This window comes from Citrus clementina, unplaced genomic scaffold (genome assembly GCF_000493195.1).
Source record: "Citrus clementina cultivar Clemenules unplaced genomic scaffold, Citrus_clementina_v1.0 scaffold_4, whole genome shotgun sequence".
Lineage (NCBI taxonomy): Eukaryota > Viridiplantae > Streptophyta > Magnoliopsida > Sapindales > Rutaceae > Citrus > Citrus x clementina.
In genome coordinates this window covers 23,000,955-23,140,905 of record NW_006262274.1, presented here as the reverse complement: position 1 = coordinate 23,140,905, position 139,951 = coordinate 23,000,955, and the positions used below count along the sequence as shown (strand labels likewise).

The following is a 139,951-nucleotide window of genomic DNA, read 5'->3' as shown; positions in this document are numbered from 1 at the left end:
GTGGGCTTGGGTAGTATTGATATCAAAAACTGGTCGAGCTGATGATGGCGATGATGGCGACCAGGTTACTCCGTCAACACTTGAATTTGTTTTGATGGGAAATTGTTACTTGTCACTTCAATGGAATTGGAATCGCGGCGATGGTTCTTTTTATTTGCAATAACAGAAAACTGTCAAGGGGAGCCAGATTTTCCCATACAAAAATCCTCTAACGCTCAAGTCAGTAATTGAGTTTTATAGCAAAGAATAATAATGCCACTCCACTAATGATTTTAAGTATTTCTATTGTGTTTTCTTTTTATCTGATCTCCTCTTAGTCGTCCTTAAAAAAAAAGTCTCTTTTTCTAGATCTCTCCAGGTTCTTGTAGATAACTGTGAATATCGCTTGTTCTTCAATGTACAACCGTTACTAATTGAATGCGTCACTTGAATTAAGAGTTAATGTATCCATTTATGTATAGTTATTTAGCTGTAGTTATAACGCCCGATCGCACTTAAACGTTACGTTATGGCAGGACGTGCTTAGACATTACGAACAAACTCCTAGGTGGCATTCAACAATCCGAGTATTAAATAAAAGCCTCAGGATCGATTGACCCGATTCTGGTCTGCTCGCAAGGTAGCTAAATCTCTCATCGATGTCTCATGTTACCTTCACAACATCGATATCTAGTGACTGTATTTCTATATCCTAAACAGGTAGACCAACTCTCACCCATATTTCATATTGACCTCTGAGTATTCTCCATCCTTTTAACGATAATGGATAGAGGGCTAAGCCTAGTCAAGCCAACATTTTTATAAAGTAAGGTTGCATGGGTAATAGTAGCCCATAATCTAAAAACTTTGAACATATAGCCATTATATCATTAAGAGAATGGTTTGGTTTTTCACCTCGTTTAGGTACCCCTCATCTTTACAACCCTAGGATATTATATTCTTCCGTAATAACCTTGAGGCTATGCTCTTGAAAGATTGACTTAATTTTATCTATATCATATTCGATGGGCTATATTCTAGCTATAAGGCTCGGGTTTCACCTTTTTTTTTTCTTCCTCTCACTATGATCACATGATCCATTATCTTTTGTAGTTACGTCCCTGATCGCATCTATGCTAAATCTATAGGCATTTATTTGTTTAAAAATAAGGTTATTCTTTTTTTTAATCCACCTTGGTTTTAATCTCTAAAGAGTTAACCCTAATTTCTCCTTTGTCTTCAAACATTATTTCCAATTACTTTATAATATATATTGTGAATTTCTACTCATCGAATCTTCCTCGCTCACCACATTTATGAGCAAGAACTGGTCACGATTTCCTTAGAAATATCAAATCACTACACTCTTAATATCTATAACTATTCTAAACTCCAATTTTATCTATATTACCTATAAGAAATCTTTAAAAAGGAAAAAGGAATGAAACAGAGGGATAGATTAGGGAAAGTATACCAATTAGCTTTTCGATTGTCTTTGTTCATTTCTCACCGCTACTGCTTTATCAGTTCACTTTCTCTTCTGATTCCTTCATTCTTCATCTCATTTTCTTTTGTTTTTGAAAGTTTCAAAATGCTTTAAGTTTTTGAATAACGGAAAGAGTATGATCTGTGTCCATTTTAAAATGTATCCCACTCATAACCTGTTTTGAATTTTCTTTCTTATAATTATTTTTCCAAGTCGTTCAATTATCCACTATTGCTTTAGATCTTCCCATGTAATTGATAGTGATAGGACATGCTTGTTCCAATGACGTGCACATGTAATGTCTTATTAATATGCACTCATTCCTAAATGCCTTTTCTTGATTTTATCTAGTCCATATGGTTCACTTTTCTTAACTTTCATCTTTTTTTCTTTCAAACACACTAAAATTCTTAACTTATTTGATAACATATAAATAAATTTTAACCTTATCCTCAATATCAAATGTGCATATACCTTGCATATATATTGGGACTATTAGTTCGATCCAACTATAACTTCGGTATTACCATTTATTTTGATCTCTTGTCTTACAAGTGAATTAAAGGACCCTCTACTATTCTTTATTTTCTCGATCTTACATGTCATAATTATAATATCCATCTCCGATGAGAATTCCACATATTCATGTACGCGTGTCACATTATTAGGAATTTTGAAAACGAAATAGTCTTTATAAAACACCTCATTAAAAAGAAACCTGCCCACAAAGCATTATGATTTTTAAACACAAAAAATAAACTAAAAGCACTTTTCCTCGCTTAGCTCTTTTTCCTTCAATTGTTATCAACAAGACTCCTGATTTATAACTTAAGTATTAGAGGGTCTTTGCTAACATCAACCCAACACTCTTACAATTTCTTTGTTTTGTGGATCAGAGCACTCAAATTCAGAAGTCATGAAACACTATCTTGAGGAGATTGCATAGCCTGATCCTTACACAACCCAATCACGTCGTTGAGCTAGATTTTCGTATCAGCATGTGTTTCACAATGGCATTGTTGAAATCTCAATTTACATTCTACAAGCTTTTCACGAGGTGATAAGATCGCCATGTGGGAAATAATGTTTCAAAAACATACAGCAACATATATAGGATTAGGGATGCCAGAAATCCTCACAGAGATGAGGTTCCTTAAGGATTTTCTCTATTGGAAAGGGTATAGAAACAATTTTATACCCAATTACTTTTTCAGGAAAGGGACCGGGATCCCCTTAAGCAATTCTGATGGGACAGGGAGGGGACAAAGATATATGCAAAACATCGAAGATTGGTATGGAGATGCCAATTCCCTCTCCTCTCCTCTCCATTGCCAGCCCTATACATGATTAATTTATAAATCAAAATATACGTTTCAAAGCCAGCTCTTCTTGAGATACAAGTTACTTTATACTTAACTCAAATTTTTGTATTACAGGAATTTATTTGTAGAATGGTCATTTAAGATCAAGAAAGCGTGTTTTAAGATTAAATTACCCATAATTTGTTTTAAAGGTAAATAAGCTAATATTTCAAAATTGATTTTATACTGAAATGTGTGCCCTCACACAATATTTATGGTGTGTTTACTAATCAGTAATTAAAATGGGCTGGAATCAAAATGGAGTGGAATCGGAATGGACTTAAATTAGAATGAGGAATGCGAATCAGAATAAACTATTTACTTTAGCTGTAGGAATTAGAATTGAAATGAACTGTATTGCCATTGATGTGGTTAATTTATCTTGAAATCATAATAAATGTTCATAAGTTATTAAATTGATCTTAGTTTGTTATTGTGATGATGATGATGATGATAATAATTACTATTATTAATATAATCATTACAAACAATTATTATTTATTATTTTTATTATTAGTAACAATTTATTATCATCATCATCGTGATAATAATAATAATAATAATAATAAATAATTTTAAAATTTAAAATAAAATAATATAATTACTTAAAAAAATCTCATTCTCACCTCCTTGTGAAAATAAAAATTATAATAATCATTCTTAATTCTACCCATTACTTTAATCCTATCATAAGTATACACAAAATTTTTTAAAAAAATAACTTTATGCTTTTTTTTATGGGGAAATGAGCAGTTGTTTATGAGCACCAAGACTTTTCCTTTTCAGAAACGTATACTCTCATGGCCCATTCAATCATAGACTAGCCAATCTGTATTGTGTACAATCTTTATATACGCACACACTTTTTCTTTTCCTCTGCGTGTTGCTAGCGTCACAGCCTACCTCAAGAATCCGGTTGATTGCAGTTAACCACTGTTGTTTCGTAATTTACATGTTTTTCAACTGCCGTTACGTCCACGTGTACTTCCAGCGAAGTTTCCATGCACAAGAGCGACCGATGCAGCTCAACCCCCAACTTTGACCTGGTTAAGACTTAAGACAAAAAGTCAAAAACTCTGGCATTATTGTCGTTCTCAATCTCGATGTTCCCAATCGACGTCGCAAAAATAAAAGGAAATACAGGTTGTTTCGCAATACGTAAACTACCAAAAAGGAAGAATTCAAAAGCCTAATATTCAAAAAAAAAAAAAAAAAGCCTAATATTCAACACGATAACTTATTTCTCAATAATTCGCTTGACGAAGAGCTCAATCTCAACGCAAGTAACAATTGCCGTCCCCGAACATTCTTCTTCTATTATATATAAGCCATATTATAACCTTTCTGTCCAGAGAAAATCACATTTTCTTCCCAGCCAAACATCACACCCACATCGAAAATGAGATACCTTCTTCTTGTGGCAACAGCAATTACAGTTCTATCACTGTCGCCCACTCAAACATCAGCTCATTTCTTCCCCAACATATCATCAATCCCCACATGGATACTCTCAAACGCCACCGCCAGCGCGTGGGACGCGTTTCAGAATTTCACCGGATGCCACCCCGGCGACAAGATGGACGGCTTAGCCAAGCTCAAGAAGTACTTTCACTACTTCGGTTACATTCCAGATTTGCCCTCGAATTTCACTGACGACTTCGACGACATGCTCGAATCGGCAGTCAAAACTTATCAAAAGAACTTCAATCTGGAACCCACCGGCCAACTCGACAGCCAAACAATGCAACACATCCTACGGCCCAGATGCGGTAATCCAGACATAGTCAACGGCACAACAACCATGAACTCAGGGAAACCGACGTCGTATAACGCCACTTCTAGTACTAATGGTCACTTACACAGCGTCGGTCACTACAGTTTCTTCCCCGGCATGCCACGTTGGCCTTCGAATAAGCGCGATCTGACGTACGCGTTCTTGCCCGATAACCAATTGACTGACGAAGTCAAGAACGTATTTGCGACAGCCTTTGACCGCTGGTCGGAAGCGACGTCGTTGACTTTCACTCGGACGGACGTTTACACGACCGCCGATATCAGGATCGGGTTCTTTACTGGCGATCACGGTGACGGCGAGCCGTTTGATGGGCCTATGGGCACGCTGGCGCACGCCTTCTCGCCACCAAATGGACGGTTCCATTTAGACGGCGACGAGAACTGGGTAATCACGAGTGGTACTACAACGTCGATATCGATGTCGGCGATTGATCTTGAGTCAGTTGCTGTTCATGAGATTGGCCACTTGTTAGGGTTGGGGCATTCATCTGTTGAAGATGCGATAATGTACCCTTCAATTTCTTCTGGATCCAGGAAAGTTGAATTGGCCAACGATGATATACAGGGGATCCAGGCCCTGTACGGTAATAATCCAAATTTCAACGGCTCATCTGCGCCGACCGATCAACAGAGGGACACCAGCGATGCCCATGGGGCTTATTTTTTGGGCTCTTGTTTGGGCCTGAGTTTCTTCGTGGTGGCCGCTGTTTTGGGCCTGTAGATTTTTTAAATTAATTTATTTTTTTTTTTTAGGGATATATTATTGCCTGAGATATTTGTTTCTGCTTCCATTCCATTTGCTTGTGGAAGCAATTATAATATATCCGGCAACAAGCTTTGGTTTCTGAGATGTAGTGATACAGTTGATTCATGATTTGTAGTATTTTTTTTTTCTTTTATGTGTATATGCTTATTCTTTTGTTGTATTATTGTTATTTTTATAATGACTATATATTCATTTGCTTTTTTAAAAAAATAATAATTTGCACTCTCTTTATATAAGGATGGAGCCATTTATACTTTAAAAAATATTTTGAATATTTTAATTTTAATAAAAATACTCATCATATGAATACTTATATGGCACACTCTCATTAATCATTAATCAATTTGTAATTCTCATGCTTTAAATCCTAAAATTTTTATTTCCAAAAATCGTAATAACTAAAATTGATTGGAAGTAAATAAAAAATTAATAATCAAAATTGTGTTAAATGATTTATTTGCAACCTGTTTGGTTACATTATTGTAAATAAGTGTTAAATCTTTTAAAGTTGAGTGAACTGAAGAGTTTTATTAGTGTTTCAAATAAACTAAGTTAATTAATTTAAATAGTTTGAGTGAGGATTTTTTTTTTAATTTATAAAAGAGTGCAAAGCAAAATCTATTTTTTAAAATTAATAGATAAATATATTGACAGAGTGTTCAAGATCATTTTTAAAGTGAAAATAGCCTTACTCTTTTATATAAACATGCCATTAAAATTAGAAAATTTATTAATATAAAAGAGTGAGAGAGAGAGAGAGAGAGAGAAGAGAAAGAAAATAATTTAAGCTCTTGATCCATTAAAATTTGGGTGTTGTGATTGCTAGTAAGACAAAATTACACCCTTCCTCTTTGCAAATAGACTTGTGAATAAATGTAAAAAATATATTTTTAATAAGTAGGTGATAAATCAATTGATCCTAACATCACAAGTTTTTGTTTAAAAACAGAAAGTGGAAAAACTAAAATAATGGTATATTGTATTCAAAAGTTGACTTTTGGCAAATAGAACATTGTCGTCAATTCTAATTAAGAGTTCAACTACAATAGCCTAGTGCCTTGCTCTGTGGTCTAAGCCTAAATAATTCAAAAAATCAATGATTAATTTAATCATTTAACAATATCTTAACTGTTAATACGACACCGTTAAGGTACTAGTTCATCTTCGTGTGATGCCTAAATTCTTGCGGAATTGCGATGACCGTATTTCTTTTTAGAATATCTGTTTTTCAGTGCTTGGAGTGGAGCAGCAGCAGATTATATTTTGATTATACGCAAGTATTTGCAAATTAAACGACGTGAATAGGGGACCTGGGCTCTGTTGTAGCCGGTAGCCCTTCACACTTTCACCGCGCCATTTTTTTCATTTTGTCCTTTCTAGTTAATTTTATTTCAGGATTAAATTTTTATCACAATACAAATCTGGGTTTGATGAGATAAAAAGTGGGGTCTGAATATCACGAATCAACCATTTCCCATCATTCACTTGAGTTCAAATTTTAACCTCCAATTTTATTTCAGCTTGTAAAGGCAATTTTGGCTTTATTTTGTTTTTGTGGAAAAAAAAAAAAGGAGGCTGAGAAATTATTTTGTTGTGCCTAAATGGAAAATAAAACAATTAGTCACAAAGGAATTTACCAATGAGTTGATGTTATGCATCCAGGGACATAGTCAGAAATTTAATTTGGCTGGGGCACATTTAAAATATAATATAATTTTGAAAATTTATATTTGTTTAAGATTTCATTTGTTTTAATTGATTTTTTAATGGATTTCATTTGATAAAAGCGATTCTCTTGTTGTCTCTATTAATTTTCATGAAATTATAATAGTTAATCAAATTATTTAGGATTAGACATTTAAGTGAGGGCCAGCATGAAATTTTTTTCAAATTACATGTGGCACTTCATAATAAAGCAATTCACCTGGGGCATTTTATAAATAATAAATAAAATATATATTCTTTAAGATAAACATAAAAAAAAAAATTTAAAAGCCAGCTGGGGCACGGGTCCTATGCTGGCTACGCCCCTAATAAATAATGCATCCATAGCCATTTTCCCTTTATATGGAACCATTATTAGAAAAAATTAAAGAGCTCTCGACGGGGATGTTTTATTGCCTCCGCAATTACGCACGATAGCTCTCACCATTCACCAACGCTACAGCTGCCGCCCATGTGAAACAAGCAGCTTCTTAACATGTGATTCAAGAACAGTGCTAATTAACTTATTAACATCTGCAAATTGATAAGGTAGCATGGCCCATGTAATTAATCATATATGCGTGTACCGTTCAAGAGCCAAGGACGTGAAGATGATAAGGTCGCGTTCAATGCTATTGTCTTTAGTAAACCCCAACTCCCATCTTGCTTTTTAGAATTGTGTCAATTTGTTTATGTTAATTGCGGGTCAGAATCATGTCATGTCAAGCCTTGTTAAACTGTTCATCTGATCCAGCAGGAATGAATAGTCTACGAAAATGTTGATCAATGGGACTCTTGATATTTGCACCACTTATATACAATTAATCTTGGCCAGTAATGAATGAATAGACACAGCTTACTACATCAACAATGGAGCCAGGTTCGATGCAGGGATAAATGAGAAAAGAAAGTCGTGTGTGTCCCATGTTGTTGCGTTCTATTGTACTTGCTTTCAGTTTATGAGGTTGCTTTATAGTTGATTAGTTTTAACTTAGATGCATGTAGCAGCAGCAGTCACAACGCATAAGTTGCTGGCTTGCTGCCAGCATCTTCTGGTACATTCGTTATTGATTAAACTTTTGGGAAATTTTAATCTTTTGTCATGATTTCTCCTTTTCTTTCCTTTGAAACCTACACCGATTCACTCCTTAATTTCATAAGCCAAAGCCAATTTGGATACTTTAAACTTTTGTTAAACGTTTTCTTTATTTCTAATTATTCTCTTTTTAATTAATATATTAGTTCAGCTGTTGTTATAATTAGGCTTTCTAATCAAAGTAACAAATTTCAAACTTCAGCAATTCAAATGTTTTTCACACCCTATAAAAGAATTATTAATGGTGATACGTTCCCCACTGTTAATGGATCCAACAAGAACATGTTAATTCGTCATATTAAACCTGTAATCTTTCCGTTAAAAATCTGGATATTTTATTTTATCTTAATTCATACCACTACAAACCCAGAAGCTATTACAAAGCTTTTGTCTCCTTTTTAAATAAGAAGAAATCATAGGAATAGTCAAACTTATTTGAACAAGATAAGTAAAAGCCATGGCAAAGGAAATTAACCCTGTGTGGTGCATGCACTCGAGTACTCGACGCATCTAGATCAAGTCACCCAAGCTTTAGGATTAGCTCACTAGAAAAATTCCAACTAGAAGACACTCATGCTCATCTAGAAATTTCCATTATCAATTACATCGAGAGCTATCTGAAAAGCAAATAAATCATACCAGAAACATTTTTAACTAATTAATTTCATTTGCTTACATATTTTTATGCTGGTGGTAGAACCCCATTTACTGAGCTGGCGTTCCCATATATCAGCAAATGTGTAGACTGCTGACTCCTCACTCAATCAAGAAGTTTTGCCATTATGCCTACTAATCTCAAAAGCAAATTAAGCACAAAAGAAGTTAAAAAATTCCCCACGAGTGAGACCCTTCAATGGGAAGCTTGCATATAATTCGCTGGAAAATGTGCCACGAAGAAGGTAAACAGTCTCCATCAAATGTGCTAAAATTTTGCAAAACTGCCAAATAGCACCGTAAATTTGTGTACCCATACCCACTTGGCGAAGTAGTGATGCAAAAGCCTCTTCCGCGCAATTGACTAACTATTATTCTTAATAGGTCCAAACTCTATATACATTTTTTCCTACCTAATTTAATAATTTTTTTTTGTCGTAATGTATTTAAAATTTTTTAAATTATTATAAGCTTTGTCTGATGCAGACTACCCCACCAATAACCACAATGATAATACCCTCTATCGTCTTTTTAACCCCTGCTTCTCAACTGATTTCTCAACTAATCGATAGCTAGTTCTCTCAGGTCTCATCACATCAGCCTCAGAAGAATGGGGCTTCTTCTTCCTTGTCCTATGCCTTGCCGAAGAAACAAAGAACCCAAGTTTCAACCAAGCTCGAATCATCTTCAATCAGAATTATCAAACGCATCTCTCTCATCTCAACCAAGTCTCCCATCAGTTCCTTCACTCGCCCCATCATCATCGTTCAGAAAACAAGCCCCAGCAGCAAGTGAACATCAGTGCTCGGCAACTCTCAAAGTAAAAGGCAACTCTTCTTATATCTCCTCACTTGCTATAGCTGGAAAGTTGCTCTACAGCGGCTCTTCTAACGGCGAGATCAGAGCTTGGAACCGAGACCCTAATAATTATGTGAATGTTACTTCAACGGATGTTGGTGATCACGCTAACGTGGTAGCTACTGGAAATGGCGATGCAGTCAAGTCCCTAGTGGTTTTGGGAGATAAGCTCTTTAGTGCCCACCAAGATCACAAAATCCGTGTCTGGAAAATCGATAACAACACTAGTGCTTATTATTCAACCTCAGGCAAGCTTAAGAATAAATACTACGAACGCATAGCCACTCTCCCCACACTTAATGACCGTTTTACAAAATGTTTCTTGGCTAACAACTACGTACAAGTGAGGCGGCACAAGAAGTGCACGTGGGTGCATCACGTTGATACTGTGTCAGCGCTAGCTTTATCAAGCGATGGATCGCTTCTCTACTCCACTTCGTGGGATCGGACGTTCAAGATTTGGCGAACCTCCGATTTCAGGTGTCTTGAGTCCGTGAAGAACGCTCACGATGATGCCATCAACGCCATAGTTGTGTCCAAATCCAATGATGGGTTTGTTTACACAGGATCCGCTGACACGAAAATAAAAGTGTGGAAGAAATTACGAGCAGCACTACAAGTTAACAAAAAGCATTCACTTGTGCAAACTCTGGAGAAACACAAGTCAGCTGTCACTGCATTAGCTCTTAGCACTGATGGAACAGTGCTGTATTCCGGTGCGTGTGATCGTTCAATTCTTGTATGGGAGAGAGATCAGGGTAATTATATTGTTGACGGTGATGATGACAGTGGACACATGGTGTTGAAGGGTGCTCTTAGAGGGCACACAAAGGCAATTTTGTGCCTTGCGGTTGTGTCAAATTTGTTGTTCAGTGGATCGTCTGATAATACAATTAGGATTTGGAGGAGATCATCATCAGTAACTGATCATCAGAAGGGTTACTCTTGTTTGGCAGTTCTTGAAGGACACAGAAGGCCTGTTAAGTGCTTGACTGCGGTCGTTGATTCTGATTATTCCAATCGAAATTCTGATCATTCAAGTACTTCGTTCCTGGTTTATAGTGGCAGTCTAGATTGTGAGATTAAGATCTGGCAAATACGGGTTCCATTTCTTTGATGTTTTTGCTTCCCTTTTTCTTTCTTTTGTAATTTTTCGTTTCTACATAAACCTACGAGATTGATTTGTATAATTGTAGGAGTCTTAATGGTTAAGAAATGAAATACTTACTTTAAGCTATTCAACTAACAAATTCTGGAAAATGTGTAAATGCACAGCCTAAGGCTTTTTCATTCCTTGCTTCATAATACATACAAGATGATGTCTTGCTAAACAAGTATGCTTGTACTATCCACAGCTGTAACCTAGATCTAATGTGGCTAGCGACAAGCCTTTCAATCTCATGGCTGATATTATCCGCTCTTCGTAGGGACAGTCGCATGCATGATGCCTAGAATTCAATTATTAGATCCCTACGTTAGGTCAACTCTATATAATTTTTTTTTTCATACATGAATTAGTATCTTCGTGATCATGAGCAAATTAAGTGTTACTAATTTATTAAAAGAATGCCCCGTTGATATAAACCCATGCACTCAAAATTTACATGGGTTAGAGTCCCAACAATAATCTAAAATTTAATTATAAGATAAATTTTGACTGAATTGTGGGGACCAGTGATTATAGATGTAACATACATATTAATTTTAATCAAAATTTTCTGTGATAAGGTCTTCACTGCGGTCACAATAAAGTTATGAGCTAAATCTTATGCATGCCCATCAGTGCAGTCCACCCATAATTAACAGCTAAGACCTAATAATCATAGGAGCAAAGAGCAATCACTGCAAAGGGAGCACTCTTATTTGCATTAATTCAAATCAAAATTTTGTCTCTCTCTCTCTCTCTCTCTCTCTCTCTCTATATATATATATATATATATATATTGTGTATTACTTTATTTGATGAATATTCAATGTATGCACAACTTATTGCAGACCATGGCATGAAATTTCATATGTTGAATGAAAGAAAATAAAGATGGTTTTAACTTAGTGGAGGATGTAAGTTACACCATTATCTAACTTAACAAAGTCCTTCAATCAATTACCATTTTTAGACAATAACAAAAACCCATGAATTAATGTTTTTTTTTTCGAATAAAACAAAATTATGTAGACTGCAGACAAGGAAGTCGAAGTGATGTCTTTTCGGAGCAGGTCGGTAAGATTAATATTTAATTGAATTAAAATCATATAATATTATGAAATATCACCAGTATAACTGATGACGATAAGCTCTTGCTAAAACAACTTTAATTTTGTTTCTCAATTCACATCACATGTTTTCATATACTCTTGTTTTAAATCAATGAAGGCTACGTGAGAATACACGTCTATAAACTCTTTTATTTCTTAGGCTAAAGTAATATTGTGGTTATGTGCTTCAAAGATTTGTTTTTTTTTTTTTTCCAGTTTATTACAAGTGGGCCGGGGGTTAGGTTTAAAGTTATTGATTGGTTCTCGCCTTTAATTATCAAACTAACCCACTTTTGCAACCTTTGTTTACAGGTTTTTTTTTTTGAAAAAATAATATGTGGAGATCAAGGGATGGAACTTTGGGAGACATGATCAATTTAATAATCTTTTTTTGGGTAATTATTAAAAATAAGTTGATAAAGTTGAACTCTAGGCAGTTTCACATTCTAGATAAACCTAACTCTGTCCTGATGCGGTGTGCTTTATATGTTTTTGCCACGTTAAAGTGTGTGATTGTAAAATGGTAATAAACGTCTGGTTTATTCTATTTTAATCCAGTGATTTTTTTTTTTGAAAAATTATATTTTTCATTAATTTAGTACAGAGATCTATAATAGTAACCAATTAGAGTAATTAACCCATACAATCACTGAAGTATAGAAAGAAATACGTGTACCTAATAAGTAAAAGTTTTTATCCACAGTAAACAAATAGATTGAGTTCCAGTCGAGATTTTCTGGCTCTTTTGATATAATTTCCATCAATATAATAGGCTTGCCTACTGGTACAAAAATAAATTTACTGTAGAAATTGATCCCACACGGTAATCTTCCTCACAGTCAAAGGAGGAAGAAACTAAAGTAGATCTTCCATCCTCATACCCGACAGTGATGGAGGTCATAATAAAACTACCATCCTCGATCCCAAAAGATGAGGAAGGTGTAACAAAAAAGAAAAGGGGAGGCCACCGAAGAAGCACAGAAAGAGCTCCCTCTCCAAGGATTGAGTAAGGAAAAAATGAGGAGTGGTGAGAGGAAAGTGTTGTGGAAGGATCCAGAGAGAAAGGGACCTAATCCAGTGATATTTTTGAATCAAAGAATTATTAAAATTTTACTTTATGCACCACACCAAGATGATAAAATTCTTTAACATAGCTTCTGACCTAAGCTTTATATTAATGTGATAGGAAAGGAAGGCACAAGACTTGCACCATTTCCACATTTGGAACAGTGGGAACCAATTTCAGGGCTAGGATTTATAAATAAATGAAGAAGCAAGATCAACAATGGCCTGGGACTTGACTCTCCTCTTATGTAGGAGTTTACTTGTCTCTCCGCATTTAGGGTAGAATAGATCTCCTTTCAATATTAAAGTGAGGGTAGATTTTCCTTTAGTATTAACTGAGAGTTGACCTTCGGGTTGTATCATAATATTATTATTACGAAAAGTCCCAACTGATCTATGATTGTATATATCAATTGTGTTATGATTGTAATATATCAATTTATAAAAAATAATAATTGGTTGTCTAGAGAATGTGAATTTTTTAGTTAATTAGAGTTTGATCTAGTTAACATATTGTGTTTACATATAGCAATATCTCCCAGTTTATAACCATATGGGATAAAAAAATTCACCAAAGATTTCAATGCCATTCACATTAATTATTTAATTTGACAATATTGAATTTCCTTTCTTCATCATCAATCGTAAAGTTGCAGGCAACTTTCTTAGGAAAAACACGTTTCCATGATTTTAGGGTAACAAAGTCCCATGTTTAATTACCCAATTCAATAACAAGTCATAAAGATAACTCTTACTCAGTTTTCAATTTGTTAATCCAGTCAACAAAATATATCATTGCTAATAGTTGCGGAAGCACTCGCACGCTTAACCTAATCAAATATTACGCTCACCGTTAACCTTATCAATGTTTGATCTTTAATTCTGTAGCTGTAACTATTGGGTAGAAAGTCAACTACCGCCATAGAAATTAGTAGTTTATTCAGTTGTTTTCGATACCCAAGGCAATTACTTTATTTCAAATTAAATGTATCTCTTAAGCTTAGGCCTTTTGCCTATTGCTTTCATGACGAGTCAATAATAAATTGACGAACTGAACTATTATTTGCGAATACACTCAACTGATAATATCAGGGACAAATTATTTCTACTGATGAACTAGAGATTTATGCAACCAAGAAAAAACCACTTTAGAAGTTCTATTTCTTTGAAGGAAATTTTTTCCTCGATTAGAACCAAATTCCACTTCAAAATCAAATTATTTGATAAACTCAACTTATTTACTTACCATGGTTTACTCAAAAACAATTTGAGTAAACAAACAAAAAAGATGGAATGAAGGGGTTTCCAATAGCATTGGCTCCGCATACGATTGAGAATCAACAGATTTATTTGCACCCTAAACTGCTTTAGTAAGAGGGCCAAAGCCCAATTAAGGCCCAAATGATGGCGTTTGGCTGCTAAGTTTTGACTTTGCTCGTGACGTGTCCATCAGACTCATTGGCAAATTCCGAAAATGCGCAAGACAGGGCTAATTACGTTGTGTTGTTACACAATGAATTATTTATAAAAAAAAAAAAGAATTCCTCACTCTTCAATTGCTCAATAAAACCTGAGATGTCTTGTTCTGAAACCATATTCATCTTCATCTCATCTTGTTCCCAAGACCCAAATCACCGCCCTAATTATTATCTTGTTCTTGTTCATGTTTGATTTAGCAATATTATTAAAGAAACTAGCAAGGTAAATTGACAAAAAGTAACAACACTTTGTTCCTCTAGCTAAAACCATAAGCAACAAAGTGGTTAATTGCAAAATTCTCGTCCAGAAAAAGAGCAAACTGAGTAATTTCCAGAGACAAATATGAGAAAAATGACAAAAGAAATCATGATCACAAGTTCAGAACTGTGCTTACTATATCTTGAGGTAAGCATATTCATTTTACTTTCATTGATGAAGCTGTGGCTGCTAGCCAATCGATCTGGCACCATTAGACAACTCCCATCTAGGGATGGCAATTTGCGGGTTTGGGCCGGGCTTTTTAAAGCCCAGGCCCAAGCCCGCATCATTCAAACAAAGTTTAGGCCTTTCAAAAGCCCGCCCAACTTAGACGGGCCGAACTCGGACCTGGGCCGGGCTTGGGCTTTTTAAATTAATTATAAAATATTTTTTAAATTAAGAAAAAAATATTTAAATTAAAGATAATAATCTAATATATAAATAGAATAATGGTCAAATACATGAAATATTAGTAATACAACCTAATAAAATAACAAATACTAATATAAAAAATTAAACTAATTTAATATTTTGAATTTTTTCTTTTTTATTTAAATTAAATTTATTTTTTATTCATAAATTTAAAAAGGCCGGGCCAAGTTCGGGTTTTTTTGCGAAGCTCTTGTCCAGGCCCAACATATGTGGGCTTTGTAATATTTGGGCCCATATCCAGTCCCATCCGTGCGGGCCAGGCTTTAGGCCCGCGAGCCTAAGCTGGGCTTGGCCGGGCCTGGACAAGCCCGGGCTTTTTTGCCACCCCTACTCCCATCAAACCAATCTAACAGCAAAAGATTAAGATAAGCCCATTTATGGAAAGCATTCAGTTTTTGGCAACAGTAAATTTGATCCAAGTTTAGCTTTAGGAAATTTGTATCATTATTCTCGCACCATTGCTGGGATCGGTTTTGTGATTTAGTAACGATTGTGAAAGATAAAAAATAATTGTGTTCCTGCCGGTGAAGAGAAAAAGAAGAAAAGATCGTGTTTGCGGGTGACGAAGAAAAATGAAAAAGGAAATTTTGTAAATTCCCTAAATTCAGTCTGTCCGTTTCAAAATTATAATCCTCTCCTAACCTCTTCCCAATTTTTATCAACCGTATGCCATGTGTTATATAATAATAGTGTATAAATAAAATTTAGTTTCTTTTTTTTTTTTTTAATTTACTAACCAACATTCAACACTTGAATTTTGTTTAGGAGAAGCTTAAATTAAAAGAAGAATTTTAATTTAATCATTTCTTTAGGAACAGATATAATTTTTGCTGTTAACTTACTTGGATAATAATGATAGAGGTCACCAAGTGTTAATTCAAGTCTCAATTAATATGATAATTATTAATTAAATAAAAAATAGAATAAGAATAATAATAATAATAATAATTTAACTTGTATATTAAATTCTTAACATTATTATTATTTCGTTTCATAAGCCGACAAAAAAGAAATCAATGAAGTGCCCAAGTCAACTGTCAATGCTTTGACTTTTGTTGCATTTCATATTTACGTTAATCTGTACCATCGGCTGCCACGCACCAATTTTCTAACTTTTCCCCTACATTCTCCTTGTCCCTTGCACCGCTAATTGCTCTATATGACGTGACTTTTTGACTCTCAGTAAGCAATACATTATAATTATTAATATCATATTTGAATCTTTTTTTAATTTTTTCAAGTCATTAGTAATAATAATAATAATAATGTATGAACTTTTAAAATATAATTATGCATCATTGTTGGACGTGTCAACTGGTATAGTAACGTATCTGCTACAAATCTATAACCACTAATTTTTCATATTTAGAACATGTAGAAATCAGATCTAGAATGACGACACTTATTCAAAATTTTTTTTAAAAAGTAAGTAAAATAAATACTCAAATCATCACATATTCACAAATCAAGATCTAGACAGAAAAGAAGACCTTTATCCAATACCTGGAGGAAGCGGGAATTAAAACATGGATCAAATTGAACAAGAAAATAATTTTCTAATGGAAAGGGGGAAGGGTTCCCTTCCCAATTTCAAATTAATTTTCAATTTTGAACTCGTATGTTTAAATATTATGGACAATGTCTAGTTTGTATTTTAAATAATGTGGGCTATGTCTTGTCATTTATTGATAGTGTAAAATTATCACAGTAATAATAAAATAGAAAATTAACAGTACTTAATACAAGACAAATTTTAATATAGTGACACCTAACTTAGATACAAACTATATATCTCAACAATATTGTATAATAAAATATCATCGATAATATTTTTTTATTAATTTATCGATAAGTCCTCTATCTTTGTTTAAATATTGGATTCAACCATCTTCTCTTTTTATACATGATAATCGTTGCATTTTTAAATAAACACTTCAAAAAGCAAATGAGCATACATTTTAAAAAATGATTATCAACAATTACAATCACTATTACTAAAAGTATTAACTATCTATTTGTTTTAGAAAAAGGTGAAAAGAAGTGGATTAATTGTTGAAGTAGTTAGTTCAGAGGAATGCCTTTTTAATTTGTACTCTAATGCCTAGAAGTAATCAGTTTGGAGGCCAGGGTGAGGGATGACGGGTCTTTCATTAATGGCTCCCAACAAAGGGATCAGTTTGATTCGAAAGACAGTAACTTTTTGTTTGCCCTATAAAATGAAATCATAATTATTACAATGAGCGAATTGATTGAAATCACATTCTTTGAAAATAAATAAATTACAGACGACAGGCATCAATATTAAAGGCTGGACAACAAACTTCCTTCTCTTCGTTATGATGAAATATTAACTATATGTGACAATAAGGTTACAACTAAGAATATGGTTTACAACCTCGCATCGCCAGGTATAATAAGACATTTCAATAGGAGGGAAAAAAGAGAAAATTAAGTGAATTAATTCGAGTTTTATACAATAGAATCTCGTTAAATTAATAGTCGATAAATTAACAATATCAATTAAATATTAATTTTTATCGGTCCCGATTTGGGGGCAACATAATAAATTAATAATTTGATAAGTTTATTGAATAATTATAAATTTTCAAAAAAAAATTTAAATCGAAACCAACTAATACATAAATTAATAATTAACTAATTTAAAAATAAATACATATGATATGTTTATGATTTTATTTTTGTACTGACATAATACCTTACATGTTTTATTGATCATTGTTACTTTCTTTATACATTTCAAATGAGAAGTTAATGTTGTATTTTACGTGCTATATTAAAAGAAACAATAAAGAGACCGGCTAAATATATTGTCTCAAAAGAGTCTTCTCTGATGAGTTATCGTGTAACTATGATCCAATCATGTAATATAATCAAAAGATTATTAAGTAACTAATTCACTTAGTCAATATCAAATTAGAATCACATCATAAGGCTTGACATAATCATTACTTATTATTTAATTATCCTACCTTTATATTTCGAAAAATTCCTATAATTAACGTAATATTATCTTTATAAATTAACAATTTATTAAATTATTGATATATTAATATTAGCTAAATTAATACATTTTTTCATGATCCTAGTACTATTAATTTATAGAGATTCTATTTTATGTAATATATGAGAATGAGTACATAATTGCTCTTTCACAAAAAATAACTTTCACAGTTTTAAGTTTGTTATTTGATTTTCTAGATCAATTCTACCATAATGAAAAGAAGATATATATTAAAATCCAATTGATGTAAATTTTTATCGTCAAAATTTAGAAGGAAGCTCAGATTCACAACCTAGTGATCGCCTTTTATGTCCATTACATCAGACAAGAGCGGCTCATCCTCTAGGCAATTTAGGCGGTTGTCTAGGGCGCTACTATATATGAAGGCCCCAAATTGTTCTCCAAAGCTATAGCTATTAAATTATTCGTTTAGATTTATTATTATTTTATAATAATTTTATTATAAAAAAATTATCAAATCCTTACAAAATCTCCTTTTAACATTAGAATTAGCAATTTTAACCCTATTTATTCCTATAAAATCTCTATTTAACCTTATTTCATTTAAAACTCTATAAAAGCTACATATTTGTTAACTTATTGTCCATTAATATTTTTTATCAAAAAAAAAAATCATGACACATTCAATGCTTTTAGTGCTTAAGAAAAAAACAATTTCTTAAATTTTTGGTTAAGAAAAAAAATGAACTATTTTTATTGACTACTGCTGCTTAAAGTTTCAATTCATCAAAGTTAAAGTTGTCAAATATCCAAGTTTTTTCTTCCAATTCTTTTCTTAGTTAGTTGTGTTATTCAATTGTTATTGTTTCTTTTTTAAATATTATTGTTGTTTCTTCTAATTATCTAGCATAAATTTTTGCTTGTTTACTCTTCTTTCACTATTAAAAAAAATGAGTCTAGTAGAAAAAATGTGCATCAAGATATGAAAAACTTAAAAAAAAAGAAAATAAAAGTTAATTCAATCTAAAAAATGAGCCTTTTGATAAGTTGTCAAAGTAGTAAAAAAGATGTAAATTTGAGTGAAAATTAGTAATTAATGAAGTTTTTCTAAATTAAAATCGATACAAACTTATTTAAGATCAATTATATCGTAAGAAAAATTAAATGGATTAGTTATATTGTCTACCAAGAAAAATTGACGAATTTAGAATATAAAAATTTGATTAATAATTTTTAAATTCAGAAAGCTAGAAAATTTGATTTTAAGTAAATAAATTTTAGTAAAATTAATACATATATTTGATCTTAAATTTTTTTAAAGGTGTAATTGAAACAATTAAGCTAAAGCCCAAAATTAGTTGAGATGCCCATGGCGTCAGATTTCACTAGGGAATTGCAGTAAAGTTGTTTGTAGGTAGAAGAAAATTAACTCCACTCAGCTAAAAGGAGGAAACCTGTTCGCTTATTTATTCTTCTATATTATGTTGCTTTCCTTCATATGATGATGATCACTTTTTCTTTTCGAAATATATCAACTAACAGAAGCACCGTCTCGGTGCTGTAATTATGTGACTTGTAATTGGACCTATCTTTTAAATCTTTTTAACACCGTAGAGGAACCCTAAAAGCAAAGAAAAATAAAAGAGAAATCCACTAAAAGGGATGACTTTTATAAAGGTCAAACATAAAGTTATTAGAGAGGATTTTAATAACCATTTAGCATGAGTAATTAAATAATTATTTCATTTCCTAAGCTTTCAGCGTTCACTCTTTAGCTTTTCTATGGCAAGAAGACTACGTACGGTAAATTAAAATTTAAAAAAAAAACAAGTTTCTTTTTCTTTATTTTGAGAGAAAAATCAGTTAGTCATATTTATTGATAATTAGAGTGTGTGTATGTATATATGTAATCATTCTCAAGTGTTGACACACTCTTTTTTTTTTACGAGGACTTTTTTTAAAACTGTATGGTTTAATTAGAGTGTTATTTTTTAATAAACTATAAAATCTTATAATTTAAAAAAATTAAAAACTAACTCTTTTTAATTTTATAGTTTAAAAATATATTCGCATGAAAAAATAAAAATAAAAACACCCTTACTGACAAGGACTAGGCGCGCACACACACATACAAGTACTCTTCAATAATCCAATGCAAAAATGGACAAAAGGGAATAATTGATTCATTGACTATAGCAGGGCTTATTGAGAATCCAATGTCTCCGGTCATGATTCTGCTGCAAGAAAATTAATCCTCGGATAAGGTAGGTAGGGTTAAAGCCTGTAAGTTTTGTCACAAGAACAAACGTACACGAACGTGAACGAGTACTCGTACATTGTCTCTATTTACTCCTAGATTGAAACTCAGACAGAATATTCACAGCTTCTCAGTTTCAATTACAAATTAAACTCAGCATGGTTCGGTTGTTTTATAAAAAATGTCAGCACTGAATTAATCATCATTACAACCACCCAAAAAATAATTTCTTTATACCTCTAATTGGGGTCAGACTACAGTGCAATTGTGGTATTGTACCACAGTTGCACCAACTATTAAATTCACTCAAATGAGTAGAGTTTACTTGAATAAGTGGAAATCCAACGATTGGGTGTAGTTGCACCATAGTTTTATCCCTCTAATTGTTGTATACCGCAGTTAAAGGGGTTGTGGAAAACTAATTTTCGGTGAGCTGTACTGTAACTTAGCTGCTCCCCATTCGTAAATTGTCATTTCATCTATTCAATTATTGTCATCATCATGTGCGTAATACTGTAAAGTCCGTAAAGCAGTCATCATCACCATGTCACCCGGAATTTTGGGCAGCGATGCAAATGACTCAATATTTTGTACGGGCATAGTAAGCTTGTTCATAGCTATTAAATATAACAAAATATTAGATGATCATATATATGCATAATTTGCATCATCAGAACGTAGAAAAAATTTTCAACTACTAAGTCACAGATGATGCTCTTTGTTCTTCAACTTCCGGCATTGACAAGAGGATTATATATCGTTCACTTATCCACAAGCTGGATTTATTTGGTGTGGATCTAAAAAGGATTCAATTGCTTATACGATTTTATAACATCGAGCAAATATCACATATGGTTGTTCGTTTTTGCCTTTCTAAAAAGAACTGGTGTAGGGTTTTAAATTAAAAATTCTTTCTGAGAAAAGATGGAAAAAAGATTGACTGAGATTTTTCGACTAATTAATCCACCGTTACTTTGATTTCATACATGAATATTATAATGGGTGAAAAAGAAAATTTCAAACCGCCTTAATTGTCCTGCTGGCAACCTTAATAGTAATTACATCATGCTCACATTTTTCTAAATTCAAAATATGCAATGGCATCTTCTAGGCTTCTTGTATAGGACACCGTACTAATTATGATGCCATAAAATTTGATTTACTTATGTAAGAAAAATGTTATTACCGAAATCATTTTATATCGGTTGTGAGTAAATAAGTATTAAAAGTATAAGTTCGAGACAATCCTTAACACATGAGTTCGAGACAATCCTTAGCACATGAGTTTACTTTTTAATATGAGTTAAGTTCATGGTCACGATAAATACAAACAAATTAATAAGGAACAAAAATATCATGAATTGTAATGTCATTTTCTTAAGAAGCTAATTGTTTTCCTTATAAAAAAAAGTTTAAATCACAAACTTAATCTTTATATTATATATTTAAAAACATTTTTTTCAAACAAATGTGTACAAGTTAAATCTATGTTTGGTAGTGATGTTGGTCAGCTGTAACTTAAAATTATAGAATTAAAATATTTAGTACACACTAGCTGTTATGATTTAAAAATTAAATTGATTTGATCCGCTATGATGAAAAACTTATAATATGTTTATTATTTTTGTCAAAATTATTATCTAAAAGTCATATTTACTGCATACCATTATCTTTTATTTTGTAACTACAATTTTTCTCACAATAATTGTATTTTAAAAATTACAGTATCTCAATACCAAGATAAGCCTAAGTCATGTGTGATGAAGTGAATGATCGGATAAAAACATTGTATGACCCACCTAATTATTTGTATAGTGCCGCCTCTTAGTACACAAACTCTATTTCTGAAAGTCAAATCTGGCCTCCTGTGTAGATGAACAAGAGCGTAAGGCTTTTTTTTTTTTTTCTTCAGATATTATAGAGGCTAGAAAGGGTAAAAAGAGAATAGCATGTCATGGTGGGTTCATGATAATTATCTCCCTGTGAAGTATAAAGCCACAAACCCATCATCAATCCTCTGAGATCAGACTCCAGAAATTATATAGCAAAAATATTATGTTATGTATATTTCTGAAAAAAAAATTGGATATTTTAATAAATCTTCTCTCTGTTCAAAACCGAAATACGCGCACACCTTATTGCACTGCAGTGCAGCAATCATAATGTCTTCTCGCCTCTTCCTCCCATCATTAATCCCTCACTTTCATCATGACCACTCAGTCTTTTGCTATCTACCAACCGCACCAAAGCCACCAGCCACTTCAACAAAGATCGGAAGATCAGCTTGGAGGAGAAAGAAGAAATTAAGAGAAGGGTTTGTAGACGTTGATGAAGATGGCTCCAATCAAGAAGAAGAAACCCTATCTTTCATTCACAGTATAGCTATTATGCGGTAATGAAGCTGACTAATTAAAGGGTTTAATGGTCAATCTCTCTTATCTCTTCTCTTGGGGAATCGAAGCATCATGGTCCGATTGTTTGCTAGATCAAGCAACAAATCTAAATATATACATATATAAGATAATTATATGTCTATATATAATATGGGTTTCTGTGATTGAAGAAGATGGCATGATTACATATCATGGTATGTGAGTATTTGGTTTGAGTGTGTTTTGTATTAATTATACAATGGGAAGATGCAAGCTCTTTCGTGATCTTCTCCGTTCCTCATAGCTTGAATTCTATATTTTTGTTGTATGGCTTTCGTCTGGCTTTTCTGTGTGAACACTGTATTGTTAGAAACTATTATTAAAATCTGTTGGTGGTAGATCTGAATCTTTTATATATAAATATGTGAGATAATAAATGATAAAATCTTCTTCAGTTTCTGTTTGTATGTTCCTATGTAGTGATTGATTTCTGAGACATAAATCAGACGGCCGGATCCATATCTTGTTGTGTATATATATATTTGCATTATCTTTTCTTCAATTAGGGTTTGATCTTCCTCGGGGTTTTGAATCTTGTTTACTTATTATTTGAACCTATTACATATATATATCCACGGACGGATGAATCTTATTTATGTTAAATTAATTACATATATGTGATGCATATTCAATTATCTAATGCCTAATTGAGCTTTTTTCCCTCTTTTTAAATAGATATACGCACACACAATTTAATGTTATGCATGCTGTTCTTGGATGATCTATGTTCGTTTGAGGACTGATATGTTAGCTATACCCTTATTTTTTTTTTCTGAATAGCGCAATGCACACTAATACAACACGCAGCAGGTACCTTTAATAACTTAATTCCTATTTTTTAAGAGATTCTTACATTGTCTGCCTTTTTCACCAATTAATCATTCTCTTTTCCATGTATTTAATTTTTTCCTTTTTTTTTTTTTTTTTTTTTTGTCTCATAGTAAGTTACAACAAACATTTTACTCTTTGCATCTGTTTACGGGTCCCTTGTGTTGGTATTTATCTCATAGAAAGCAAGCATTCCACTTTCCTTCTCACGGGGCCGGTTAAGCATGCATATAGCTAGGTAATTGGGTTCGTTAAGTCAAGGATCGGACGAAGATCGCCATGAGCTGTTAAGCAACTAGAGAATTGTCCTAGCTCTTGCGGGTGATAAGTTTCTTCAAAAATAGTTAACTTCTTGTTGGTCCAATTAAACATACAGTTTTTATTAAGTTAAAACTAGTATCAAATCAGTTACGTACTTAATTATGCACACAAGGAACACACACACACACACACACACACACACAGAGTACATAAATTCGTATTTAGTTGCCATCGTTTATAAATACTTGGATGCTAGCTAGGGGGAGTTATTTATAAATATTTGCTGAAAGTGATGACATATGAAGGATGGTTTATTGTGCTTTAGGCATCATGCAATGCAAATGGAATTATCCCAAAAATTTTAACACTTCTGTAGCCTGAGTCCAAGTTGTTGCTCTGTGAAGATGGATCGATGCCTGATATAGCTAGGCATACACACACACACACACGCACTTGTACTGAAAATCCATTTGCACGCCCATCTTAATTAAGAGTATACTCGTATTCGCGTTTGACTGATTTCTGAGGGAGCTATATATATATATATTTATCTGATAAGACTTGTCTTTAATACTATTATTCCGTTTATACGTAACAACTTAAGCTTTTGGGATAACTGTGGCTTCTCTAATAATATACATTTGTTTGTAGTATCTTGGATGAAGGATATGTGCAAAAGATATTGATTGTTAACTCCACCGTCACTACCACTCGATATCTTTGATTAGATTTTAGAACATATCTTGATGCATGCATAACGTCAGAAGAGATGATTTTATGTATATATACATGAATTGACAAATATTCTTCATGTTTGTAACATTGTGTACTAGATTTGAGTTCTTTTATAGATTGTATCTAAGTACAAGTAGGAAGAGCAGTAGCTGATAGATAAACCGAAAATATTTGCACTTGTAAACGATGATAGCTCAATCGTTAGCATATGTATATTTGGTTGATTGGGCGTTTTATTAATTAAATGATCATATATACACGAGATTCTTGCCAGAACATACATACAAAGAATTGCATTCTCGTACATAAGAATATATATATATATATATATATATAAGAGACAGCTAAACTCTCGCATTTGCTATTTACTAATCTCTCTTATTGTTCATACCAAATAAAAATACATCCAAGTTTCAACAGTGTCCACATTCTTGAATACGATGAAATTGAATCCAAATTCTCTTATTTTTTGCTTTATTAATGCTTCAATAATAGACCAATAAGCTTTACTTTATCGCTTCATTAATTGTAGTTGCACTAATTGATGTTGTATCTTGAAAATTAATAAGCTTTACGAATCGATCGACAATAATTATAAGAAAGGTAAAGCCCAAGTTCGTTCGCTCTCAGATGGGCCTAGCTAAGCCCAAGCTTCGTCCACAGACGGCCATTTTCATTTTTTTTTTTTTTAAAATTGGGCAAAAAAATCCGGGTTATTTTATTCATTTATGTTAAAGCACCCAAAAAAAAAAAAAAAGATTTATAGGCAACGATTTCACTTAAATTTTATATTAAAATGGTGATATAATTTTTTATTTATTAGATTTAAAATCTAAAAGTAATATTTTAAGTCCTCATCTTTCTATCAGCGAAGTTATTAGATAACTTGTGAATTTTTGTTAGATTATTGGAGTAGGGACCTGGGATCACCTTCTAATTTGAATTTTTCAAAAAATTTATATATATTCAATGAGCTGTATGATTATCCTATTTTCCTTATCTTCCTTAATTATTCAGCCATAATTCTATTGAAGTAAACAAAAGAGTTTAGTTCCCAATAAACAACCGCGGGACGCTCCTGCGAGTGAAAAACAGAAATAGAAAAAACAAAATCAAAAACAAAAAAGGCCAGGTTGTCCTCCAATCAATCACTCGATCGGACGTCTTATACTGAACTGATGAAAGGCGAAAAAGACAGCGCAGGGACAATCGTGGCCATCAATTTCTGAGGCCGCCTCTGAAACATTTCCACAGTAACTGCCTTTCCTCCTCACGACCGCCCTCGCTTCCTCTTTCCTTTTCTGTTTTTTCGGAAAAAATTTCATAACGAACGTTGTACTTAGTATTCTAATCCCTCTCATTTACCCAACACCTTTTCGATTTTCTTTTTTTCGTTTATAGAAAAAACAAAAACATATATTTCTAACACGAGCTTGTTTTAGCATTTATTAGTTTTTCAACACTAAATTGAAGACACTGATGTTCCCGTCTATCCGTTGATTGATTGCTTGATTAAGCGAGAGGGCTTTAGATTCGATTATGTCAGAAGCTTCCAGAGCCCGAGTCACTATTACTCTTGGACGCGGCGGTCAGGTATATTCTTCCTCAGAGTTAGGGTTTATTTTTTATTTTTTATTTACCATTTTACTCCTTTGTTTTTGTGGCAACTTTAATTAGTATGCATGTAAATGGATGCTCTTTTGTTAATTTGTTTCGAGGTGTTTTATGGAGTGAAAGACTTTTTGTTATTTGTTCGGTATTGCTTAAGGAATGAGCACAGAATTTTTGCCCTGATTCTGTTTATTGACACATGGGACCTTGTAAGACCAAAATGTATGATTACATGCTCAATTGTGCTTGAGGCAAATCTTTAGCTTAAGTACAAGTTTGATGCTTTTCTTCGATAAAATTTATCGTTTTTTGTTCCAGAATCACCTGACAAGCCGAACTGCATTTGTTTTTGTTATACTCGTGATAATATACCTGCATTAACTTGGAGCAATTAACTTGCAGGTGGTGAAGAGGCCTGTATCAGATGTTGGTTTTTCTGATTCTTTGCCTGGTACTGGAAGTAAGCGGTCTGTAAGAGATAGATTAGGAAGTTCTTTAGATAGTTCGCAAGTTGACAACAAACGGTGCGTTCATCTTTCTTGTTCTATGTCTGTGTTTTTAGTTTTAAATTTGCAAGTTTGATGTCACCTAACCCTTTTTTTTTTTTTTTGTATTTGATGGTTTGTTCTGGAATTTTTAAATTATGATTGAGGGTTTCTGGATATTCTGAGTTTTCTTTATAATTGAAATTGCTGAGCACTATCTATTACTATGAGTGACAGCTACAAAGTGCATTAGGAATCTTTTGTGTGTAGTTCTGTTTGCAGGACTCTTTTGTCCATGTTTTTGTCAATTGAAATTGTCTAAGATATGGTGGTTCTATTTTCACTTCTTCCAGACAAAGAGGGGATGGCTATATTTCAGGTCTGGGAACTAACGGCATTGATGGTAATTAGCATTCTTTTCAGCATAGAAGACATCATTTCCTTTTTAATATTTTTTTAACTGGTTTTCTGATTACCAAACTTGGTTTCTTTGATTGACTAAAGATTTTCGAATTGGAAAGAATGACCTTCGATTCAAACTCATGCAAAAGAATGTAGTTAGACGATCTCAGAATGATGATGATTGTGAATTCATGGACCTCCGTGAGAAACTGTCAAGGACCGGGCAGCCTCCACACAGTAGTCTGGATACACGGCAGTGCCTGCCCGAGTCAAGGGAAACCAGTATCCTGGGAAGGATTCCTGTCTCAAGAAGTACAAATGATTTGCCCCAGATGAACTCATCACGAAGTTCTTATTCTGCTTGGACTTTAGATCATATCAGACGAAGATCACCAGAGAGAATTGTAGGTTCTTCTAGGGGTCTGTCACCCCCCAGGAATGTGGAGGACTTGCAAAGAAAGCCTTTAAGTAGGACATATGATGATATGAGATCAATTCCATATATGAGCAAAGATGTTCATAATGCTCCCAGGCCCATGAGTACTTCACCTTACATGACAAAACCCACATTGCCTCCTGGATCTGTAAAGCCTTTGCCACCAGGCCCACCACTTATAGGCCAACTGCCTCCACCGCCTGGTATTGTGCAGAAAAGTTCATATACAGTAAGAGCTCCCTTCCTTTTATTTATTTATTATTTTTTTAAGACACGTTCACACCGCTTTCGCTCAGACTGCTGCTTAGTTGGATGACTCGTCTAATTTTTCTGTTTACTTTGTATAAGTGATTGTAAATTGTACTGGACAGTAGTTCTGGTATTTGTGCTAGGTAATTTGACTTTTCAATTAGGAATGAGAAAAATTCTTAAACAATTAGCCGTAAAGGGAAAATGTTTTTAATTACAAATTGTAGATAATTTTTTCAAAAATAATATGTACACACTTTATGAAATAATGTCTAAATTGTTGTGCTACATGCTGAAGGATAGACCAGCTAGACAACTCTGGCTGGACTTTTGTAGCCTTTTTTTCATGATTGTGGTACAAGAAAAATAAGGTCATGGATTTATGTATCCTTTTTTATGGTTTTCCCATCGATTTGGTGAACCATGAACCATCTTCTACACTTCTTCTGTGACAGCTACTCTTATTTGCTCAGTTGGATGGCCTACTTATTTATCTACGATACAAGTACTCAATTAATGGAAATCGATGATGATAACCATGGGCACTAGGAAGGCTGCACTGTGTCAGACAAGTTAAATTTATTAATTTTCCAGACAGAACGGCTTTACTATTTCTTGATGAGCAATGTGATATGTCAGCACTATGTCTTAGGACTTTAAATTCCTCTAAAATTAAATGGTATCTTCCTTTCCAAAAAAAAAAAGATGCTTTTCTATTGTTGCATTAGAAACTGCCACGAGGAGATGCAATATGATGGTACAGTATTGGAATTTAGTGTATGGTACAAGTGTGTTATTTTGCAGGCATTATTTGAAAATTTGCTTGTAACTCATTTTCTTTCTCTTCCACCTGTATATGTCTGTGACTTCTGCCCCTATTCCCTGTTGGATCTGAATTCTCTTATCAGCTTTTTTGCAAAATATCTCTTAGCATCAAGATTTTCTAGACTGTTCTACAATTTCTCAATGAATAATGTCTGTTTATATTGTGGCACCAAATCCTTCTTTGCAGCTTTTGCACATTATCAATTTGCAATTGCTATTATGCATCTCTGACTTCTTTTGCTGTTTACCATGCAGGGTGAAGAACAGCAAACTGTTGATGGGCTGTTGCATTCACTAGGACTGGGAAAATATGCCATTCTTTTTAAGGCTGAGGAAGTATGTTATTCTACTCCCTCCCCCCCCAAAAAAAAAGAAAAAAAAATTAAATGCTTTGCTGAAGCTGAGTTAGAATAAATTGAAACCTTTGTCCTTTTCAATTTCATGCTAAATTACATAAATTCTATGTAGTGTGAAGGTAAGATGCCATTTGACTATGTAGTTTTTTTCTATACACTTATATTTTGAGCATGCATGGCTTCCCATGCCCTGTACTGCGATTAGTATAAGATACAAGGGATTCGTATTTTTGCATTTTGCTCTTGGCTGTTACACAAGTGCTTTAGTAGTGATAGTGTGGCCTGGTAATGTGTTTGAGAATTCGTCATATGCATAGTTAATTCTATGGTGTTCCTTGTGTTTAACTTAAACCTTAATCTTCTTAATAAACGGTAACCGTTGCAACTTCATCTTACAAGATTTTTTTATGATTTTAATTTAACCTAGTCTTCTTAATGAATAGTAACCATTGCAACTTCATCTTACAAGATATTTTATTTTTTTATTTTAATTTAACTCCCATTTTTCTGTTGCCTGATTTGATGTAGGTGGATATGACCGCGTTGAAGCAGATGGGGGAAAACGATCTCAAGGAACTGGGAATACCTATGGTATGCATAAACTTCTTCCTTTTTGCGGTTTCCGCATTTGCGCATGCAGTTTAATTCATGTATTGTACTCTATAATGTTTTTCATGTCATATATGGATGTTTAATGATCTTTAAAATGATCAAATGAGTATTGAACATTTTAAGCATCCTTTTCCAGAACAGTGTGTCTGGGTGCATTGTCAAGCTTGTGCAATGAAAAAAGCACGTTTAGGTTGAGGAGTGAGTTTTTTTCCTTTATTTTGACTCGGTTTATTTATACTCCGTCTCAAGTTTCAGGTTTGAGTAGGACTTAGGGCTAAATTATGGCTGATTTTTATTTATTGAATCAATAGAAAAAACAATCATGACTTACAATTCGAGAGGTAGGTCAATCTCTCCCTAAACTCCTAATTATTCCTAACACTAGACAGAACATAAACCCTAAATGACTCTTTAATCTCTTATTTATACCTGAGCCCTAATTAACGAATAAATAAAATTACTAAACTGCCCCTGCCCCTGCCCCTTTATATTTGTGCCTAACATAAGTTTTATTGGTCTAACACTGATTCAAGTGATGACTTCAGTGTTCCTAAAAGAATTCTCATTTCAGTTTACTGTATTAATTCTTCATCTTTAATACAAACAGATTCGCAAGATCTCCCGTCATGCTGATCTTTCGGCTTGTTATGTAGTTTCTGGTTTTTCATGCATTGCCTGATGAAATCTTGTTTGATTAACAGGGGCCTAGGAAAAAAATTCTCCTGTCTCTATTGCCTCGCTCCAAACGGCAACCATGACAACTACACTCCGAAAGCAAGGATGTATTTTATGATCATTAATTCTATTTTGGATGGGAGTTTGTATTGATGAATCTTTTCCCATCAAAGAAATAGCTTTTATTTCTGTCATTTCCAGAAGAAATTGGCCAAGAATCAGTTAATCACATTCTTGCCTTTTTAACTCAAAAAGTTTCCTTTTAAAAAAAAAAAACTCAAAAAAGTTGGAATTCAGTAGATAGTTGTGAGAAATTTTGATGGGTGGAATATTTTGCTGTCATTTTAGTCTACACATGTATATCGATCATTGCTTTCTCATGTAACCTTTGTTTTCCAGTTGGAATATTTTAGAATTCGATTCTGATGCCTTTTATGTAAAGATCTCTGAATCCCGGGATCGGAGCTGGGTTGCGGATGTGGGTAACCTTATCTTGATATTGCACTCATTATTTTAACCGTCTTCTTAGCCGTTTATTTTTCATATTTTACTAAACCTGTTGCTGGTGCAATTCAGAGAAGAGAAACAGATTAACTGAACTGTACAATGGATATCGACTACTTTTTTGAAAAAGAAGTTCTCACCATAGGATTTGGTTTGACTTTTGACTGTTTTATCTATCATGTATGCGTAGGACGGACATGTATTAATAGTTGGGACAAAACTACGTTACAGATTCTGTAAGGTACAGACTGCAGCATCAGCCGTTGGATGTGATTGGATGTGGAGTGAGAAACTAAACAAAAGAAAATCGGATGGTGGGATGACGGGAGATGTTTGTTACAGAATCTGTAACGTAGACAGGTCCTAATAGTTGTTGTTGGTTAAAAAATAAAAATTAAAATAATTTTAAGATTGCGGTTATTTGGATCCACTAAGTTTTTTATTAAATTTACTTTTAAAAATAATTTTTTATGATTAAAATATTTTAAAATTAAATTATAATTATAAATATTAAAATATAATAAGAAATAATTTTTTTTAATTTTTTATACTCATTTTTATATTCGCTCAGTTTTATCAAACTCTAATCATAAAATCTTAATTATATTTGTTAAATTCTAATCAATTAAGAAGTTTTATGGAGGAATCAAACAATCAATATTAACAATAGTTTGAAACACGTATGAAATTCTTTAACTTATATTTGATTTTTGTTTTTTTTTTTCTATTCGAAATTGATAGAGAAATAAATTCAAAATCCACAAGTAAACCCTGCATGCATATGAAAATGATCTTTAACAATCATCGTCGTCGTCAAACCAACCTTTCATGGACGGTGATGAAGGCATCGCCATTGCCTATCGTTATTGCAAACAAATAAGCTGCTGACGACTTCTTTGATTGTGTTTCTTGAGTTCTGCTTTTTCTCTGTTGTGCCGCTCTGTTTTCGTTTTGACAGTCCCAACTGAACGTTTATAGTCTTCAAGTTTGGGTTTCTTTGTAATTCTTCAAAAGAAGTGTTAATTACTGCGTACGTTATTCTGATACTGGCTCAGGAATGGGCGGAGGAGCTTGATGTTTGCTGCAGCGGCTGCATCTGTTTGCTCTTTTGCTGGCATTGGAATTTCAATGGCAGCACGACAGCCAAAAACAGGCACCCTTATATCTTCAGTTAACATTTGCCAAAATTTGTAATTGGGTTAAAAAAAAAGGAGTTTACACTTCAGTCATAATTTGCCAACAAATTCCTACATATCTAACAAACGTAACAATCATATATCCATAATTTTTTTTTTAAAACAATAAGCAGATAATTATTTGCAATCTTCTCTGTTGATTTACATCACTCCCGTGATCCTTTCAAAAGACTGAACATATCGTTAAGTGCAGCATAGCTTTACAAATTGCTTGCATGAAACTTAAAAGGACTATGTGTACATCTCATTTTTCATATGAAGTGGAAGAAACCCAGGCCTGCAATTTAGAAAATACAAGAACAGAAAAAACATGAGCAACTGATATAAACTCAATAACTCATCGATCAACTTTCAGTTTGATCAGTCATATGTTCATGCATTCTTCTTGAACTTTGTGGGCTTAGTGCTGAAATTGTCTATGACTGAAGGGCGGGAGATTTTCTTCTTGTGTGTTGTCTTCACCAGCTTTCCCACAACTTCTCCTCTTGATCGGAGTCTAAACTTCAGTATCCATGGAACTTCACCTCCAGTTGGAGAAGCTTGGGCAAAAGGCAAAAACTTTCTTCAAAAAAAAAAAAAATTATGAAACATTTATCAAGGGTTTATAAATGAATTTAATAGGTTTAATGAGTAAAATCATTATTATTATAAAAATTGGGTCTAATAAGAGTACATTAGGTATTTTAAGTGGGTTTATTGAGTAAAATTTAAAATTTCAAAATTTGAAGGTGAATTTATTTAATAAATAGGTTTAGTGAGTAGTTTGGGAAGTTAAAAGTAGCCATACCCTAATTTTAATTATTGATTTAGTGATCACTAATTGATGGATATTATATTGTTACGGCTAAAGCAAATTTGGTCTCTCCAATTCCAGGAGTACCCGGTCAGCAGTCAGCACAATAACTTGGTGCTCCAAGCCAATAATATAATTCAGCGCCACGTGATCATAATTAAAAAATAAAAATCGAAAGTTAAGCTATAATTTTTGGTGGGATTCTTCACTCATTTTTTGTGCTCTAAACATTTTTAATTTTCAAAACAATCTTTTGCCTCATTCTCCTGCTTTTCATCAGAATCAAATCGTTTTTATCCCCTCCCTCACATTTTTGTTGTTCTTTCTCTAGCCGTCAATTAGAGAGAAGAGAAAGGAGGGATTGAAAACCACTTCGTTCTTGCTCGTTGGTCTTGGATGCCTCTTCATTGTATATTGACGTATTGAGGCAGGTTTTGGTATTCCGTTGATTGAATCTCTCCACGTTCTTTTACCATTTAGCAGCAATTTTTGAAGTATTCGTATTGTTTTCCACCAAAAAGTTGAAAGTTTATTGCATATATTTGTAGCAAGAAGCGTATAGTATTATCACACTTTGGGTTAATTCGCACATGAAAATCCTCTTAAAATGCTAAAAAATCCAAGTGCCGTAACACAAGCAAAAGAACGATAATTACATTTCTTCTGAAGTTCTTTCCTTCTTAAGATGTCAACAAACAACAGAGCGGAGTTTCAACCTGCCACTTAAAAAGAAAAAAAAAATCAGCAAAATATATCCCGTCAGCAACTCAAAATAGATTTTGTAGCAATTCCATCACACAAGCAATCTGAAATAACTGAAAATATAAAATACAACAGTAGTATTTTAGTGTAGTAGCAATACAAATTTTTATGTAGTGCAAAGAAAAAGCCATCTAACTCGACCCTTAAATAAAATACCATTCTCGTCTAAATTCAAGCAAAAAAATATATATTATATCATGCTAAAATTTTCTTAAGCTCAGCGTACGAAGGTCGAAAATTTTTTAGAGTTCAACGTTCTCATAGCTCAAAAGCCAATAAAAGAACAACATATCAAATAATTCGCATAATATTGACTTTAAAAAATTAAAGAAAAATTTTAGGCTTCTGCATCAGACGTCAGCTCCAGCTTCATTCTCCATCGTTATCTTTCTCATTGTTTGAATGATCCATCTTACTCGAATCAATTAACCTGAGCGTGAGTCAAAAACTAAAATGAAATAAGCAGAGAATCAATAAGCCATGGCTTATGGGTCAATTAAAAAAAAAAACAAAAAAAATCCAGACATGCGAAGGCAATAACATATCAAATGGAGTACACTTATTCAGGATCCAGCTACGGTACCGTACCACTGGTTTTGTCTTTTGTGCCAGTAGTATTGTAAAATTTCATTGAACCCCTTTCATTCAATTAAACTTTACCTCATAAATATTAAATTAATTTCTATTGCATCCATATAAACATTATAATTAGCACATTATACTATTTGTTATTTATACATTTTTCTTTTATATTGCATATTTATCACAATACCCCTCTCTTTATCACAAATACCAGCTAACCCGACCCGAATTTCGTTTCCATTTCCGTCCACGCCACCGGCCGAGGTTGGTACCGATCGGAAGATCGTGTGACGCCGATCATCTCCACGCCATCCTTGTCACAAAAATAACTGGTTCAACCCGACCCAGATTTTATTTCCGTTTTCAGCAACTCCACCGGCCAAGGTTGGTACCAATCGGAAGCTTGTGCGACGCCGATCATCTCCATGCCATCCTTGTCGCCGTAAAGCATTCAGAAAGCTGTCGATCGAAGTCGTGAAAAGTCACAGAATCCCCGCTTCAATTCGTCGCAGTTTCTCCGGTTTCTGGTGACGCCACCACTTGGGTTTTGTTCTCCACAGTTTCCTCTGTCTTTTCTGACCAACCACAGCTATCGGAGGAGGCGATTTGCCGTTGATCGACCTTTGAAGGATTCACGGGTTTAGGAGAAATGAACTTAATATTTGTGAAGCAAAATTAAAATAAGAATAAGTGAAATGCCTTCATGATATTTTACACAAAAAAAAGACAAAAACGGTGGCATGGTGCCACCGTTGCACGATAGGCGAGTCCGTCTTATTCCATGCAAGTCAACTCAATGGTGTTGACTTACAAACGTAATGAGGTTGAAGGCAAGTTGCAGGCGTGACGTCGGTCCGCGAGACAGCCACTTCCGGTGGATTGGCAACGATCTAGTGCCAATTCAGAGAATTCAATTTCAGGTCGTCGAAAAGAAAAGAACGTTAAAGAATAATTTGCCGAGGTTAAAATGTAATTAATTTTTAAATGTCAACTTTTTTTTATAACTTTTGTGGGTAAAAACGAGGAAGAATCCCACAAAAAATTTAGCTTAACTTTTAATTGTAAAACTTTTTTAAATGCTGGCACCACATGGCATGGCATTAAATTATTGGCTTAGAGCACCAATTCACTGTGCTGATCTGTAGCTCCTGGAGCATAGAAGACTTTCTCCTTGGCTGTCCTAGACGACTAGCATTAAACAGTGGGAGAAAAAAAAAAAAAACTTATATGGACTAACATGTTGAGTTAGGTGCACAAACTAATGATATTTTGTCATATAGTAAAGTAGTAGGTTACATACATTGTAGTATTTATTAGTATTTTTAATATTAAATTTAATATATTCCACTTTGAGTAAGAACCCATTATTCTAACATGTGATAAAACACACTGTGTCTATGAGAATGGGACAGTCCCACTTTAATTCTAATTGCTTTCAAATCTTAACGACCATGGCCCCTTCGCATTTTGCATTATAAACCAACCTATCCTATTAGGATATTGTAGTTTTGAAAAAAAAATTTGAAAAATAAGGCAGAGAGGTAGGTATTGGATAAAGTTTAACTTGCTAATTTTCCTTCCAATGCAAGTGGCTAACTAGAGAAAGTTTATTGAAAGCCACTTAATCGAGGCAGGCTAGTGGGGGTTGTAGCTTGAAAAAGAAATGTTTGTTTATCAACGATAAATTAATATGTGAAATGTGCATGCACTTCATTTGCAGCCACCGGGAAACATCCGCCAGCTACAGTATTGAGTGACGTGTGTTCCAAAAATGCTCAAAATTTTTGAGTTTCGCCATAACTGAGAAATTTCTGCTTTCCCTCTTCAAACAAGGAATGCGGCTTATTGAGTTAATCATGTCGTTATTTTCTTGTTAAGTCTTTATTCACCATGGTTGCCTGCGGAGTGCTTTCTGTTAGCATAATATTGATATATAAATAAATTTTCTAATTAATTGTTAAACGGGTCGTATCTTGCACAACCGATTCTTTCTCCCATTTAATTTGTCTTACTGAAACTGAACATTGGTTTCCTTATCGATCATACAACTGTTGAGTGTTGAATTTTACCCCCACAACCCATCTCCTTACATAAAATTAATCTTGTTTGATTTGACAAGTAGTTAAGTGCATGTACTTGATAGTAATGGTGTGCCATGTTTGCAGTTTAGTTTCATTGCATATAAGGTAAGGTCTCAGCTTGGGGAATTCACAGTAATGATGAGTTGACATGATATATGTCTTCACTCTGCACACTGTATTTGAAAATTCTTTGGTTCAAATGTTCCATCATTACATAAAGAATTGAATGTTTCCCATATGGGATTGTGACTGAAACCGGAAAAAAGCTTCAAACATTTAGAAATAAGCTCGTGCCTTTTAGTTTTTCACATCTGGGAAATGAGGAGGAGGCCTGAATTAATATGCTTTGCAGCTTTAGTCAATCTTGTAACACTTCCTTTCCCTAGTGGGATTCCTGCTTTATCCTTATCAACTTTCTTTTATTTCACAACTAGATATAAATTTAATAGGCAAATTTCAGAGGATGAAGATCTCTCTAACAATAAGACCTTCCGTGATACTTCTCATTTTTACACCTACTAAATTACGCAGCTCCTGCTTTATGATTTACAGGTTTCGCAGAAACATGGTAATTGCAAGATGGCCGACATGTGGCATTTTTGCTGTTGTTCCACTAGCTAGCAGCCAGCAGGATGATTTTCCAAGTGCCGTCCCCATTACTTTCACCACTTATGACACGACTCCTCATTTTTGAATCGTGAGACCAATTGCACTGTTTCCTCCTGCTAAAACAATGCTCAGATATGTGGTTTTGAGGTTTTCTAGCAGCATTCACATACATGGTGAAGTCAAGTTATTAATTTTCATCACCAGAATCCTTATCAATCATTCCCTTTGTACACTTTTGCAGACTTTTTAGACCACAAAGACCTTAGAGTGAAATCCAAAAGACTGTAGAGTTATGTTAAGTGTCGTGATATTATCAACAGCAAGCTCTATTAAAGATATGCCTCGAAGTGTAATTAAAAAGTAAAAAGTAGCCTTCTGTAGCAACCCCTGACTCGTCCTGATTCCTCTTTACAGCTTTAATCTTAATCAAATGATATTAGTATATAATCTTGTTGCATTAGTCAATCTTAGCACTCTGTGTGGCTCATAAATATGGTTTTAAATTCCTTTAGGATTTGTCCAGAAGAAAAGAAGGAAGATATAGATTGGATGAGCAATGAGAATTGGGGTGGCTGATGGTAGGGCCCATTGATAAATCAAATCAAAATGAAATGAAATGAGAAATCAATCAATCAGCTAACCCACCCACCATAAGCACAATAACTCAATCTAATCCCCTCTTATGGCCTCATTTTATATTTTTATTCCACATATTAAGATAGTTAAATGCTTGATGACAGCATGCCTACTTGGAATTCTTCTCCTAAAGCAAAAAAAGGAAGTGGGAACTGGGAATTTGGTTAGCATGAGAGATCTGTTGGTGGAAGAAAGTCTACCAATGGAAGATCAAGATCTTGGCTATAGACGATGGAATAAACAACGCAATCTAATAGTTTCCAATATGTCCTCAAAGTTACAAGTTTGTGGGGTCATTTTAGAACAACTGTCCAAAACAAATGCTTGCCTTATGTATACAATAATGTTAGTTGACGACTTGATTCACCAGAAAACATATGCTTTTGGGTATAAAATAATAGGCTTGCCTGCTCTAAGAAGATATGCCCAGATCTTCTTGAAGACCATTATAAGTATATATGCTTACATCATTACCCACTTCTATTATTCCCTTGTTTAGCAACTACTCTCCCTTATTATTATATTAGCTTTTGTAAAACATGGTCAAGATTTGATATATTAAGCCCATTTATAAAAGAACAAAAAGTGAAAAAAAAAAAAATGTGGGTGGAGGGATAATTGCAGAGAAGCCTCATTTGGTGCTGAATAATCACATTTCTACAGGTTTCAACATTGTATATACATTAGTGGATGGGACTGGGCACCCACTGCAATTAAATTTTACGTTTTAAATTAACATATTATATATGATAAGGTTGGATAAAGGACAATACATGAATCCACTGACTGATTTGTTAGTTTAATTAGTAAAATATCTTAGATATGCATTTAAGTACAGTGGAAGATTTGTTATGTTAATTTCAAAGTATAGCTTATAATAGCCCCTCTTCTTTCAGGTGATTGCATTTGCATCATTGCATCCCAGCTTTCTTAGCTTTGACTTTTGTAAATTATTAGTTATTATAATTGATAAAACTAAATAACTTTCATCCTCTCCTTAAGCATGGAATATATGTTATTAATCACCAAGTGGTACCATAATAGCATATATTTAATGAATATTATAATTGCTTCCAGACCATTATTCCTCATTAACAAAGCACACTGAATCCTCTTTGATGGAGAAAGCTTGAGGTGTTTCCACTGCAAATTTGAAAAAAAGTTATTAAAAAATCAATATTGCATGAGACGGCTTCTGTGATCTGACTTTTCTTTTTCTCTCTTTTTTTTATTGAACCTTAGTACGATTAAAATGCTGTTCATGATTATAAAACTATCCCCTATTTTAGATGCAATGCATTCTTGGAAGCCATAGAGTGTTTACTATAAAAGGAACACAAGCCAAACAACTCAATACTCAGCATCATCTGTGTCTTAACGTATAGGCCCTTTTATCACTGGCTACAAAAACAATATCATTCTTTGGGGAAAAAAAAAATCATCACATTTGAAGAGACATGGAAAAGGAGATGACTACTGTTTTTTCTCATACTTCAGATGGAGAAAATGCCTCTTCAGCCGGTTCCTGTGTTGAAAAGAAGCTCAGATTATTTGGGTTTGAGCTGAATCCATGCAACAACAACAACACCAACGACGAGACATGCCGCCTGAAAGGTTCTGCAGAAGGAGATGAAAGTGTCAACTCCTCAAACACTGCATCTTCTGGAAGTGAGAAACCTAGCAGCAGCAGGGATAAAAGCAGCCCCCCAACTGGTGAATCTGACTACAAAAAATTCGAGTGTCAGTATTGTTTCAAGGAGTTTGCAAACTCACAGGCATTGGGGGGTCACCAAAATGCCCATAAAAAGGAGAGAATGAAGAAGAAAAGATTGCAGCTTCAAGCCAGAAAGGCCAGCCTCAACTCTTACTTACAACCTTATCAAAACATGTACAACCTCAGTTTCAATAATACTTACCATGGCTCCAATACTGCATCTACATGGTTCTATGATCCTTCATGCTACCCTTGTGATAATCAATTCACTCTTTATGAAGAATCTCAAATTAGCTTCAATCCATACGATCAAGATCCTCGTGTATCAAAATGGTGTAGTACTGCTACCATACCAACTCAAACTCCATTTCATCAGCAAGATTCTACCCCCAGTATGTTCACTCGGACCGACAGATCCGGAGACCACACGCCTGCACTCATCATCAAGCCCTCTCCTTTGTCTGCCGCGGCTTCTAAGCAAAGCTGTAAATCTTTGGATCTTCAGTTAGGTCTCAGCTTGGAAGGCGGCGTATGAAGTACTATCTATACCATACGACCCCAGCTACTCCAACATTGTAAATCCAGCGTTTGCTCGCTGTAACTCACCCAAGGAAAAAAAAAAAAATGATCGGTGATATTGTAAGATTCATGCAATTACGTACGTTCATCAAGTTCAATCTGAAATTATTATGAATGTCACACAAACACATGCTATCGATCACGTTTGCATCCATTTCAAGATACGGCAATTCCTTGAACTTAAGACAGTTCAAAACAATACGGGAGCTACAGTATTTTCTTCATTTATTTTAGTTGACAAAAATTCGTCTCGGTGGTGCATATAATTGATTGAGAATCGATTGTTTTTCTCATGGGCGCCGCCCCCCCCCCCCCCCCCTTTTTTTTTTTAATAAATTTTATCATCAGGTACATACGTATATATATACACATACACAAATACATACATACATATATATATATATACACACACATACTTGTGTCCATGTGTCGACCTTTAATTCAACTTCTTGGCGACGCACTGCTATCTATATAAAAATTAAAATAAAATTTTAAAGACGATCAACCTCGAAATTTTTCAAGACAAAGTTACCAGGTTCACATTTTTGACCGATTATTAAAAGTCCTAAAAAAAAAAAAAAAAAGATGAACCCGGCTGACCAGCTGTAATTAAGCATTATAATATTATTCGATAATAAATAAACTTCCACAGAGAAGATCTCAAATCTAGCCACATTATCAACAAGTTATTATCAGAAACTAATAAATATTGCGGCAGCTCTCACTGTACACAACAACTGATTATTATTTTTTAAAATATTTTTTTAAGTATTGAAATATTTGATTGAATAGCTTTGTGGATACAAATATATACTTATTTGAATGATTCTTCGAGGTCAAGTTTGGTTGATTGCTAATAATAATATCGGTTGTGATTTATTTAATTCGCAGTGACGTAGAGTTTAAGATTAGGTTCGTTCATAGCAATAATTGGTGGAAGTTCGGAACTAAAATTTTTTTCTATCAAAATTTGAAACGTGCACAAATTTCTTAACAATAATAAAAACTTAAGCCCTTTGTTCCTTACAAGCATTGTATTTGATTCATTGCAATCAAGCATTTCTAGTGGAGATAATTGGTCTCCTTTCGCTCAATAAAAATATGTCACGCATTTAAAATATTCAAGTGGATAAATAAAAGATAAATCGGTACGTCACATTTAAAATTGTATAGTGCTTATTTTGAGCTTGTTAGTTGGACTGATTAATAAATCACATTTTTAAATATCCAACTGGTCATTGCCGCCAAGGTTCTTTGAATTATGTACAAACCCTAACGAATTATTAATGAAATGGACTCGTTATTCCAATTAAATTTTTTTTAAAATATTGGGTTAACGTATTATGGGATACATGCATTCCAAGTACGCCATTAATAACAATAATTGTAAATCTTTACATAGAATAATAAATATATGTGCTTTCATCTTTGATAATTCAGCGCATGTAGATGGAATATATTAGTGAAATTTAAAGATTTTGTTTTAGATTCTTGGGGCCCAGGCGGTTGAATGTGTGTTGGCTGGAACAAAATAAAATAAAACAAAACAATAGATGTATGATATAATAAAGAAACAGCTAAAATAACTTATGTGACAAGTTAACAAGAACTATTCTAATAAAAAAATTATTAAGTTAGATAAGTAGATTGACGTGGGTACAATAGAATTGTAATCGTTATTCTAGAAGTTAGGCATAACACGGTATTAGCGTTTTCACTGAATAAATCAAAATGCGAATATTAAAAGGCCATTGGGTCTCCGATGTTCAACTATTTTAATAATAATGTAATAAATAAGAAGATCGATTTGTGAACAACCACTTTTATAGTATTAGTAGTATATATATTGCGTAAGACATCAAGAGAAAATTGGCGCAAAAGAGAATCCTTTCCTCTACTGATAGAGCACATAATAGATTATAGCTTCATTTAGATTTTGAGATAACTCATTAGCTCTTTCAGCTCATCCTCCATCTCATAGTTGGCTATATCAACGAAAATGATGATAATTCCTCTATATAAAAGTTGATCTAGGCCAATAACTTTTCATATATGAGTTTTGAGGTTTTAGATCTATAAATAAATAATTTATTTATCAGGGAATATAGACATATAAAAAGTAACCTTCGTAAATCTAGATTTGGGTGGAAAAAAACTATTATATATATATATATATATAGAGAGAGAGAGAGAGAGAGAGAGAGCAAAGTTTCAATGATCTTATAGTGCATGCGTCAGAGTTCAATATTACAAAGGGTTCAATTGGAATTGTTTTTAAGAGATTTAAAAGTGATTTTATAAAGATAAAAGCTAATTTTTGTGTTTGATAAATTTTTTTTAAAAACGACTTTGGACAGAATCACCTCATCATATAGAATTTGATTTTGAAAATCACTTTTATACTTAATATGATTCTATATATATTCTCAAATATATTATAAAAATTTAAAATTATCCTTAGTTAGAGACTTGTTGATATAAATTAACAAACTTCATCTCTACTTAAAAACTTTCGTAGAATGAGGAATCAAAATGTTTTAAATTATATACCAAATGTTCTGGTAAATGATTTGTCATTCATTCAGTGATTAATAATTTTTGAAAATTTTTAGGGGAATTAATTATATTACGCTACCATTCAATTGATAAACATTATATCATTGAAAATGGAATTGTCACATTAGATAAGAAGGTATTTTGAGACTCTTCTGAGGTATTGACTCGGCTGGTTGGATCAACAGCAATATTCTAACTGGGCTTGCTGTCATGTCATTGCATTAAAGTTCTGGGCTGGTTTGGATCAACAGCAACACCCACTCAGATTGATTCTGAAAACACTTGACCTACATCTGAGTACCCCCTTTTCTCATATGAAAATGAAATGATCTTTCATTGCATAATTGCATTGAAGTTCTCAAAATCCAAACGAGGGGTACATTTAGCATTACACCATAATTTTAGTTTTAGCTCAAAACACGAGGCTTAAGCCTTTATTATGTATATACACACAAATAATGATAATAAAGGTGTTAAATCTTTGTCTTCGGTAAGAGACAAATTAAAGAATTTGAGTTCACACTTTTTGTTAGGTAAAAAGTCAGCCTCCCCCCGGCAATATTGATGGTGAAATTATTGTCACTTCTCCTCGGAATCAATAATTGAATCAAATAATTACAGACGTCTCCCTTACAACTCCATTACATTCCACGCTTTCATTGTTGTTCACAGGATTTTGTCAATAATGGCTAACCATTACATAATTGCGTCTTCTTAATTCTTAAATAAGAAACGCTCGACAGTAGTGAGCTTCACTTGAACCGCATTTCAATTCTCGGCGCATGATTCTGCGCGTGGTGCGGCTGGAAACATATCATTTCCGAAATATATATCTCTGTCAGATGGGGACCTCGGACTTAGTTTGAAAGATAATCATGCCCGCTGGCTCTCTAAGAATCTTCTTACCAAAATGTACATGACTTCGCCTGAGATGTAACATTATAATAACAATAATAATGCGTGTGGATAAATTAGCGAGGCGGATTCACTTTCCTCATAACAGAAGAAAAAGGCAGAAAGACAACGATCGCATTGTATTTTAATAGTTCTAGTGGGTTCAGTGAACAGCCCTAAAGATAGGAACTAGGAATTAATTATTTGAAAACTAGTCAATGATGGCTCAGAAAAAAAAATCTTGACATGACATTGGTCTCTTTTGGATAATTATAAGCAGGATAACATTATTGTAGTCCGTAGAAGGTAAAAATCACATTCGTCCAACCAAATTCCAAAGCAGTTGCAATGAATCATCAAAACGACAAAAGAAAAAAAAAATGAGGGGGGTTAATCACAAAACAACTATTATGGCACGCAAAGGATTCAGGAACATGCGATACTAAAGAAAGGGCAGCTATAACCACTAGGGCCTGGTTTAATGGTTAGAGTCCGCACAGAAGATTAAAATATGAGCGATGTTGTATAAGATTTGATGTAAATTAGTCTCAGTAATTATAAATTTGTAAATATTCTGAATAATAATCTCTTAAAAAAAGAAGAAGAAAGGGCAGCTATTTATAACTTAAAAGTGGAGCTTTTTGGCCATTGCCATTGCCAGCCAATTGTGACAAATCATTTTGCCATTGGACTTCTTCTTCTCCAGATGATTAGGAAAGTGCCGCAAATATTATGTCACATGCCAACAACAGTGAGTTAAAAGTTCACACAAACGTCACAACACAACGCCTGAATTCGATCGTATCGGCGGGCATACACTATCAAAATTTTGCTTTGTTACCTACAGACTACAGTTGGTTGATAGTATTTAATAAAATTTCAATTTTAATTTGTTATGGGAATTCTTGTTGTGTTAATGTTTCGCTTTCGTGGGAATCGTCTTTTTCTCGTGGGCTCATTTAATATCAGTTCGGGAGGGATCGCTCTGTAAGTAATTAATTAATTAATTATTATTATTATTATTAATTATAAATGAAATTTCATTGCAGTGTTTTGACAGCATTTATTTCATTAGCTTTTAAATTATTTTTTAGTCCATTTAGTACCATGATATTAAAAATTGGCAATCGAAATCACTGTCTAACCTACAACAGCTATTTAGTATTTATAAAGAACCTTCGCCATGTTTGGAATTAACAACGCCGCATACGTAATAATCTGGATAAGAAAATGATCATAATTGCTTTAAAAGGAAGAAAATCATTTGCTGTACTTTAAAAAAAAAAAAAAAAAAAGGGATGGAAATTAGTGATCATCTAATCAACGTTTAATTGTAAAGTTTCTACTCAAAGTCTGCCCCATTAACTGCGATATAAATGAATTACTTTTTCAGCTTTGATTACGGCAATCAAATCTCCCACACTCTCCCGTCATTTAAATTAAAGCCACCCACCTCTTTCAAACGGTGCGTATTATCCATCGTGACTTCATGCGGCCCAAAACCCTCGCACGCGCACACTCACGTGCCGACATCTGATACCCGTGCGCATTACACACGCTGCGTATTTTACCGAATACAGTAATTTTTTAAAAAAATTTAACAGTAAGAAATAACGAAATCACAGCTAATTTGTAAAATCCCCTCCATTTTCTCGTTCTCCAGTCGCTTTTGTCCTCTTCAGCAACAGCTTGGATGTTCCATCAAGTCTAGTCTAGGGTTTCCTTATTCTTTTCTCACCAGTCTGTTATTTTTCCGAGAAAAGATTAAGAAAAAAAAATGCGAGAGAATTTGGGAGGAACAATTGTTTGTTTTTCGTTTTCGTCTAAAAAAAATTTTCTGTCTCGGTAGTGGTTTCTAGGGCCTTTGAGTGGAGTTTTTTCACGTTCTTTTATTGAAAATGCCGGCTCAACGATCCAAGTCCGAGAGAAGCGATGCGGGAAAGCAGCTCCGGCGGGACCCCTACGAGGTTCTCGGCGTCTCCAGGAACTGTACGGATCAAGAAATCAAGAGCGCCTACAGGAAAATGGCTCTAAAGTATGTCTTTTTTTTTTAAAAGGTTTTTTTCTTCTTTGTGGCGTTTTCATCGTGTAATTCATTTGCTACCGTGAAGTTCTTTGTTTAAGTATTTTATTCAAAATAAATTGTTTTATTGTTATTGTTAATATATGATTTGAATTTGCTCGTGTTAATGTAGACATTGCGATGGTAAATACTAAATAATATGAATATATCAGAGTAAGAAGAAGAATTAAAATGAGCTAGATTTTGAAGTGACATAGTGTAGCTCGAAGTTGAGGCGGAACTTTGTCGCCTATGTTGGTGGTTGGGAAGTTTACAGTCTGTTGGTGATTGCTTAGGTCAAAGTTATGGGCTTAACATAGTCATTACCTCGGTCCCTTGTCTCATGGCAGAATGCAGATCCCGCTAATTTGCTATCTGAATGGAGAAGATTAAGGAAACTAGTTATGAGAAACAATGGCACTTCATCGAGTGAGATATATAGATAGCTCAAGGATACTTGCTATTAGTGTTGCTGGTCTTTTGTAGTTTTAATGACGACATCTCTAACCTGTATAATAATCGAGATAGAGTAAAAGTCTGAAGGTGCAACTTTGATTTACTGATTTTGTCATTCAAACCAGCTTTGCATTGCATTTTAACTTTGAAAAGGAGCAATGTGTTCTGTTAATGTGGTCGTTTTATACTTTAGTCTCGTGTAGTGTGGTCGAGGTGCCTCAGTTCTAGGATGATTATCTTAAATTTTCTCTTCAATGAGCACCACCATGGAAGTCATGATATTTGAGCTGGAAATGGCTAGTTCTTTATGCACAAGGTGGTTTTTAATGCTGGAACTGTCAAGAAAAGTTGTACTTAAAAAATTAATTGGAGAATGCTAGTGTGAAAATTGATTTCAATATGATCATATTAGTATACTGGTTCTTGTTCAGAGGAGCTCTGCCAGATCAAATGTTGTGACTGCATTATTATGGATCATGGACATTGAAACCACATTGAGAAAAGCTTGGAAAATCAGAAGTCTTGACTACATTTTTTATTGATGACAAAAGATACTGGATTATGAACTAAGAACCTGGTAAGACAAAGGCAGCCTTTACAAAAATAAGTTGCAGAGAATGGTGCTTTAAAACTTTCTTATCAATTGGAAAAAAAAAAAAATGTGGTACTTTCAAACAGAGCCCATTAGAAAGTGACATACTACACAGAAATATATCACATTTTACCTTAAAAGTAGTGCTCAGTGATCTTTGTTTTTCCAAGAAGCTGTAACTTTGTAAAAATAATGTGTATAGTCTCTATTAGTTAATCACATACTGCATAAAAACTATAAAGAAATGATAAAAAAAATAATGTGTATAGTCTCTATTAGTTAATCACATACTGTAGTAACTTTTTAGCATATGCATTTTCTTTTGGGGGGGCGCTAGTCTGGGGGGCTAGCCTTGATAGGTACCTGTCCGTAAAAAGGCATGTTGGACACACTCCTCATACCATCCATAGAGATGTCATATTTGTTCGACATTTAAGCTCCAGTCATTTTGAATTGTTCGGTCAAGACAGCAATCATTAGCCCTTCTTGATATTTCCTTTGATGCTTTTCTGGCTTTTTAGTTCCAATTTCATTGTAAGGCGTGGTGTATTGATTGTAAATGACATGACAAGATGCATTTATTATTTACTGTTTTATTTTCTTCCACATAGTATTTTTTTGTTTCTTCCATTTATTTGATGATATATATTATTGTAAATGCTAACATATAACTGTTATAGGTACCATCCTGATAAGAATGCAAATGACCCTGTAGCAGCTGATATTTTTAAGGAGGTTACATTTTCCTATAATATCTTGTCAGATCCTGACAAAAGACGACAGTATGACACCGCTGGTTTTGAGGTGAGATGAACACAAGGGGCTAATTTGTGATTTTATTTTTAATGATTTCATCAACTATTTCAATCATACATTTGGATACGTGGGTTAGCATGAAATCAGTTGTGGATGTGATGATAATTTTCCATAGGCTGTTGAATCAGAAAGTCAAGAATTGGAGCTAGATCTTTCTAGTTTGGGAGCTGTGAACACCATGTTTGCTGCACTTTTTAGGTATATTCTTTGTGAATATTTTCTTCTATTCTTTAGAACTTTTCTGCAACTTGTGAAATCATTCCAATGATTTGAGTGGAATGGCTTTTTCAAAATAGTAAACTTGGTGTGCCAATCAAGACCACTGTATCGGCTACTGTCTTGGAGGAGGCACTTAATGGCATGGTAACTGTTCGTCCACTACTGCTTGATCAACATATAACCAGGAAGGTAGGCATTCTTATTTCTTAGCTGCTACTGCTGTTAAGTTGTGTACTGATTGAATTGTTTTGCATCTGAACAGGTTGAAAAGCAATGTGCTCATTTCTATTCTGTTACAATAACAGAAGAGGAAGCACGGGCTGGATTCGTGTGCCGAGTGCAATCATCTGACAAAAGCAAATTCAAGGTTTATAAGAATTCTGTCTCTATTCCTCTGGGAACTATACACTCGTTTTCATCTTCTACACTGCTTTTCAGTTCTTTTTGAACGCAAGGCTTGACAAGCTAATAATAATTGTTCTTTAAACTAAATTCAAACTAGTGTGCTTTGTTTATTTTATATTTGTAGCGTTTGTAAAATCAAATAATAACAGGGATAAGGAACTTTGGATACACCACGTGTAACTTTTAGTTATAGTTAAACTTTAGTAGAACCATCTTTCGATTGAGTAGCAAGAGAAAGTATGTGCAGCCTGGGTAACTTCTTTTCACAACTCATATAGACCTTATTTTTTTAAAAAAAATTAAAAAAGCAAGTGGTATTTTGGCGCTCATAAACTTTTGGAATATTGTTGTTATCACTTTATTAATACTAATTGTCTATTTTCTGAATTACTTAATGCATTATTAGTCAAAGGCTGATCATTTCTGTGAAGAGCTAATTGCACATATGCTAGCATGCTTCTTTCTTTGGTTGACCACAAAGGACTGTTGTATCCATATCCTCTTGAGTATAAAAATCTTTCATATGGAATCAGGAATTGGTGAAATTTCAGTCCTACTTGTTTATTGTCTGATTTCTTATGTGCTATATTGTAAAATTTATATTTTATTTCATCTTTTCTCCTAAAGCAGGTGTTCTAACTCATTGGCTTTGTGCAGTTATTGTACTTTGATCGGGAAGGGACTGGTGGACTGAGCCTTGCACTTCAGGTATTGAGCAGGTTTCTTTTCCTTTTTTTAATCTCCTTTTGTGAAGTATAGATAACATACACACTCCTTTTATATATTTTTTCCCTCTCTGTAACATTGCGCTCACATTGTTTATGATGATTTCTTTCTGGTGTAGGAGGATTGCACAAAAACTGGAAAGGTTACGTCTGCTGGCATGTATTTTCTTGGTTTCCCAGTTTACCGGTTGGATCAAACAGCCACCTCGGTGAGTTGATTGTGTTGTAAATAAATCTTAATTTATTTTCATCTCCACGTTTATGTTTTACTATTTCTCTCGGTTTGGAATTATTGTGGCTCTAGATGGCTGCTGCAAAAGATCCAGATGCTGCCTTCTTTAAAAAACTGGATGGGTTTCAGCCCTGTGAAATAACTGAATTGAAGGCTGGCACCCATGTGTTTGCTGTTTATGGTCAGTTCCTTAGCTTTTCTGTTCAGTTAGATTTCTTTTCCAAATAATGCATTTGGTGAAACCTTACCAACTGCCTTTTTATTCTGTCACATATCTTTTAGGTGACAATTTTTTTAAAAGTGCAAGCTACATGATAGAAGCCCTTTGTGCTGCCCCTTTTACAGAAGAAAAAGAGAATCTTAGAGCTGTAGAAGCTGAAATTCTGTCTAAAAGAGCGGAACTATCAAAGTTTGAGAGTGAATACAGAGAGGTGGAAACTTTGACACATCCAGTGCATATCCAATATTAAATCTTTATTTTAGTTATTCACTTGGAAATATTGACAGGTCCTGGCACAATTTACAGAGATGACCAGTAGATATGCACAAGAAATGCAAGCAGTAAGATTAACTTTGCGGAAACCTTGTGCCTGAACATCTTTTGAGAATTAGATTCATACATTTGTAGTTGCTTAAATGCAATTTGCTTTGTAGATTGATGAGCTTCTAAAGCAGAGAAATGAAATTCATGCCTCGTACACAACTGCCCCGCCAATGAAGCGGAGTGCGAGTAAGAATAGAAGTCGAGGCTCCCCCAAGGAGACTAAAGAAGAAGGCCAAGTGAGAGATAAGAAACCTACAATGAGGGATAGACCGAAGAAGAAGAAGTGGTTCAATATCCACCTAAAAGCTGACAAGCGAAACAAATGCTAAAACAGGGTATGATTGTCATGTAAGCTTTCCTAAACTTGTTTCTATTTTAAATTTAATAGTAATTGAAGTAGGCTTTCACTTGTACTGTGCTAATTTAAAATAGTGTCGGACTCTACCACCCTTAGATGAAAACTTGCGCAATCATCCTATGTTTCGATGATTTGGCATCTGTATGAGCAAAGAAAGAGACTAAACGATTCCTACTTCAGCATACACTAGTCGATGACAAAGTGACGGCAAAAGTTGTGCTGATGGTGCAGTTTCTTGGGCATGTAAAGGATGAGAACAGCTCATTGTTATTGTAAAATTCCTTCGTTTTGTGTTGCCCAGGTCATTCTCTTGTTAACTTTTTCCCCTCAATTTTTAGGAGCGTTCATGTAAATGCATAAATGATTATTGAAGATTCTTCCTGTTACCTCTTTGCAAGGACTGTTTGATTTTAAAAGAAAAAAGAAAATTGAAAAATTAGTCCGCTTCAGGGGCATTCCACGTTTTGACCACCGTATGTTCATGTTAGTTTGCTGAGAGATCACCGTGATGCCTTATCATTTGTTTTCCATTTTTGGTGTTCGCATCACTATTTGCTTTGTGTATCTAGGCTCGTCTGTCTAAGTAACATTTGCGAGCGGTGGGGGTGGGGAAGTCACTTTTACCTGGAGAAAACCTGAAACATAGTACACCATAACTTTTTTTGTTTCCCTCTTTTTGAGGGTAGTTCACCATAATGTTCATTTTCTAAGGACATGGACGTCAACTTGCGACGCAGCACTCGACACTAATACTAAATAAAATCCCCAGCTACCCTATCATTCACCATTCAATTTTGTCCTTTTACAGATCCCCTAAATAACGATCTTTTGCCACTTGATGAGCATTCAAATTTGTAAACTCGTGGCATCTATGCCTCACCTCTCCATCATTTCCTTGCTTAAGATTATAAACACCGAGCTTCTCCATTGCGTTAGCAAACGCTTGAAAGAATGCTGTCTCATTGGCCGCATACAAATCCACAAACGGCTTAGTCCTACCGTCCACGGCTATATCTTGATCAGTTTGCAACAATCCCAACCCATGTTTCAGATTCTTGTAATACATGTTATCAAATTTTCCCGGCGTGAACACGTCAATAAATGCCGACATCTCAGGCTGCTTAGTGTAATTCTCACAAAGTTTCCGCAAACGATCGGCGTATTGAGGATTCATGGCAGGGTCAGATTGTGAAGTCTTGCTGAAGTTGAATATTCTGTCAGCAAACTCTTTGCAATGGGCGAATCCTATAGTGTGTCCACCAACAAGAGCAACCATTTCTTGCACTGAAAGCCCTTTAGAGCCGAAGACATCAATAATTTGAGATAACGAAAGATTAGTGGTAGGGATATTGCCTTGAACGTGAGAAGCATCAGAAACAATGCTATCTTTACGTCCCAAAAGGACTTTATAATGGGGGCCACCCACCATAACAAGAAGGTTACGCGTTGCCACAGAAATGATATCAGAACATGAGACAACGCCGGGACATTGTAGCTCAAGGGCTGTTTTTGCACGTGTTACTAGGTCAAACGCATCCCCCGGGAGGGGGAGGTTGACGTCGGCATCTCGCTCGGACTTATGGAAGGCGTTGGAGGTGATGAGGACGGATGCATCACAGCCGTCGACTAAGCAGTCATGGAGGAAGAGGCGGAGGACGCCGGCGGCTGTCGCGGGGGCAGAGAGTTGCTTGTCCGTAATGACTTGTTGCATTATTAGTGGGAACTGAGGGCATGTGCTGTTGTAGTAGTTAAGAGCAAGTTGGGATTGTGTGCGTTGAATAATTGTCAAGAAGGAACACGAGATCAGAACGATGGAAATGGAAGAGAATTGAGCCATCGTTTGGTATGATAATTGAAGAGAGCAAAAAACAAATGTGATGGGGAAATTAACGTTCATTTTCTTTTTCTTTAATTTCTTATATATTGTAGATTTTGTGGAAGAGAGAGTTTAAAGGATTACTTCCTAGTTGGTTCGCTCATACATACATGGTTTAGCTAGCGGTGACTGATTAAGGGGCTTGATGTGCCTATTTTAATTTGGTCAATAATATCCTTGTGGGGTGGCGAATTATTTAGAGGATTAATGGAAATATAGAAAACTTGAAATAGAACGATGCATCTTAAAATTATTTTTAATCGTATTCTAAAAATAATCGGTTATGAAGAAAATTAATTAAATGTTTGGTGAAATTGATTTTTAAAAGTACTATAAGTTTTAAAAACAGTCGTATGAATTTGATAAATGTTACTGTTGAAATGTTGTAAGAAAATTTATTTACACATTTATAAACATGTATATATAATAATTGATAATTAAAATAATTTTTTTATTCCATAAATTTTATTTTTTTTTATTTTACCATCTCAATAGAATTAGTAACAATAATAATCTTTTTAAATTTAATAATTTTATTTCCTAGCTAAACGAGGATAATTTTATATTTTAATAATATATGTGAGGATATATATGAACTTGTATTCATTATAAATTTGATTTTTAAAATCAAATTTTAAAAAATTACACATTCTTTACTTTTCAAAATTTATGATAGGATTGACGATTTTATTAAAAGTATTTTTTTAAAAAAAAATTACTAAACATAAAAATTAATTTTTAACATTTTAAAATTACTTTTAAACCTCTTAAAAACAATTCCAAATTATCCTAAATGAATGCGTGTATGTTCGCTCTGGTGCACACACAAGAAGTGAATAAATTTGCAACAGCATACGCTTTCGGCAATTTTATCCATGTAGGTGTTGTGATTAATTGTTGACATCGAAATTGACCGCCTCGGCGTCCTGTGGACTCGTGCTGCAAATATTACGATACACGAAATGTCACGTTACCAGCTGGTTGTGATTTTTAAACACGATATAATTTGTATAACATCATGTCATATGTCACATTAATTTATACTCCAACTTCTTAAATTATGATATTATTATTTAATTAGCTATATGGTATTGAATGATGTATGCGTTAGTTCTATTATTTTAATTTAGTCCAAATTCAGATGGCTTTTTACACAGTAATTGATTCGATCCAAGACTCTTTCTTCGAAGAAAAACAAAATGTTAGTAATTTGATCAAATATGGACTTTTAGCAAATTGACTATTATTATTTATTAAGACACTTTTTTTTTTTTTGTTGCAAATTTAAGTAATTGGATAAGTAACACATATTGTTTTAACTGAATTTAATTAATTGATATGTGGTTTGGTTTCAATATTTTAATTTACTCCAAATCTAGAAATGGATTTACACAATAACTGATTCGATCCAAGACTCCTGCTTAGAAGAAAAACAAACGATTTTTTTTTTAAATAATTTTAAGTAATTTGATAAGTAACGGGTTTTTTTTTAATTAAATATAAATCCTCTACTGGCCTAATATCCGATAAAGTAACACAGGTTTTTACGGTAAATGAATATGTGAGTGAGTATTGGTTACCAAAAAGAAAAGAAAAGAAAAAATATATATTTGGGAAAATTTTCAAAATCTCGGAAGGCAGGAAATGGTCAGTGGTGAGTGGCGAGGTGACGAACTGACAATGACGACACGCGAAAGAATTGAAAATTCTTTGGTCGCGATCACATCATCCAACGGTGCATGATGGATAACCATTAAAGTTGAGCTGGGTCCCACTCATGTGCAAGTCCTCACCGGACCCAACTTCCGGAGGGCATACTTTTGGCATGTGCTTATAACTTGAACTTTCCTCTTCGGTGGCATCATTTCAGGCGTCCCTACATCACACAGCGCACGGTTGCTTCATTTTCCTCCACAAATAGTTAAATTAATATGTTGCACAATTATTTCATGTTACACGAGTTGAGTTCCAAGTATTCAATATAATTTTTATCTTCATTTTTCACACAACATCGAACGCGGAGCTTGTGAAAGCTAAATCCGTGATAAATCATCATGGATTCAAATTTTAGAATAATGATAAACGCAGCATAAATTAAGTAGAAATTTAAAAAAAAAAAATCTGTATCCCAATTAATGACAATGTGTTAGAAAATACGACTCGATAATTACGCGGTTATTTAACGATTAATTATCCAAATGGTGAGATTGTGTTAGGGTCAAATCAATTTATTATTCCTACACAAGATGATTCGCAAATTATCACATATATCGACTTTCAACGGTAAATCTCAACCGCTAAAGCTAATGAAAGTTCAATCATGGTAATTTGATTCGTGCGCTCTATTCACCAGAATTTACAAAGGAATCTACTTACTTTTCGGATAATGCATTTATGTTTATCCTTTTTTTTTTTTAATTAAAAAAGCGAGAACATTAAATTCCTTTTGAATAAATGGATTTTTAAAAAAAAATGATAAAATGAATGTAATCTGTAAAAAAGGGTACAGAAATACAAATTATTAAACATTGACGCGTTTTTATCACTAAAAAAAAAGAAATACAAAATCAATAAAATGAAAAAAAGGTGCTCTAATTAATTCACGTTCCTACACAACCAAAAAAGATAGCCTCAATTCATGGCCATCATGAAATTGTCAAAAATCTGCGGTGATTTATCATCCATGTGATACATGAGGCTCAAGCCAATTTTCCTCTAATGTACGTATGCGACATGGTAGCTTCTTGGTAATTAATTCAAAGTATCGTCTTTGAAAAATTGTGTCAAAATTCGACTAAAATAAATAACATTATCATTCTTTTACAAATAATTTGCATATGTATGTGGGGCTCCATCTAAGTTTTGATCATGTATGTATAAAGTGAGATTATTTTAACTTAAATTGTTAACATAAATTTTAAGCCATTGACCTTACACAATATTGAAAATTAAAATAATATTTAATGTTATCAGATAATCAACAATTGGATTGCGGAAAATCAAAGACTCAATTTTATGTATTTATTGTACATGGGATCCAGCTACTAGTGGCTTTATATATGTAAAATTTTATAAATTTATATAAAATTGTTAACACAAGTTTTTTTGCTCTTTAAATTTATGACAATGCTCTAGTTCGATAAATATTTATATATTTATATTAGTTATTCTGCCACTCATTATTAAAATTCTCTAACAAAGTTCAAATTTTTTTTTTATTTTTCCTTATATTTGAAATTTAATTAGTCAGCCGGACAAGATTATTGACTTGTCATTCGTATGTCTGAACCAATGAATGAAGTCATCAAATAAAATAATGTTGACAATTTTTTATATTATTAAATTCACCTCTCATATACATTATCACGATCACCATTAATATTTTATCAAATGGACATATGTATGATGAGTGGGTGTATAAGTTTATGGGGAGTTTCTTCTAATAAAATGAATATATATCACTTGCCTGTTACTATTTTTATAATATTTAATAATGTTTTTGACATCATAATTTTATAATATTATTTTATTTTTTAAATATATTTTTATTCATATTTATTATAAATTAAATAAGTTATATAAATTGAAATTATAATTAAAAAATTAATATAAAAAATAAGAAATACAGGTTTGATATGAATAAAAAAAATCAATTATAAAATATTTTTCTTTTATTTTTTAGTCATTTTAAAATATTTTTCTTTAATAAATATATATTTTACGTATATTCATAAAATTATATATTAAACAATGATCTATTCACTAAGTGCGTCAAATTTTCTTTAATTTTTTTTAATACCAAAAAAGTTTTGAATATTATGAAACTGAAATAAGTAGTATATATTAATTTTAATTTAGAGAACCGACGATCTCCATATCTATGTGTACTTATATATTTGCGCGCGTGTATATACAATGTATTGAAATATGTGTTTATTTTGTCTTTTAGCTAATCCCTGACTATATATATATATATATATATATATATATATATATATATATATATATAACTAAAGCTTAGTTAAGTTGCGTACTAATAAAAAGCGATTGCTCATAAGATTACAAATCCACAACTATTTCATCACCATTCTCCAACTTGGCAATGGCTTTTCATCCACTACAACACGCTCTCTTCATCTTCATCTCCATAACTATCTTTGCTTCTTTGAACTTTCTGCTTTCTTCTAACGAAAAGAGCTTGAATTTTCAAACAAGCAAAAGTCAAAATAGTTCCATAAAAAGCCGGATAATTGAGCTGGCCAATGATCAAGACACGGTGAACTGGATGAAAAAGATGAGGAGGCAAATTCATGAGAACCCAGAACTTGCTTACGAAGAGTTTGAGACCAGTGAGCTCATTAGGCGAGAACTTGACCAACTTGGTATTGCTTATCGATGGCCAGTAGCAAAGACTGGTGTTGTGGCCACCGTTGGATCTGGCTCTCCTCCTTTTGTTGCTTTAAGAGCGGATATGGATGCTTTGCCAATTCAGGTCAGTTGTATAATTAATTAATACTTCATCATATGATGTAGATATTAAATTTTTGAAGTGCTAGCTTTGAAGAATAGAATCTGCACAACACGGCAACAAAATAATATCTTTTAAAATTGTGTTCTGTGGACTAAATGTGTTAAGAGCCGTGACCCACAGGTGAGGAAGCTGATTCTTGGCCGCTTTTGTTAATTTAATAATACACAATTAGACTGGAACATGTGATACAAAGTTTCAACATAATAAAACAAAAGTTCAAATTGGCAGTCATAAGTAACAAAACATCTTTTCAAGTCAATATATATATATATATATATATATATATATGTGATTTTTCAGCGTAGCTCGCTGTAATTGATGTCGATGATTAGGAGCTTTAAACCAGTAGACCAGCTTGTTATTTTGTTGAAAAGAAAAATCAAGGACAGAGAAATTAAACACGGCGTTAATAGATGCTTCTGTGGGACATATTGCTGAGAAGCACCCTGTCATTAATTACTTCATGAAGGGCTGAAAGTCGCCACATTCTTATTATTTAAGAATATTTTAATATGTCCGGCTATTTTTAATTTTGTACTGTAATAATAGTTAAATCCCCAGCTGACTTGCTAAGGCAGATGCTTTGTCCATCATTATATTTTCCACTTTTCACTGTATGCTCTCTCTATTAAATACATCTTGGCTATGCGTGACGAGGACATAGACGAAGGAAAAATAAATTTTATTTTCATCTAGTTAAAGCATAAATGCTATTGGGTATGTCCATTCTTAATTTGTTCAGATTTTTACCAGGCAATTAATTAATTAAGTTGTGCTGCTTTTTAATATAAATCGATCAAAATTTTCAAGTTAAAATGAGCATATGTTTTTAAGGGTGGCGTTTATGCTTAACTCTGAACACATGCCACTTTCATGCCAAACGGTTCTGCCTCTTTGCAGGAATTGGTAGAATGGGAACACAAGAGCAAAATAGATGGGAAAATGCATGCCTGTGGCCATGATGCGCATGTCGCAATGCTCCTTGGTGCTGCAAAGATTCTGCAAGAAATGCGTGAAACATTGAAGGTAATTGGTGGAATTATTTATTCAAAATTTTGCTAAAAAGTTCAGAATTTTCTCCTCCTCCTTTCTTTAAAACCGAATTAATTTTCATTTGGTGTTCTGACACAGGGCACTGTCGTTCTCATATTTCAACCAGCTGAGGAACGAGGAACAGGTGCAAAAGATATGATTCAAGAAGGTGTTCTTGAAAATGTAGAGGCCATTTTTGGATTGCATTTGGTGCATAAGTATCCCACTGGCGTTGTTGCTTCACGGCCTGGAGATTTTCTAGCTGGTTGTGGGAGCTTTAAGGCCAAAATCAGTGGTAAAGGAGGCCATGCTGCAATCCCACAACACTGCATTGATCCAATTTTGGCAGTTTCATCGTCAGTCATTAGCTTGCAGAATATTGTTTCCAGGGAAATAGACCCATTAGATTCTCAGGTAATTATTCGACATACACGCTTAATCAGAATTTCGAGCTTTCCCTGCCCCTAACAAGAAAGTTTGGTCATGGCAGGTGGTTTCGGTAGCTATGATCAATGGAGGGAGTTCATACAACATGATCCCAGACTCGGCTACAGTTGCTGGAACTTTTAGAGCTTTCAACAAAAAGAGGTTCAATGCACTTAGAGAAAGAATCGAAGAGGTACTAATTTAATTACTGCACTAATTCTAAAGGCCATTAATATCATATTAAGGTTCACAAATAAAATTTCTTTGATTTGTTCAAGATTATCAAAGGGCAGGCGGCTGTTCATCGGTGCTCCGCTGAAGTTGATTTTTCAGGAAGGGAGCATCCTACACTCCCTCCGACCATGAATGATGTGAGAATATATCAACATGTACGGCGTGTCACGGCTGAAATATTAGGTGAAGAAAACGTCAAACTAGCTCCAATATTCACAGGGAGTGAAGATTTTGCTTTCTTTTTAGATGAAATACCAGGATCATTTCTATTATTAGGAATGCTAAATGACAGTGTTGGATCTTTGTACCCTCCGCACAGTCCTTATTTTACCATTGATGAGAATGTGCTTCCCATTGGAGCTGTAATTCACGCCGCTTTTGCTCATTCTTACCTTGTAAATTCCGGAAAACTAAGTTAATTGAAGCATATATATATTAGCATACGGCATATATATGTAAATGTACATTTCTAGCCAGCACTAGAAGCTTAAGGCAGCCAATTTTTGCCTTTATCATTGGTATTTTGGTTTCCAGGAGAAGGGAGTTGGTTGGTTTGCGGTTTGTTCAACAAGCAAAGCATCATTCGAAAAACCCATATTTGATTATCTGTTTGCAGTTTACCATTTTGATTCTGCATGGGACATTAGCTAGTTTGGAGTTTTAATTATTAATTAATGGGGCGGCATCTGTGTTTTCACCTGATACAATACATTGCATCTCATGTCTATTGTGACTGTGGTGTGCGGCTTATCAATTAATAAACATCAATAACCAGACTAATAGTATATATATATATATAGCTAGATTAATTAAGTAATAGAAACCATCATGGTTCACGACACTATTCAGTAAAGATAAAAATATATATCCACCCAAAACTAAAAAGTAAAAAACATACATAAAGCAAACAACGTCGACACATGCAATACCAAAAAAAACCTGAAGAAAAAGAGAAGCGAGAAACATAGACAACACACTAAGAGTCTGAGAACGGCAGAAGCTTTCTAAAGACCAAGAAAAGCGACAATGAAGGCAAGGAATCCAATCATCATCGACGGCGATACGAGGTTGCCAAGATTATCCGGGGATGATGGGCCGGGGAATGGAGACATAGGCATATTAGGCATATTCGGGTCCATGGCGACCGCGGCCATGGCCAACACAGCAAAACAAACCGCGAACATGGTTGCTCTCGTGCTAGAAGCCATTTTTATTTACGACTTGTGAGGATTGATCGATGGATGAAAGAATACTGGCTGCCGATTTGTATTTATACTGTTTGGATGATACAGGTTCGATAAGGCCAAAGGAATTAATCCAGGGCTGTGCCGTCATCTAAATTATTCGACCAATTGCATTTATTGATGAGATCAATGATTACTCATTAAATATTGTTGTGCGGGAAACTCAAAGAACACTGATTAATTTGCTTCTATATTCTTAATTGTGCTTTGTTTTGCGAGCCCATATCATTTTCAAACATAAACTCCTATTCATCAAACTAATGTACTTATATATTCCAAACTAACTAATCTACCATTGTTACATTACACTAAAATTCTTTTGGAATTAATGATACAGTGTTTTTTTTTTCTTTCTTTCTATTGCTGGTATGTATTGAAAGATGGAATACTGTGCGAATTAATTTATTTTTTTCCAGTTATTGTTGCAGTCAGGTACATAGAAAGCTTAAAAATTTTGAAATAGAAGTCCGAAGTTTCTAACACTGTCGATGTAGAATGCACAATCAAATGGATGAATCTTGTTCTTGTAATTCGAAAACGGGGAGCTAGCATAGTATATATATTTGGTTATTGTTTGATGAAGTAATGATGACAAATCAACTGGATTGATATATATCTACATCTCTCATAGAAAACGTCAAATATAAATATTGTTTTGTTGCTTCTACAAGCTTGTTATATTCTGAAACAAGGTGAGATAGATCATGGGATGAAGCAGCCATTGATATATGGCTAATGATAAGGGTACTTTTGGAATGAAGTTAGATTTTATTAGAATTTATGATATTGATGAGTAGGAGTGGGCAGTAGTATGGTTACAAACTAAATTGAACAGTCATTTTTTCAGAAATAATAATCTGAATCGAAACGAATTGTTTCGGTTTCTGATTCGATTTAAGATTTCTCAGTTTTAAATCGTAATTTTCTTGGCATTTTTTTATTTTTTTTCTCATATAAACCGATAGATTTTTTCTTTTAATTTTAAAAACCGAATTTTTCGGGACAACGGTCCTAATAATAATGTTAATAAATGCAATGGCTTCAGAAGCAGGGTTTAAAACGATAAGAAACGGGGTGCGAATAGTACCACCCAGAGACATGGATCAAACATAATAAAACAGCCCATGCCACGGCATTGAAATGACATTGGGTTGTGTTAATGTTGCCGTAACCGTGACTTGTGAGTTGTGACTTCCGAGACCCTTACCACTTTCACTAGTTACGCACTTCTTCTTCGAACTATCTCGTGAAGCTCGCCACTCGCCAGCCGCTTAATCGCTCGCTGTTGGTCGGCTTTATTCAAATTCTCCAACTCGCTTCGACACTTGGCGCTAGCCCTCTCATGGGCTCCACTTCAACTATCTCTCTCTACTCACATCCCAAGCTTTCGCATCGGGCCCAACCTGTTTTATCTCGCTCTTTCTGTCAAGCGCGAGACGCCCCGCTTTCGTTCGCGCTGCCGTTTAGTGGCACGAGAAGGTGTTTCAGGCTTAAGCGTTTGGTTGTGAAGGCTGCTGCTCGGCCAGAGGGAGGCCGGAGACAACGGCGAGTTTATAGGCAGTCTCAGAGTGACAACGCTTTGACCACCGCTCCGGTCAAACAGATTGCCTCTTTTGTCGTGCCTGCCGGTGTGTTCGTCTCCGCTACGTTCGGTACGCAAGTTTTTATAATCACTGAATTTTAGCTTATCCGATGATCGTCACATGTCTCTATTGTATATTAATAAGCATTTGCAATTTACTTTGATGAAATGTCTCTCAGTAGTTGTACTAATTTAAGTTCAGCTAACAGTTCTATGGAAATTGGTGGAGAAACTCCTTATGCCAAAACCGTCAAGGCCAAGTAAACCTACCGCCGAAGGGATGAATTGGTCCGTAGGAGCAGGCACAAATTTGCTATCCGGCTTCACTGGAAAGTTATTCCGCGAGTCAAAGCAGACTCTCAATGAATTTGCAAAAGAACTCAGGGCTTTCAGCAGTGTTGACATGTCAGGTATATTATATCTAACAGTGATTTTCTGGAGGCTTAAATATATATGCTCATGAATGCAGTTTAGAACTCATTTCTTGTAACAAAGATGTGCTTGCTTACACGAGATTTTGGGCAGGACGCAACTTTGGAGATGAAGGATTATTTTTTCTTGCAGAGAGCTTAGGTTACAATCAGGTTGGATTTCTTGAATAATCTATCATTATGTTTCATATTTGTTTGGTGATGTGATGACTGTGGCTATTGTTTCTCTGCTATTGAGTTAATGGACTGTGTTTTAATTGTGTTTCAGACTGCTGAGGAAGTTAGTTTTGCTGCAAATGGAATAACTGCTGCTGGAATTAAAGCCTTTGATGGCGTTCTTCAATCAAACATAGCTTTAAAGACACTAAATCTTTCTGGTAACCCTATTGGAGATGAAGGAGTGAAGGTGAGCCCAAGTCACCATACTGATGTTTTATAAATTCTTTTCTATTTATCTCCGTTGATTGAGTGAGTCAAATGGAATATGATATAGGGGTCTTTAAGTTAAAAGATAGTTCAGGATCAATTTGTTCTTATGATTTAGTTGTAAATTGGCATCAGTTCCAACAGTGTATCGAATTGTTGACCTGCATGATTAATGCCATCTTGGAATTGATGCTGATGTATCTTTTGCATCACATGTTTTACGTGTCTGGAAATTATTTCTTCAGTTTAGAATTGCTATTATGAGTGCAGAGACAATTTTTGTAATTCCATTGGGCAGACTTCTCCTATTTGCGATTTGTTTTTTCACTTTGATTATATTATTAATAAGGATTCTCATATTCAAAGTCTAGATTTATTTTTATGATCACAGATAGCAATTCTTATTTTTCTTGTCCATATTTGCAGTGCTTGTGTGACATATTAGTGGACAATGCTGGTGTTGAGAGGCTCCAACTTAGCAGTGTTGACTTGAGGGATGAGGTTGGTTTACTTTTAGCATCAAAACTAGTGCCTACATGAGTTCATTCATGGTTGTCCAAGTAGAGAAGGATGTCTTTCAGATGATGATTTATTGATTTGCCTAAATTGTATACCGCTTTTTGGTGCAGGGTGCGAAGGCTATTGCAGAGTTGCTGAAAAACAATTCAATCTTGCGTGTTCTTGAACTTAACAACAATATGATTGATTATTCTGTATGCAGTAATCTTAAACATTCTTTTCATAGGTTTAAAATGGGTCTTTTTGTCAAAGTTTCGGATATTAATACTGTTTTGAAATGTCTTTGGAAATGGAGGTAGGGGTTTACCAGTCTTGCTGAAGCTCTTCTTGAGAATAGCACTATAAGAAGTCTCCATCTTAAGTGAGTGCATTTTTTTTTTTCCTATTATCTTCTTCTCTTCATTTTAAGCTTTTCTAAGATGTGGAGTCCACCTAAGGATGAAATTTATCTTTTTGTGGTATAAGAATATGTTATGGTATATCTTTTTACCGGGCAGTCTTAGATTAAAGTTTTTGGGTATTGCATTTTTCTTTGTGGGGCTTTTGAAAATTTTCTAACATTCTGTTATCATTCAAGTGGCAACTATGGTGGTGCTCTGGGGGCTAATGCTTTGGCTAAAGGGCTTGAAGGGAACAAATCATTGCGGGTACGTGTCTTGTTAAATTTGGCAATTTTTTATGTTTACTTTCTTCTTTCAGCTTTGCATAGATCACATTATTGTCTATAATCTGTTTAGGACTTTCTAACATTATGTTCAATGGAAAATATGATGCTCAATTATACTGGATGAATAGCTTTAGTTTTATGCAAGGAAAAGTAAACCAGAAAACTTAGATTTTGCTGAATCATGAAGTGATATTTAAATTATATATCAATGATGTGTCTGAACGTACTGCATTGGCTATCAAGTCAAGGTGGGAACTATAATGATTCCCTGTCCCTCCTGGGAAAGATGCCAAATCCTAATATACATTCCATATGTAAGCTTGTTATGATATTTGAGTTGGAATTTGAATCTTAAAAAATGAAATTGTTTTGGTCCTCCCCTGCCTTGGCAATATTGTGCCTATTTCCTGCCTAGTTCTTGTTTAGGTAGCTTTCTTATGTCTGTGGAGCATCGGTATCTTTCACTTAAAAGACTTGGGTCTTGACTCAAGAGAAGACTAAATAGTTCTCCTTTTCAAGGGATATGAAACTAATAGCTAAATTATATGTTCAGGAACTTCATCTTCATGGAAATTCCATTGGAGATGAAGGAATTCGTGCCTTGATGTCTGGTCTATCTTCTCGTAAAGGTTTGCGTTTTACTGCTGTCATTGACATTTTAAGTTACCAAACATTTGACTTGACATTTTAAGTTAGCAAACATTTGACTATGTTACAGTTAAGCTGACATGTTTTTATATGTTCCAGGGAAACTTGCAGTTCTAGACATTGGCAACAACTCAATTAGTGCAAAAGGTGCCTTTCATGTTGCTGAATATATCAAGAACTGTAAGAGCTTGTTGTGGATAAATCTTTACATGAATGACATTGGTGATGAGGTATTCATATTCTCAATATTTAGCCATGCTTGTAAATTTTTCAAGTTCTCCAATTGTGGTTTATAGTTACTAGAGTTTGTAGATCACTCTGAGATTATCAAATGTAACTATAGAGAGAAATTATTATTGACAGAATATATTTGGATGGAAGAAAACTAATCGGCTGTGTTCTTTTTTCAGAAAACCAATCAACTTGTAGTATCTACCTAGATACATTATGTATTAATTGCTTCACATTTTGGACTTGCCCCTCTTGTTGATATTAATTGTTGAAAACTCATCAGGGAGCTGAAAAAATTGCAGATGCTCTGAAGCAAAACCGGACAATAACAACCATAGACCTGGTGAGGAGAAATTAGTTTTTCTTATTACTTATGTCTGGGTCTTTCCTTATCTTTTGGAGGTCTGCATTGAGTTATTCCTTAGATGACAATGAATAATGCAGGGAGGAAATAACATACATTCTAAGGGAGCTAGTGCAATAGCCCGGGTGTTGAAAGATAATTCTGTCATCACAAGTGTGAGTCCTTGACCATCATTTTTATCTACTTTATTTATTATTATTATTATTACTATTTTAATTTGAGCATGATGACATGATTCCTCTCTCTCTCTCTCTCCCCCCCCCCCCCCCTTCTCTCAGTTGGACCTAGCTTATAATCCCATTGGAGCTGATGGAGCAAAGGCTTTATCAGAGGTTCTGAAGTTCCATGGAAACATAAACACCCTTAAGCTTGGTTGGTGTCAGGTAATTCCACTGTTATGAGTCTTCTCCTCTTGAGTTTCTTTTTTTTCCCTCATTTTTAAACTAGAGTGATGAAAAAAAAAAAAAAAAAATTCTTGCAGATAGGAGCCATTGGTGCAGAATTTGTTGCGGACATGTTGAGATATAACAATACCATATCTATACTGGACTTGCGAGCAAATGGACTTAGAGATGAAGTATGTTCTGGATGTAATGGTTTATCTTTCTTTCATTCAGCCATTTATTCTCTTAACCATATGTTGTTCTATTCTTTGTGCATCAATTATTTGCAGGGTGCGAAGTGCCTGGCTCAAAGCTTCAAAGTGGTCAATGAAGCTTTGACGTCAATTGATTTGGCATTTAATGAAATAAGGGTTAGTAATATAATTTTTTTCCCCTTTTTTTCTTTTTTCACATATTGATTGTTATGAAATCAGTAATATTATTGCACTGTCTCACATTGGGTTTGTATACAGGACGATGGGGCTTTTGCTATAGCTCAAGCACTCAAGGCTAATGAAGATGTGGCAGTCACGTCTCTAAACCTTGCTAATAATTTTCTTACGAAATTTGGCCAGGTAATATCACTTTTTTTTTTCTTTTTTACTGCATCAAATTAAATCTCTGTTTCACTCCTGGTGCATAAGCCTATTGTAATGGACCTTTCAACCATGCAGAGTGCTCTCACAGATGCAAAAGACCTTGTATATGAAATGAATGAAAAGGAAGTCAACATTTTTTTCTAGAAGATCTTTCATATAGTAAAGGAGGAAAATAGTCAGTTGCTGTGTATTAGAACAGTGGCCCATTCTTTCTGTTTATGCTTTTGCCGGCCAGTAATGGTAAGAACTCCATCGCTTAAGTCATATATGAGAGGTGTAACCAACATCAATTACCTGAGGAACATTTGGAATTTTGACATTGAGCAGTTGTAGTCAGCTTTACCATTGTTGATTAAATGATTTTTCTTCAATCAGAGTTCAAGATTAATATATCTGCGTATCCGATTCTCTTGGTCTACTATAATGTTATTGGACTAGGAAAAGTTAATCATTGTGCAAGTGTTATATTCGCAAGTTTTTGGTAATTAGGTAGGCTCTAAATATTCTGGATTTGTAATATTAGCGTATCAGCTAATGGATTTTGATTGTCAAATTTTGGAATTTATTCTACTTAAAAGTTTCATTTCTACAAGGTTTGATTGATAAGCTGATGTTTCCCATAATGGTAAACGCGTATGGGTTTGATTAATTAGCTAGTCGGTGATAGCGTAGTTTAAGTAGGAGACCCGAAAGGCCGAGCCAAGCGAATTGAGATCACGAGTGGCCTGAATGAATTATGGACTAATATTTTTAATGAAAATTCAATGAACAAATAGGGAAAAACCAACTAAAGGCCATTCGAAAATGAAATGTGAAGCATCGTATGTCGGCGTGCCCGAAGCAATGAGTCAACAGGCGCATGGTGAATGCACGTGGGTTGGCGGGGAGGCTCGCATATGAGGTGGATGATATACGTCTGATCTCATTCATGCTCACTGTACACTACTAAATACCACCGGCTTTCTGCCATTATTTGTGAAACAGGGAGGGGTTATATATACTTGCTTAAGTTTGAATGGACTTGAGTACATGTGTTTCAATGTTATGTTTATTCTTTTTTTTTTTTTAATATTAGAATATAAGTGATATTTTATTTATTTTTATAAATAAAAATATTTTGAGCATGGTTATTTGATATTTTTATCTTTATAAGTTAAAATAAATTAATGATTATGTTTTATAGTTTAAGAAATAATTATTTTTAATAGAGATTTTTGAGATATAATAATTATTTTTCATTCAGTCCTTTTTCTATTTAAATAAAGATTATAAAAATTATTTTTTTTATTAAGATGTAATTGTCTAAAAATCAAGCATTAGTTATAAAAAAATAAACAAGTAATATTTTTTTTAAAAAATAAAAAAATTAATAAGATGTTGCTAGTTAAGTCTAATAACAATTGTGATGTCGTGGCTTTGAACCTCCATAATGCATTGTGGGGATTTAATTTCATTCTTCAAGTGTCACTTGCTCGGCAAAGTTACTGTAAGTTGGGGGTCACTACTTTTTAAAAATTTATGAAATGCAAGGTAACACTAAAAAAGATTTTCAAGGAAACCTTCAACTTTATATTTTGGCAACTCCAAATAAAAATTTTAAGAAAACTTTCGGGGACGACGACGATCCCAAACTAAAATCTTGGTTCCGGCACAATTACGTTACGCATAGAAATAGATAGATAGATAGATTGGATATTTCATTTCATTTCTTTTTCTGTTAAGGGCTGGCTCATCAGCCACAAACTAATTAATTTCATGATCACAAAACGACATTTTTATGTTACGTTTAATGTTTAAGCTGCTACTCTGCTTTCGGTGGCGGTGGCGACATTAATTTTTTTTTTTAAAAAAAAAAAAGAAATGGAGTACAGCTAGCTATTTATTGGGAATTTGGAAATTGGATAAGAGTCATCTTCCCGTCTCTCCGTCTCTGCTTATATTACACATGGAGACATGCCCTTATTCCAGGCAAGGCGATTCTCGGCCCTATCATCCATTACCATTTTTTTTCCACAAAAAAAAAAAAAAAAAAAAAAAAGCTCTGATATGTTCTATATATGTATTTGTATGATACATAATTCTCTTTGATCATTTAAATCGAATTTCTGATTGTAATATTAATATTTAAAAAAAAAACAGATTTACAGACATGCACGGGCTGTGTTAAAAAAAAAAAAAAAAAATTTTTTTTGATAGGATGGAGAGATGTTATTATTATTATTTTTTTTTTTTTTGGGATACAATGGGATAGAGAGATATTGATATAAATCAAATGTTTTTCTGTTATTAAAAAAAAAAAAAAATTGTCATGGACCGTGTGCAATAAATATGATTGCCTCCCCCGGGGTGTAAATATGTAATTGCAACAGTTGTTGGGTACTTGACAATTGCATTCGCAAAGGAAAGAAACGGCTATAAATTATAAATAGCCACCCATGGCGTTTAGATCCTAAGCTAGTAATTGCCAATTCTGGCAAAAACTGCAGGCTTAGTAAGTTCTGCACCTTCTGAGTTTCTTTTTTTTAATTTATAAAAAAAAAAAAAAAAAGAGTAATACAAGTAACACAGAGAAACTCACTGCTTCTGAGTTCAGATAGAGGTGATGCAATTCTCAAACATGGTGTCTCGCTTATTTCTTCTTGCAGCGATTGTGCTCTTTTGCATAGCACTGGTAAGTGAAGCAAGCACACTATCTCATGTTACATGCTGTTGAAATTAATTGAGGAATAACTTAATTATTTATTTATCATAAAAAATAGTTTTCTGCATCTGCATGGAATTCTTTGGTTCGTTTCTTAATTAACATCCTACTTACTTTGCATGCAGGCTTCATCTGATGCCAAGATTGAAAATCAAGACACCCAGCGGGGCCAGGAGGTCAAAGGAGCTAATAGAAGGCTTTTGACATCCGTTGGTACGCAGCTTCTTCTTCTTCTTCTTCTCAATTTAAACCTTTGTTTTATATACGGTATCACTGTTGATGAGCTGATCAGCTTATGTTGTAGCAGATTGTGTAGGGCTGTGCAGGGTAAGATGCAGCTTACACTCGAGGCCAAACGTGTGCACAAGAGCTTGCGGGACATGCTGTGCGAGGTGCAACTGTGTTCCTCCTGGAACCTCAGGGAACAGAGAGATGTGTGGGAGATGCTATACTGACATGACGACTCATGGCAACAAGACCAAATGCCCTTAATTAATTATATGTGCCTGCCATTTCAAAGGGCTTTCTCTTGAATATATATATAATCCGTATTAAGATAATGCTAAATTAATAAGTTGCTTCTTAGCACTGTTTGCTTTGTTGATAGAATGATGTGTTTTCAAGTTCGCGTGTGACTGTTTGTGTTTTAACTATATATATGCATATTTAGAATGTGAGAGAAGAAAGTAGTCCTGTGCAAGTGTTATTGTGTATTTATTTATAAATTAATGAAGTTGAAGCTACTGGGTAGCGAGGTATTTAAATTTAGTTCTCTGTGTGTATGTGATGTGATGATCAGATAATAATCATAGTCTCCTGTCTTGTTCTTATCGCCGACCAACCAGCTGATGAGTGCCGATGCACGAAACCATAGATGATAAACATTGAGATGCGTCTTATCGCCAGCTTGTTCATGAAGCTTATCGAGGCTATATATACATCATGTTGTGACAAACTTTGCCTCATATTTAACCAACTACGTAACAAGACCTGCATATAGTAAATTCTAACTCTCTCTATATATTTAATATCAAATTAAGTGACAATAAAAACAAAATAAAATATGTATTAATTTAGTGACAATAAAAACAAAATAAAAACATCTTGGTAACGAGGCAATTAATACAAAGACTCAAGCAGGATTCGTTTTGGTCCAAAATTAGACAATTTTTCGTATTGTGATATTGCAACTCTTAAATTATAGTTTTTGACTTTGCTATAATAAAATTAAGCTGATTGTCAGTAATAAATATAATATTTTAAAATTAATTTCTACAAAAATAATATCTGGAATTTACCTATACGTTATAAAACAAAGTGAAAAATGATAGTTACCACATGATAAGTAATCCCGTATGAACCTTAAAATGTACCTAGTTTTCGTGGGGTTGGCCTAAATAAATAGTGGATGTCGATTTTGGTTTGGCTTAAAGAAATAAAAGGTAGAATTTAGGTGAATTTTGATGTTCACGTGGAGTGATTATTATTGGTCAAAGAGCTTAGAACAAAGTATTTATACATATTAGTCTTGTATTTGTTAAAATTTGGGACACAATTTAATAATTTTTTTAGATTTTCACAAATACATGAATCTAAGTTTATATATATATATAAAGTTCTTCTTTAGTGCAAGTGTCTGGTATTGTATATATGTAAGAACTGATATATCCAAGATCCTGAGTATTGATTTGATCTAAGATAAATATTATAAAATGACTAGCCACCAAAATTAGTGTAATCTCGTTAATCACAGAAAGTCTGCAAAAGCTTATCGCATCCAAGCGAAATTTGTGGTTTGTGTGATTTTTAGCTATAGACAGCACTTGCATCACCTGCATCCCACGGACACGGCTTGATATTTGGCCATAAATATAGCATAATGTAATGCAAATTGTTGGTACCTTCATATATGAATAACAAAGCCGTGATTGTGGCTATACACTCCTTTAGCCTTTTTCCATTTGTCTCTCTTCCACTTCACTTAATTACTTGCTCCTTAACATTTTCTATACTGTTCCCACCAATAATACAACAACACACACACACACACATGAGCTCATGATCATCATCCTTATTGTGTGTGCCCTTGTCCTTGTCTTGCATTTCTTCGTGCAATCTTTATTCCCAAGCCCACTGAAAAGCGTAAATAAAGGGATGATGCATGCTCATTGCCTTGTTTTCCAGACCATTCACATCGGATTATATAGCCTGTTCTACACTACTATAACCCGAACTGGACCACAGCTCGAGGTCACTAAATTTGGTGGGGGTATATGTATGTACCCACTTCTCTCTCCATTAATATGATTCCCTAGCTTGGCCTAGATCAAGCAGTAGCTGAGCCTGAGAGTTAGAACTGGGAATATACGTTATTGCTCTTTTCATTACTCATCAAGTCATCATCGCCTGTCATTTTAATTTCCTTAGTAAAGTGATAAATAGCCACAAAAATTATGTGAGATCCTATGGAAGTGATAGTGTTAATATTTGTTTTTAGAGGAAAATATGTTTTTTATTAAAGGATTAATAATAGTCGATAATATAATGTTGTTGCAGCATAAATTTACAAGATTACATTAGAGTTAAATACAATACATAAGATAAGATATAATATTCAAGCCTAAATTATAGTATTAATAAAAAAATTATTTAAAAATTTTTAATTAACACTACAATCTTGAATATGTGTAACATTATTTTTATTATCGTTATGTCACACTTTTTATTCATATTTTCTTTTATGCCAGTGTTATTTATTTTATGAAGAACAAAGATTGGGTCCGGCTACGATGCAACGGTGGTACGGTACCACCGTTACACCATAGTTTTCTCGACAAAGACTAGCTCAAATGTAGATCAAATGCCACCACGAAAGATTCATTATTTTTCTTAAATGAATAAACTTTTGAAAGAGATATGAAAATATCATAAAACTTTAAGGGTGCGTTTGAGATTGAGGTGTTGTAGCTTTTAAGCTACAGCTGCTGTGGAAAAAAAAATTGTAACTATAAAATAAAGGTTAGTAATATATAGTAAATGTAAATTTTAAATAATAATTTTAATAAAATTATTAAAGATATAATAGATTTTTCATTATACAAGTGAAAAATTATATCAACATAACTTCCAAACTATAGCAATTAGTGTTTACCAAATATTTTAGTGCTGTAATTTTTAAATTACAGTTGTCCAACCTCAATCTCAAACACACCCTAAGTGATGTTGATGCTATCACATCATCATCTCGTGGTTCCCTCCGATCAATTTTTGTATATACATTTATCATTAAATTAAAAACAATCATAAATATATTACAGGGTGGATGACACTTTCTCTATTTCTCCGACATAACATGAATTGAAGGCCCGCGATGAAAAAAGAGAGTCATAGCTAGTAATGATGTCGGCTCACTTATTATTATTATTTTTTTTGGGTTTTCGTCAAGACTTTTGGAAAATTTTCAAAAATAACCATAACATTTTTATTATTTTTACAATTAACCCTTTAAATTTTTTTTTATCAACATTAGCCAAACACACACTTTTCTCGCCAAATTACTCTTGTTTACAAACCAAAAACAACTTTCTTTCTCCCCTTTTATCAAACCAAACGCAGCTTTGCACTCTTGAATCATCACCGGTGACGACAAAAGGCAATGGTAAACGCCGACGGCAAACAGTAAAAGTAAAATCCGATCATAATCCATTCGGATCCAACACTAATCGGCATCACTGAGTGGTATGAGTTATTTTCTAAACTTACATGAAAGTTTCAGTGCGGTTGCTTGCTGCGAGTCATTGGACAATCTGCCTCAAGCTTCATCACCGGCGACAGGCACCTATCGCACGAAGCTTGAGGCAGATTGTCCAATGACTCGCAGCAAGCAACCGCACTGAAACTTTCATGTAAGTTTAGAAAATAACTCATACCACTCAGTGATGCCGATTAGTGTTGATAGAAAAAAATTTAGAGAGTTAATTGTGAAAATGGTAAAAATTTTATAGTTATTTTTATAAATTTCCCAAGACTTTTCAGTAAAAATAAATAATAAAATAATTGTTTCCTTGGCGTGATGAATAAAGTTTAGTCGAGTATAAATTACAGGAACTGTTTTGTTATTTTGTTCCGACAAGCTCAATTATTCGGCAGCAGGCATCGGCATGGGATTAGGGGTCACGGATCTCTGGAGTCTTCCACTCGTCTTCATCATTGCACAGGGACAAAAAGTGTTACGTCATGATGTGCGTCGACAATTATTCAACGGAACTTATTGCATACATGATGTAATACGAATGACGTCACATGTTATCTCGGCTTCAATTTCTTCTCCACAAGGTTATGCTAACGGGCAATGGCGATCTTTTTTCAAACACATGGATATCTGTCGCAAAAACTTGGCCCAAAATTTTTGTTTGGTGACCATAACGTTGATTATTAACGACAACTTGGAACTTAAACATTGCATTTTTTTTAAAAATTTTACATTTATCGATTTCTTGCTACCACTTTATTTTATATATTGGCAATTATTAATATGTTAGGCATTGTTCCGTCGGTTTCATTTCCTAATTTTAGTCCATTTTCTACGCACCGACTTTTTGTAGATTTCACGGATTAAAAGTTACTTATAGAACTTAATGATTACCTTATTCTCAAAAATGGTTTCACATTGTTGATGTCGAATGATTTCGAAAATTACAAACGGTCGACGGCATGTAATGACGTGGATTTGTTTTGGTTTAATTATAAATAGGGAGGGTCTAAGTTACGTTGAACATAACTTACGACCCTCTTACAATTATAGTACTTCTAGTGGGACCGAATACTGTAGTTGTGAGAGGAACACAAGTTAAATTCGCGTAACTTAGCGCCAGCCTTATAAATAAGGCCCCTTGCCAAAAGAAACTTGAAGCCCAAAGCCGTGAATAAGAATAGAAGGCACGTGGTGCTTCTCCCATATCCAAGCCAAGGCCACATAAATCCTCTCCTTCAATTTGCAAAACGTTTAGCCTCTAAAGGCGTTAAGGCTACATTAGCCACAACCCATTACACTGCCAAGTCCATATGCGCCCCGCACGTCGGTGTCGAGCCAATTTCCGATGGGTTCGATGAAGGTGGCTATGCTCAAGCCAAAAACGAGGACTTGTACCTTAAGTCGTTTAAGGACAACGGCTCACGAACTCTTTCTGAGCTCATCAAAAGGTACAAAAACTCCAGCTTTCCTGTTAACTGTGTTGTGTACGATTCGTTTTTGCCATGGGCTCTTGATGTGGCCAAGGAATATGGCTTGTACGGAGCCACGTTTTTCACTAATTCAGCCACTGTGTGCAACATATTTTGTCGCATGCATCATGGATTGCTTACACTGCCCGTGAAGCTTGAAGACACGCCCTTGTCGATCCCTGGCCTGCCTTCATTGAACTTCATTGACTTGCCAACTTTTGTTAAGTTTCCTGAAAGTTACCCTGCCTACTTAGCCATGAAACTCGGCCAGTATTCCAACTTGGATAAGGCTGATTGGATATTTGGAAATACATTTCAAGAATTAGAAGGCGAGGTACGAGTACTATTCCTTACTTAACTCATCACGCAACTTATTATTATTATTATTACTACTATTGTATATTTAGCGGTGGTGGTAATAGTTACTGGTTTTAATTTGGTTATTATATAAATATGTGTTTTACAAAAAGGAGGCAAGAAGCATATCAGAGCTATGGCCAGGGAAGCTGATAGGTCCGATGGTTCCATCCGCCTACTTAGATGGCAGGATCAAGGGGGATAGTGGATATGGATCGAGTCTATGGCAGCCACTCAGTGAAGAATGCAGTGAATGGCTAGAAACAAAGCCACAACAGTCAGTTGTTTACATCTCCTTTGCCAGCATGGTGTCACTGACAGCTGAACAGATGGAAGAGATTGCATTGGCATTGAAAGACAGCAGTTTGGATTTCCTTTGGGTTGTTAGGGAGTCCCAGCAAGAGAAGTTACCAAATTGGTTCATGGACTCAACAAAACAAAAGGGTCTGGTTGTGAGTTGGTGCAACCAGCTAGAAGTGCTCGAACATCCAGCTGTAGGATGCTTTGTGACTCATTGTGGGTGGAACTCAACGCTTGAAGGTCTGAGCCTTGGGGTGCCCATGATTGGCGTGCCGCAATGGGCTGATCAATTGACTGATGCCAAGTATATTGAGGAGGTTTGGGGAATCGGGGTTAGAGCTAAGGAAGATGAAAAAGGGATCGTGAGGAAAGAAGAGATCCTCAAGTGCTTCAAGGAAGTTATGGAAGGAGAGAGGAGCCAAGTGATCAAGAAGAATGCTAGTGAATGGAAGAAGAAGTCAGAGAAAGCTATGAGGGAAGGAGGGAGTTCTGATCAGAATATTTGTGATTTTGTCAACGCATTGATGTGTTCTAGCAACGGAAAACTAAAGCATTCGAACGACAATTGTGTTCAAGCTTGGATGCCAGTTGCTAAAAGATGTCTGCGTCAAACTCCACGATAAATTAAGGGAAAACGAGATTCTCTCCACATTTAGCTCCACGCTTTGAACCCAACGGTGGGTTTTGAGCTGAATACAAATTCTCCACAGTTCACGCGTCACACACGCGTTCTCCCTCTCACCTCACGCCAAATCTCACCGTGCTCCCTTCTCACCATCGGCTCTCTCTCTCTCTCTCTTGCCGTAGATCTCTTCACACGTGGCGTGGGTCTCTCCACAAATCTCACCTCGGAAATTTAGAAAATTTATGGCTTGAATTTGTGAAGATTCAGCTGGAATTCTTTTTATTTGTGGTGATTGTATCTGGGGTCAATTTCTGCATTTGTAATTGATTTGTAGTGGCAAGTGAGTTTAGATTGATTAGTAGTTGCATTTAGATTGATTTTGAGTGAAGTAAAAGAAGAGTGCTCTTGTACCGGTGAAGAAGTTGATATAAAGATTTAGTAATTTCTGTCCATGCTGATCGCTGAGCTTGAAAAAAATTAAAAATCTCAGATGCCTTGGAACATGCCTCCTTTTTCATTCGAGACTTGATTACCATCAAACTATTAATTGCTCTCATTATTATTTGGGCAGGGTATGGGCATTTGTGGTTTCTTAGCTGAAGTGTGAAACAGCCAAGTACGTGACCCGCTTTCGGATAGACAACCTCGGCCTGTCGTTTTTTTTTTTTTTTATACTGAATAATCATCAGATTACTGCATTACACAGATATTTACAACAACTACAATTATAGCAGAGATATTACACTGATATTTATAATTAGATATACATAATTGGGACTTATATTATTACATTAAATTTTATAAAGTACATGCCCAGACAGATAACCCTTCACAGGAGAGGGATGTCCATACATTTGTCGTGATGGTGAATCGCTATGTTATGTAGGGGTGGGCACGGGTCGGGTTTCAACCCGACCCAACCCGCATGTAGAGCGGGTTGAAAAATTTCAGCCAAACCCAACCCATTACATATCTCAACCCAACTCGACCCAACCCGCAAAGCTGTGGGTTGGGTTGGACTTTTAAAAAAATTTATTTTTATAGTTTAATTAAATAGTGAACAAAAATAAATAAATTAATTAAAAAAAAAAAATTGCAAATGTTAAAATCTTTAGAACAAATCCAAGAATTTTTATATTTATATTTTTTAACTTTTATATGAAATATCAAAATTTATATAATAATTTTTACACACATATGGGTTGACCAGTTGAGTTAGGTTGATTGGATTGGTTTTTTGAAAAAAATCTATTGTTATAGTCTAATTAATCAGTGAACAAAAATAAATAAATTAATTAGATAAACTAAAAAAATACAAATATTAAAATCCTTAGAACAAATCTAATATTTCAAAGTTTTTATATTTATATTTTTTAATTTTTATATAAAATATCAAAATTTATATATGAATATACGGGTTGACGGGTTGGGTTGGGTTAAAAATTTTTAACTCAACCCAACCCGCAAATAGTGCGGGTTGGGAATTTAACAATCCAACCCAACCTGTTTATTTTATCAACCCAACCCAACCCGTAAAAAATCACATGGGTTGGGTCAGGTTCACGGGTTGGGCGGGTTGATGCCCACCCCTAATGTTATGCACTTCTTGAAGGAACAAATGAATTAAGAATAAGAATTGAATAATGTTTTGATGTGGGACAATAGCCCCATATTAAATACTAAGACAGTTACTGAGTGAGTTTTTTTTAATATTTTTTTAAGGTAGGAATAGTTTAAACTTCAAAGGCAAATTTGATTAATTCAATGTGAAGAAAAAAATTAACAAAATTATATGAATATCGAACATTTGGAGGGAAAAAAAAAAGGAGCACCACATCTCGGGAGCTGTTTGTTTTCATCTGAGCAATTCAACGGCTGATTCTGCCCACAATTATTTGCTTCTTGTTTCATGCCAGAGCGCAAGCTTGGGTTTGACGTGACGATGGACCGCTATGTTATGAAGGAACAAATGAATCAAGAACAATAAATAGCCCCTTATTACGTACTAAGACAACTACTGCGTCAGGGTTTTTTTTTTTTTGGAGGGGGGGGGGGGGGGGGGGAAGGGGGGAGGGGGGGTGGTTGGGGAAGGTGGGAATAGTTTAAACTTTAAAGTCAAATTTCAAAAATTCCATGTGAGAAAAAAAAAACAAAATTCTATGAATATCGAACATTTGAAGGGGAGCAAAAAAAAGTAACAACACACAAAATTGTATTAAAATCGAGTGGCCCTGTTACGGCAAGGTGTAGAAAAGGAACACCACATAATGCTATATTCTCAGCAGCTGTTTGTTTTCATCTGAGCAATTCCACGGCTAATTCTGCCCACAATTATTTGCTTCTTTTTTCACGCCAAAACCCAAGCTCGGCGTCTTTCAAGAGAACTTGAGGATGTTGTTCAAACGCGACCCAAACGTTCTGGAAACCATCATTACATAATGGTAACCTACGACTGCCTCACCTCAGAGCAATTGACCACCCAAATTACGGTGTGTCAGGTTTCAGCAATGATACATTGATGTGGAAACGTGTGATGAATTAGACTGAAGCAGGCACAAAATGGTTGGAAGTTTACAGGGCAGATAAAAGACAAAAGAAAAGGAAACAGTTTGGGACTCTCTCATTTGATTTCTAACATGTATATGGCTATACTATATGCCATTTGAATTTCCAGCGCCAATTCAGAGGAATGCTACAGTATATAATTTACATATATATATTACTAAGAAAGAAAAGGAAATATCAATGGTCCTTTACGTACCAAGTTCCTTAAACCCTTGTCAGTTCTGCAGTTGATGTCTCTCTATCTTTGATGGAACCTGCTAAAATTATGATGTTTACATGTTAGTTCCCAAATTTTTATCATAACCGATCTGTATCACTGCACTCAATTTAAAAATGAATATAATACTGGCTAGAATCCAAAAGAAATTCCAGCTCTCCACTATGTTTTTGCCACAGTGCCAATTTTTTAATTATTTTTTTATTTTTTGGGTTGAAACATTTAAACCTTGGCAGAGAATCAGTACTTCACCTCTCTTCTTGAGCTTGTTTCGGAAGCTTCTTTTCCTGCTAAATGCTGTTTCCTGTACCAAAAAACAATTTAGGCATCACTAAAGAAGTTGCTGGTGAACCAAGGATGTATATGCTTGTTGCTTAGATTATTCCATTACAGTACTAATTTATGCATAATCATTTGTCAAATGATGATTTGGACTAAATTTTCATAGCCTATACCACTTGAGGAGTAAGATTGTTAGCAGAAAAACAAATTTATTTCTTTCAACAAGGCCTTTTTTTTTTGGTGTTGTGTGTGTGTGGGGGGGGGGGGGGATAAGCTTGCAACAGCGGTTTATAAGCACCAAAAACCATATATTTAGCTAACTTGTAACAGCAAGAGTTGATATTTACCACAGGCTGGCCCAGTTTCGCTGCTCGACGAATTGTGTCGACAAGATCCCGGTTGGATTCAGTATAAAGGCAAGTGACAAGTCCATATTGACCAGCTCGAGCTGTGCGACCAACCCTATGCAAAAAATCCACTGCAGAAGTGGCAAAGTCCGCCTGGAACAAATCAAATCATTCTTTTAGCTCCATTAAAATTTTAGATTTTGTGGGAACAGAGGTTTCTGAATACAATGTAGAAAACTGATTCTAAAAGAAGTTCCTGGATGTTATAATGTCAGAGATCAAACATCTTACAAGAGAAGAGATTGCTAAGAGAACTGATTTGATGATAGTGAAGTGCATTAAATTTTGCTTCTATAAGAAATTAGCATTCAAGATTATAATCTACCACTGCCCCCACCAGAAACTAATAGTCAGGCCATCCACAGATGTCACCCTTTGCAGGATAGGATAATAATGAGTTAACCCAAAAAAAAAAATCCGCTTTACTTGAGCATACTCTTTGCATCATGCATGAAAAAACAGCACTTTTTATACAGTATTTAGAAGACAAGCACCTGAATAACATGTGAAACATTTGGAATGTCAATACCACGTGCAGCAGCATCAGTGCACACAAACACTCCACCTTTCTCTTGGAAATTAATTAATGTCTTAGCACGTTCCTCCAAGGAAAGGTCCTTATGGTAACAGTAACATTCAATCCCAGCTGTTTTCAAAATCTTAGTTACTGCATAAACAGCATCAACAGTGTTTGCAAACACCATAGTTCGACTTGTTTCAGCACCAAATTCCAGACGTTCTTTGACAGCCTCTATGAGAGCATCCACCTGTGTATCAACTGTAACCTCAATCCATTTCTCCTTCAACCTGGATGAAACGAAATAAAAAATTACCAGCAAGACCAAACATGTAAAAACAAATGGAACAAACGCAAATCAATTAAAGTATATGATACAACTTAAACAACAATTTTAAATCTGCCACTTGAATTCACAAAGCAGATAAACTGTGAATTAAGGTATATCCTGTAAGTGACAGTAAGCATTCCATGGCTGTGTTTATACATCATTTGGCAAAAGAAAGTCATTGCCAAATTGAAAGAAGAAAACTAATCGATCATAATCTAACTAAATAAAACAACTGAAAATAGCACCTGGGGTTGTGAAAATGGAGGTAGTTTCCACTAATCCAATCGACATCGGGGAACATCTGTTTCAACACAGCCCCAGCAGTCTTCTTTCCATTAATTGGAAGGGTTGCTGCAACAAAGATGTACTGTTTACTGCGCTGATAATTTTTTCTTACTCTCCTCCAATCTTTTTTCTTAATGGACCCAGATTTAGTTTCCTCAGTTAAGCCCTCAACATCAGAATCACCCTCAAAATTTCCCTCATCAGAGATATATTCATCTTGGAGGTTCTCTTCATCCTGCAAGTCAGGCTGTGTCAAGGAACTATTATCCATTTCCAAAGGCTTCTCAACTCCAGATTCATTCATTCGAGAGAGTTGTTTTTCATCAAAACGGAACATATTAATGAGACGGATAACTTGGTTCTGAAAGCTCCCACACAAAAGCATATCAGCTTCATCGAACACCTGACAGTTATTGTAAAGCAACAAATCAATTACAGTTATGTGATTTATCAGTTAATCAAGATGAACTACAAGGCTGGAAGAGAGTAAACAAACCACATATTTTACACCACGAACAAACTCCATGCGACGGCGTCTTTTCGGGTCTATATTATTCAAAAGAGCTGCTGGTGTTGACACAATAACATCAGGTTTACCAATTGGCCATCCCTGCAGTGAAAGTTTCTCATTTGTGAATCTCAAGTTCTAACAAATAATAAAAATCAGCCAGAATCATGCATAGCCATACCAATATGTAAAAGTTGTATCAGTATCAAGAAAGATTAGAGCATTAGAACCTGTCCTCCACATACAGCTACAGCTCGTACAAGTGGTTCACCATTATCTGCAGAAAGAGCATTAGCCATTCGAACCACTTGTTCACAAAGTACTACATTTGGACAAAGAACTAGAGAAGGTGCACGGGGAGGAGTCGGCTCTTTATCAGAATTGGAATTCTCCGAATCACCCAATGCAGTGCACAGCTTTTCAATCAGAGGGACGAGGTAGCTATGTGTTTTACCGCTACCAGTCTCTGCCGCAATCACAACATCTTTTCCTGAAAGAACAGGTCCTACGGAAGCAGCCTGCAAATGGAAATTTTCCATTATCCAGCATTCATTTTCTTTTAACATTATTATTTAAGGTTTCCTTTAGAAATAACAACAGTGAATTAGGGAACCTGAACAATAGAGGGTCTCCCAAAGCCGGAATTTTCGAGAGCACGAATGAGGAGATCGGATAAGCCTAGAGACTTCCATGTGACATTATCGTCGGCAAAGAACGTATCGCTTGATCCATTTTTATCCGATACGACAGCAGCGGCAGCCGCGAATCCCCTGAACGGTCTGCCTTTCCATTGGTTGAGCCCGAGAAAGCGGACGCGGAGCGGATAAAATGAAGATGGAGCAGAGTTGGAGAGACATGAAGAAGAGGCGTTGAATTTGGAAAGGAGTTTAGGCGGAGATGATAGTTTATAAAAGTGGAACATTGAAGATGAACGATGGAGAATCATTTGTTTTGTTTGTGTGTGGGCTTCCGTGTATCGCTCAGAAGAGCAAGAGAAGGAGGATGGGGTTTAGGGTTTAAGGACTTAAGGTTCCAAGCACAAGTTAACGCACAGTGCCGATTTTGGTGGTGGATTTGGATATCCGGTTTCCAAAATGGTCGGTCGTTCCGATGTAATGTGGTTATTTTACTAATCTCTTAAGCCCATACAGGATCGGCCCGTGCCTTAGGTATAAAAGCATGGTTATTTAACTTTCGTTACACGTGTCAATACTCTATCTCGTTTTAAGTGGACACTCCCAAATTACACTACATTGGAGCTTACCAGAACCAATCCTCTCATGGGGTTACGGGTTTTTTTAATCTATTTTTTATTTTTTTTAAACTAGTATATACACAGGACTCCAGCTGCATGAAGAAGATGAAGAAGTCCAATGGCGCCAAAAACAACCAGAAAACCAACTCCAGCTCTTGACTCGAACGGTATATTCGCCGGAATGCGCGTTTTCTTAGTCGAAAAGGGAGTTCAAAACCGTCGATTACAGGTTTTAATCCCCGATCGTGATTTCATAATCCGCGCTTATATGAAACTAAATTTCTTTACTGACAAAATGTTTGTTTTTAATGGGTATCGCCTTTTGGGCACTTAAGATTTGGAGGCAGAAGCTGGTGCAAATGGGGGCTTCCGTTGAGGAGAAGCTATCCAAGAAAGTCACGCATGTTTTAGCGATGGATTTAGAAGCGCTTCTTCAACAAGTCAGTAAACAACACCTCGCACGCTTCAAAGGAGTCGGTTTCTATTCTTTGTCTCCCGCTATTTCTCATTGTGATGCAGTTATTCCATAACTGTTAAAATTTTACTCTGTTTTACTGTATATCTTTATTTGGAATGTGCCTTAGAGCCTTATTTAGAGAGTTCTAAAGAGTAATTGTGGAATTTGGATCAATCACCTATCATTTTCTTTGCTCTCCTAGAAGTAATATTTCTTACAACACTTTGTGAAAGCACCTAGAAACATACATTGACTTTGCTAATTTCTTTCTCTTCGAGTTTTCTTGCAATTTAAGTTGTGGCAAGTTTAGAATCCTATAATAAATAATAACTTGTTTGCAGAGTGTTATCCGTTATCAATGGCTGGAGGACAGCTTGAGATTAGGGGAAAAGGTCTCTGAGGATTTGTATCGTATAAAACTGGATCCAGAAGGAGAAAAGATAGTAGACAGGGTCTTGAGTCAAATACAAGGAAATGGAAATACTTCAAGTGATGGTGAATCATCTCATCGGAAAAAGATCAAATCCTCTACTGAGGACGTGGAACACTTCAAAGCAGAAAGCAAGGGAGATGCGGAAACCAATGCTCTATCTGAGCCATCGAATAGTCCCATGAGTTCTGAAAGTTTGACTAACACTCTGAGCACTGCAAGTGCCAGTCCAGATTTCTCCAGTCATCATATTACGGATGTAAGATCTAGTAATGAACAGTAAAGCTTACTTTATGCTGGAAATTTGTTTTATTTTGTCAGTAATGTTTGCATCTCAATTTTATCGTGTTAGATATATTCTTATAGTTATTTCCATGGAATTTTTTTTTTAACTAATCAGGGTAATCTTTTTTAGCCATCCCTGCTGTACAATCCACCTGATTTAAACAAGAATATCACTGAGATATTTGGAAAGCTTATCAACATATATAGGGGTGAGGCTTGATTCTATTATCTGTAAATGTTTTCTATTAAATCTATTTCACTGAGAGAGAATTTCTTTTCCTATCACTGTTTTCTTATAAGTACTTTGTTGCTTGTTTTTTATATGGGAAGCACTGGGTGAGGATCGGAGATCATTTAGCTACTACAAGGCTATTCCAGTTATTGAGAAGTTACCATTTAAAATTGAAAGTGCAGATCAGGTTAAAGGCCTGCCAGGGATTGGAAAGTCAATGCAGGATCATGTTAGTGATCAACCACAAGCTTAAAGTCAAAAGTGTTCAGCAGTTCTTTAAATGATTGTCGTTTTTCAACATTTTTTGCATGCAGATTCAGGAGATCGTAACTACTGGGAAATTATCAAAGTTGGAGCACTTTGAAAAGGATGAAAAGGTAATGCAATGATTCTCAGCAACATAAGGTTGACAATTTGTACTGTGTAGTGAATCAAATTCAGATTTATACTCTTCTTATCTACTGCCACTTCATTTATGCATAATTCAATCGGAACTAATTCTTTTCTGTTTTTTTTTTTTTTTTTTAGAATTTGGAATTTTAATATTATTATTATTATTTTAACTGAAGCTTCTGTTTAACAATAATTGGGTGTCTGATGCTTCTTAATTTATCTTTCTTTGTGTTATCTTCTTACAAGCTTTCATTCAGCATTATGGTTCCTTATATTTTTCCTCTTTTCTGATTGCTTTCAGTGCTATTGCTTTTGGTTTTAAAAGGAAAATATAGTTTTGCATGTAAATACCTTGGTGGCTCCTCTCAAAGCATAGTTTATGGGAAGAACAGGAAAAGAAATGCATCCATCTGACAGAAAATTATGTGGATTATCCACTAATGCTGTACTTAAATTGTTAATAATTTGCAGGTACGGACAATCAGTTTGTTTGGGGAAGTTTGGGGTATTGGTCCTGCAACTGCACAGAAATTATATGAGAAAGGACACCGTACACTAGATGATTTGAAGAATGAAGATTCATTAACACATTCTCAGAGATTAGGTTTGAAATATTTCGATGACATTAAGACGAGGATTCCACGCCACGAGGTTTGATATTTTGCTCTTCCTTGAACTTATTCTTCTTTTTCTCGTTCATTTCTCCTTATGTCCAAAGTTTGATGCACTCTGCATGCTTAGGTTGAGCAGATGGAACGTCTTCTGCAGAAAGCCGGGGAAGAAGTTTTGCCTGAGGTGAGCACCATGTGTATTGAACTGAATTGAAGTATACTTTGAATGCCTCATTAATGATTTTGTTGTCATGAACTGGACATACAAGGCATGGTTGGTTCACAATGAAGTGGATGTACTCAATTTCTGCTCTCTCTTTCTCTCTCTTTTGTATATGTGCACACGCGCTTGTGAAGAATAAACAATTACAACGAATAGTTGCCTCAACCTTTATATATGTAAAGAAAATGCACTAGTTGAAAGTTACACTTTTGTTTGCCCGTATAAATAAGTCCTTGGTTGATGATTCATTTTTGTAAATTTTGATCCAATAGTCTTTTTGGCCGGTGACATCGATCTCCATTATATCATAAGATGTATTAGAGTTTGAATCTGAACCTTTAGCATTTTAAGCATACAAAACTGTCCTTTTAAGGCTATAAGGCATATTGTTCAGGAGCCATAGACATAAATATTTGTACGTGGCGTTACAACTCATTTGATGTTACCATATTTGTCCTGAAGGTGATCATTTTGTGTGGAGGATCATACAGACGTGGAAAGGCTTCCTGTGGAGATCTAGATGTTGTAATTATGCATCCTGATAGAAAAAGGTAAAAAATGCGAATCTAGTTTATTTTTGCTTATAAATAGTTATGGGTTTTTGTCTTGTTTTGATTAGAAAAGATCAGGCAGCTGTTTATATTTAATAAGGTCAATTAGCTGCGATTATTTAAGACTTCTTTGTTGACCATTATTTTTATCTTCGGATCCTCTTACCATTATTGGTGCCTAGAGAATTGATTGTGTCTAGAAGCCTTTAAGTTCAACTTTGAAGTGCGTTGGAAGAGCTACAATGGAAGCTCTTACCTTTTGATGCCAAGCAAACAGCTCTATGAGCCACCAGTTTCTAAAATGCTCTCTTCAATTTATTAAGATGTGAATATTACAATGTAAAATATTACAATATACCTCTTATCAGTACAAATCTAGTTTTGTATGTTCACTCTTATCAGTTGGTTTCTGTCCTGTCTATTTGTAATGAAATTGGCTATGAAATTCTGGCTTAATTGTTTCTGTACTTTCAGTCATAAGGGTTTCTTGTCAAAATATGTGAAGAAGTTAAAGGAAATGAAGTTCTTAAGAGAGGATTTGATTTTCAGCACTCACAGCGAGGAGGTAATATGTTTTTTTTTTTTTGTATTGTTATCAATACAACTTAATTGTAGATGAGCTGTATGAATAGACGTGGTCAGATAATACCTGACCTATCAGTTGCTGCCCTGTTCTTTATCGTTACACAGATTTGTGTATCATTTGACAGACTGTTGGAATTGCACTACAAAATTCTATGGTGTATGAATTACCATCTGTTCATGTTGATTCCTTGAGTAATTCACAAATCTAGGTATTTGGTCGGTAGAAGTCTTCTCCTCATTGGCCATTGGTCTTGTGCCCAAGGAGATTGGCTTCCTTCTTTTTTAATTTTCTTTCAGTAATTTTAATTATTTATTTGGTCTTTGAATATCGAAAAATCCTACTCTAGTGTATCAGGAGAATTAGTTTTAATCTATTCCCGGCTGAAAAATGCTATTCTCTTACATGTCATTTTCCTAGAAATTGAAAGCGGACGGTAGCAAAGAGAACTTTTGTGTTCTCTGCATTTATGAGAACAGAAAAGTTATTGGAAGATAATTGCATAGGGCCATAATCAGATGATAATTCTATTTTCGTTGAACTGAAAACTGTAATACATTAAGTTTCTCTCATTCCCTTATCATTTTTATATAGTTTCTTTCAAACTACTGAAGAAAGGTAATATTTTTCTGGACTTTATCATCACATGTCTTTCTAAAAATGTTGTTTTCTCTTAGCCTGAATCTTTTGTTATAAGTTAAGGCGTATGTTTTTGACCATTTATCTCTATGTATTGCATCACCCACGTTTTTGTGTTCTCACCTGCTATCACGTGTTTAAACCATTGACAGGGCACCGATTCTGGTGTTGATACGTACTTTGGTCTCTGCACCTATCCTGGTCGAGAGCTGCGGCATCGCATTGATTTCAAAGTACTTGCTAGTTTATCACTCATACTTTAAATAACTTAGGATGACAGAATTCAATAGAAGAAAGAACAGAGAAAGGATTATCCACATACCTGTCCCTTTTAATTTGAATATAATAATATGACAGCGTAACCCTTTATGTTTAACCTGCCCTTGTTTTGGCTGGGTCTACGGTACTTCCTTCCAATCCTGTGGTTGGAAACCTGCGCTTGTTATTCTTTTCATTGGTTTTATTGTTGAATTACATCTTTTCTGTTCATTCTTCCATTTGATTTGTCATTGACATATTTCATCATAGTCATGGTTGAAACTCTTCTTCTTCTTCTTTCTTTCTTTCTTTTTTTTTCAATTAGGTTCAAAGTTCCAGACAACCACATACCACTTTAATTATCATTTTACATTATAACTTTTGTATTCTAAAGGTGTATCCAAGGGACATATATGCGTTTGGGCTAATAGCATGGACCGGGAATGATGTACTAAACAGGAGGTATGTTTAGATCACTAATAGTTGAATATTTGGGAATAATTTAATTTGTGCAGTGTTATATTTCAGAGGTTTGAATTTTAGAAGGCCATCAATTGGTAATTTGGCTCAATTTCTCAGGATACCTACTTCTTGGAAGTCCATGAGTTTCCTGCTTTCCCAAGATTGTAGGGTTCTGGCAGGAGCCCACTTCCTATGAAGTTTGCTATTGTTGTTTCGGCAGTTTCTGGTTTGTAGAAAAAATGAATGAAATAAGTTAGAGCTTTGATAATGTAATAGGAGGTCTCTACTCTCTTCCTGGACTTGAATATTATGTTGTTATTGATGTTTGATAAATTAGAGATTTGATAATGTAATAGGAGGTCTCTACTCTCTTCCTGGACTTGGATATTATGTTGTTATTGATGTTTGATACTTCCACTTGAACAGAGAATTTTTGTAAGAGAGGTAGAACCAATATGTAGACTAACAATAGATGGTCTGCAGTTTATCCGTGGTATATTTTCCTGGATGAGGAATTTCCATCTTAAACATTGCCATACATTTTCAATTGTTGCAGGTTGAGATTACTAGCAGAATCCAAAGGATACCGACTTGATGATACAGGGCTGTTTCCAGCTACTTATGGCTCAGGCGGTAAACAGGTTATCAGCTGGATTTCAGAATCATCTCATTGCTAGAACTTCGTTTCCTTGTTCATTAAAAAGCTCAGCTATGTGAATTAATTTTACTGCAGGGTGTAAGGGCGAGAACAAGTTTGAAATTTGATACTGAAAAGGAGGTGTTTGATTTCCTGGGATTTCCTTGGCTAGAACCTCATGAAAGAAATTTGTGAAACATGTGCAGTGTGTTTAGCAGTAAGATGATGCTGTAGATAGGCACGCATCAAAGGGCAGGCTGTACTTAGGAGGCTGTCAACAGACATATGTTTGGTACTAATTATACCGTAAAGTGTGCTGGTGGTCATGGTGACAGGCCTTGCGTTTGATGCTCGACTTAAGTTATCAGACTTGATGTTTTTGAATGTATATATTTTTGGTGTAAAAATTCTGTGTTCGTATAAAATTTTTATCCTAAACATTTCTCTGTGTAATTTAAATTACTTTACTGCAGATTTAGGAATATTAGAAAATTTTACTGACGTTCTTGCCTTTTCGGGGATGGTTCTGTTTGAATGATCGAAGCTTTTAGCACTATATGTATGTATATTTATCTATTTTGATTTTTGGGATTTGAAAGGTAAATTTTAGTTGCTCATATATTGAAAGTAAACAACAAGCTTGACTTATGCAGCATTTTTTCCCCCTACTAACTTATTTGATTTTTTCATTTTATTATTATTATTTTAGAGAAAGCGGATTCTTTTATGTTGATTAAGAAAACTTCGTGTTAAATTAAATAAATTTTGATGGTCATTATTAATTAATTAAGTTATTTATTTATTTTTAGAGAAAGAGGATTCTTCTATGTTGATTAAGAAAATGTCGTTTTAAATTAAACAAATTTTGATGGTCAGATTTTACCACAGTAACTTTGGTGCAGCGAATGTCTACGTTGAAAACAGACGAGGGTTTTTAAAAATATCTTTAAACCCTCACCTTTTTTTTTTTTTTTTTTTTTGGTTTGAATACCGTAAACCCTCACTTATTATCAATTATCAGGCGATACAACACAGCAGAACCAGATAAGGTACTGACCCTTAGAGTCAGAGGCGCGGAGATATGGCTTGTTATTGTAACAGATCCCTCATCTCTTCAAAACTCGACCCGTGTTCTCCCTTTTCTTCTTCTTCTCCGCGTCTTGCTTTTCATCGCAACTCATCTGTTTTACTCGGTGGTGGTATCAAGCTGCATGACTCCTCTACAATTAGCAAGAAAGCACAACTATCACCTCTTTCATTTTCTGCCTCGTTCCGAAACCACATTTGTAGAGCTGCTGATTACAAATTTCCTGACCCAATTCCCGAATTTGCTGATTCTGTAAGCTTCCCTATTACTGTTCTTTCTTGTGCTCTCATTGTCCTGTTTGGTGAATTACCTGATTCTGATAAAGGCTTTTCTGGGTTCAGGAGACACAGAAGTTTAGGACCCATCTGCTCAACAAGCTTGCCAAGAAAGATATGTTTGGAGATTCACTTGAAGACGTTGTAGGAATCTGCACCGAGGTGATGCTCTCTTTTACTTTGTCAAGTTTCCTTTTTCCATTTTAAACTTCTTGTGATGATTGTATAGAATTTGGTTTCAGTGAGAAGACAGAGTTGTTGGTCAACATATATTTTCTGTTGGCGCGTTGTTTTTTTTTTTTTCCCCGATTTGTGATTCATTTTTTCATTTTGGTAAATATATGACTCGATTCTTCCATATCTGGTTTGGACCTCTTTTGTGCACCAGAAGAAGATTAGAAATGAGGAACATCAAATTTTGTAGATGTCTCATCATATATTCTACTTGTGGTTAAAAGTTAATTGTGAGTTTCACTGCACTGAAGCATGAAAGTCGTTATTTAGATGACTTGTAGAAATCATTTGATCACAAAAGGTCTTATTCATTAGTCTATTTATTGGCAACTAGTCTCTGAAAATAAATAAAGTGCAACCAGTTCCTCTAGATGTACATTGGGAATGCCTCTGGCAGCTGGTGGATGGCGGGATGCTAGCCCCGTCGTATATTATTCATATAGAAAGCACCCAGTTGTAAGAGGGATCTTAACTATGATAAAGGAAAATTGAGAGATCACCTAAACCTACACTTGTGGTGTTTTTGGACAAACAGAAGAGAGAAATAGTATATGGAGTTATCAAATGCAGAGGCACTTTCACAAGTATAGAAATTGTCATTTGTTTAATAATTTAACTCTAAAAATTTCTTTAGGAAAAAACACTTCTGTATTCTGCAGGGTCCCTCTGCATTTTGCAATGCACAAGAACTATGGTCATGTAAAGTTGTGGTCAGTGATCTGTTCTTTGGTAAGGTTTTTTCGATTAAAATAATTGGAGTGACCCAAAATGTAGAAGTAACCTCTATAAGACAATAAAAAATTCATAACTTCGGGCATATCAATTTGCACTTTTCACTAAAGGCCATAAGAGTTTCCTCTTGAGTTTCAACAGGCTTCTTCAAATTGTTATTATCATTATCAGAATAAGTAGAGAAATAGAAAATTAAAATGGGGACAAGATAGAAATATTCCCATTAATTGCTGCAAAGAATCATCCATACTAATGTTGCCAAATGAAATTGGTGATATTTAATATTTTTTAATTAAAAGATGAACTGATTGATGCTCCTCGAACAGATATGTATTAAGACAAGAAGACAAAGTGTAAAATTAAAAGGTAGTTGCAGGTTTTATTTCTTCAGAAAGAAGTTAATTTTATTTTTAATGTAGAGACTGAAAACTGTCACAGTGTTCTAGATTTATTTATGGTGCTTTCACTTGGTTTTGATAAAGATTTTACACTCTGTGACAATTATATTGCAGGTGGCACAGTTTCAGCAAATTGCATGTACCCAAGTTACTAACCATAGAATGACTGTGTTATTCTCTGTTGACACAGGAGTACATCTTTAGACAGTAAATTCGTTCCACACCCCCCCCACCCCCCAAAGAAAAATATATATATCTGGTCTCCACCATGTAACTCAAGATTTTTGTATGTTAGCTGTACATTTGCTTGATTTTTTTGCTTTATGTTGCTTGATTGTTTTTCTTGTTGCCGAATGGCTCCTGACTACTTGATGCACTGTTGTGCGGACAAGTTAACAGATTCTTGACCTTGTTGTATTTTATTATTTTTAATAGATATTCAACACCTTCTTGCACAGTGAGTACGGTGGTCCTGGAACACTCTTAGTCCTCCCATTCATTGACATGGCTGATACTTTAAATGAACGAGGATTGCCTGGAGGGCCACAAGCTGCTCGTGCAGCTGTGAAATGGGCTCAGAGACATGTCGACAAGGACTGGAAGGAATGGACTGGGGATAGTGATTAAAACAAAAACTTTCATCTCATGCTTAACATAGATTTTGATATCGTTTATGTACGTTTTTGGAGCTCATTGAGGAAAATTTTACCCTTGTCAGTATCTGTTAACTGAGAAGTCCATGCAAAATCTGAAGATGAAGAGGGAAATTATGGTTCGAGCTAGCTTTGCAGTGGTAGTGACTTCCGAAAGTGGGGATAATAGATGTGTTCAGTCGGAATCTTAATCACTGTGGAAGTATTTGGTCTTTTGCTTCTCAACTTTCAGCCTGTTATAATTCATATTATGTTTGTTACCAAGAGCGCTCATCAACTTTGGTTTTGGTGGGACTGTATCGGTGATAACGCTTTGTCTCAATCAATTAACTTTATTTTTCCTCGTGGTGGACTGGTCTAAAAATCTAAAAGAAAAATCTTAAGATTCGAAAACGAGAATGCAGTACGTTAACTGAGATGCATAGTTTTGACAGCAAGAGGTTCAAAACGAAGCCATTAGATCTGTGACAGTTATTTACTTCTTAAAGCATCACTCCTTCCGTCTGATTACCCCACTCGTTTATGTAAATGGTGCACTTGGTTATTTTTGGGTCCATTGACCGGATGGAACATACATGTGATTATCATGGATGGTTCCCACAACAGTTGGCAGTTCATCAGACGCGTAAGTTGAACGAAATGGATTTCAAGTCAAAGCATGCACATATCCCACATCGTATGGAGAGACAACTGAATTCAAGACGAGCTACTATATAAACGGTAGGTACCCTCAATGACAAACCACGCAGCCGCGCGGTGAGCACAGAGCGAACTATTCTTTCGCCTTTTACTAAAGAATACCGTGTGCTCGCCGCTGAAAGCGGCATACGCCAATTTTTGGAGGGTTTTCCTGAAATTAGGTTAACCCCTACAAATTTAGATCAAGATTTCTACTAACTGTTGTGATACCTGGTGAAATTGGGTTACCCCAATAAGTTTAGCTGGAGATTTCTACTACTCTTTTGATACCTGCCTGGTGCTCCACGGTTGTGATATGATTTCTACAGCTATAAAAACTTTATACAGAGCGCTGATGTGCTAGACGCATGAAAAAGAAAACAAATGATGTGTTTGTATTACGTAATAGGGACCCAGACTTGAAATCTGTAACCATAGCATTTCAAATTTAAAGTACTGTCAAAAAGTGAAAACTGGAGAATTCATCACATAAAAAAACATATGTTTGGGTTGTGTGCTGGTATGTTGAAACGAACATTGAGCTGTATCAAAGATCTATCATCCATTCAAAGCTCTCAAGTTTTGGGTTAATAAGCTACCCCTAAAGAGGACAAAGTATTTACAATTCTACATCCTAGCATCTTTTTTCAGGAAATGTCAAAAATACTTCTTAAACAAAAGAAAGAGCGTGGACAACTGATCAACTCCGACCCAGCATCTCGTCTCTGTCTATAAAACGTTCTAAGAGCTCTTTTTCCTTCAAAACTAAGCAATCTTCACTCTTCCCAAACCAGTGATAGCGTTGTTTGGCTATGTAGTCATAGACAGCATCCCTTAAGGGCCTTGGTATTATCAACAATGAGCTTAAAGCAGAGTACGGAAGTGGCAGGTGTGACAGCACTTTCAGTGCAGCTGCAAATCATACACACTTGAAACATTATCATCTCAAGGAAAACAGGGGTAAAAAGTAGTGTTATAAAGTGACAAAATTTCAATCATCAATCATATGTAAAAAAGCTGGAACGAACATTCAAAAGTACACCCTCCAATGTTCCTGTCCAGATTGTGAAAAAAATGTGTTAAATCCAAAGAAAACACAAAAACATAAAACTATATAATCAACAAAAATGAAGTGTAAGCAAGGTCTATACGCATCATTCGTCCTTTCCCACATTTTGACTGGAAAACAGTCCACCGCAAAGGAAAGTAAGTGTTGAGGGCTTGAGGCTCAAGGATTAGGATTCGGTGACCAAGTGTAGCTCTCTCAAACATACATATAATACAATATCAAAGACTTCAAAATGTAATGTTATAAAAAACTGTCATTACATTCTCCAAGCACAAGCAGACTTCTTCCTTCCCTTAATGAAAAGACAAAGAAAAAAAGGATGGTGTGGGCTTGTGGCCTCTTGATCCAACAGCCTCTTAACCCTTTAAGAGTTAAAGTTAAAAAGTATAGTTTATTTGCCATCAACTATTTGCACAGATAATTATATTGGCCCTGTTTGATATGGAGGTTTGGCAGCCGTAATTTTTTTGATAAAAAGATATAATATCTTTTAAAGTGTTTAGTAAACACTAGCATTGTCAAAATTATTATGTTTACTAGCTTGTCAAAATTATTATGTTTAAAAGGCATATTTACTCTACACTATTAACTTTTATTTCATAGTTACAACCTTTTTTGCACAGCAGCTCTAACTTCAAGTTATAACATCTCAATACCAAATAGGGTCATAATGCACCAAAGAATGAGGACAATATTTTAGACTATATTTATGATTCATAACTAAATGGTAAATGATGTATTTGACTTGTAGTCTTCGTTCAACTTTGGTCATTTAGTGAAGAAAAATCCATATAACCCAAATATGAATGACTTTTAGTCTCCTGGCTTCCCATTTACAGTGATTCCCCATCCCCCACCTACAGAAGAAACTCAGAATAGTGATTCTGAATCAATAAACTCAGAACTTCAACTATTGATATGCAGGGAATATCTAACAATGCAACAAATTCTTAACGACATCATTATTATGTAACTAAAAAGGGAATACATTTCAATAGATCCAACTTCATAAATAGGGCCATGGGATAACAAATAGAGCTAGCTATCACATAAATACACCCAACCAACTTGAAACCATGTTCTTATAGCGATGCCCATATTGCAATAGAAGAATTTAGAGAGTAGCACAACTTCCTTCTATTTTTCATGCTACAGAATCAAGTGCACAAAATATAATATGGACAAAGCCAAAAAATTGTAGACACATGTATAATGTTTGAGAACATACCAGTAGATGCTTGATGGTATAAACCTGGGCCTTCAACAAACAAAAAGCGACGGAGGACATCCTCTCTGTCAAGACCACACAATCTCAAGTATGGTTCAGCAGCTTGAGATTGGAGACAACAGAATTTAATCTTTCTATACTTGTCAGCTCGAATTACCCATTTGACCCCTGTAAAGTTAATATGGTGAGGATATAAGAAACTAACTTTTCCCACTGCATTTTAAGAAAGTAGACTTTAATGAAAAAATAATGGTTACCGGGAAAGCCAACATAACTGACTGAAATCAAACAGATATGTCAAGAAAATAAGGAAATAAAAAGACAGTTTCAACAAGGTTAGAATGTTGTTTGTGATGATTTCCAGACTGTTCTAATGGAAAAGAAGCCCGACGAAATGCCAAGAAGAACAAGCACTCGAGACCCATTTGAAATCTGTTGAAAGCCAGATCAATGGTTGCTATTTGCCATTAGAATTTTGATCCCATCATAAATTCTTTGAAAGAAGCTCACTGATAACCATTTCATTTGTCTAAAAGAAAAAATGGCAGATTTACATTTTGGAAAATACCAATGTCCAGAATGTATTCAAATGTCTATACCAGGCAATAATCTGCTACATTTCTAAAATAGCTGAAGAGAGTACAGACCGGTTGAATATAAGGAAATATAACAATAATACCTCGGAATCTTAGAGAGGCTGAGAATCCACTTGCTGATATTCCAATGTAAATCCTCAGACAAATGACAATGCAAGCAAACACATGGAGATACAGAAAATAGAATTGAATGTCCATCTTCACATTAAAACAAAATCCCAACCCAAAAAGACAAAGAACTCAAAGAAAGAAACCAAACAACAAAGTAAGCAACAAAACAAGAAGTGGGGTCAGTTATTCTTGTCTTATGAAATGAAATGAAATAAAATTAAGAACCAAAAGGCCAAATGACAACAAAGAATGATTAGTTAAGGCCATGTTTACAAGTAACAAAACAACACCCAGATAAGCATTTCGATCATAAGAACAAAAACAACACATACCTCCGTGGCAAAGATGGCAAACGCCGTCATAGATAACAACACCTGGCTGAAGGAGAGAAGGCTCCATCGCAGGCTTGACAGTAGAAGAAACCGGTGGTTCAGTGTACACCAGATCGTCGGCCCCAGTAACGTCGGCGACATCGGCGGCCACCCCTGGAACGACGTCGGCTGGTGAAGGAAACAGAGTTTTCAAAGAAGATGATAACGGAGCCGCATATGCTTTTGAGAAGTTTCGAGCTTGTCTAATCAACATAATTGTTCTGCTCCCTCAAACTCGGCGAATCCTTTTTACGTCATTTCCTTCTCGTTTTCGTTTGGTTTTTGCTTGCACTGCATCAACTGCAGGTAATTTGGTACTTTTCGTGGCGCCCAAGTCGGTACACTCTCTCTCTCCCTCGCAAAAACAGATCGTCAATTTTGGAAAATAAATAAATGGGTTATTTCCACTCACCCTCAAATGTTTTAATAATTTTCACTTTAAACCCAAATGTTTCGATAAGTTTCAACGTACCCTCATTTCTGTTAATTTGACCATTATTTTTAAAGGAATTATTTAAAATTTAATTAAATGTTAGAAATATCCCTTATCTTTAATTAGAAAAGAATTAAATGACATAAATTTTAATTCAATAATTGATATCTACATTAAAAATTCTTAATTACAAGTAATTAAATAATAATTTAATTTATTAAATAAATTTAATTTGTTATTATCGGTATGAACTTCCAAATTAACGGATTTGGGTACAGGTAGAAATGATGCAGTAAAAATGTTGAAACATTTGGAGGTAGGGCAGACTTAATCCTAAATAAATAAATAAAGGTTCTTCAGGTCTGCCGTGCCATTGGAGGTTTTGCTTTTACTAGAAAATATTTTATAGTAATTACCCGTATTTGCGTCTAGCGTCTGATTTTGTCTACTCCGATCCATCCGACCCCTTATCTCAATATCATTCCAAAATTTAATCAGATCGTTGTCAATCTTTGGCCCCTTTTTTTTTTTTTTTCAATTAATTACATTTCGATAAGGGGTCTAAATTCTCAAAATAAAAAGTGCGCTAAATAAATAATCAGAGATAAACGTAGTATTATTTTGATGTTGAGGTACTCGAGACCGGTTTAAAGACAAAATAGTCCACATAAAAAATTAGATCAATGCTTTTTTGGGAAAATGATAGTAACCAATTCAACAGATGTTAGTTACTATACGAATTGAAAATTTCCTTTTCTTATCTCATTCCAGCAGCTGATCTCAGGTGAGGTTTATCATCAATTGGTATTCTCTATCGTCAAATTGTGAAAACAAAATAAAGCCCCTCAAGGGCTCGCTCAGGTTGTTTGACCTCCTGTTACCACCACCAGGTGCAGTTTCAGAAAACCCTATCCATTTACCGAGTGAGTTGAATTCTGAGAATGGCCAATATCACCTACATAGAGAATAAATTTTTAGCCCAAAGAGTAAAGGGTAATGATGCATTTGCTGGATCTCAATGCATATGTGTTGTCAAACAAACCTGAAACGTATTCAACAGCCGACCACCGTATGCACTATATCACGCACTCCTCTGCAACTTCACCATCTGGGACAACAGATAGAGCTGATTAAGTATTCACGGATTGATTGAAGCAATGAGAATGGCATAATGGTTAAGTAATTATGTAAGCCTCACCAGCAAGACCGACAGCCAAGGTTGCTTGAGCATCAGCCTCAGAGTTCAGGTTCTTCCAAATGTGCAAAGAAAATGTCAGAAACTTGTGCGGAAAAAGGAAAAAGCAGCAGCAAGAACCTTTATAACTAATGCACATGAATCTATGAGAGGAATAAAGACATTATCTTGTACTAATCGATAAGAACCATTAGGCACAAAAACTATAGTCACCCTTAGAACATGAGATATCTGGAACGAAAGAAATTTATCCTTCAGTCTCCGGGCCTCCCCACATAGTTTAGCCATGCCCTGGTGTTTGGTCTTCCATGAACCTGCAACCTGTGTTGAGAAGCAAGGAAAAGGAGAAGAAAACAATGAGGTATTCAATCGGAATATGGTGAAATGTTGTCATCAATGAGCCAATCATAAAGTCCAATTTCTTTTTTTTTTCCTTTTTATAAAGGAAACACAACCTGCATACAGACAAGTTTGGAATCTCCTTGGACACGGATATTGGAAAAGCCTTTTTCAAGAGCATATTTCAATCCCAAAATCAAGCCTCGATATTCAGCAACATTACTTGTTGCTATGCCCACACCCTCTCGCAACTTACAAATCTGTTCAAAAAACATGTTAAACAGATAAATACGTTAAAGAAATGAACTGATTCACAAGAGGGAGTGTGACTGCATACCAAACTTCCATCATCAGTTCGCAACACGGCTGCCGCACCAGCCGGTCCAGGATTTCCCTTTGATGCACCATCAAATTCAATAACGCAGGAACGCTGCAAAAAAGTAACCAAATTGTAACTAGATACTATATTGGAGACACCTCCAATAAAGGAACCAGCATAATGCAAGCATCAACTTGGTACAAAAATTAAAAGACATTTCCAAAATACCTCCACATTTTAGCTCTATCTACTATAGCAACTGTGGGAGGGTAAGACTTGTGTAAGTACAAAGGATGGGCCCAGAGGCCAGAAAAGGACTTGCAATAAAGTCACTCTAGCAAATGTAACATTTTATCTTTATGCAGAAATGAAAATATACTTACATGATAAGATGCTGCTTTGGACTCAGCGTCAAGATCCAACTTGACATGCTTTCTCAAAGGATCCGCTAAAACGGACGTTGAACCAAGTTCATACTGCATCAGATTAAGAATAATACGAAAAAATAAATAAATATGACCAAGAAAATGTTCACCAAAATATTCTCCAGAGCATGAAAAGGTTGTTCACTAGTAATGGGCAAATGCAGGATGAAGGGGTGTTTCAGGATACAGTCTTAGACTTTAGCATTTCACATAAAGTGGCTACTCTTACAAATAGAGCACCAAGGACAAGCACTTGCACTCATCAGTCCAGTAGTTTTGTCTTCACACCAGCCAATGGTATCTATATTTTATTTTATGACGTAAGATTTAATACACATTTTAAGCATTAGAAAATCAGCATACACAGCAATGATATTACTGCAGATTTTGCATCATAAACCATGAGCAATTCAGCACAACATTTAGATAAAACTCAACAATTTAAAGAGAAAAAAGGAGATACAACTGAAACGTTTACCAAGCCTCTATCTGAGCAATTAATTTGTTCTATTCTTCAACAAGGATGCACTAGTTCAGAAAATACTTTGTCTACCAGCTTACCCCAATCTCTGGTTCGATCGTATCCTGTGGTCTCTTTTTAGATGTTGGATCCTGAAACAAAAACATTTTGAGTCACCAATCTCAATATTCTTGCCGTGGCAAGGTTGACAATAAGTTCTTAAACTGAGAACATGAACTTGTTACGTACAGAAACAAAGGGAATATCAGCCTAATAACCCAAAAAAAAAAAGATAACATGTTTATGACAGTAAAACAAAAATACTGTTCAGATCAGTTTTCAGGCTATCGTTTTTACAGTGTAAAAGCTCAAAGCCAAATGACCTCCCCAAATGCATGTTGCAGAATTCCCTTACTGAGAAATCAAGCATGTCAATGAGATCAAGTAGTGTAAGATTATGAATAAAGGGGATGCCCAATTCAACACCTCAAATCATGACCGGACTCGGTGACCTAGAACTGGGGATCTTAAACTGGCATGCCAAATAACTCATGAAACCAGGAACTTGGTAGGGCAGCGACCCATCCAAAGGGAGAAAAGACTAAAGGAGTTTGCATCAAGAACTAGAGCTAATCATTTCTATTCAATATAAAAATGATGACAAACTTAATTTTATCTTAGAGGTCTTTGATCATCTTACCTGCAAAGTGCAAGGCATAAGCGAGCCAAAAAGATCCTCAGTCAGATCTGCAGCTCTGATAGTGTAGAGAGCATTCTTAAGCCCATGAGATGCGAGGTACTCCTCAGTGCCTTTAGGCAAAGCGTTACCCTTGTACACACTGACAGGAGGATGGCATATCTATAACATAAAACATGATCAAGGGTAAGAAAAATGCATCTATCTATTTCGAAGTCCTAAAAGTACCTTCAAAATTTAATAGAGATAAATCCAAAGAATATCAAGACCCAAAAAAAAAAGGACTGTTTTCCACAAAACAGATTGACATCCACCAAAGTACATGGTCTTACTCATTGAGAACTCCCAGCAAATTTATCAAAGTATAATGTTGACAAAATTTATGAAAGAAAAATGATCAGTGTACTCCAAATTTCAAAATCTGAAAGCACCATACCACAAACTTAGTAGCCTGCTGGTGCATCTGGAGTGATTCTCCCCCCCCCCAAAAAAAAAATACCACAATTTCAAGCAAGAATGCACCTGAAATTGCTTTATAAAAGAGCATTATTTATCAAGTGATCTTCCAAAGGGCACTTGAAGCGCTTTCCAACATAAAACAGTATTCATAATAAGCATTTATCGATTGCTTCATAAGTTGCAGCCCCACATAGCAAAAATGCATTGAGAAGAAAAAAAAAAATCACATTTCAACATTGTGAAAGATAATGCCAAAGGCAGTCTATCTAAAAACAGGAGAAAGATCACAACGTATTGATAAACCGCAAACAATAACTTCACAAACCATGGTGAAAGAAATGAAAACTAAAAAGGAGAATTACCGAAGATCCAAGTTGAGCCTGACATTCGGTGAAGCTTTTGTAAACACCGACAAGATCCCCTTTCCGCACAACAAAAAACTCATCTTTGCCTTGCTTCATCTGTGGTTCAGTCTTTAATTTGCGTGACCGAGGCTTTTTAGCACTGGAAGAGTAACACTGAAGACGAAACCGTGTAACCAAAAACTCTAAATTGACAGATTTATTACCCAGATGCCCATAATTTATTTTCAGTGGATTGTAGTATGACTGATAATGCAAATTACTTCTACCAATAAAATTACGAGTCCCTCGAAGTATAGCCGCAGAATATGAAGCCACATGCGACAAGCAATTCATCAGCAGATTTTTAAATTTTCTGGAAGCGGAAAAAAAAAAAACCTATATATATGTCTCGGAATTTGCCGAGTAAGGTGAAGAAGAAGCAAAAAGGAAAGAAAGAAAGAAAGATTTTGGTAGTTAAGGGACCGGGTTAACTGACGTAACGTACCGACTGCAGCAGTCCATGACTCTTATCAAACTCTGCAAATGCAAATATTACAAAGCCAACTGAGAAATTACCTGGTTAAGGGTAACTTTTTCACAATATGACATCCGGATAAATATCTTACGGATCTGGGTTAAACCCGCAACTTGGGATATCCAGATCCGGATGTTTTATTGACATATAGGGTTGGCTGACGTAACGCACCGGAGACATATTATAGGAATGATTTTTAAAATTCGTTAAACCATCAATTCATTTTATTATTATTATTATTATTATTATCATTTTTTTTAAAGAAGTTAAACAGATTTATTTAAGGTGCATTTGGCTCCACCCCTATATTTTAATGGAAACCTTAAAGTTTAAGTTCAATAAACAAAATTAAAAGTACTATTTTGACATTTAATTAAGACTAAAAAGGCACTTCCATACACAAATAGAAGGAACAAACCAATGCCGGGTCCTAATGCATGATGTTAACAAAAGATGATCAAAGACACTGTCATCGTTTGTTGGAGAGATCATCAAGATTTATAAACAGAGCACTAATCCGAACTCAATCCCGGTAAATATCAAACATATAATAATAGTAATAATAAATGTACACACTTATAAGTTGTTAGTTCCCTTCCTTCGCTGTTGAAGCAGCTTTTACTGCATATTTTGAGAACACTTCTGTCAGCACAGCCTTCTCCTTGACCTTTAATCTGCATAATAGTAAACAGAACAATTATGCTAAGAAAACAATATTAACCAAACAAATTAATTCCGGATCAATAGCAAAATGCAGAAAGGTTACCTCTTTGCAGAACCTGGAATATTCAACTTTGGAACCTTTTTCACTTTTCCTTTCGCGGTTAGCTTTTTCTCAATTGCCTGGATTTTCTTTCGCTGATTTGCGGACGATGAATCAGTAGCAGATTTCTTAGCTTGTTTCGTGTTATTACTGCCATTCAACTCGGATACAGTTACAAATTCTAGGTCCTCTCTAACTTCCTCTAATTCTGCAAAGTCGAGCTCATCATCTGGCTCAAAGCCATCAGAAACCGCTTCCATCACTGAACCATAGGAGTCTTCATTGTCATCAAAATGAGCACCCGGGTCTTCTTCGAAGCCATTAACTTTTATTTTAGGATAACCGCTGGTGTCATTAGAAGAATGACCATCAACAGAATTGGAAGAACTCGAATTCACCATCTCACATCTTATCTGCTTCTGAACTTTGCCAAATGCTATAATTTCTCTGGAAAATAATTGCACAAACCTGAACGGAGACCAATCATATTTTCAGTTAAATTTGTTCTAGCTCTACTCATTAAGTGTTGACCAATTAACCCTTAGTACTCAGTTACGAGAATCACAGAATGCTCTCTGCCGTCCAGAGAACGCTTTGATAATCATTAATGTCCATGGGATGTAGTGTTCAATTAAAATACATGCCTAACAACTCCTGGCCAAGTTGTTCAGACTTTAGTTTAAAAATAATGATTGCAGTCCTATTTACAAGTATTGTTTCAGCATTTGAGTCCTTGAGATACTTATTTATTCTAACAACAAACTTCAGTTCTGTAAAAGTAAAGAATTTTTACCATGGTTAGGTGCCCAAAGACTTAAAACTCAGTTCTCTCAGTCCAGACTCATTGAGTGAGAAGAGGGTAGATGCATATGCAAACAATATGTACTGCAAATTCCCCATCTTGAATTCTTGATGGATTAAAGCAAAATTGAACCCAGAGATATCATAAGAACAAAGATTTGTTTGTTCACTCAAACCAAGATGCAAGCAAGAGCCCAGAGGAGCAATTAGTTTGTAGTTTACCATACCTAGTTGCATAGTCCTCTGACTCGAAATCAACAAAAGCAAAGCCCTTGCAGATAGGATCCTTAGTCTTCTTGTTTCCAGAGACTACTGGTATTATGTTAATTATACCAGGGACTCCTTTAAAAGCCGATTTCAGATCTCTGTGGATGTTCTTTTTCTTAGGAAGGTTGAACAAACGTACACGGATACCACTTGGCATATCTTCAGGTTCTGCAAAACTCAAGTATAGTACTGAAAAGTCAGACTAAAGTAGGTATGGAGAAGCAAAAAGAACATAGTGCGATTTGCATCATTAAAGAAGAAATAATATTCATTAAATTAATTTGGTGAACTGAAGATGAAATCAATTCTCCCCACATTGTGAGAACAGAAGTCCTCCAAAGATGTCCACACTATCTATTTACAAGCCACATGTGAATGGTACAAAGGGAAAGAAGATGTTGATATAATATCTTCACCAATTGGGAACACAGCGAAGTAGCATTAGAGCAACCAATAAGGATCTGGTTTAGCAAAAGTTTTATGATAATTCAATTGAGAATTGAGATACTCGCAAAATGGGGCTGGTTAACTGCCTCAGCTTGTATCATTGATGCAGAAGCAAAAATAATAATCTCCCAAAATTCTGTAATGTCCCTGCTATTCATTAATATTTTTGCCCTGATATTGAAAGAGTTGAATACATCTTCTCTGGTGTGAAAAAATCACTCTGTTAAATTGGCGAAGTAATTTGATTTCATTTTCCAAAACTTGCCCACAAACCAGGCCAAAGAAATATATTCATTAGCATAGCCATTATCGGTAAAACCAATCCCAAGAGGAGAAAACACTGATATTGCAATTGACAGTCAACTATTACTCCTTTAACAGGATAAATATAAAGTCTGATGCTCAACCCTTCAAAGGAAATAGATTCCAAGTTTTAGTTTGTACTCAATCGAACCAAGTTTTGTATAAAATATAAATTAGACAAGGATTACTCCTGCATTTTGCTCTCTTTTTTCGATGACATGCTAAGTTCTTCACTATTACTTTTTAATACATAACATTGAACAAGCGAATCAAAACCAAAAATGTTTCAATAAACACAAAAGAAAGCCAACTTCACAGTAAAACATTCCCATAACTCAAGAAAAGAAAATTTAATTGAACAAAAACTAACCTTTCTTCTTTGGCTCATCTTTTTTGGGACTAGGCTTTAAAAGCTCATTCTCAAGCTTATTAATATTAGCCATCTGCGCTTCTCTACTCTGCTGTATTTCTTGAAGCAACTTATCTTCAATAGAAGTATCGTACACTTTGCCTTCACCGAAACCACATGGCTTATTCTCCAGCCACCTCCTCATCTTCCCAAACGATATCATCATTCCCTCATCCTCATCATTATCAGCGTCGTCTTCATCAAAATCATCAAAGTCATCAGAATCAGAACCGTCCGATTCAACTACTTCACTCCCACCCTTTATCCACTTATTTTTTACAGCAGAGACACATAACAAGGACAGCCCATTGTGTATTGTCTTGAAACCGAGTCGTGCCTGTTGGGTTTGTTGTGGAGAAGATACAAACATTGCGTTTTTGGAAATGAATGGGGAGAGGGGATTAGGTAACGCCAAATTGGGCTTCTTTGGTGGTAAAAGTGATGCTGAATCAAAGAGTGAAACTGTTCCGACATTTATCATCCTTTCTTGTTGCTGCAAGACTGCAAGTTCGTGCTCCATCCCCCGCTTGCCACTTCTAACACCTGAGAGCTACGGTAATTATTGCTTTATATATAAAATTATATGCTCATTCTAACGGTTCGGTGTCGTGGTGTAGTTGGTTATCACGTCAGTCTAACACACTGAAGGTCTCCGGTTCGAGTCCGGGCGACGCCAAAACCACCTGTATCGAATATGCGAAGTAACTTTTTAAATAAAATTCAAAATCCCTATGAAAAAAATGTGGAATTCTAGCACTCTTTCAAAATGTATGAAATTTCTAATTCGCAATCCGTTTTCACTTTTTTACCTATAAAATAAATTAAAGTCTTATTTTTCAATAGATAAATATTAGAAATAAAAAAAATTGTTAATGATATATTTAACAATTTTTTTTTTGCAATATTTCCTCTTTAATGATGAATTTTTCATCGCTAAAAATTATAAAATAATATTATTTTTTCTACTATGAATTTGACAATAAAATATTTTTGTCCTTACTAAAAAGTACTTATAGTGACAAAAATAAAAGTTTCATTTCTAGAGACTAATATTCTTATGGTGTATAGTCCATATTTACAGTCTTCCGTAAGAGGGATTGAGGAAGGTAATGTCTCTTAAAAGGGGTAAGGGGATTCGGGGGAGAGAGCTTTCCCTCTTGCCGTATAAAGTGCTCTTCTAAAAGGCTTTCCCCTCTCCTTCTCCCAAGGCCACTATTTCTATAAACATAGAATTGAATCTTCACTCTTCCTACTGTCAAGACTCTAGTTTGAACATCATACACACTTTAGTTCCTTTCCGATTTTGAATTTTTTTCTTTAAATAATTACAACATAAAACAAGTGTTATAAAAAAAAAGTGTTAATAACACTAGTCTTTCTGAATTTTTATATATTAGTTGTTTTAAGAGTGTAGCACATGAAATGAGTTTTCTTTGAGCATTCTTTCTTTTTGGGCCTCAACTAAAAGAGCCCCTATTTTGAGGTAGCATAATATTACATTAATTAGCTCACAATGAGCACTAACTGTTGATAGGAAAATTTGTCACTTGCACTACCTCGAGGGGTGAGGACTACTGAATGGGAAATAAGGAACCTTCAAGGGGAAAAAAAAAGGGAATCCTAGATCAAGACTATGAATTGGTCAAAACCATTAATTTGACAAGGCAAAAATATAAGTATAAAGCTTAGCAGTAGAGAAGAAACACGATCAAGGTAGCTGAACAAGTTGATTACAAAATCACCATATGTACAAAAGTAGACGCATGACCCCTACCCTAAAAACATGATCAAGGTAGCTGAACAAGTTGATTACAAAATCACCATATGTACAAAAGTAGACGCATGATCCACTCTCTTTTCAAAAGATATTTGAAGAGTAAACAAAGGTGGAGAGAGGAATGAGAATTCTAACTAAAGAGAAACTCCTAATTGAACTAAAACAAAAGGCTTTTAACTTAAATATTGGAGTGGGATCATCGGAAATCCCTACTCCCAACCCTATTTTCGCTTTTTTTTTTTTTTTTTTTTTTTGCTATTGTGTATATAAGTATACCTCCATTTGTTGCACTGGGTTCAATCCAAGAACGAAACAAGTATCAACACTACCATTACCATATATATAATCTCTTATTAACCATTCATTTGCCAAAAAAATTTGGTAAGAAAGCCATTATCATTTAATTAGTGAGTTTTATGAATTAAGGTTATGTTGGATGAGTTGGGGTGTCACTATTGACCAATGATTAGAGCTATTCCACCCTTATACATATATGGGCTCTAAATTACTAGTTAGTTGAGATCCAATAATTGAATGTCCGACTCGCTTTCAAGTTTCATCCATTACGTAGCCGGTAGCATAAACTACATTAGATTAGTAGTAGTACAATTAAACAGATGAATACTCAGTTTCGAAGGGAAAAAAAAAGTAAATAGTCCAAACCTCATTTTTACTTGAGAGGGTTGGAAATCAAATCTATTGTTATCAAATTTGGATTCAGCGTTGATCTAAATTAATCTTGTTTATATTTTGCGCCACATATGTATTGTTTAGATTCAATCACATATGTAAATTTATTTAATAACGACGAATTAAAATCTTCCAAAACGATTAGTAGAAAACTCATATCAGCATGATTCAAAAAATTATTTTTTGTAATGACTTCCATTTAACTAGCATCTACAATATCAGAAGGGATTGCAAGAGGATAAAGAGAATGCAATCTATGAGGGGATGAAGTTGGAGCCCGCATCAATTGATTGATCACTAGGAAATCTATATATATACACTAACTTTTCAATGAGGGATCCCTTAAGTTATTAAAATAAGGAATAAATTAAAAGACAAGTAAAATTATCATCCAATATACTGTAAGACAAGATACACATAAAATTTATGTTTTATTTATTTTTTAATTTATCTCTTACTTTAATAACTTAAAAGATTTCTTATTAGATAATGACTATACATATAAAAGCCAACCTGCATGGAGATCATCAATAATACTTTGCTGTCCCTGCCCATGTCCACGGACCATTAGCATACAAAAAATGCCAAAAGTCACCTCACGGGCTCATTAACCTATTTCCAAAGTAAGAATGTGTGTGTAAATATATATATATATATATATAGACACCACCAACACCATGATTACTCATGCAAATGATCCATTGTATCCCTGGCAAATTAAAGGCAGTCCTTTCCCTTGTTACGGATTTGTTTTATGGGATATGCATTATTTTGTACGTTCAGCAGGGTCTAATCGATGAAAAGCTGCACCTTTACAATTATTATTTGGGGGTAAAAGCAGAGATATATAGTACGATTAATATTATTATATTTTCGCAAGGTTGTAAACTATGAGCTGTAAATGAAGAGTTTCAAATTTCGAGCTTAATTGCATGGCGCTAACGTGATCGCAATCGCATGCATGTGATTGAATTACCCCACAAGGCCACAAGTGTTGCTACCTACCAGAAAACATCCAGCAGTTCTCGCCCAAAACTCTTCCCTGCCAATAGGGTTAACATCGTCCCTTTACTTGATGTTGTCTGTCTTTCAAAATTTTTTTTTTTGATTTTTAATTTCATTAGCTCATATCATGACTGAATTATAATATTATAACAAAATTGTATGTAAAATATATAAATTATATATTTATTGCCGGGACGTTGTTCGAGCCAACCGAGAGCTAACTTTTGAGTCAGACGCATAGGTTTTTATATGATATCAGAGTAAAATTTATCTACAAATGGATCCGCACTGGTTCCTTATCTTCTATGTAACAATGATTAAGGGAAAGATCTGGTCTGCATGTCATACATGTGAAGGAGGTATTAGGGAGATTACTAAAGTATGAGTGACCCCTACGGGCTTCTATAACTATAAACAACGATGACATAGTAATATGCTAGGCTGTGTATGCCCCCAACCGTAGCAAGCAAGCAGTAGTTTTCTGATTTGATTTTTCAAGAGTCGCTACAGCAGTGGGGATCTCATGACTCATATATTTCCATTGATGTTGAGATTAATTAGGTCCGTAGAGCTTTCCATCAGGACCTATCCAGACTGATAGCCCATATAGATATAGCTAGAGTCAAATGAAATGACTGAGAGACTTGTGTATTTTGGAAGGCCTGTTAGGTTTTGTTTGGTAGTTGGGAGATGGATTTGCTTTTAAAAAGTTCCCAGCTAGCCAGTCAATTTACTTTAATATACATGATTGCTGTTTTGTTTGCTGTATTGAATCTATCTGACTCTATATATATATGTTGTGTTGCTTTTCCTATTAGTTATCCACTGAGAAATTGTTGTGATTTCGTTTAATATGTTCAAATATTACGTTTATGTGCTCTCACTTAAATTGAATAAGCCAAATTAATGTCTAAGCAAATGTGAGAAAGATCTCTAGCTACTTGCGGACAAAAGTCCGTTCGGTACTTGTTACATTAAAGAAACTTAAACGCAAAACTATATTATGTGGATGACATTGACCATATGGAGGCTCTCGATTAAAGAATTGAAGGCCTGATGAAGACATATCACAGTATTTTTTATATATAGCTTAAAGTTTTCTAATTATTTGTCTTGTATATAGCAAAACCTCATTATTAGTTTTATTATGAATTCTTTGGACTTATTTAACTATAACTGGAAGTAGAAATGTCGCCATCTTTAAGGAAAAAAGGGAAAAAGGAAAAGAACAAACTCATATATGTATCAGTTTTACACAATCGCAAATAATATTGGAAGGTGATAGGTGAATTGATGGCATTGCTAGAATGTTTTTCAAATTATTAAACTTTGTTTTGCCACTGTATTTAGACAACCATTACTCCTGTTAGAGAACTAGCTAATTACTGTCAATATTTTGGTCGGGTTTGATTGTTGATTAATTTGTCATCTAGGATATTAGCAATGTTTGTATGCTTAAAATTAAAATTCAAAATATCATTGACATTTGGTCCGTATAAGATTATAAAACTAATTAAAAACTATGGATTATGATATGTGTTTGTGCATGATATAACAAAAGACTTTATGAAGAATTTATAAATTCCGGCCACTTCGTAAGAGAGTCGATATATTCTTGATTTTAAATCATTAAATTGATGTACTGTTGTAATAAACTAATTGAAGAAATTAAAACCGAAGTTACCAAACCATAAAGCATGCTAATAAACAATTAGTCAACATAATTGGGTGTTGGTAATAAATAATAGAGTTGATACCATAGTTAGGCATGCATTATTTATACAATAATAGTTAGGCATGCATTATTTATACAATAATAGTTAGGCATGCATTATTTATACAATAATTGATACTTTCAATAAAATCAGCATTATTATTTGGACTAATTAGGTTTTATTTTGAATAACAAGCAAAACTTCCCTTTAACCTACAATTCAAAGTCATGGTTCAAAGGGGGCTAGAGACTTATATATCAAATTGAATGTCTCAATCTAACTCACCGACCAAAGTCCAAAAGGTGCTACAATGGGTCCTATAAGTTATGAGAAGGAACTAATGCCAGAATCCTGAGGGATAATAAATCCCTAAAACCGGAACTGTGTTTCCTCCTATTTCATTATCAAGAGGGTCACGACTTTATCAATTTAGCAACAAGGCAATAAATATAAAGGAAAAATATAAAAGGAAAACCCTATAGTTTTGTGACTCGTGTCTACGAGAGGCTAATAATAATAATAATAACAAATCTTTATTTTTTATTTAAATTAGCTACTAAATAAATATTAATTGGAAGTCGACTCACAACACATCCCCAGTCCTCGTGACCCCCAGGATGGGCTGCAACGCTCTCAGTTCTTAGCACGACAGATTATCATATTATATATAATATATGCATGTATATGTCTGCATCTATCAAGTAAAAATCTACTCATTTTGCGCAATGTACATTTAGATATACGAGTGTCTATTTTGTACACAGAACGCACAAAATTAAAAGTATAGCTCTTAGCCTTTTGGTGAAATATACTTTAAGCAATTTTATTTGACTGTTCAACCGAATTCATATTCTACAAACAGAAATAAATAAAATTAAAATTAAAAAATTAATTTAAATTTTACTCGCCCCAACCTATATAAAAAAAAAAAAAACACACACACACACACACACACAAAGTAGTAGGCTTGTTTTGAGAGACATATATACATTGTGATTATTATCTCTGTATAGAATTTAATTATTCTAGTCTTTGGTGGACTCGACGTTTGATTAATTATTTTATCGACTGACAAATCGCACCCAATGGCTCGTGGTACACGCAGAGCAATTTGTGCCCATGCTAGGGCTACACCACTATTTGATCATTTGATGGATTATGTATGTCCTGACTCATAATGATTTGTGATTCCAAGTAGGAAAGGCATTGCCATTATTAATTTGTCCTTGTGAGGTTTATAAACCTATATGGGATTCGGTAATCTTATTGCCGACTAAACTTCATGGGATATCGATCAAGCCCTAATTAAAGTGGTGATCTAATGTTAACAGCCAGATAAACAGTGCCCTTTTCTTCTTTTTTTAACCCAAAAATAATTACATATATGTGATTTGCCCTAAAAATGACATGATTCTATATGAAGAAGCATCAAAATCTAAAGACTATTGTGAGGTTGAATCCCTTCCATGTGGAGTGATACAAGCCCTACATGGGGGACACTCCACTATTTCATCATCTTTTTTTTGTCAAAAAGAAACTGTTCAGTTTGAATTGGTTATGTTTGTTGGGAGGATGCAACAGTGATTTAATTTTTTTAGATTTGGGTTTGCACAGAAAACAGCAGACAACTAGTCTTAATCCTAGACAGTGGACATCCAGAACACCCCCCCCCCCTCCCCCCCAAAAAAACTCAAAAAAATGATATGGAATATTTATTAATTAAGTTTTTATTTGTTTGGAAAAATAGAAAATAAAAGTGTTGAATTGAAATGTCAATGACTTTAGGGTGGGGCTCGCATCAAGTTACTTGCCACACAGTAGAGTAGGTATATAATTTCAAGTTTAACTGGATGGCACAGTTGAGTCATGATCAACATGAAAAGGTGAATTTAATTATTTCACCAATAAATGGAACATTTGTAGGTTTTATGATATAATACAATAAATCATTTCAGGGGGGATTTGTATGGGCAAACTTTTTATTGAGTTCAAAATGTTAAATCATGTCCTTGTCCATGTCCATGAGTGAGAGAGAGAAAGAAGGCAATGACTTTTTATCCTTTCATTTAACCATGTGCAACTTTTTCTGGAAGTTCAAAAACTCCCTCCCTGCCAATTTACAAAGTTTATCTCAAGCTTAATTCTTGCATTTTGAATCAATCAATCAATCTTATAGTTTTTAAAACCAAAAACTATGAATTTTAAGGTTTTTTTTTCTTTTTAAATGCAGAAGCCCTACAAAGATATTGTAGACTCCAATTCTGACTAAGAAAGTTAATATCATGAATCGTAGTTACTGAAACTAACATTCAAGGATTAAATTATATTTTTATATAATACAATTTAAAAATTCAATTGAATTTAACATTCAATAGGTAAATAGATATGGAAATTTGATAGGTTTTGACGGAAATAAATATACAATGGGTAATTTTTTATGTAATTTTTGTAATAGAATGATAAATTGAGTAATTGACTCAAACTATGGGATGTACCTTTTGTTTCACTTTATAATTATGGTGAACACTCAGCACTATTAAGCAGCTAATAATAACTAATAACAATCATTATCTATAATTTTGTTGCTTAAATAATTGTGTTATCGTTTCTTGTTGAATTGCAATTACAAATGATTAGACTAAGTTATTGTAGTGCATCTAATTTCAGGTGAAATTAAAGATCATGTATTGATTTAACTAATTGCTTCGAATGGCAAGCAATTTTCAATGTGTATTGATTTGACAATATTCGGCATCTCAATAGCTCCATTAAATAGATTTTTCCAAATAGATCAATATCCAGTTGAAGAAAAAGTAATATTAAATGTAGTTTAATTCGCTATACAATCCAAAAACTACGGTTAATATTGCCAAAAAAAGGGCATTGTACTACTCATTAAAATCAAGAAGACATGAATAACTAATCAATAAGAACTGATGATACTTCATTTTCATGAATTAGGTGAGTGACAAATTCATCTTTCGTTGTGCATAAATTATCATATAATCTTGACATTCTGAGCCATTTAATCATAAGACCTAAAGTGGAGAACAGTGGCTACAAGCGTAGAGCTAATGAGCTATAGATATTTGGGATCCGATGGTGCCACTGCCACTGCACCAAAGCGTCTTTCACTGAGATTGAGCAATAATCATATCGTAGAAAAGATATTCACATTATTGATTGTTGTCATATGCAGCAAGTGCATGCCATGCCCGACTGTTAGGCCATCATTTTAGTGCCATCAAATTCATTTGTCTTAAAAAAAATTTCGATTAGTAGGTCTCACTGTTTGGCTTCTTCTCAATGAGCTGCCCCCACGAGCATGACATCCAAGTTTCATCACGTACGACGACGTTAACAATTTATTATTATTTTATTTATTTTTTATTTGACAATGCTGTATTAAGTTTCAAGAGTAGCATGCATTTTTAATGTATTTTTTTTTTAATCTTGCATTATTGGTCCTCACAACAAAAATTTACTTATATATACAATCAAAGAAGCTTTTAAAAGTTTGTTTGAATCAACGTTTTTTATTTGTATTCTTTTTTATTTATATATTTTTAATTAATACATAAAATAGAGTATGATGAGGAACAGCAATTATTGTTTAATAAATGAAATATCTCATTCCTTTCTAAAGTCTAAACTTTAAAAAAAATAAATAAATAAGTATTGCATAATTTGAATGAAACACCTCCTCACCTGGCTGAACAAAATTTAGACCTTAGACATTTTGTATTCTTATCTGGAAACATTATTTTTATAGCCCCGTTTTTATTTCTAGTTTGCAGTAATTAAGATTTAACCAGAATACATAGTCGCACGAATTGAACATCGGCATGTCGCCCAACAACAGCCATATACAGTGACTGAGTGGTTTCTTTTTTCTTTTCTTTTTCGAATATTAATTATTTCCGTAAACATTATTTGGTAAATATAGAAACACTATCGAGATTTTATATAGCCGAAGATTTTTATGTTATTTGAAATGTAATTAACCCGTCATGCAAGCAATGATATCACGGTACATTCTGTTGATCGCTTAGTGAAATTAAGTGCTTGTTAGATAGAACGTTGTCCCAAAATGAAAAAAAAAAAAGACGAGAGATTTGTTTCCTTTTCAATTTTTGCCTTGGCCCAATGGGAGAGAAAAGATTGAAAGGTAGAAAGAAGATAATCTCACAATTAGCCATGTGTCCCTAATTCAATTCCAACAGCCTGTAATTGCAGACATGTGGCTTCGTTTAATTAGATTATTCTTTGTCTTCACTCTTGAACGCGCTGTATATAACTTTATTGAATATGGTCACCTCATTAAGAGTCTTATCTTTGATTAATCCTCCTTAATAATTCTGCATTTATACATGGACCCCAACACAGTACCATAGAAAATTCTCAAATAAGTAACAACTAACTGTTTTGGTTAAGATTAATTAAAATTTGACAAATCCTTCATCATGGATAAATATGTCAAATAAGGAGAGAAGAGAAATATCTGTAAATCATCAAATTAAATGATAAGATTAAAAAACGACAATAATTAAACTAAAACTAATCGTCTGTTGTTTGAATCAAACAGGACCTTAACTTCTGTTGGAATGACTAAAATAGTAAGATAGATTTAGATACACTACCATATGGATACTTTTATTGTTTAATTGGGTCTAGTTGATTGAAATAGAAAATTTATGTCCTAATGTGAGAGATTATAATAACGTAGCGTCCTAACGCGAGAGATTATAATGTCGTAAAACGCACCCATTTAAAATTGTGTAAAGAATAACAAGTAATATAGAGAGGCCCCGCGAGAAAACAATACGACGACGTTGGTAGATTAAGCAAATAATAGCATTTGGCAAGTGAAGTCATCAACCACCAGTTAATCTCGCCAGCCTAACCTCGGAACGTAACATTATTATCTATCTTAATCTTCCCGTAATTAACATGACTAATAACCAAAACTCTCAGTCCCAAAATATATAGAAAATCCATTTTCCCGGGAAAACTGATATCCCTATCACTCTCCCTCTGTCTTTCTTTTCAGACAAATCATCCCAATGTACATTTACCTCCAAAAGATAGATTAAAAAGATAAAAATAAAAAATAAAAACGCGGAACACTCACCTCATCTTCATATTTATTTATATCCAAACAAGCACATATAATTCAGGTATCAAGACAAAGCCTCTTCTCTTCACATACTCACTCTCTCGTGAGTTTTCTCCGATCAATTTTCCGGAGGTGGATATTTTGGAAAAAAGAAATCTAAGAAGTGATCGATGAGAAGAGAGCTCTGAGAGATGTCGGTGACGTGCTCAGGTAGCTTCCCGGATCTTCTCTGCGGCGAGGATTCCGGCATCTTCACCGGCGAGTCATCGCCGGCATGTTCATCATCGGACCTCGAGTCTTCGGTTTCCATCGAAGAGTCAATCGCTGGCTTTATAGAAGATGAGCGGAACTTTGTTCCTGGGTTTGATTACCTGACTCGGTTTCAAACTCAGTCGCTTGACGCCTCTGCCAGAGAAGAATCCGTTGCATGGATTCTCAAGGTGATGACATTAATGCCACCTTATCAATATACTTACATTAATACGTACGTATAGCTATCAGCTAAGTACTTGATGATCATTAAGGGTAACTGTCGATCAATCTGAGCCGTAGATCTGAGTTAAAAGTTTTGTAAAATCAGATTGACCAGCCGTTGGATTAATGGAGATATCAATGATCAATCCTGCAATATCTAATCTTTCTCAGTACTATAAATACCATTTTGATATTACGTGGCAGTGATTGATATTAAAAAGTTTTCACGTACTTGAGTGTCTTTTTAATCGACAGGTGCAAGCATACTATAATTTCCTCCCACTGACGTCGTATCTCTCCGTCAACTACATGGATCGGTTTCTGTACTCTCGTCGGTTGCCGGTAAGTGCATGTCGTTCCAAGTTTCTTAGCTGGACCGCAGAGCGGATTACCGGGATAATTAATAACGATCGCGGGAAGTGATTAATTAATTTTGACTATTGAGGTACTTGTTTTTGACTTTTGAAAACAAAGAAAATGACACAAGTGAATTGACTAATCAATTTATGGATTACGGTGTTGTTTACGCGAGTAATTAAACACCCTTTTTTCTTTTTTGTCCTTCTTGAATTAACTTTGTAGACAAAAACTATTTTTATTTTAAATGAACTTTAATCGAGTGTATACTATTTATTATGTCTTTATAAACATTGTAGCTAATGCTTTGATAAACTTTTTACCTTTTATTTAACGTTACCATTTATTGCTTTTATTAACTTTTTTATATTCTTTGTCAGCACGTGAAATTCACGTGGGAATAACATTTTCAACTACATTGTTACAAATTAGAGGCGGCTTGAAAGTTGAAACCTAACATAATTTGTAATGATTATTTTTTTTATTATTATTGTAATTGATTTGCTAATTGAAACTCTTTTCAGGATAACAATGGGTGGCCATGGCAACTCTTATCTGTTGCTTGCTTATCATTAGCGGCTAAGATGGAGGAAACTGTGGTTCCTTCTCTGTTGGATCTTCAGGTACTAACTAGCAATTGTCAAATCTAAAAACAGTACGACTTACTGGCTCCTAATTAATAATAATAATAATAATTAACACTTTTTAATAATTATAGGTTGAAGGTGCAAAATATATTTTTGAAACAAAAACAATCCGTCGCATGGAGCTTCTCGTGCTGAGTGTCTTGGATTGGAGGCTGAGATCGGTAACACCATTCAGCTTCATTGATTTTTTCGCATGCAAGCTCGATCCAACAGGAACTTTTATGGGGTTTCTGATTTCAAGGGCCACAAAAATCATTTTATCCAATATCCAAGGTAGTACAATATACATAGTAATTATACATGCTCCCACATTATACTTACTTGTATAATTATTAATTTATTAATTGCTAATATTATGTCAACAGAGGCTAGCTTTTTAGAATATAGGCCGTCAAGCATTGCTGCTGCAGCGATTCTTTGTGCGGCCAATGAAATTCCAAATTTGTCTCTTGTTAATCCTGAACATGCTGAATCATGGTGTGATGGGCTGAGTAAAGTAAGCGAGTAATTAATAATGTATTAATGATGGGCATATGTATGTATGGTTTATCACAAATTATAATATCTGCCGATGCCAACACAAACAAATATCCATTTTTGCAGGAGAAAATCATCAGCTGCTACCGGTTAATGCAACGACTCGTGCTTAATGATAGCCGAAGAAAACAACCAAAAGTTATCCCCCAGCTTCGAGTTACGATTCGGGCCAGAATGAGGTCCTCCTGTGACTCGTCATCATCGTCATCATCTTCATCATCACCAACTTATAAAAGGAGAAAATTAAATAACTATCTATGGGTAGGTGATGACAAAGGAGGCTCCGAGTGAGGGGAAATTTTTATTAAATAAAAAAAAGGGCAAGGACGAAAAAGAAAAGAAAATGGTGGTCCAAGTTGTCTAATCCTCAATATTTTTTGGGAGGGTTTTGAGAGTAATTAAATTGACTTGAGTGTGTAGATTATTTAGTATATATGTATAAGCTTATGTATAACAGTTTGGTGAGTGTTGGGAGGTTGATTTATTAATTTTTTTTTTTTTTTTTGGGTTAGTTTGTTGGTGGGATTACATCAATCCATTAAGTTTAAGCCTTTAAGGGCTTTGCAGATTCCCAAGGGAAGGGGATTTGCTACATTATGAATATTTTTGTGTGACAAAAGTTAGGGGCAGATAGAAGCGGGAAAAAAAATAAAAATAAAAATAAAGAAGGGAATAAAAAGAAGTGTATTAATAGTGGAGTCAGTGATGGAGTGTGAAAGATCAAGTGGCGATTGAATTCAAGGGCTGCATTGATTATTGAATGGAGAAGTGAAGATAGTGGGGCCCTTATGTATAGAGTCGACGGAAAGAGAAGAAAATTTGGCAAAATAATGAGGGGCAATGGAGACTTTGAAGTTTGAGCTGCAGCTCCTCCTCAAGGGGTATTTGTCAAAGCATCCCATCAAAAATCAAAGGGCGTTCTCCATTTTCTTCTTCATTATCGTTCTGCGACTTTTCATTGACAGCGCAATCGAACAACTTATTTGAGAAGATGACTCCATGTTTATAAAATGTAGACTTGGTTGAGTGGTTTGGGAGCGCAGGCGCGTGATAGGTGCATGGCTCGCACGTGTGCATGTGTGTTATTTTGGCGGGAAATGCCTCTTCTAATGTGGCCTTGACTTGACCTTGGCCTAACATTTGATACTCAAGCGTCCATGCGTGTAGAGGTGACACGCGCGGATACTTTTTTTTTTTTCTTTTTTTTTTTAAAGTTTCTCAGAAAGAGGTTCCCCCTCTTTCACGGCCTTAGTTTTGGCCAAAGATATAAAAAAATATACAAAGGTCTTTGGGGCCTTTTCATGCGTGCTGTACGGGATTGATTCATCAATATATATAATAAAAATCCATATATTTGTTTAATTTCTTTTTTCTTTCATTTCAATTTAATGTTTCGGTCTAATTCTATGCGCAAAGGCACGTGATTGACAATGGAGACTTTTGTAGCTTTCCCATTGTTTGAACGCTGTCAAAAGCCCTTTAAGATGCAAATATGGAATTTTGCGAGGCACGCTCAGTGAATGTATCGACTCTCCAAGCTATCCAAGTGATCGAAGGGGCTGTGCTCGGTCCCGCCAGCTAGAAATACCCTTAATTTCATTAACATGACTCCTCAGTTATGAAGCGCTTCCCGTGACCAGTCCGTGGCTATCGGGCGTTGGCTGCTTCTCCCAGCCAGCTAAGTCCCTCGCTTCAGATATCCGACAATAATTAAGACGAGCTAGGCCAGCTTCTTATCGCATCTATATATATATGGCATCTAACTTCTTCACAGGTAAATCTTTTATAACTGCATGAACAGATATATTTTACTCCATATATTGTGAAGTGTGTGGGAAAAAGCTAGCGGGGGGCTTAGAAAGCTACTTTTTATTTACAGACAAGTATCTAAATTACAAAAAGAAAAAGTCGATCAAGAAGTTGTCATTTAGCCCTTGATGCCCGACATAAGGTATATTATTATATTATTTTCTTTGTGTTGCATGTAGTAAACATATATAGCACAGTGACCCTTCATACGGGGTGCATTTATATAAGAAAAAAAAGTAACCATGCAATTATATCATCAGGCAATTTCCCTGCATCAGTACTTGTCATCCAACCTTATCACCTATTCACTTTGTCACACGTGTGGGATCCGTGATCGAGCGTATACAGAGTAAAGTATTATTATCTTCTTTCATTCACATCAAAATTAGACGTGCAAGTGCCCCTCTCTTTATTATTTATGGACCACACTCGAGAATTATGAAAACATGTGTTTTTCCAATTTTTGGGTGGTACACACAAATTTATTTTGTATGGCATTTTTATTGGATTGTTGCTTTCAGTACTAATCACTATGCCATTTGTGAAAACATGTAGCCAGGACCACTTAGTAAATATAATGAAATGTAAAATATGCCTAAAGTTTTGCTCGGAATTCATATTAGAATCAGACTGTGATTGGGATTTGTTTGGCACCTATATTCATACATATAAATTTGTGATTGATTTTTGGTTCAAAGGAGGGAAGGGAGTTATAAAATTAATGTCAACATTCTTTTAGAATATTGATATGTTATTACAATCAGAGATCTCTTAATATTTACAATTAAAAATTTGTTTTGGACTGATCTCTTAACATTATTATGATACAATTCATATTTCTATTTTCATATTTGATGGAATAGATTTCTATCCTTACCCTATAATATATGATTGTAGGGAAAATTTGAGAATAGAGTCTCAACACCGATACTGTTGGAGTTCGGATTCAAACTTGCATGCTGGTGCTGCAAGTCTACAAGGCCTAGTAATTAATGTCATAATCTGATCTTATTTAAATTAAAAGTCTAGCAAATTTTGAGTGAGGGACGTGGATGTAAGCATGGTTAATAAAAATACTTTATGGCTTTATTTATAAAGGTACTTTTTTAAAAAAAAAAAATTCCAAAAATGTGGATCCCGCTATCTAACGTTAACGACTTGTCCAAATGCACTTGATAATATAATATGTCGCATCCACTGATTAAAATAGGAGCGGCTTCCAAATTCATATATCAATCAAGACAATGTGGCGTTTCTTCATTCGACCAGCTATAGTGGGAGCCATGAAGATTTGGATTAACATTACTAATTAAGCTAATCAGAAACACCACCATCTTTTCTTCTTTCTTCTTCCTCACTAGAAAAATCTCAATTCTATATTTCATTAAACTAGGTATTAAATGTGGGTCTGGTTTGGTAATCAACGACTTATAATTGTAATTAAATCGTACCAGCGCACGCCCTATATGAGACGTGACGAAAGTCTAGATTAATTAAATGTTTAATTAAACCAATTAAAACAATAATGGGACGGAGAATAGGACGAGGCGTGGACAACAGTGACAATGCTATCAAGAAAATAATCAAATTTTATGACCCCTTATGTCTCACCCTCCTCAATTTCTCTCTACAGAGTACCAACCGTGTTTTTATAATCCACAAGCTTTATAATTAACCCAAGTTGCTGCAATAAAACATTGATGTACGTGATCTTTAACGTAATCATCAAGTGGTCTGAATGAAAAGGTGCTTAATATTTTTAATCTCTATAGCTAGCTAATTTTCTTTATTTTGGCTTGAATTTATCTTGGTCTCGCTTATGTACAAGCGTTAAATGAAATAAATAAATAAATAAATCTAATTATGTACTAAAGGAATCGAAATAAAATTTAATGTAAAGATTAAGAATATTATAAAATGCCCACTAAAAGTTTCATGACATATCAATTCACCAACAAGATTTTTTGACAATTATATTCTATCACCTAATATTTTGACTATTCTCATTTTACACCAAAACCTTAACAATAGTAAAAAATTGTTGAGGTCATAAGGGTATTTGAGGAATTTCAAGCTTTAGTTATTTTTCTACCTCTTTACTGGCCCTTTTTTTTTTCTTTTTCTCTAGACATTTGACTAACGAGCTCTTTTTTATTGGTTTAGTTATTAAAATTTTCTTATGTTAAAATTTTCCCATAATAGAATTCCAGGACTTTTTACAAAGTTGTAATAATTGAAAATTTTTTATGTATCCATAAACAAATTAATTCATGATGTTATTTTAACTTTGGTTTAATTATAGTTGAGCTTAAAATGATGAAATTTTTTCGTACCAATAAAAATGATATCATGAATTAGTTTGTTTATGGAAGTATGAAAAATTTTCAATTACTATTATTCTGTCAGAAAACCTAGAACTTAATTATGGGGATATTTTAACATAATAAAATTCTAACAATTGAAATAAAGAAAACAAAGACTCATAAATCGGATGTTCAAAGAAAAGGTAAAAATTTGTAAAAGAACTAGAAAAATAGAAATATAATTTCAACTTGAAATTTCTCAAATATCCTCATAACCTTAACAAATTTTTAATAGTATTCAGGTTTCAGTGACAAAATGATAATAGTCGAAATATTAGATGACAAAATATAATTATTAGAAAACTTTAATAATTAATTGATATGTAAGGAAACTTCTAATGGATATTTGATAATATCACTAAATATTATTATCATATCATTCATTGGGCTGGACGGCGACGTGACGCCTTCTCATTGGATTCAAAAAAAGATGAAACGATGTGAATTTGGATTTTGTCAGCAATAGGAGGTTCCCACCATTAGCCCTCATCATGAAAGCAAAATAAAGATCACATGAGAGTTTGGGTTTATGATGATGATTAACAATTGCAGCTATAATTCACCTATAATGGCAAGTATAAATATAAAAAAGAAGAGTGGTAATAATCGCGGACTACAAGTTCAAACTATTCAATTCCCCTTAGGCCGGTGAGAGGATGACATGCATTGCTCAATATAAAGACTAACAGCCAGCGGCTGCTTTACTAAATGCAAAAATCAAAATAAGATTGAACTCGATATATAGAGGCCAGGGGACCCAATGCTTTACTGCCTTATCTTGCACTAAATAAAACTTCCACCAAGCACTTTCTTCATTTCTCAAAAACAAAAAGCAAAATGGTGTTTAAAGTTAGGAATCCTAAGTATAAACCCAAAAGCCAAAAATTCTTTTTCCCTTCCAATGAATAGCTAGGGTTTAATGGGGGCGTAGGGGGTAGAATCTAGCAGCCTCTTTAACCTAGTGCTTTTCTTTGGGGAAATTTTCAACTTTAGTGTTAATTGCCCTGGCCATGACAAAAATGGAGGACCCTTAAAATTCAGCTTTTGAAGATGATTTTTGGTTGTAAAACTACGCTCGTGGGGCTGCTGTAAAAGCCCCTTGGGCCCGTTTTGTATAAAGGGTTCAAAAGCTAGAATGATTCTGAATTCGCAGATATGATTTGTGATTTGATGCTGAATGCAAGACACAGGCTCACCAGTCTCTAATCCACAGTGTGCTCAAATGTCACCATTTCATGTCATGAAAATAAAAAACAATGCCAAAAAGAAAAGAAATACGGATCTCGTTAGTCTTTACACCGTAAAAGAAAAAAAGATATTAATTTATGTTTTGTCTTTTCAATAGTTGGATAATTGTTCAACTATTAGTTAAATTTATCACGAGATTAAACCCTAGCGAAAGCTAAGCTATCTGTATCTGATAAAAAGAAAAATGATCATGTGATTTCTGGGGGAAGGGGAGCCCCAAAGGTTGGCTTTCCAACTCACGTTTACTTACTCTCTTTGGATGCCATGAAAAGAAGGCGAAAGGAAAGAATGGAGTGGCCGTGGCTACTCTCTCGAATCGAGGGAGCGTATGTGCGATGTCGTTTTGTTCTTTATCATTATTGCTTTTAATTTTGTGAACTGTGATAGTGCATGCCCTGGCCAGGACCTCCATTTACAAAGAGTGGAGACAAAAGAAGTCGTCTGTTTAATCATCATCGTTCAAGAACCAAATTAATTTATCCTCCAATCAGATCCTAGCTATATGTTTCTGTAAAAATTTTGAAAGCACCAACACACCCATGTGCCCAAAATTCAATACAATAAAAAAGAAGAAAGGCATATGTGTGTGTGCGCGCGCGTGTGTGTATATATATATATATATGTATGTATTTGGAATATAATAGAGAAACTAAACTTATGACAATAACGTGTCTCGAGATTTTACTCGGTTTAACCCAGTCTGCACGTAAAAGAATGAAAGAAAGAAAGAAAAGGCGGAATGCAAAAGGTACGGCCGTTTAGCCGAAAGATTATACCAAAATTGCGTTTCAAAAGAATAATTGAAAGAAAGCACACACATCCTCAAACTGTTCGTTCGATATGACTGATTTTGGGATGCCGTCATGGACACATGGTTTGATACACAATCAACTACATCTTTCCTTGTTCATTTTCTAAAGCAATTTTCAACTTTGTTTGTCTCATGAACACATTATACATATGTTTTTTTATCTTTTCGGCCAAAGATTTATTTGTCTAGTAGGTATAATGGGAACATGCATATACATATATAGTTCACTTTAATCATATGACTTTATACAACTATGCATGTATAGAAGGCTTTGTTTTAAATATTAAACATTGATTTAAAGAAACCCTAGCAATAGATAACACGTGCAATTACTTACGGAAAGCAAAAGATATTAAAAAAAAAAAAAAAAAAAGGTATACAAAATATCCATCGTTGTGCATTTCCAGATCAATATCCCACAATGAAGATGTAGGTATGTAGTAGCCAACTTTCATAACATAAATACAACAAATTGTCGTAAGACTCATGACTGTCACAGCATCGCGCAAGAAAGTATATATAAACCTTACAATAAGCTGAGACAGTGGGCTGTCACGTTCTTCACATAATTCCTCGTTGCACAGACTGTTATATGCAGCAGCTGGGGCAAGGCAGAGCTTAGTTTAATTAATGATAATCCAACACTATTATGAGTTTGGTTCGATTCCTTGACAGATAATTAATAGCGATTTGTTTAGTCTTTAAATAATACTTTACAGTGTTCAGCGTGACTAAATAACGTCTTGAATAATTTAAACAACTTTTGGAATTATAAAGAAATGGCGGGGTGCCCTTAACAACCCACACATTATCAGCGAGCTGCAAAAGCTAATCTTTGATATTAATATATACAAAAATCAATGCGTAAGATCGATGTTCATATTGCTTTCACAAGACACGAAGGGTAGATTTATTTAGCGGACACCCTTTCACAAATTGCCAGCTTTTGAAATTGTTTAGAGGCTGTGTCCCTCGTCTTTCTAATTAAAGTGATATGCAAAACAGAATGTTCGCTTGGATGATTGAGATATATGATTTTTCTTGTAGAAGCTAAAAAGAAGAAGAAAATAAATAAGAGAAAAATGCCGAGGCTTTGATTTGTCTATTTGACTATCGTATAGGTAGTAGATTCCTATTGTACATTATGGTCACACACTCCCTTTCTACTAGTATTTTTCATTTATTTAGATTTTCTAGATGGTATTTCCCGATGAATAAATAAACAAGTAAAGTGATATGCAACACAAAATGATTTATCTTGTAGAAGCTAAAAAGAGGAAGAAAATAAATAAGAAAAAAATATTGAGGCTTTGATTTGCCCCGTTGACTATCGTATAGGTAGTAGATTCCTATTATAAATTATGGTCACACACTCCCTTTCTAGTTTCTACTAGTATTTTTCATTTATTTAGGGACATTGGACGAGATCTTCTAGATGGTCTTTTCCGATGAATAAATAAATAAGTAAAGGCTTCGGTATCGACTTTAATTTTCTCAATTACTTCATAAATTAGCACAATGTCAGGTCGGATAGCCGCCATAGACCAATGAATCAGGCTGGCCCACGTAGCCCAAAACGTACAAAAAACTTTCAAAATTGGGCCTCGATTGTGATTTGTGGATCCGTAATGAATAGGTCCAATTCCAAGTACTCAATTTTGGGCCCGTTCCTTCTGCTCAGCTCGGACAAAATGGCCCACCGCGCGTCCTGCTGTCAGCCGCTCACAGTCCTTCCCGCCAAAACACCATTCACCACCATTACCATCGCCAACATTCTTATCCTACGCACTCCCTGCGTCACTGCTCCATCTTCACTCCTTTCATTATCTTCTTCTTCATATCTCTCACTCTCAGCCAAACATCTTTGCAAACCCTGACGGAACTTCTCCTCCCCCAGAAATACACTTATCCCGACCCAACCCCTGAATTTGCTGAAGCTGTAAGTGCTTTTTTATCTGTATAATAAATGTTCTACGTGTGTGTTAATTTCTGTGAAGTTTATGTTATTGCCTTTTTTTTTGTGGGTTTATTTACAGGAAACCCACGAGTTCAGGGATGAGATTTTGAAGAAGCTCTCCAAGGACAAAGAGACCTTTGGAGATGAACGTGATACTGTCAATGAGGTTTGCGTTGAAGTAATCTTTTTTCACTTTTTTAACCTTTTTCAATTAATAATTATTGTGTTACCCATGAAATAATAATTGGGCTTTCAATTGTTGTGGGTATTGTCTTCATTACTCACCGTTGAATGCTTGATAACTATCTGTTTGATGTCTTGTTCTTGAAATTTTAAATTGTGCCCAGCTAGAATTCTTTTGTAGAAAAATTAGCCTTTTGTCGAAAAATTATCACGTACATGTGATCGTTTATGGAGTTCAGACGTGGTCGTTTGTGACAGTAATTGTTTCGCTAATCAGTTTACTTTAGTCTAAGAAATGTTAGTAAAACTCGATCAAGTCATGTCCATTTGCATGACTAATATACATTTTTCCTCCGTCCACGCTACTGTTATCTGGGGAGACACATTATGCGTGGAATCATGACATCCCTCACCATAAGATAATATACATTTTCACTAATAAATTTTACTAGATTCATATTCGTGCACTCCTGTTCATTTGCACTTTAGCATAACATAGCTGCTTGAGGAAATGTGTGCGAGAAAACAGGATTTCTTCTTGATGTCATAGATATAACTTATCCAAAGCATTCCCAGCTGGCTGTTTCTCATTCTCAATTTTTATAATAAATTGTCTAATGATATTACCCTTTATGAAATGTTGGGCTAGTGATATTGATGAAGGGAATAAACCGGATGATTGTTTCATGTTTTATCTGGCAGTGAAATAATGCTTGGTCACATACTAAGACATTTTTTTTTTCCATCATTTCAGCAAAAGCATTTTAGCCTACATTCAATGTAAATTTTTACTTGTTAGTTGTTAGATATTTTGTTGTAAAATGATTGATACCAAAAGAGGGGAAAAAGGGACACATAAATTTTTCCTTTTCCTGATGATTTATTCAAATTTGATAAAATAGTTATACATTGGGTGTATCTCTCTATGTTGTGTGAATATAGGTTCCCCCTCCTACTTAGCACATACATCACCATGAAGAAAACCACCTAAAAATCAGATATCTTTACCCACAAATGATAGGTGAAAGTTTTGCACTGCCCCATTTCCATTATAATTATAAATGTAATAAGGCTACTCCATAGGGTCAAAAATGAGTTTAGATGTCCAAACATATCAATGTACATAAATGACCCTCGTCTGTGGTCTCTGGTCGATATCTTTGCGTCAATCTTGAGATCTTTGCATTTATGTCTGTGGGGTATTCACTGGTATGTTAAAAACTTTCAACTAATCCCCAGAACATCATTTATGGACAGCAGTTTACAGGATAAAATTATGATATGTTTGTGTTACTAACTTTATATAGTCCCTGGTTTAAGGATCTGAATGCGATCATTCATCACGTCAGTGTGATTGAATTCTAATACTGACTCAACATTGATTGCTGATGGGAACTGTGGTCCTAGGATTTACAGTTTGAACATGCTTGGATTATTTTCCATATGGCCATTAATGAGTACGCCACTTTTTAATTAATGTGCCTCCAGATTTGTTACCTGACGCCCCATTAGCCACACCAAGGCAGTTTGATTCAGATAGAGCACTAGGCTGCAAAGTGTTGCCAAAAAAAAAAAAAAAAGTCCTTTGGTTGCATATTCCATAATTTAACTTCTTTTTCCAAATAAATTATCTTGTATGATTTTATTAATTATTCATTTTTTTCTAATTACCTTTTTGTTTATATGTCTACAATTAAAAATTTGCCAAGATCATACGAAACGAAGCCATATCTAAGCAGAATTATATTGTACCTTCACATGAACTTAGAAAACAAAAGTCATGGAAAACATAGCACCTGACCTGCAAGCATTGATGTTATTTTGGAAAAAGAATAGTATTTCCTTAGGAAACTGGTGATTTCCTTGTTTATTACTTTATTTGCTGGTTTTACAAACTTCATTAATGGTTTTGTTGGAAGATGAATATGTAGAAAATCTTATATAAAAATCTTGCACAGGCAGTATACAATAATTATGTCCTCCGAGGAGGATTATCAGAATTGAACCTTTAGCAACTTGACACTGTGTGAGAGACTGGGATTGAGCTATTCTATGGCTAAATCAGCTGGTTAGAAACGAAATAGTCTGATAGAGCTCTTAATCATAATTTGCCATGTGGGGTGATAGTTTACTTATTTATGGGATTTAAACAATTTGTAAAATTGAAAAAAAAAAAAACATCAATCCAGTTACCTTCTCAATCTCTAATATGATCCTAGAACTAAGGTCGGCAAGGAGATCAAGAATTCAGAGCTCTTGACTAGTCGCAAAACGACAAGCATGGATCTAGGATTATAGAGAAATATATATGCTTTCGCCCATGCTTCCAGACAATTCTAGCAACTGCTCATCTCAATCTACAATAGGCTAGTTACCTAGGATTATAGAGAAATATAAATTAATATACCCTTTCGTCCACACTTCCAGACAATTCTAGCAATTGTTCATCTCAATCTACAATAGGCTTGGTAGTTGGTATCATTGGCATCCAAGCAACTTGTTTAATTTGATATCGTCACTACTTTTTTTCTTTTTTTCTAAGAGTTTTAGTAGAGTGAAACTCTCATCACTTGCTTTTCTCTTAGGAGGTCTGGCTTTTAGCTTGACTTGCAAAAAGTTCAATTATTGAAAACCCCTAAAAGAAATATCTGACCTGACAACAATTTATCACTGTGTTGTAGAAATCTTCATTCAAATTGTTATTACTTTTTGTGCACATTTGGCCCATTTCTGACCATGCTTCATTACACAATGTGATTCTTTATATGAAGGGCAGAAGATCCAAAATTTTACGAGTATTTCAGAATTGATTGATGCTAGTTAATTAGCTTGTGGTTTTGAATAAAAAAAGTGTTTAATAATTTCCTCCACAAAGAGTACGGAGGACCCGGGACATTACTGGTGGAGCCTTTTACAGATATGTTGATTGCTCCGAAGGAGAGGAAATTACCCGCAGGACCTTAGGCTGCACGGACGTCCCTGTAATGGGCTCAAAGTCAAAACAAATGTTGATCCGGATTGGGAGACTTGGATTTCGAACCCATCCAAGTGATAATGTTGATATCCTCTTCATGCTTCTTTTTTTTTTTTTTTTTTGTGCTTGACATTGTCATGTTTGTGCTACAATTCCTGGTCATCTATGTCAAACATATAGCTTTACAAAAACTTGTGGCTGCAAGATCTAAATCTTTATCACAAAAATATTACTTGTAATACAACGTCAGATTCATTTCCTCTGTTCGAAGCTATACAGATATCTTATTACTAGAAAATCTTTTCATATCACAAAGAAGGGAATAACCATCAGCTCCCAGCCTCTGAGATGCTTTGTAACGAAGGCCGCCATGGTTTGGACCTCATTGCCGCTTGGTTCACTGGTGTGGACATCGGACGGTGCCTTTCATGTTTCATCACCTGAAAATTTTTAAGCGAACAAGCATTAAGTGCATACTTATGTATGAGAGAATGGATAGATTGAAATGAATGATAAGAAACCTGTGCAGGTCTCAAATTCACTCTGGGTTAATAATATTCCTTTTGCGATGCGCTTGAAAGTTGAAAGATAGATGGATACCTGGTTGGTATTTTCCTTGTCTCGTTGTGTTTCGGCGCCTGAATCGATCAGCTTCTCTTGCACCGTCTGCAAGTTCTCATGAACCGACTCCTGATGCAGCCTCTTTGTTTTTGCAGACTTCTTTGCTCGCAACACTTTCATAACCTCTGCAAGAAGAAGAACGAAAACCAGTCAAACCCTTATTATTCTAATTAACAGAAAGACAGACAGACAGACAGACAGACAGACAGATAGATAGATAGATAGATATTCTAGTTAATAAAGCAACAATTCGCCTGCTTGCTTGGGAGCAAAGAAGCAGAGCTGAAAAGGAAGACGATACCTTGAGAAGTAACAAGTCTGTAGGCATGACCAAGGGAAAGAGTATCACTCGGCCGGAGAAGCTTGACCCGAGTGAAACGCACCGTTTTCTGATGATCCGGCTGCTTGTCTTCGTCGGACACAGAAGAAGAAGGCAATGGAATGATCAAGGAAACATAATGGCCGGGGTTCATTCTCATGACCTCACTAGCTGTAACAGGCCAATAAAGCCTCTCTATTCTCCCATTTGGATGCTGAATGACCAAAGCTGCAGCATCAATAGCTTGGCAATTCCCCATCTATTATTCTATTCTGTCTTTGACGACTTTTTGAGGGAGGCGATGAAGATTAATGAATGAATGAAAGATAAAAGGAGAAGCAAGGAGGAAGTCAGGCAGCGTTCAGCAGTCACTTTCCCGCACCATCCCCATTCCCCTACAAATAGCAACAATGGGTCTCTCTCTTTCTTTCTCAAAGGCCAACTGGCCAAGGCGGGCCGTCCCCCTTATACTTCCCAACCAACTGTACTGCCAATGCCACGTCGGGTCAATTGTTTTAACATCAACCCATTTCTCAATTAATAAAATAATAATAATAATAATAATAATAATAATTGGCACTTACACTACACTACTTTTCCAATTTAAAAATCTTTATAGATATATATATATATATATATTCATGTTGGGAGCTAGATAATGCCATAATGTGCAGTAATAATAATAAATAATGATTATTATTACAATTATGATGATAATATACAGTATGTTACATGCTTAGCCAATGGGGCCGCACCGGCACCGGACCATGGGATCCGGTGGGAGTGCCACGTGGAGTAACGGCAGGATACGGAACCTTTGGACTGGCATGCTCGGCAGTGTCGACGGGGTCAATATTTCTACTTTATAAGGGGGGGTTTGATTTTAATTATTCTTTTAAGATATTTTTTAATTGATTTTATTACGTACGTACGTGTCTATAATTAATATAATAATAATAATAATAATAGTAATAGCAATGAATGTGTAAAGCTGAATAAGGTGGAAAGCATGCGTGAGTGAATACGAGATTTTGAGTAAATTAATTATTCAAATTCAGAGTCTTGTAAAAGTAAAGGCTAAAAGCACTCTCATTAGTCATTACTTTTGAAAAAGAACCAAAAAAAGAAAAATTACATATATAACACACATATATATATATATATATATATATATATATATATATATATATATATATGGACCTAAATAAATAGTCATGGACAAGGACACCTCATCACCTTATCCGCGTATGTAGGAATGTAAGCCAAGCAAATGGCAAGGCAATGAATGCAATTTGGCTTTTGGCTTCTATATAAAACTCTTCAAAATTAAATGCTTGATTTGATATATCCAAAAATGAGATCTTTTCATTATAATTGGTTTCATATCATTTACTACTCAAATTTTATTATTATTAACACCCGCAAGCAAACTTATCTAGCTACGTTGTGATATCCTTAAAAGGCCCAAAAAAAAAAAAATAATAATAATAAATTCATTATTATCACGATTTATAGTGGCCAGGCCCCCACCAAAAAAAAGAAAAAGAAAAAAGAAAAAAAAATCCACCGATCGTCGTCTTTAACGTGTAAAGAATATAAAAACGGTAAGCAATAAGCACAACTTTTTGTAAAAGCTCCGAAGTCCAATGAAGTCGTGAGTAATCTCAAAGTCGCATATCTTATAATGTAATCTAAGTTTTAAATTTTCTCGAGATTCCTTCATTTTGTTAATATATATATATATGGGAGCCCCTATATTACAATTAATGTAACATACACACTCAACAACAACCACACAAATGATGGACCCACACAATTTGTGTGGTTGTTGTTGAGTGTGTATGTTACATTAATTGTAACATAGCATTTGCCTATATATATATATATATATATATATATATATATATATATATATTAAGCAACATTAATTAACAAGCTTTATTTCATTTTTGATTGCTTGCTAGGGTTTTGGGTTCCTTTGTGTGCGTGGAAACTGAATAAAGTTGAACAATTAACAAATCATTGGACATTTCCAATAATAATTAAATAAAACTCATAAATATGATTATTGATTAAAGATGTGTTTAAGAGTTTCTTTGCAAAACCTTCTTCAAATAATTTCCCTTTTTCTCTGTTTCTTTTTTTTTTTTTTTTCCTTCCGAAGAGACTTTTATTATATCAACTAGCTTATGGAGGACTAGCGTGTTAATTTAATCATATGATAACAATTAAATCTTTATTTTGTAAAAATAAAAATAGGTATGAAAATAATAATATTACAGTAAAATCTCTTTATAGTGATATTTTATATAATAATAACCTCTATGCAATCGTAAAAAAATTTGGTCTCAGTTTAGGTCAATTATAAATAAAATATAAATTCTTTATTGTACTAAGGTATAATTTTTTCTAGATTATATCTTAAGAAACTTGCCTCTATATAATAATAATTATTTATATATTACAAATATATATATATATATATATATATATATATATATATATTATTACATTAAACGTTTAGGATGGAGTAAAATATTTTTCAAAAATTATGTGGGGCAACAATTTATTTTTTAGAGTTATTGCCAAATCATTGTAGAGTGTTTATTGAATTTACAGTAAGAGAAAAATATTAAAAACAAAATGGTAAAAGCTCATTTAGTCCCTGTATTTTAACATTAGTATCCATTTAGTCCATATATTTTTAACAATACCTTGAAACATCCATGTCGTTAAAGTATTGATACCCCTACTGTTACTTTTGATTTATTTTAGCTTACTTTTACAATATTACCAGTTTATAATATTTTTTTGTTTGGACATTAATAAAAAGAAAATAATTAAATTACTAATTTAACTCTAAAAATATAAAAAAAAATTATATTAATTTTTAATTGTCAAAAACTGTATGCAAATTACCAGTGTGCAAATGGTGTTTGCAAAAAAATTAATATATTTTTTTATTTTCTAGGGTTAAATTGGTAAGTTAATTATTTTCTTTTTATTAATGTCAAAAAAATTATTATAAAAGGGTAATATTGTAAATGTAAGCTAAAAGAAATAAAAAGTAACGGTATGAGTATCAATACTTTATCGGCAGGAATGTTTCGAGGTATTTTTAAAAATACAGGAACTAAATTGACACTAATATTAAAATATAAGGACTAAATGAGCTTTTACCCTAAAAAAAATACAAATATTTAAACCGTCAAGATGACTTATATATTCCGAACACGGTATGTATGTATGTATGTATATATATATATATATATACACTAATTTTTTAAACTATATCTTTTTTTTAAATTACAGTATATATATTAGATTTGACATAAATTATTAATATAATGCCTACTTTACTCTTATATTTCTTACATTAAGAATAATTTCAAAATGAAAATTTTGTAACTATAACTTCATTGAATTATAAACCCTTTATAGTAATAAAATTAATTGATACTATAAACAAATTTTGCTGTACTGAAGTCGGCTGCCGGCATAGATCATATCGACATTTCAGAGGCAAAACTAACTAGCAAATGTGTTAAAAAAAAAAAAAAAAAAAAACGCCCCACTAGCTTATACAACCTAACATAAGACATATGATAATTGCATAAATTAATATTCTTTAATCGTCTCTTCATAATTATTAATTCTGGTTGGATTAAGTGCCATGTCGTGATATTCCGTTAAGAAAGAAACAGTAATCTTTCCTCAAAATCTTTGACTCTTGTCACTCAACTTCATTAAACTACTTGAATCCCACAGCTTGCAGAGAAATTTCCTCCTTGATAATATCTATATCTATATCTATATATTCACATGTGTAAACTGTCTCTGACAAATGTCAGTGTATATGTAAGCCATGTGCCATGTCGAAGATTTATGGCCTGTATATTAAATGATGAATGGACTCTTTCGTGTTCGGACATGACTCTTGTAGTAGGGGACTCCGCCCATTAATTTTAAATAATGCAGCGCCTTTAACTTCTTATGTGAGGCAGCCATTAACAAAAAGAGAGAGAGAGAAAAAAAAATATTGGGTTAGGGTTTTAACAGGATCGACTAGTCTGGTGGATGGAAGTCAAAGTTTTTGAAACCCTACAATGGTAACATAGCGTACCTTGTGGGGGCAGCAAGGTTAAGTGCCTTGTGTCTCTTTAAAGACATTCTAATTTGTAATTAATTAAAAGTTTGGTGGGGAGTTTTTTTTGCTTTCTACTTTTCAAAGTTGCTTTCCGCACATTCTTCCCCTCTAATACAATAATACAAACCATCCATTCGTGGTTTAGTTTGAAATACTGTCTGTTTAAATTAAGAAGAAGGTTAGTGAATTTATTTGTTGAAGGTCGTCTAAAGGACGAGAGAGAAATGACAAAAGGAAAGAAGAAGAGAAAACGAATTTCCAAATTTCAGTCTACAATCCAATGCATTTGATCATTTATATTTTCCTAAACAATATAGCTCTTGCTATTGCTCGAGTACCCAGAAGGAAGAATCTGCTTTTATAATTGATTTTTCCATTCTTTCTTTTCTGTTATTGGTTTGATAAATAAATGTAACGTAATGACGATGTGGTAGGCTAGCCACTGTGTTGACCATGAACGTGTTATCTTTGATAACGTTGCATTCAAGAATTTGCAAACAAAATTCAAGTGCATTTAAGAAATAGTTTGAAATTTTGAATACCATTGCTTCTCAGCCACGTAAATGAGTAATCTATACAAGGAGGAGACATGTCATGTTCGTTTAAAAGTATATTTTTTGATATCCTGAAAACATTTCAAACCAATTCAACCAAAAAAAAAAAAAAATCTTATATACCAAAAATATGATTGTTGGTTATAATAATACTCCCACATATACATTCAACCATATACAAAGGGTAATAAATAAAAAAAATGGTTTTAGATAATTAGTTCATTCGAAGAAGGCCATAGATTTTAGTAGCTTAGTGGGTGGAGATCAACTTTTTGTTTTCTTTTGATTATTTTTTTTTTTCTTGGGACTCTTGAAGAAGGCATTCATCTTTTTAAAGTGTGATGGTAGTGGATTAATGGTATATTCTCCTATCATTATAATGGAGCATTTTAAATGTTCCTTTTAAACTTGATAATGCAGCATCTCCATTGCAATCCACTTAGTGGAAAGCATTTCTAACACAAAACAGATTCCTCTTTAGCAATGGCAATGAGAATTTACATATCTAACAAAAGACAACCCATATAGAATGGGAAAGTTGTATTAAATTGCACAAATTTTAATTAAGTATAACTCGATAATTTTATTTTGTGGTATATTAAAATTTGTTTTTATCTTTTAATTTATTTATTACTTCACTAAATTAAGGGATTCTCATATTATAAAATTACTCTCTCTCTCTCTCTCTCTCTATATATAAATATATATAAAATATAAAAATATTCTTTCTTTTTCTAAGGATTCAGTTTAAAAAGAAAAAAAAATGATCCAAATACTTTAAAAAATCATCATAAATCTCGAATAAAATTCGTTAAAAATCTTCCTTGATGTTTCATAAACTTCTTTAGAGTAGAAGCTCCCAATGATGAAAATCTAAATTAATAGAACTGTCTATAATTTAACCAAATCTAATTAAGAAAGATCAATAAAAATATCATAAAGAACGATATGCATGACATCTTATTTGTAGCTGTAGCCGATGGAAGTATAAATAGTTCAAGACAAGACTCTTCTACCTTTTGCACTCGTAAGTCGTAATCATACACATTGGAACAGCATAATGGATATGGCAGAATCTTACATTTCACTAAGCAATTTCTTTTAAAAAAAGTTTAATTTCTTTGATGCTGATAGTTCCCTATCGCTGTTGACGATGATGATGATGATCAAATAATAATAATATATGTATCCTTTTATGATGATTTAAATTGACAACTTTCTAAGAACCTAATGAGTCAACAAAACAAATGGGCGATCAGCTCGAGAAATCTTCAAAAGATTGCGGATGTCAATAGCCATTAACATTGCGATCGAGTATGATCAGCTGATGATCAAAAGATTCCTCGTGCATATTTATTATTTAATTATGCTAACCGATTGATCATTGCTTGGTAACTGACCACTGCTCAGATGAGGATCAGCTAGGGGTACTCTGAATTTTAGTAAATCTAAGTCCAATATATTATATGTTGGATTTTATATTTTAGATCTAACCATTGATTAAAATGTAATATAATACACTCCAATAAAAAGTTAAATCCAATTCAATTTGATCCGATCAATCTGATTAAAATAAAAATATATAAATAAAAAATCGTAAATTACTCTCTAAAATTCTACTTACTAATAATAAAAAAAAACGAGCTGCTTTAATTTTTCATGATTCATGTGTTTTATTATCATATGGTTGAAAAAAAATAATTGAAATTTGAATATTGAAAGCAAACCTTGGTTGTGACTTACAGTTTGTACTCTGTACTATTGTTGTATAATTATAATTATACAAAAATATGTTCTTTTTTTTTAGGAAAATAAAACTTTTTTAACAAGTTAAATAAAAAAGTAGTATATAACTATTTTCAAAAATAAATAAAAAAATAAAAAATAATTATTTTTTATTAGTTTATAATGGATTTTAGCCCATAGACCCATAAACCAATCCAATAATATTAGATTTTTCATTTTGCAATCCAATTCAATCTAATCAAAAAGTCAATTCAACAAAAATTGAATTGATTTGGATTGGATCGAATTGTTTTTGAATGGATTAGATTGGATTTTAAACACCTTTAGAGGAGAAATTTTAGAATACATCCCCTTATAGAGATCACATATAAGACTAGTAAAGGACTATCGAGATTCTCATTACTTTACTCTTAGATTCTTGATTATATTGAATGGATAGATATGAATTTTTATCAAATAAATTAACTAGTGTTAAATTTGTAGAGGTAGCAGATAATTAATTTTTGTGCGAAAATATCACATTTAACATCCGACAATCCATTATTTCCGATACTAGTTCGATACCAAGAATTAAATGAGTTATTAACAAATGAGTAATGATAGAAAGTTAATTCCAATCCCGCCAAACCCACACAAAAAGTAAATAAAAATTGAAATATTTCAATTCATACCCTTAACGTTTAAACTAATTTAATATAAAAGTTGCCTACAGAATTATATCCAGGTGAGATTGAATTGGAGGTAATTAGTTGGATTATTATTTTCCTATAAAATAATTAATAAGCAAAATGTCACTCTCCCTTATAATTGAATTTAAGGTCCGTTAACTGAATCTCATTGGCAAGTGAACAAAACATTTTCGTTCACCGCACTTCAACGCCTTGGGACAATATTCATTTTATTTGTGACTAATCAATGGCAGAAGAGAAAAGAAAGAGAGACATTAGTGTCTTAGTGATCCATCGTGTCTCGTTTGAGTTTGACATCTTTTTCTTCATAGGAATTTGTCTTGTCTTATTATGATCCAGAGCTTTCACACATTATTATTATTTTAAAAAGTTTATTAAAATCCGAAAATTTCTTAGCATATTTTGACGTTTTCAGGCCAATTCATGCATAATGAAAAAAAACATTTTCACTTTATGAATTATGATTGATTGTAATTGCTCCCATGCATGCACTGCATGTGGGATTAGAGCTAATTACCGACACGCAATCTCAATTATTTTTAATGGGCAGGAACATGTCTATTACTTTCAATAAATCAGAAATAGGGCAAGACACGACCATTTTGGTCGCCTTGTCACCTTGTTATCTGAATTGTCTCGAATCATGAATCAAGTTGCCTCGATTTTTGTAGACAATTAAAGGTTAAGCAAGCTGATTACTATTTCCTAATTTTGGCCCCATTAGGTGACCTTAAACTAAAGTGTTAAAATTTGCTTTCACGATACATCTTGATATTCTTTCAATATCTCAGCTACAATAATAATATAAGACTAAAGGGATTGATTTTGTTAACAAAAATATGAATTTGTACTCAGTAAGTTCTTTCGTGGCTGACAAGAAACCAAAAAGAACGCGCATTACTTAGAAGTGCAACACCCACAAACAGATGTTGGGAGAGCCTGACCTGTGCATATAATCATACTGATGGGAAGAACTTGTTGAGATTGAAAGGCAGAGAATAGAATTCCTCACTTCTTGTATCGGTCTTGAATGATCGGAACCTATCCCACCAATGCATGCCCCGATCCTTTCTGGTGGCGTTGTCTTTCTTGTGCAGTGTGACGTCCAGGACATACGCCAACAAACCAGCAACGAATGGTTCAGATGAGAAAGGTACATTGATCATGTCATTGAACTGCCAAACGAGCAAAGATCAGATGAAGAGCAGATGGACATACAAAAAAAAAAGTGTCCAGGGAACATAATTAGTTACCCATCTTGCTCCAGTATGGACCGGACCATAACCGTTAACAGCAGTGTACTCATTGAAGTACTGTGGTATTGATAAGCCCATGAAAAATGAAAACCCTAGTATAAACTTCGTTCTAAAGCTGTTCAAATTGCAGAACTGAAGGAAACTGAGGCCTCCAGCACCTGCTCATGTAGTCATGTTGTAATATTTGTAATATGCATTAGTTAACCTTCAACTGGATAACTGAAGTAACATTTGTCATGTAACTTGTCAAGGCTTACCGACATAGGCAAAGAACAAGCAATACAGAGCTGCAACAATTGGAGCTGGAATTGAAGCAAAAACAGCTCCAAATTTTCCTGGCAAAGTTAATGTATGTTAAATCATGTAGCTAAATGTGTTACAAAGCACATTTGTCATATAAATTACTAACCAAGGATGGAGAAGAAGATCATGAACCCTGCCGATATCTGAACAACCCTTCGACTGCCAACACGGGTTAGTGCCAACAAACCAGCATTCTCACTGCAAGAACACCAAGCGAGATTTCAAGCCAAGAAGTTGCAAAGAAATGGATAAGCCGATGTTATTTATTTATGTTTTTTAAACAGGTAGTTCATTATAAAATCTTACACAGACACTGATGAACCGTTCCCAGTTCCAAACATCCCAGAGATGAGGATGCCGACTCCCTGAGGTCAAAAAAGCTAACAATAATCAAAAGACAATAAGAGAAACATTTTCAGCAAGTGGAAAGTTTACCAGACAATAAAACTAGCAAAGAGATGTACTACTTTTGGGTTTGGTATGGCAAATCTGATGAGATCCCAGGGGCCAGTTCCAAGTTCCAACAGGTAATTAGATTAATGCTGGCCATTTACGAGCTGTGGGGCCTATTTTAATGTTTTATGCAAATTAAATTTGTTCACTGTGATTTCCTTTGAATATTATCTCCCTTCCTCTTTGTGTGAGAAAATAGGAAAGTATCAACATCCAGGATGAACGCAAAAAGTAATGAGGCAAGCAATCGAAAATCTACCTGCCAACCAATACCACGGCTAAGAATAGATGGCGGCAGTGGAGTTGCACTTGCATACCTCGAGACAGCAATGAAGGCACCAGTGGACTGATCATAAAAAGTATTTAAAGTATTTGAGTTGAAAAGATTACATAATTAAGTACACCTGAAAGCCATAAGTACAAGGGTCAACAAACCTCTACAAGAGCGACAAATGAAGCAGCCATCATTGCAAAAGACTCTCCAGCATCAAAACTCGGAGCTCCCCATTGAAAAGGATATGGGACTCTTATCCTGCATAATGACATTACTTGAGCATTAATCAAATAAACTGATCAGCTTCTCTTTCCTATATGCCGATGAAAATAAAAAATACAAGTATCCAGTCACAAGAATTGTTGGCAGTCCCTCCAAGTTAATTCAAAATTATTTTTCCTCATTGAAGCAATTAATAGAATGTATGATTGTTTCTCATATCCCAATCTGGTGTCGCAAAGAGGCTATATCTGATAGAAGAAGAAACTGCAAAAAGCCTTACCATGGGGCAGCACCTATAATTCCAGCTCGATCAGTTCTGCAACTTAATTGAGTTTTGGGACCTGTGTTCTTATATGCACCACCCACAGTGAGTAGGTGGGCATAAACCCACACAATGGCAACTGAGAATATAACAGCAAAGCGATCGAACACGTGCCTCTCCCCACGTACAAGATGCGGTATATACTGAAATTAAAGGTCATATCAAGATTAATTTTTTTTAAAAAAAAATTGTTTTCAGTCCTGTGACAGAAAAAGAGGATATGTGCAATTAAAAGATGAACATTACCTGTGAAAAAATTATGAGAAAGATGATCTGTGGCAACCCAATCTCCACACATTTTGCCACCTACAATAGAAGGCCAGAGTCCATAAGCATAATAACTGAAAAAGATAAAAATACAAAAAGAGAGAGGGCAGACAGCTAGATCAGTTTTAAAATGATTTTCTTATCCAGAAAGGAAGAAATTATATACCCCAGGAAAGCCAAATTCATAAAGCCCAAAGCCAGACAAGGCAACCAAAGGAACAGCAGCCAATGGACTTAAAAGCCTGCATAATTATCACAAGCACACAGAGTTCAGTAACTCAAGCTTAAAATTCTGATTTTTTGACAGTTGTTTTGACCAAATTAAGTGATATTTGCAAAAATCAAGATATTCAGTACAATAGGAACAATTATATCGGTAAAAAATTTACGTTTGAATCAGATAAGAATAACAAGGTATTAACATATATACCTTGCAACATTGCGCCAAAGGCCACTAAAGCCAAGAACAATCTGCAGAGTTGAGGCAACAATAAGTGCACCTTGGGTTCCTCGCATTATCCTCTCAAATTTCTGCAAGCCTCGTTGAAAACAGGCACATCAGGAAGATGCTGATATAGAAACAGGTAGAAACTGAAGTAGTATGGTTTTAGTGAAGTGACCTCCTGAGGATCCACAATGTTACTGTATCGACCTGCCAAGATGATCGAAATGGTTGTTGGCACATAAGTATAAGAGCCTCCTATCACTGCAGGCAAACGAGTACCAAAGAATGTCTGAAACAATGTGTTCAATCCAGCCACAAAAAGCAGTGTCTGTATCATTTTTGCCTTCTCCTCCTAAACAGATAATCATAATTGTGATCAGAGATAGAATATAAAGAACTCAAGAATGTCATAATGGTAAATTTCCTTGAGAAATCTTACATTTCCTCCTCCCATCTGGGGAACTAGATGTGTCGGTATAAGCACAGTTGTCCCAAGCATGACCAAGTAATGTTGAAAACCAAGCAATATGGCCTCAGCTGCAGCAAGAAACAACCCATAATGTGCACTAATCACTCTCAGAGGCAAATGCTGGTTGATTTTTCGTTGTAAACACACAGAAAGTAGCAAGTGTTAAATTAATGAAGTGGATTTCCATACTTAGAAGAACCAGAACAAGGCCATACACAAGCAAAACAAGAACGGTTTCCATTGAAAAAGATTAGAAAGCATGTTTCTTTCTTAAAAACCAATGATTAGGACAAAAAGCATTGTAACTACTTAGCTCCTAGCAAAAGTTGATAAATCAACAGTGCAAATAGAACCGAAGGTCAATAAAATGCATCATAAATATAAACAACCAGAGAAATACTCACAAGATGGGGTACAGTGGACTTGATAGATGAAACATAAAAAGATAATAAAGGAGGAAGCTTACGCCAAGGTGGAGGACTAGTAATGCAATAAGCAATACTGGGCAGCTGATCCTTAGCTGGATGTGGCTGCAACTCCTCCTGTTTCGGCTGCGGTGCAAGTCCTCCACCACCTCCTGCCATTTTCTTCTTCTTTTTCTTCTCAAGGGAAATCTTTTAACAAAAATTTATAATCGTTAAGCATCACAAGACTCAAATCTCCATACAAACCCAATAACTAAAAACTAAAACTCTAAATATAAATAGCACTTAAACCCAGATGTCCACTTCCCAATAACAAACTACACCACAAAACTAGCTTAACTAAAACTTACCCGAATGTATTTCTACAAAAAGTAAATGACTGGTAACAAGCTTTTAGACAGATGAGAGGAACTGTCAAAGAGACAAGTAAAGCTCAAGCAGCAGAATCAGAAGATAAGCATTACAGAAAATTTAAAACTGCTCTATTATTCTAGTGAAAGGTTCTTCACTCAAAAGCAAGGAAGCTATGCAACGTAGTGGCCTACCGGGATGTTTTTTTAACACGGCCAAAAGACCCACTTGGGCAACAAGAAACATAAAAGAGCAAGTTTGAAGGGCTAAAAAGCAACAGGAGCGAGAAATAAAGCTAGAAAAGAAACCAAAATTCGTCTCTGCAACCCAAAAGGAATCTCCTTTGAGCCTTAACTTCAATTCCTTTACACTTATTATACTATTTGTTTATGTTGGTCTAAAGCTCTTTAAATCTTTTTCTTCTCTAACGTAAAGCTAAAGCTTGTATTAAAGCATCGCCACCGTCACCTTTACTAATCTTTAGCTAGCTAATTACCAATCTTTTCCGATTTTTGAATTACTTAATACTCCAATCCCATCCCCATGAAGGAAAAATCAAAATAAAACATTATTAAATCAGTAAGAATTTAAAGTCTCTATTTCACACTCCCATTAAGGCTGATCAACTTTGGAGTCGGATAGAGAAAAAAAAAAAAAAAAAAAGTAAAACAGTTTCACAACTACAACTTATGCTCTCACTGTGTGTAGTAGTAATGAATTATTTTTATTATTATTTTTAAATATTAGTTCAGTTGCATGGTTTGATTGGACTGAGTGATTGGTCCATTTCTTTTGGAGTACCGTCAAACTTATTACACAAATCCAGCAATGTCTTGAGTGTCGTTTTGATTCAGGAAATGCTTGACACCTGGTACGTAGCTTGCTCCGTCTACAGGACATGGACACGCCTTGTGTTTTACTAGACTCATCTTTTATCTCTGTTTCTCTCTTTCTCTATTTGAAGTTTGAACTTCGAACTTCGAAGATATATAGAATCTTTGTCTAGTAACGCTCACATCTGCACTTTTGCCAATGTTACTTGTTGCATTCACATTGCATATATTCTTCGACAGGAAGATGCTGATGTTAAATTATTATTATTCTGCGTCTGAATATTAATCAATTCACTAAAAAATCCAGATTAATTGCCACAAATTTTATTGTGCCACCAACTTTTCCATCATTTTCAGCATTTCCGAAGAAAGATTTTCTGCAGATGCATCATGAGATTTAGCGACCTTGACTTAAAATCAGTAAAAGAATTTTACCCACTTACCTTGCAAGTTCAGTTTCATTATTATTGAATTATTTTGGCCGACAATGAACATTTATTGATGTGGAAAAATACTGTGTGAATCTAATGAACATTAATGTAACGTAATAGCGTATCTCTTGATGTGAAATGTCACGTTGCTTTCGATTGGATTGAGTTATTTTGTTTGCTTGGGCCTCTGCCGTACGGGTGATAAGTAGATTAAACTTTCGTTATTGCTTGTTTGCGAGTTGTGTGACCCTACTACACTGCTGATTTGCTTCCGTAAACTTCGAAAAGCTCTAATCGTCATATGCCTCCACTTTGCTACTGCGGCCGACTCTTCTCAAGTCTCAAGTCTCACGGCT

At 34.4% G+C, this 139,951-nt stretch overlaps 18 protein-coding genes and 2 non-coding genes across 32 annotated transcripts; 14 read left to right on the top strand and 6 right to left on the bottom strand.

Moving 5' to 3' along the window:
* The first annotated feature begins 3,781 nt into the window (after window positions 1-3,781).
* Window positions 3,782-5,588, top strand: LOC18043426 (metalloendoproteinase 3-MMP). The gene has a single exon (XM_006438434.2). The coding sequence runs from the start codon at window positions 4,226-4,228 to the stop codon at window positions 5,339-5,341; it is 1,116 nt and encodes a 371-aa protein (XP_006438497.1). The 5' UTR covers window positions 3,782-4,225; the 3' UTR covers window positions 5,342-5,588.
* Window positions 5,589-9,382: 3,794 nt separating this feature from the next.
* On the top strand, window positions 9,383-10,920 carry LOC18043425 (protein JINGUBANG). The gene has a single exon (XM_006438433.2). The coding sequence runs from the start codon at window positions 9,451-9,453 to the stop codon at window positions 10,813-10,815; it is 1,365 nt and encodes a 454-aa protein (XP_006438496.1). The 5' UTR covers window positions 9,383-9,450; the 3' UTR covers window positions 10,816-10,920.
* Window positions 10,921-25,684: 14,764 nt separating this feature from the next.
* LOC18043423 lies at window positions 25,685-30,878 on the top strand. The gene is made up of 8 exons (XM_006438431.2): window positions 25,685-25,937; window positions 26,137-26,277; window positions 26,698-26,819; window positions 27,134-27,183; window positions 27,285-27,847; window positions 28,948-29,028; window positions 29,577-29,639; window positions 30,362-30,878. The coding sequence occupies exons 2-8, from the start codon at window positions 26,224-26,226 to the stop codon at window positions 30,416-30,418; spliced, it is 990 nt and encodes a 329-aa protein (XP_006438494.1). The 5' UTR covers window positions 25,685-25,937; window positions 26,137-26,223; the 3' UTR covers window positions 30,419-30,878.
* Window positions 30,879-38,909: 8,031 nt separating this feature from the next.
* Window positions 38,910-39,818, top strand: LOC18043422 (zinc finger protein 5). The gene has a single exon (XM_006438428.2). The coding sequence runs from the start codon at window positions 38,956-38,958 to the stop codon at window positions 39,745-39,747; it is 792 nt and encodes a 263-aa protein (XP_006438491.1). The 5' UTR covers window positions 38,910-38,955; the 3' UTR covers window positions 39,748-39,818.
* Window positions 39,819-44,860: 5,042 nt separating this feature from the next.
* Window positions 44,861-50,036, top strand: LOC18043421 (chaperone protein dnaJ 16). 5 transcript variants are annotated; one of them, XM_024185905.1, is made up of 12 exons: window positions 44,861-45,276; window positions 47,032-47,155; window positions 47,283-47,365; window positions 47,464-47,575; window positions 47,649-47,753; window positions 48,449-48,499; window positions 48,636-48,725; window positions 48,821-48,929; window positions 49,031-49,179; window positions 49,256-49,309; window positions 49,403-49,627; window positions 49,747-50,036. In XM_024185905.1, the coding sequence occupies exons 1-11, from the start codon at window positions 45,140-45,142 to the stop codon at window positions 49,619-49,621; spliced, it is 1,233 nt and encodes a 410-aa protein (XP_024041673.1). In that variant the 5' UTR covers window positions 44,861-45,139; the 3' UTR covers window positions 49,622-49,627; window positions 49,747-50,036. The 5 variants fall into 5 exon arrangements, with proteins under 5 accessions (XP_024041673.1, XP_024041672.1, XP_024041670.1 ...); XM_024185904.1 differs by having other exon boundaries at window positions 49,725-50,036; XM_024185902.1 differs by having other exon boundaries at window positions 49,403-49,640.
* Window positions 50,037-50,084: 48 nt separating this feature from the next.
* LOC18044918 (peroxidase 6) lies at window positions 50,085-51,547 on the bottom strand. The gene has a single exon (XM_006438425.2). The coding sequence runs from the start codon at window positions 51,545-51,547 to the stop codon at window positions 50,453-50,455; it is 1,095 nt and encodes a 364-aa protein (XP_006438488.2). The 3' UTR covers window positions 50,085-50,452.
* Window positions 51,548-55,559: 4,012 nt separating this feature from the next.
* LOC18044917 (IAA-amino acid hydrolase ILR1-like 1) lies at window positions 55,560-58,354 on the top strand. The gene is made up of 5 exons (XM_006438424.2): window positions 55,560-56,018; window positions 56,958-57,083; window positions 57,189-57,503; window positions 57,580-57,708; window positions 57,794-58,354. Exons 1-5 carry the CDS (start codon window positions 55,629-55,631, stop codon window positions 58,166-58,168), a joined length of 1,335 nt encoding a protein of 444 aa, XP_006438487.1. The 5' UTR covers window positions 55,560-55,628; the 3' UTR covers window positions 58,169-58,354.
* Window positions 58,355-60,154: 1,800 nt separating this feature from the next.
* Window positions 60,155-65,233, top strand: LOC18044916 (NLR family CARD domain-containing protein 3). The gene is made up of 17 exons (XM_006438419.2): window positions 60,155-60,645; window positions 60,785-60,985; window positions 61,101-61,159; window positions 61,275-61,412; window positions 61,859-61,933; window positions 62,062-62,145; window positions 62,251-62,312; window positions 62,529-62,598; window positions 63,172-63,247; window positions 63,366-63,496; window positions 63,781-63,840; window positions 63,942-64,016; window positions 64,140-64,244; window positions 64,343-64,438; window positions 64,535-64,615; window positions 64,718-64,819; window positions 64,919-65,233. Exons 1-17 carry the CDS (start codon window positions 60,336-60,338, stop codon window positions 64,985-64,987), a joined length of 1,794 nt encoding a protein of 597 aa, XP_006438482.1. The 5' UTR covers window positions 60,155-60,335; the 3' UTR covers window positions 64,988-65,233.
* Window positions 65,234-67,384: 2,151 nt separating this feature from the next.
* LOC18044915 (snakin-2) lies at window positions 67,385-68,312 on the top strand. Its single transcript, XM_006438418.2, has 3 exons — window positions 67,385-67,514; window positions 67,670-67,757; window positions 67,852-68,312. The coding sequence occupies exons 1-3, from the start codon at window positions 67,446-67,448 to the stop codon at window positions 68,034-68,036; spliced, it is 342 nt and encodes a 113-aa protein (XP_006438481.1). The 5' UTR covers window positions 67,385-67,445; the 3' UTR covers window positions 68,037-68,312.
* Window positions 68,313-71,836: 3,524 nt separating this feature from the next.
* On the top strand, window positions 71,837-74,601 carry LOC18044914 (UDP-glycosyltransferase 74B1). The gene is made up of 3 exons (XM_024186325.1): window positions 71,837-71,892; window positions 72,432-73,101; window positions 73,238-74,601. The coding sequence occupies exons 1-3, from the start codon at window positions 71,837-71,839 to the stop codon at window positions 74,045-74,047; spliced, it is 1,536 nt and encodes a 511-aa protein (XP_024042093.1). The 3' UTR covers window positions 74,048-74,601.
* A 1,266-nt stretch (window positions 74,602-75,867) lies between these two features.
* On the bottom strand, window positions 75,868-80,285 carry LOC18045198 (DEAD-box ATP-dependent RNA helicase 22). Of its 6 annotated transcripts, none has more exons than XM_024186621.1 (9): window positions 79,775-80,285; window positions 79,392-79,679; window positions 79,150-79,263; window positions 78,614-79,056; window positions 78,015-78,327; window positions 77,461-77,613; window positions 77,060-77,135; window positions 76,811-76,868; window positions 75,868-75,999 (listed from the first exon to the last, which is right to left on the bottom strand). In XM_024186621.1, the coding sequence occupies exons 1-8, from the start codon at window positions 80,105-80,107 to the stop codon at window positions 76,819-76,821; spliced, it is 1,770 nt and encodes a 589-aa protein (XP_024042389.1). In that variant the 5' UTR covers window positions 80,108-80,285; the 3' UTR covers window positions 75,868-75,999; window positions 76,811-76,818. The 6 variants fall into 6 exon arrangements, with proteins under 6 accessions (XP_024042389.1, XP_024042387.1, XP_024042388.1 ...); XM_024186620.1 differs by lacking the exon at window positions 75,868-75,999 and adding an exon at window positions 76,244-76,592; XM_024186622.1 differs by lacking the exon at window positions 75,868-75,999 and adding an exon at window positions 76,244-76,501.
* Window positions 80,286-80,411: 126 nt separating this feature from the next.
* On the top strand, window positions 80,412-86,582 carry LOC18045197 (DNA polymerase lambda). 3 transcript variants are annotated; one of them, XM_006438411.2, is made up of 14 exons: window positions 80,412-80,645; window positions 80,752-80,889; window positions 81,215-81,562; window positions 81,719-81,797; window positions 81,919-82,049; window positions 82,135-82,197; window positions 82,685-82,864; window positions 82,955-83,008; window positions 83,510-83,598; window positions 84,073-84,163; window positions 84,973-85,053; window positions 85,473-85,540; window positions 86,097-86,181; window positions 86,274-86,582. In XM_006438411.2, exons 1-14 carry the CDS (start codon window positions 80,535-80,537, stop codon window positions 86,370-86,372), a joined length of 1,617 nt encoding a protein of 538 aa, XP_006438474.1. In that variant the 5' UTR covers window positions 80,412-80,534; the 3' UTR covers window positions 86,373-86,582. The 3 variants fall into 3 exon arrangements, with proteins under 3 accessions (XP_006438474.1, XP_024042492.1, XP_006438473.1); XM_024186724.1 differs by having other exon boundaries at window positions 85,404-85,540; XM_006438410.2 differs by lacking the exon at window positions 84,973-85,053 and having other exon boundaries at window positions 80,413-80,645.
* A 600-nt stretch (window positions 86,583-87,182) lies between these two features.
* On the top strand, window positions 87,183-89,895 carry LOC18045196 (protein PLASTID REDOX INSENSITIVE 2, chloroplastic). Its single transcript, XM_006438409.2, has 3 exons — window positions 87,183-87,516; window positions 87,606-87,701; window positions 89,339-89,895. Exons 1-3 carry the CDS (start codon window positions 87,259-87,261, stop codon window positions 89,528-89,530), a joined length of 546 nt encoding a protein of 181 aa, XP_006438472.1. The 5' UTR covers window positions 87,183-87,258; the 3' UTR covers window positions 89,531-89,895.
* Window positions 89,896-90,290: 395 nt separating this feature from the next.
* LOC18045707 lies at window positions 90,291-98,850 on the bottom strand. Its single transcript, XM_024186324.1, has 12 exons — window positions 98,299-98,850; window positions 97,481-97,639; window positions 96,882-96,932; window positions 96,279-96,371; window positions 95,914-96,006; window positions 95,693-95,836; window positions 95,451-95,558; window positions 95,241-95,292; window positions 95,132-95,150; window positions 93,571-93,830; window positions 92,532-92,699; window positions 90,291-91,146 (listed from the first exon to the last, which is right to left on the bottom strand). The coding sequence occupies exons 1-12, from the start codon at window positions 98,632-98,634 to the stop codon at window positions 90,935-90,937; spliced, it is 1,695 nt and encodes a 564-aa protein (XP_024042092.1). The 5' UTR covers window positions 98,635-98,850; the 3' UTR covers window positions 90,291-90,934.
* Window positions 90,304-90,416, top strand: LOC112099342. Its single transcript, XR_002906146.1, has one exon. It is a non-coding gene; the product is annotated as a U5 spliceosomal RNA (small nuclear RNA).
* Window positions 98,851-99,290: 440 nt separating the features above from the next.
* LOC18045706 lies at window positions 99,291-102,325 on the bottom strand. The gene is made up of 4 exons (XM_006438403.2): window positions 101,767-102,325; window positions 100,607-100,814; window positions 99,582-100,046; window positions 99,291-99,489 (listed from the first exon to the last, which is right to left on the bottom strand). Exons 1-4 carry the CDS (start codon window positions 102,323-102,325, stop codon window positions 99,402-99,404), a joined length of 1,320 nt encoding a protein of 439 aa, XP_006438466.1. The 3' UTR covers window positions 99,291-99,401.
* An 82-nt stretch (window positions 102,326-102,407) lies between these two features.
* Window positions 102,408-102,481, top strand: TRNAV-AAC. The gene has a single exon. It is a non-coding gene; the product is annotated as a tRNA-Val (tRNA).
* A 9,660-nt stretch (window positions 102,482-112,141) lies between these two features.
* On the top strand, window positions 112,142-114,443 carry LOC18045705 (cyclin-D1-1). Its single transcript, XM_006438402.2, has 6 exons — window positions 112,142-112,548; window positions 112,838-112,924; window positions 113,464-113,562; window positions 113,658-113,859; window positions 113,952-114,082; window positions 114,190-114,443. The coding sequence occupies exons 1-6, from the start codon at window positions 112,300-112,302 to the stop codon at window positions 114,412-114,414; spliced, it is 993 nt and encodes a 330-aa protein (XP_006438465.1). The 5' UTR covers window positions 112,142-112,299; the 3' UTR covers window positions 114,415-114,443.
* An 11,129-nt stretch (window positions 114,444-125,572) lies between these two features.
* Window positions 125,573-126,877, bottom strand: LOC18045704. The gene is made up of 3 exons (XM_006438400.2): window positions 126,391-126,877; window positions 126,069-126,214; window positions 125,573-125,908 (listed from the first exon to the last, which is right to left on the bottom strand). The coding sequence occupies exons 1-3, from the start codon at window positions 126,665-126,667 to the stop codon at window positions 125,798-125,800; spliced, it is 534 nt and encodes a 177-aa protein (XP_006438463.1). The 5' UTR covers window positions 126,668-126,877; the 3' UTR covers window positions 125,573-125,797.
* Window positions 126,878-134,142: 7,265 nt separating this feature from the next.
* LOC18045703 (nucleobase-ascorbate transporter 6) lies at window positions 134,143-138,710 on the bottom strand. Of its 2 annotated transcripts, XM_024186808.1 has the most exons (16): window positions 138,526-138,710; window positions 138,331-138,391; window positions 138,022-138,169; window positions 137,526-137,623; window positions 137,262-137,438; window positions 137,072-137,172; window positions 136,808-136,883; window positions 136,621-136,680; window positions 136,333-136,517; window positions 135,992-136,088; window positions 135,816-135,902; window positions 135,410-135,468; window positions 135,210-135,301; window positions 135,058-135,135; window positions 134,798-134,958; window positions 134,143-134,719 (listed from the first exon to the last, which is right to left on the bottom strand). In XM_024186808.1, exons 3-16 carry the CDS (start codon window positions 138,137-138,139, stop codon window positions 134,501-134,503), a joined length of 1,608 nt encoding a protein of 535 aa, XP_024042576.1. In that variant the 5' UTR covers window positions 138,140-138,169; window positions 138,331-138,391; window positions 138,526-138,710; the 3' UTR covers window positions 134,143-134,500. The 2 variants fall into 2 exon arrangements, with proteins under 2 accessions (XP_024042576.1, XP_006438462.1); XM_006438399.2 differs by lacking the exon at window positions 138,526-138,710 and having other exon boundaries at window positions 138,331-138,513.
* Between the last annotated feature and the right edge of the window lie 1,241 nt (window positions 138,711-139,951).

Coding starts and splice junctions, on each gene's coding strand:
- LOC18043423 (XM_006438431.2), top strand. CDS start 26,224: ATGTCAGAAGCTTCCAGAGCCCGAGTCACTATTACTCTTGGACGCGGC. Junction 26,820..27,133: donor TCGCAAGTTGACAACAAACG/GTGCGTTCATCT, acceptor CACTTCTTCCAG/ACAAAGAGGGGATGGCTATA. Junction 29,029..29,576: donor TTCTTTTTAAGGCTGAGGAA/GTATGTTATTCT, acceptor GATTTGATGTAG/GTGGATATGACCGCGTTGAA.
- LOC18045706 (XM_006438403.2), bottom strand. CDS start 102,325: ATGGAGCACGAACTTGCAGTCTTGCAGCAACAAGAAAGGATGATAAAT. Junction 100,815..101,766: donor AGATGAGCCAAAGAAGAAAG/GTTAGTTTTTGT, acceptor TGAGTTTTGCAG/AACCTGAAGATATGCCAAGT. Junction 100,047..100,606: donor TCAGAGGACTATGCAACTAG/GTATGGTAAACT, acceptor GTCTCCGTTCAG/GTTTGTGCAATTATTTTCCA.
- LOC18045704 (XM_006438400.2), bottom strand. CDS start 126,667: ATGGGGAATTGCCAAGCTATTGATGCTGCAGCTTTGGTCATTCAGCAT. Junction 126,215..126,390: donor CAGACTTGTTACTTCTCAAG/GTATCGTCTTCC, acceptor TTCTTCTTGCAG/AGGTTATGAAAGTGTTGCGA. Junction 125,909..126,068: donor ACAAGGAAAATACCAACCAG/GTATCCATCTAT, acceptor AAAAATTTTCAG/GTGATGAAACATGAAAGGCA.
- LOC18044914 (XM_024186325.1), top strand. CDS start 71,837: ATGACGTCACATGTTATCTCGGCTTCAATTTCTTCTCCACAAGGTTAT. Junction 71,893..72,431: donor CCACAAGGTTATGCTAACGG/GCAATGGCGATC, acceptor CTTATAAATAAG/GCCCCTTGCCAAAAGAAACT. Junction 73,102..73,237: donor TTCAAGAATTAGAAGGCGAG/GTACGAGTACTA, acceptor TTTTACAAAAAG/GAGGCAAGAAGCATATCAGA.
- LOC18043425 (XM_006438433.2), top strand. CDS start 9,451: ATGGGGCTTCTTCTTCCTTGTCCTATGCCTTGCCGAAGAAACAAAGAA.
- LOC18044915 (XM_006438418.2), top strand. CDS start 67,446: ATGCAATTCTCAAACATGGTGTCTCGCTTATTTCTTCTTGCAGCGATT. Junction 67,515..67,669: donor TGCTCTTTTGCATAGCACTG/GTAAGTGAAGCA, acceptor CTTTGCATGCAG/GCTTCATCTGATGCCAAGAT. Junction 67,758..67,851: donor AAGGCTTTTGACATCCGTTG/GTACGCAGCTTC, acceptor ATGTTGTAGCAG/ATTGTGTAGGGCTGTGCAGG.
- LOC18045703 (XM_024186808.1), bottom strand. CDS start 138,139: ATGGCAGGAGGTGGTGGAGGACTTGCACCGCAGCCGAAACAGGAGGAG. Junction 135,469..135,815: donor GCCGTGGTATTGGTTGGCAG/GTAGATTTTCGA, acceptor TTTTGACCTCAG/GGAGTCGGCATCCTCATCTC. Junction 135,302..135,409: donor AACGGTTCATCAGTGTCTGT/GTAAGATTTTAT, acceptor GTGTTCTTGCAG/TGAGAATGCTGGTTTGTTGG.
- LOC18043426 (XM_006438434.2), top strand. CDS start 4,226: ATGAGATACCTTCTTCTTGTGGCAACAGCAATTACAGTTCTATCACTG.
- LOC18045705 (XM_006438402.2), top strand. CDS start 112,300: ATGTCGGTGACGTGCTCAGGTAGCTTCCCGGATCTTCTCTGCGGCGAG. Junction 113,563..113,657: donor CTTCTCTGTTGGATCTTCAG/GTACTAACTAGC, acceptor TAATAATTATAG/GTTGAAGGTGCAAAATATAT. Junction 113,860..113,951: donor CATTTTATCCAATATCCAAG/GTAGTACAATAT, acceptor TTATGTCAACAG/AGGCTAGCTTTTTAGAATAT.
- LOC18044918 (XM_006438425.2), bottom strand. CDS start 51,547: ATGAACGTTAATTTCCCCATCACATTTGTTTTTTGCTCTCTTCAATTA.
- LOC18045707 (XM_024186324.1), bottom strand. CDS start 98,634: ATGAATTGCTTGTCGCATGTGGCTTCATATTCTGCGGCTATACTTCGA. Junction 95,559..95,692: donor CCAAACTTGTCTGTATGCAG/GTTGTGTTTCCT, acceptor TTCTCAACACAG/GTTGCAGGTTCATGGAAGAC. Junction 91,147..92,531: donor ATACCATCAAGCATCTACTG/GTATGTTCTCAA, acceptor TATGATTTGCAG/CTGCACTGAAAGTGCTGTCA.
- LOC18043421 (XM_024185905.1), top strand. CDS start 45,140: ATGCCGGCTCAACGATCCAAGTCCGAGAGAAGCGATGCGGGAAAGCAG. Junction 48,500..48,635: donor GACTGAGCCTTGCACTTCAG/GTATTGAGCAGG, acceptor TTTCTGGTGTAG/GAGGATTGCACAAAAACTGG. Junction 49,180..49,255: donor TTGAGAGTGAATACAGAGAG/GTGGAAACTTTG, acceptor AAATATTGACAG/GTCCTGGCACAATTTACAGA.
- LOC18043422 (XM_006438428.2), top strand. CDS start 38,956: ATGGAAAAGGAGATGACTACTGTTTTTTCTCATACTTCAGATGGAGAA.
- LOC18044917 (XM_006438424.2), top strand. CDS start 55,629: ATGGCTTTTCATCCACTACAACACGCTCTCTTCATCTTCATCTCCATA. Junction 57,504..57,579: donor TAGACCCATTAGATTCTCAG/GTAATTATTCGA, acceptor TGGTCATGGCAG/GTGGTTTCGGTAGCTATGAT. Junction 57,709..57,793: donor TTAGAGAAAGAATCGAAGAG/GTACTAATTTAA, acceptor GATTTGTTCAAG/ATTATCAAAGGGCAGGCGGC.
- LOC18045197 (XM_024186724.1), top strand. CDS start 80,535: ATGGCGCCAAAAACAACCAGAAAACCAACTCCAGCTCTTGACTCGAAC. Junction 80,646..80,751: donor TTCAAAACCGTCGATTACAG/GTTTTAATCCCC, acceptor TGGGCACTTAAG/ATTTGGAGGCAGAAGCTGGT. Junction 80,890..81,214: donor ACCTCGCACGCTTCAAAGGA/GTCGGTTTCTAT, acceptor ACTTGTTTGCAG/AGTGTTATCCGTTATCAATG.
- LOC18045198 (XM_024186621.1), bottom strand. CDS start 80,107: ATGATTCTCCATCGTTCATCTTCAATGTTCCACTTTTATAAACTATCA. Junction 79,264..79,391: donor TAGCTGTATGTGGAGGACAG/GTTCTAATGCTC, acceptor CTTTCACTGCAG/GGATGGCCAATTGGTAAACC. Junction 78,328..78,613: donor CTCCATTTTCACAACCCCAG/GTGCTATTTTCA, acceptor CGTTTCATCCAG/GTTGAAGGAGAAATGGATTG.
- LOC18044916 (XM_006438419.2), top strand. CDS start 60,336: ATGGGCTCCACTTCAACTATCTCTCTCTACTCACATCCCAAGCTTTCG. Junction 61,413..61,858: donor TTGGAGATGAAGGAGTGAAG/GTGAGCCCAAGT, acceptor CCATATTTGCAG/TGCTTGTGTGACATATTAGT. Junction 64,616..64,717: donor TGGCATTTAATGAAATAAGG/GTTAGTAATATA, acceptor GTTTGTATACAG/GACGATGGGGCTTTTGCTAT.
- LOC18045196 (XM_006438409.2), top strand. CDS start 87,259: ATGGCTTGTTATTGTAACAGATCCCTCATCTCTTCAAAACTCGACCCG. Junction 87,517..87,605: donor TTCCCGAATTTGCTGATTCT/GTAAGCTTCCCT, acceptor TTCTGGGTTCAG/GAGACACAGAAGTTTAGGAC. Junction 87,702..89,338: donor TTGTAGGAATCTGCACCGAG/GTGATGCTCTCT, acceptor TATTTTTAATAG/ATATTCAACACCTTCTTGCA.